Source organism: Ursus arctos, unplaced genomic scaffold (assembly GCF_023065955.2).
Source record: "Ursus arctos isolate Adak ecotype North America unplaced genomic scaffold, UrsArc2.0 scaffold_14, whole genome shotgun sequence".
Classification (NCBI taxonomy): Eukaryota; Metazoa; Chordata; class Mammalia; order Carnivora; family Ursidae; genus Ursus; species Ursus arctos.
This window is the reverse complement of record NW_026622808.1, coordinates 5114094-5258272: the sequence shown is the minus strand read 5'-3', so window position 1 is coordinate 5258272 and position 144179 is coordinate 5114094. Positions and strand designations below refer to the sequence as shown.

Here is a 144179-nt window from a genome sequence, read left to right as displayed (position 1 = left end):
AAGAAATACATGCTGTATTAACATTTCTTTTAGTGACAAACCAAGGAAGCAGACAACCCAACCTTTTCCCTGATAGAGTTAGGGTCTTTAGATTACAGTGGGTGGAAACCCCAACCCCAAGTTGAAGGTCGGGCTAGCTTTATGCATGGCTTTTTTCGGGGTTGTGGGCATAAGGCCAGAATTCCATTACCTTTGGGGTCACGTCCAGAGTTAAGCTCTAGGTGCCATTCCCCATAGTTTTGGGCTCAGATGAAGCAGAGAAGAGTCGACTCCCCCATAGATCAAATGAAAGCCTCAGAACAGAACTGTGGGCTCTTTGTAACCTGTCTTGTGTGATGTTCATCCTGGAACCACTCAATCTTGGGAGACGGGGATGTGGGTATGGGGGTAACGATGAGCCGACTGCCCTAGCCTGGGTCATGCTCTACTCCTGAAGGTAGAGTCGGCTATACACAAGTTGAGAGGAGGATAAAGTGGTTCTTTCAGAAGGCAATGGAAGTCAAGTGGTGAATAGGTGCTAGGTGGTAAAGCAGCAGGTATCTACAACAGAAAGTGATATAAAATAAATTATGGGTGAGAGATGAATTGAGCTAAAAATTGAGCTACCCCTGGGCACCTGGGTGGCTCAGTCGGTTAAGTGCCTGCCTTCCGCTCAGGTCATGATCCCAGGGTCCTGGGATCGAGCCCCACATCACTCCCTGCTCAGTGGGGAGTCTGCTTCTCTCTCTCCCTCTGCCCCTCCTCCTCACTCATGCACACTCTCTCTTTCAAATAAATAAAATCTTAAATAAATAATATTTATTATTTAATAATAATAATAAATAAACTTAAATAATAAATAAAAATCATTTTAAAAAAAAGAAAAATTGAGCTACCCCAAGTCCCTCAAGGCGATGTAAATCCTGGCCTGGCCTATCTTCCTAGGCTGCTGGTCCATCCTCCCGACTCTTGGGTGTCATCAACACAGCCTGGGCAGTTGGTCATCGTGTTGCCAAGGTGTGTGTCTGTGTTCACGGCAGGTAGCCTCCAGCCAGCCTAGTGTTCATCTCCCCCTACAGCCCACGTACCCCCAGCCAAGCGGCAGCACTCCCAAACTTTGCCCCCTTGACATGGGATAGAGACCCTCATCCTTTGGGGTTTAGAAGACTTAACCCCCTTTCTTTACCCCAGAACCTCATGCCCCTGAGCTGACAGGTGGGGTCAGGTTCATTGATGAATAATACAACTTTCCCATCTCACTATCTTTGGTTCCTTGGTTTTTATTTACTTATTCTAATTTTTTTTTAAAGATTCTATTTATTTATTTATTTATTTGAGAAAGAGAGGCCGTGAGTAGGGAGGGGAGCAGAGGGAGAAGGAGAGAGAGAATCCCAAGCAGACTCCGTGCCAAGCACGGGGAGCCCAATGCACGGCTTGACCCCACACGCCCAAGATCACGACGTGAGCCGAAATCAAGAGCCAGACACTCAACTGACTGAGCCACCCAGGCACCCCCCACTTGGGTTTTATTTTTAACTTAATACTAGGAACCACATCTTGTATTGTTAATAGACACGATCGTTGCCGCCATCTGTTATTACTAGTGCCATCATATTACTCTAGTTGCGGCTGCTGCTGTGTTTGTTAAAAGGGCCAGTGACGAGAGAGAGTACGTGCTGGACCATGATCTCCAGTGCTAACTAAAGCAGAGGAACAGTACCCGTAGCAAACCGAGTCAGGAAACAGGTACACGTTTGCAATGGCTCTCTGAAAATGAGGGGCTTGGTGCACGAGCGGTCTGCTCAACTCAAGGCTCTGGCCCAATAAATAGGTAAAAGAGCTGACTCTTCCAGATCCATCTGGAGTAGATCGTTCCCCCAGGTTCTGACGATACTTGGAAAATTGACTAATTAGACTCCAGCAGAAATAGCCCCCCCATTGGTGCGATTTGATTTCGCTTCCGAAAATGGATTATTTGAGACATTATGGCTCCTGCCCACATTGGTGTTATGGCTTCCAAGAAGTTCTTTAGTGTTTGATTACGAGTTCCTTGATGTTTATAAAAACCTGCCGCTTGAATGTTTTGTTAATGGAAATACTGTCTGGGTTTTGAATCCGGAGAGTGGGGGCTGTAACAGGCTGGTATCTCCCAAAACAATCTAATGAAAAAGCTTTTCCTCCAAATCAAATTTACCAGATGATTGACTCTATTATTTAAATTTTGTGTGGCTTTTGACACATTAGGAAGGGTGCTCTGAGAAACGTAAAGTTATGATTATTGTATCAATTTTGAAAATCCCTGTGCTGAGCAGATGCCGGCTGTTTTCGTCTATTTCCATAACTGCATTTAAAAGGCATTAAGTGTTGTGATTGTGGGGTTATTTTTGTTTGGTGCTTGTCATCAATTCGATATATAATATAATAAATTTTGAAGATATATTTTTATGGTATTGCACTGGGGAATGAGAAAGTTATTGTTTTCCATGGGACGCATTGAAAAGATAATGCCGTGTTAATGATAATGGTCTTTAGAAATGTTCCATGTTCGAGAACATTCCCATCCGAAGCTATGCCCCTTAAATCACTCTCTCAGCTTGTGCCATCATTTTAGGAAAACAGCACATTAACCTCCGTGACTACCATCATCACTAGCCTCATTTTTATCTGAATACTTATTCAGCACCAGCGCAGCCCACAACGTGGAATGATGTGGAACATTCTGCCTCATTTTCTTAGCAAGCTTTATGAGGCTTCCATTACCTGCTAGGTTAAGACTCCTTTAGCCACCAGGCCCTCAGTGGAAATTCCTAGGTCAGGCCGTGAGACTTGGTGTCGTTATACAGAAACCCCAGAGCTTGAGGACTTCAGGCCTTGCCATTGTCCTACACGCCAATTTTGTGGAAGCGAGAAGGGAATAGAACAGTGGTTTTCATTAAGAAAACACAAACACAGGGGCGCTTGGGTGACTCAGTGGGTTCAGCGTCCAACTCTTGGTTTAGGCTCAGGTCATGATCACGTGGGTCATGGGATCGAGCCCCATGTTGGGTCTTGCGCTTAGCACAAAGTCTGCTTGGGTTTCTCTGTCTCTGCCTCTTCCCCCACTCATACTTTCTCTCTCCCTCAAATAAATAAATAAAACCTTAAAAAAAAAAAAACGAAAACACACACAGAAGTGCAAATCCCCCCACCCCAAATCTCAAAAGACCCATGAAAATCAGAAGGTGGGAACAGAATGCAAGAGACGCATAGGTTAAGGCAGCCTGTGTGTCACTTATATTGGAAAGAAAGGAAGAAAAAGAAAACATCCCACTAGGCACCCCAAATTCAATAAACAGGGACGTGGTAGGTGATGTAAATGACACAGGCAGGCCCGGTGCAAGAGGTGGGTGCAATTAGGGACTGGAGAGGGCATTCCCAGCAAAAGGTAGGTCGTTTCTGTCTGCAGCAACAATTGTGGCCGGTAGCAACCCATCGTGGGCAGATATTTGGAGTTTGAAAGAGAATCTCAAATTTCAATTTTCATAGGAAAGCTAACTTTTTTAAAAAAATTATTTATTTGAGAAAGAGAGTGAGCCAGGGGGAGGGGAAAAGGAGAGGGAGAGAGAATCTCAAGCAGACTCCCCACTGAGTGCGGAGCCTGATGAGGGGCTCGATCCCACCACCCATGAGATCATGACCGGAGCCGAAACCAAGAGTCAAACACTTCATCGACTGAGCCACCCAGGTGCCCCAGAAATCTAACTTTGAAATGTCTTAAAGATTGTGTGTGCTTATGTTTGTGTGCACACATTAGTGTATAAATATTAATAAATGCGAGTGGGTGGTCATCATTATGTGATCTCCATTTGAAAGCCGAGTTGGGCACAAGGTTTAAGAAATTAGCTTTTCTGGGGCACCTGGGTAGCTCAGTTGTTAAGCTTCTGCCTCCGGCTCAGGGTGTGATCCCGGAGTTCTGGGATCAAGCCCCACATCAGGCTCCTCTGCTGGGAGCCTGCTTCTTCCTCTCCCAGTCCCCCTGCTTGTGTTCCCTCTCTCGTTGGCTGTCTCTCTCTCTGTCAAATAAATAAATAAAATCTTAAAAAAAAAAAGAAATTAGCTTTTCAACACAAGTATTATGAAAAATGAAGGTAAGACATTAGTGGTAAATAAAAGAAAAATAAGGGGGAGGGGGAGAAGTGCAATCAACATTGTCTTTGTAAACCCAGAGTCTCCTGAGACCACTAGGCTTTAGGGACCAGTAAGGTGGCAGGTGGCAGCCCCCACCACCATAATGGTAGGACTCCAGCCAGGCCTCCCCTCTCCCGGTTTTTTCTGGGAGCTGCTAGAGAAAGTTCCCAGGTGTGGGACCATATTAAGTCCTGTTTCCCCCACTCCAACCTGACTCACGTCTGTGCAGAAAAGCCAGCTCAGGGAGTTACTTGGCCACTTCTCCTACTTCGGAAGCTTTACCATAAATACCTTGCCATCTCCACCAATTGGTGCTCTGGGAATAGCAGAAAAGTGGAAAATACTCTTTCCTACCCTGTTACATTATCCTGGGCCTTCCCTGTCAAAGTGGCCCGTTTGGCTTCTGCCATCACCTTGCTCTCCCCCGCGGCTCAGGTTGTGCTACGCTATTACGCTGATGTTACAGAGTGTCCCAGCTGAGCCCAACCAGAGCTGCCTCTGCTGGCACATGAAATGCAAGGGGGAAGGGAGGTGGTCCTTGGGTACCTGGGAGGGTCGGAGAGAGGAGAAGTCTCCATCTGACCCTCACAGTGTAGGAGGTGTTGACAGTGACATCTGTTAGCAAGTACTAACCGTAGAACACACTTGGCACTTTGCATCTATTTTCTTGCTCAACCTTCATATCAACTCAACTGATACCATAATCTTTATGACTCGGATGAGACTCAGAGAGCTTGGTGAACTCAGACAATTTATGTGCTGGAGGTAGAGCGGGGATCCTGGCCAGACAGCTCTTTCCACCACATACACTGCGCCTGCAGAAGAAAGAGGTCAAGGATGGCTTTACCTTGAGCAGGGGAGACCTCAGACTCAATCCTCATGAATTTTGGGTAACCGTACTGTGAGAAGAATACTAACACGTCATAGGGTCTACAGAGAAGAGAAACCAAGAGACTCAAAACTAAGCCTTCTGAGAACTGGCTGGGGAAAATGAAGACTTTAAACCCGAGAGTCAGAAGATTTAATGGAAAAGAGAAGAATGTGGTCATTTTCTCCAATTACTTGCAGGGGGATACATTGCCAATGTGGTTATAGAGTACGCGTGAATGGTAGTTAGAGGGAAACCTTATAGTTTTGCTTTTTCTTTCATGAAGGGAGTTTCTTGCATGAGCAGTGGCTTCCACATCCTAAATTACATCCTAAGATACATTCGAGAGAGTCCAGTGAACTAGTTTTCAGGAGTGTTTCGGAACAGTTTCTCAAAATGTGGTCCCTGGGCCAGCATTATCACCATCATCACCTGAGGCCCTGTTGGAGATGCAGATTCTCTGGCCCCTCCCCAGACCTGCTGAATCGGAAACCCTGGGGCTGGGGCCCAGCTGTCTGCATTTTAACAAAAGCAGACATTGCATTTTTGTTGACACTGATTCATGCTGAGTTTTGAGAACCACCACCGTAGTATGTCTATCCTGCCCTCCAGATGTTACATTTCTCACCTCATCCTTACGTCATCGATGCTTATCACAGGCTTGGAACATGATAGGTGTGCCCTCCTTCATTGTTTGATAAACATATGACTTACCCCTGAAGGAGAACATTTCTGGAGATAGGATTCTCAAGTGTGGTCCCTCAAGCACAACCCTCAAGACCGAATGCTTATTGAAAATGCAAATTTTTAGGACCCTTCCCTATCCTACTACCATACATATACCTATGGCATCCAAATCTCCATAATAGGACCCAGGAACGTGTGTTTTAATTACCTAAATAATTATACATATGCCACTCTTTTTAAAAAAAAATTTACATACTTCTGGACTAGGTAATAAATACACCCACACGCCAAAACATTCAAAACATACAAACGGGAATTCGAAGAAGAGTAAATCCTTCTAGCACCTTCTACCCACCCACCAGGTCTCCACACAATCACAGGAGGTGGGGTATGTTTTGTTTTTGTTTTTCGTGGATCCTTTTAGAAGTTTTATACTTAAACAAGCATTTACATATGCACAAACACACACACACGCATGCACACACTAAAAAAAAAAATTCCTATTTTCTCTTCTGTCCCTTGTTTTTTTTTTTCTCTCAACCATTATCTAGAATCTACATTCACACAAATTCACCAAGTGATGCTGTTTAGTCTTGATGGGAATGTAAGTTGGTGCAGCCACTACGGAAAACAATATGGCGGATCGTCCAAACATTACATACAGAACTACCATCTGATCCCGTCATTCCACTTCCATATATATATACGTATATATACATATTTAAAGGAAACAAGAACACTAATTCAAAAAGACATCAGCGGCCCCATGTTCTGCCTTAGTTATGACAGCTAAGACCCGGAAGCAGCCCAAGCACAAACACACTTTTTGGAATTACCTTTGTGAATCTTTGGACAGAAGTTGAAAGCTGTTGGTTAAGTTGTATATTCTTCAGACGCTTCTAAGTTAAATACAAGTTCATCCCATATCCAGGACATCACAAGTTGTGAAGCAATAGGATCTGAATGAATGAGGTGATATTTACTTATTCATATATTAACTAATTAATATTAATTTATGCTTATTCTGAGATTCTTTTTCTGCATCTCTGTCACGTGTCTCCCTTGAGTGGAGTAAAAAGCGACTTCTGGGAAGAGACTGGGTCTTTTCTTTCTGGTCTTACATACCCAACACTTAGGGTAGTAGCGCCTAGCTCATGGTTGACGCTCAGTAAATAACCGTTCAGGGAATGAGTAAGTGTGCATTTTATGTGGCTGGGTATAAGCAGGATTGCCTGAGCTCTATGGACCTTTGGCCCAGCATAGTCCCAAATACTGACGTTCAGGGGGCTGGTGCAGGAGACAGAAGATTTAAGCCGCTGTGCCTTGCTTCACGTCCAATGCTTTGCAAGACAGTTGATAGCGCTTAAGGCCAGTGAGCCAGCAAAGGCATGCTGAAGGACTTCTTTAGTTCAAAGGTAGGCTGCTTGCAATCAAAGAGCTGTAACAGCCCAACAGAGCAAATGAGCAAACAAAATCCATAAAACCAGCAAATAAAACCATCCGCCAGCCAGCCAGTCCCTCAGGGCAAACACCAGCTCCAACTCCTACAGGACTCTCTCCCTTCCCAGTGTGGATTTGTAGCTCCCTGATCTCCAGACTGATGAGTGAAATAAGACAAACACCTACTATTTCTAAATGTAGGCAGGATATCTTTACTGTTAGCTCAAAAAAAAAGGGGGGGGAGGCAAACGTAACTTACGAAAAATATGTTTTTCCTGTAATTTATCCTCCCTAAAAGGCAGAGATTGAACTTAAAAGGCCCTCTGTGAAGCTTGAGAGTACCAACTAGGTCCTCCCAGGGCTTTTTAAAGACAAAAAAACAAGCCGGGGTTATTCAAGGGTAGAGCCTCGAGCTGTCGTGTAAGACAAGGGTGTGTTAGGAATAGGAGTAGAAGACCCTGGAACTGTTGGAGTCTAGAAGACAAGGAGGTATAAATAGCTGAATCAAAGGATGGCTATTCTAAGCTGTCCTTTTTGCTGGGCATTCCGCGTGGGAGCTGTGCCTGGGGCAGCCCCACTGAATCGGGGTGGCGGGGGGGACAGAGAGTGACCAAGCAGGCACCACACTCTCTGCTGTCTGATTTTTTTTTTTTTTTTTTTTTTGCTTTGCTGGCATCTCACATCCTTCCTAGTACCTTCGTCTGCAGGAATGGACTAGAGTAAAAATGCAGACCGGGTATCCCTTAGGGGTAGGAGGACCCAGAGGCTTAATGACAATGTAGACACAAAAGGACTCCAATGGATAAAACCAACTAAATCTCAGTGAAAATCAAATTTCCAATAGTAAGAGTTGAAATGATACTGTGTTAAGATGCTTAAAAAAAAAAATCTCCGGCGCACCTGGGTGGCTCAGTCGGTTGAGCATCCCATTCTTGATTTTGGCTCAGGTCATGATCTCAGGGTCCTGGGATTGGGCTCCGCGTCGGGCTCTATGCTCAACACAGAGTCTGCTTGAGATTCTCTCTCTCCCTCTGCCCCTCCCACCACTCGCTTGCACTCTGTCTCTCAAATAAATAAAGAAATCTTTAAAAAAAAATCTCCAAAAATATTCCATGGATGACTTTTATGCCTCCACAATGTCTCTGTTATAGAGTGGAAAAGAATTAGCTTTCATTTGATGGATTCCCAGAATTCTGCCTCTGTGCCTCAAATTAACTTTCTGACTTGCAATTCAATTCAGTTCAATTCAACAGATATTTAGTCATCATCTAGTATAGCCACAAAACTATGTTAAGCACTTTGAAGACGCATAAATGAACAAGACGAGAGACATAGTATTAGTGGTGGAAAGGGTCTTAGAAGTCATTCATTAATTCATTCACATAGACACTATGTATCACCACTGTGTAACAAGCCCTAGAACACTCAGGAGATAGCAGTAAGCCACAATAGGCAAGCTTCTGGTTCCCATGATCCAAGGGTACATTCTGGCATCACCTGGAGAGCTGGTAAGATGCCCACGCCAGGACGTTACACACCCCTGAAGACTCTGATTTGGTCAGCTTTCGTAGAATTATGGCGATGCAGGTATTTCTGATGTATACGCAGTCTTGGCACCGGTAATGCAGTAATGTAGCACCACTTTGCCATCAAGTTGTGGACCCTGGGGATCAGAAGGAAGTCGTGATAATCCCAAGGATACATACCGATTATGCCGGGATGTGCCGGGACTTTGAATGTCATACTACCCTCCGCCATGGCCTGGTAAGTAATACGATATGTACAAAATGACCATTAAAACAGGTAAAATGTGACAAGGGCTCTAGGAAAGGTACAGAGTACGTGAGGCTATAGAGGGAGAGCCCGCTTCTAGGGTGGTGTTCAAAGATGCCATATCAAAGGACCTTAAGATCACAAGGGTTATGTAAGTGTTTAATTCCCGAAGTATGAGGTCTTCAACTCTGTTCTTCTTTCTCAAGACTCTTTTGGCTAGTTAGGGTCCCTTGCGATTCTCTGTGAGTTTTACGACTGACTCTCATTTCTGGGAAAAAAAAAAAGAAAGGCCCCTGGGATTTTGATAGGAATTGTATTGAATCTATAGGTGGTTTTGGAGACTACCACCGTCTGGATATTACGAAGTGTTGCAATCCATAAACAGGTACGTTCTCCGATGAGTTAGGTCTTACTTCATCTCAGCAGTGCCTTTGATCATTTCCAGTGTGTATGTCTTGCCCCCCTTAGCTAAATTCATTTCTAAGTATTGGATTCTTTTTGATGCTATTGTAAATGAAATTGTTTTCTTAATTTCCTTTTTGGATCGTTCATTGCTAGATGATTCGTGCCCATTTTTGCGTGTTACTCTTATATCCTGCAACCTTGCTCTCTTCATTTACTAGCACTAATGGGTTTTAAAAAAAAATAGATGCTCTAGGATTTTCTGTGTATAAGATCATGTCATCTGTGAATAGTTTTACTTTTTCCTTCCAATTCGGATGCTTTTATTTCTTATTTTTCCTCAAATTGCTCTGACTAGACCATCTAGTATTATGTTCAGTGAAGTGGCAAGAGTGGGTGTCCTTGTCTTATTTCTGATCTTAGAGGAACAGCTTTCAGCCTCTCACCGTGAAGTATGATGCTAAATGTGGGGTTTTTTTGTTTTTTTTTTTTTCATAAATGTCCTTTACCGGGTGGAGGAGATTCTCTTCTATTCCCATCTCTGAGTGTTTCATCATGAAAAGATGTTGGAGTTTGTCAGTGGTGTTTCTTCATCAGCTGAGAAAACCGTTTGGCTTCTCCCTCTTTTCTATTAATGTGCGTGTTGTATTGGCTGATTTTGATATGTTAAACCAGCATTGCATTCCTGGAATAAATCCCACTTGGTCACGGTATGTAATCCTTTTAATAGGGCTGCTGGATTTGGAGGGATTCTTTCTTAAGTAATTAAATTAATCTAGTACATAAAGGGGCTCCCAGTTAGATTCCCGGGTTGGGGGGCAGGCCATCTAAGGAGAAAGATGGCAATTGTTACCTCCTACATAGGTGTAGGGATAGCAAGCAGAGAAATTAGAAAGGAAAATGGAGACTTTGTCATTGGCTTGAAGAAGTCTCAGGAAAGGCTCTGTAAAGGCCTTAATTTGCCCCCAAAGTGGGCTGACACATGGTGAACTTCAAAATCCCAGGTGAGTACCCTGGTTCGTATACCCATGGCGTGGTTATCCTGAACAGGGTCTGGCCGGTAGATTAGAAGGACGTGAAAATCAGTGGAATAATTTCCATGGCTCTAATGCTAATTGTATGATTAACTCATATTCCTGTTATTTATTGATGCCTAACAAACCACTCCGAAATGTAGTGCCTTAGTATAAAGGCAATGGGGTTATTATCTCTAGCAGTTTCTGAGGGTTAGGGATTTGAGGAGGGTTCAGACAGGCAGTCTGGGGTTGAGGTCTCGCATGTCAGTCAAATGGGCTTCTGGGTCTCTCTCTCGCCCTCTCTCCTCATCTAGTCTCAGGGCTTCTCTATGTGTTTTTCCACACTGGCAACCTTGGGTGTCGTCAGAATGGGAAGATTTTGTGCGTGACTTAGCACTAGCTTGAGTGTTCCAGAGCCCCAGGCGAAAGCCTCGTGTCTCTTAACACCAGCTTCCAGAGCCATCCAGCCTCACTTTTCCCATAGCTTGTGGGTTGACCCGGCTCTCAGGTTGGCCGGATTCAAGAAAGGGGACACGGCTCCCTCCTCGCCATGCCAGGCGAGTCAAAAACTTGCAGTGAGGTTTTCAAACTGCCACACTTTCCTTGCCTGATCACTTGGGTGGCATTTTATGTCATTGATAGGAAAATGTAATCCCCTGGTATGCAGCACAGATCTTGTCATCTGGCCCACAGAGCTCACGGCAAAGCAGAAGTGTTCAGTCAGTGACCAGTAGAATGTTCGAGAACAAGCCATCAGCCCCTTGAGTCCTGCCTTTGCCACGCACGTCTAAACTGAGAGTTTCACAAACGATCGCGACTCCTGATACAGATGGATAAAGCCCATCTTCCAAAAAACCACGTTCCATTTTCCCTTATGTGAAGTTGAAGGAACGAGAATCAAGGCCCTCCCAGTCCCTGTGGACAACACTTCCTTGCTGTTTTCTTTTGCATGAACCATTTCCCCTGCTCCACAGAGCACAGAGCAAACAGCTGGTTAGCCCTTACATGAACGTGGTGGTACAAGAAGGATGGGCTGCGCGTGTGCAGAGGCGGTCTCACTGTATAAATAAAAGGTTACTCATTTATTTATGATGCAGAAATCCATTGTGCATTCGGCAGAAGGAATCAGCCATTACTTATTCAGAACTCCCTGTCTCCAGGTATGGCTTTTTGTGTCTATGAAACATGTCAGCTCTTATGACTTTAAAGCATGTAATTTTCTTTTTGATTGTGGTGGATGTTCTCTCTCGAAGTGGGTGGCATTGTGGTAACCTGTACATTTGAGAAAAGACTTGGAGTTGATGATACCATTTTTACCTGAACCTTCCATTGCCCTGTCGTCAAACGCCCAGGCATTAGGACAGATAGATCTTGGCAGTTGGTTCATTCACTGGTCTACGCCTTCCCTTCACCCCCCCGAGTAGAATGACTACGTCATGAGATCAATAACTGTGTCCTGGGAGCCAAGGTCTTCCCAGACATCGCTGACTTACCCTCGCTCTAGGGAGGGCACGAAGAGGGTGACGATGTTATTTCTTGGGTGTGTTTCATGGCCCTTCAGCTGCCTTTCCTTCACATGAATTGTGGACCCATCACCTCACATGGCCAGACTGGACAATCTGGCTTCTGCAGTCCACGTGGAAACTGTAAATAGGGGGGAAAGAGACATCCGCAGCCTACTGTGCAGGGACCCCAGGGGGCTCATTGGTCCTCAGATTCGTGTGCAGCAGTCCCTTGGTTGTGACCAAGGGAAGATCCATGGTGTCACCAGGAATCCCTCCTCTTCCGGCCAACCCTCAATGGCTTGCTTGATGCGGACAGTGTGAAGGTCCTGTCGTTTAAGGTGTGCGTGGCTGGCTGGAGAAGGTTCTGAGCCAACACAGCTAGCTTTGAGGCATTTGAGCAGCGCCCGTTGGCAATGGGCAACATTTGGGTTCCTTACCCGGCACCTCCAGGGGGCCGGTCTACTCTTGGACCCCGTGTGCTGGTTTGAGGCATGCCAGGTGTGGTCTCCATAAAGGTGTATAGCTCGCATTTCCCTTTGCGTGAGCCTACTGAGTGGAGAATGGTCAGCTAAGAGCCTTGAGATCCACTTTGGATGCACCTCATGGGTACTGAGATCACGCTCTCCGCAGGCTGCCTGTGGCAAATGATTGAGTACATGGCGGGAGAGGAAGATAGGTGGAGGGAGTTCATTCCTTCCTGACGTGGAGCTCCTCCGATGGGAGTCTCAGCTCTAGGGTTTCCATCAGAGAGGCTTTCCCAGGGCTACAGTGCAGTTTGAGGCTCTTCCTACCCAGTGCCCTTTGACAAAATCTCCCCTTCACTGAAAAATGAACAGGTAGCCCATCCCCCACCCCCGAAAATCTCTCCTCCTGTTCCATTTTAGTGTCTGCTTTCCAGACAACCTGACCGGACAGACTTGATTTCCAAATTTCCTCTTCCTTCTTACTCTCATTCTTCATTCTCCTCCAGGCTCCTGGCCACACATCCGATATCTGCCCACGCAATAGCTCTATTTCCTTATTTTCTCCTCGGGTGGCAGATCAGAAAGAAATACATATCCCACCTAGCTAAGCCTCAGTCATTAACACATGCAAAACAACTCGTTCGCCTTCCTAGTCTCCGTTCTGTGCGGGGTAGGTCTTGGTACTCCTTCCTCCGCCCCCTCATAGGACAGAGGGTCCCTTCTAATGAAGCCAAGAAAACAGTAAAAATCAAGTTGAACTTTGCAAAAAATAGGTGAAACACTCATATGGTGCTGTATCTATTACCTGATCAGATTTTATTCATCTTTATATTAATCATTACCAACACCTGGAGTCATTCTAATACAAGTTGTAGTCATTGGTGAATAAAGACTCCACAGAATTTAAGTCTGCTCTTCCCCCCTCACCACACACACACACACACACACACACACACACACACACACACACACGCCTCTTTACATAACCCCCTCAGGCACCTCCTGGTATCCAGTGGCTTCCAGCTTCCTTCTGGCATTTTCTAAGACCTTGACCACTATACACAAATCAGAACTCTCACCACCCAAATGTGTTCTTGGTTCTCATCTAAAATCCATGTTAAAACCCTTCTTCCATGAGTGCCCATTATTCCAGCTGCCAGAAATCTGATTAAACTCAAAGTGGGAAGAGAATTTCGATGGAAATCAGGAGGCCGCCTTTAACAAGCTGAAGATTTTGGATGAATAGTTTCATTTCCCTTGGCTTCTGATTTCTCACCTAGTTTGTAATGCCTATTGTAAATTGAAAGCATTTTTCTGAGAAATGAATTCATACAACAATATGAATGGTTGAAATTTTGCTTTACATTTTCTGGGAGATAGATATATATATATATATATATATATATATATATATATATATAAATGTAAGTATAGAAATTTTTTATATTTGTGTGTGTGTGGTTTTTTGTTTTTTGTTTTTTGTTTTTGCAGGGCTTGAACTCACACCCCTGAGATCAAGACCTGAGCTGAAATCAAGAGTTGGACACTTGACTGACTGAGCCAATTAGGCATATTTTTTTTAAAGATTTTATTTATTTATTTGACACAGAGAGAGAGACAGCCAGCGAGAGAGGGAACACAAGCAGGGGGAGTGGGAGAGGAAGAAGCAGGCTCCCAGTGGAGGAGCCTGATGTGGGGCTTGATCCCTGAACGCTGGGATCATGCCCTGAGCCAAAGGCAGAGGCTTAACGACTGAGCCACCCAGGCGCCCCCCAAGACATATTTTTTTTAAGATTTATTTATTTACTTATTTTAGAGAGAACGTGCAGGGAGGTGGACAGAGGGAGAGGGAGAGAGAGAATCTCAAGCACACTCCCCGTTGAGCAGGGAGCCCAACACAGGGGTCAATCCCATGACCTGAGATCATGACCTGAGCCCAAATTAAGAGTCGGACGCTTAACTGACTGAGCCACCCAGATGCCCCTCTTTATATACATTTTAAAAGACACCTACAAATCAGTTGCATTCAGCCTGTCTGTTGACGGGAGTGAAGGGTGTCCAGTAGTGTTGAGGCCATACTGGGAAGATTAAACAAGTGATTTTCCTGGCACCGAAGTATATCCATCGCTGCCTCACCACTCGCGCTCATGCACACCGCCCTTCCCAACCACGCACCCGTACCTCTCTTGAGACTCGCATCCTCACCTGCTCTGGAATGGGCCGTGGTCTTGTTGATGCATTCGGGCAAGTTTGCTAACTCCCGGATTAGAGGTTAGTCCTTTGGTTGTCCATCAAGGCTCCCAATGGGTGTCCTGACAATGAAAGACAGACATACTAACATGTAAGGGGGTTGAAATACAGGGCTAAACCTCGGTTATTTATGCCTAACCACTCGAAAGTTCTAAGAGAAGGGAAAGCTGGCATAAACCTCCATATTTCTTTTCGCCACCAGTGGGAAGAGACCCTGAAATCCACACACCTTGGACAAATGGATCTTGCCTCCTCCCCATCAACTTTAAGTACTATAATTTACTGGGATGACACACAGCCTGAGACACTTCAAGTGTTCCTCAGTAAAATGTGCCTTGGGAAGACCGCCACTACCCCACCCCCCATTCTGAGAGACCGCAAGAGAAATGCATAGCCTATTTCTCTCTTGTCCAAACTTTTTGACAGGATCCTTATTTTTCAGGTCCTTTTTAATCTCAGAATATAGGCAATAGATGTCAGACCATTCCCCTAAATATTCCTGAGGGCCCCTTGGAGTCACAGGAGTGGCAGCCTCAGGACAGGCAATGAAATGTGGGAAGCTTTTTGAATCCCACTGAGCAAAACAACCATATAACCTGGGATAAACATTTTGACGTATTGGCCAAAGGTTTTCCCTCACTTTTCTTTGCCCTGTGATACTTCTTGTAACCGGACAGATAGAACATTCCACTTTCATGTTGTAGGAAGGGAATATTTCATCAGCTATGCCAAGAGGAAGAAAAAATGGAGTCAGCTTCAGACCAAAATTGACTTTTGAAACTCTGGGCAGGAACAGTGGTCTTCAGGGGAAAAAAAAAAAAAAAGATTTTTACATCACAAGGACTTCAAAATGATGAGTTTCAGGGGCGTGCATGGTACAGCAAATGTCCTCATAAACATCTCTGTAATGGAAGAGTAGATGAAGAGTGGGTTATCATGTACATACACCAGGCAGGTTTCATAGGCCAGAGGAGAGAGGGAGCAAGAGGTGGGGAAGAAGTTATAGACCGATTAGGAGTTGACCTGCCTCACTCCCTACCCACCTGGTCCTCAGGCATTGTCAGTGTGACAACACCTCCAGATGGATTGGGAGAAGTAAGACAGCGCCATTTTGACTCCCTTTCCTATGGAGCCTGGGGAGATAACAACTCCGTTCTCTGGCACCCAGGACAGCAATGGGGCTGTCCATAGTGTGTGTCCCAAGTCCTTAGAGTCCTTGAGGCTTAAGAATGGGACCGGAGAATGGCTGAATGTTTGCCTTGCACCCTCCAGTGAACCACAGCAAATACTGAAGGGGAGCGTCATGCTTGTGTGAGAAGAGGCCTTTCGCTGGGAGAAGAAAGATGCAGCAGCAAGTTAAATGTTCGAGTAATTGCAGGAATGATGAGAACAAGGTCAACGCAGTGAATTCTGGCACTGATAGACAACCTAGGGCCAGACGCTCCACCCCCAAAGACCCCCATTCTCACACACGCACACACACACACACACACACACACACACACACACCGTCACAGGTGTGCACACACACCTCCCTTGCCACTTGGCAAGAAACTGAGTTACAGCCATGCAGGAACTAGGGGAATCCTGACATTCACACCTTCCCAAACTTGCTTCTTGTGTTCGACAGATCATTTTAGGATTCTGGGGGCCATACAGAGGTGTATACAAAATTTAGCTTCTACACCCGGTGGCATAGGATCCTAAAAGAGAGACTAGGATTAGCTGCAGAAAATAAAGTCACATTTCTTGCAAAGGTGAGTTTGTGGCCTGAGATTAGGATTAGGAGTCATTCCTCAGGGATCTCAAGGGTGTGGCAGGAGTCAGGAGGCACAGGAGAGGGACATGGACAATTTTGCTCTGGTTTCCTTAGCTTGAGGGCCGTCTCCTGCCAGCCTGATGTACAGTCTGCTTCAGTCCTCTCGCTGGGACACCTGCAGCAACTTCCTGGTAGTTTAACCTCAGAGCAAGAAAGAAGAACCGTCTTGATAGGCGGTTCGGAATAGAAGCAGAAGCTCTGGGACTAAATTAGATTTCTTAGTCCTAGACTCTTGATTTTGCCACTTCGCCCAACGCTCACCCTCGTGTAGTCTGTGTATCGGCTTTTCCAGAAGGACTTGTCTTCTGGCCCAGATGCTGTTATTCCAAGTGCCCAGCCTCTAGCTACTAAGCTACCAGCTACCTTAGTTAATAAGTCCCTTGCTCCCTGAGGCTGATGGAATACCGCCAACTCTGTTTTGATGGAAACCATATGTTTGTTAACTTCATGTCAGTGTCAGATGGCAAGACATGGAGTAGAAGCTATGGTTTCTTGTTCCAAAGAGTGTTTGCTTGCCTTAGGCTCAGAAAGAGCAGTCCTAGAGGCTGCTGGGATAGCTCAGCATTCCCAACTCCATACAAAAACCCTTTCGCTAGACTTGCATTTGCTCTTGGTACTTCCAGACAAGGAGTCAGAGCGGTCAGCTCGAAACTGAAGCAGTTCCTGCATCCTGTCACCCACCCCGAGGTTGCTGCCTCCACGAAAATAGAAGGCAGTGAGGATAAATCTGGGCTTGGTTCATTATGGGGGCGGAAAATACTGGTCACACAACTCCAAAGCCACCCCGAGTGCCTGTGGTTGATTATAAACAAAGAGGAGGGCCTGAGATGGGCAGAGTCTAGGATCGGGACCACCATCTCGGGCCTGAGCAGAGGAGGCCATAAAGACTCCTATTGTTTACACTGGGCCTCTCTGATGCCCAGTCAGGAAGCCCCCTTCACAAACAGTCGCCTCTGCCAGCCCTGGGGGACCTGGGGAATACATTCGCCCAGCCTTTGGTCTGTGTTTAGACTCATGCCACACCGAATTTCATCTGGGAGGAAAAGCTGTTTCAGATGACCGTGAATAGCAGCTTTCATCAGCTGTCACTTCCCATTACGGCCAGCATGACATGGAACTGTACTAGGGGCTGCTGGGGGCCTGGAACGGGAGCAGCTCTTTCTCTTCCAAACATTGATTGACTTCATTTATCCTTTTAAAAAAGTTAATTAGCCCATTTGGCTTTTTCTTCCCCCTTTTCGCTTAGGTTCTTCTGACTCTTTGGGGCAGACAAACTTGGTACCTTAGGCTGGCTCGGATAGAACCAAGATGCCAACTGAGCCAATCCAGAGGATTTCTAGAGCTCCATTCCATGTTCTTTCCCTGGGAGCAATCAGCTATGTCCCACCTTCCTCATCTGGGCTTGGCCTCAAAGAAACAGGATGCATTTTCTGTATTTGGAGAAATGGGATAATGCTTTCGTGGCATGTGTTCTGTCTTATACTTGTTGTTAGGAGTAGTTGTGTGGACTTACGTTAGTGGTATTTGGTAAAACAGGTGTCTTAAAAAAGAAAAAGGAAGGAAATGAAAGTGAAGGAAGGGAGGGAGGAAGGAAATGGAAGGGAAGAAGGAAGGAACGAAGGAAGGAAGGAAGGAAGGAAGGAAGGAAGGAAGGAAGGAAGGAAAGGGAAGGGAAGACGGAAGGAAGGGAAGGGAAGAAAGGAGGGAGGGAAGGAGGGAAGGAAAGAAGCCAGGCCATATTTGTAGTGTTTGCCAATTTCCACACTCATGGGCTACTCCCACTGGCATGGTTGACTTCAAGCCACCAGCATGACATCACTGAATGCAGAGCCCATGAAGATGGGAAGAGATGCAAAGAATCGCCTCCAGTGAGCCAATAGGAGTCAGCTCCAGCACCGCCCATGAAACTGTTAGTTGGTTATACAAAGCTGTGTGATGGGTACAGGCAAAGGAACTTCGTCTTGACCTGTATCCTTCAAGCCAGCACAGAAAATAAAAGCTCTTAATCCAAAAGATGGAGGGGGCGGGAATGGGGGGAAGTGGGGCATCACTGGCTGTAGCCCAAACTAGCTAACATAATGGGTTTTACTCCAGCTTGAGACCAAACAGGTAAGAGGAGCCATTCACTGGCCATTCAAGATGTTGACTCAGGCAATGGGGAACAGGCCAAGCTCTCCTGTCTTGACCCTCACACTCCTGCTTAGGCTTGGGCATACCATGAAAAAACACGGAATTGGGAACCAACCCTTATTCATCCAGCCATGAAAAAAAAAAAAAAAAATCACCAGATTGTCCTGGGCTGGGTAAGCAGGAGAATGAATCTAACTACCTTTGAAGAAAAAGGAGCCTCACCAGTCATTTTCTATCTAAGTTGCTATGGCCAAAGTAAACTCCCATGAAGCATCTGGACTTCCCTGCTCACTGCTGATTAAGGTTTCATGCTTGATTCAAAGCAACTGTATATGGGGCAGGGCCAGTGGAACTCAATGGCCTCGGGGGTGATCCAGGACAAACACCGCCCAGCGGGGGGGCCCTTATACAGCTTGGTGGCAAAATGACCCAACATAGAAATGTAAACACAGAAGATTTGAGTCATTTGCCCTCAGTCGGTTCCTCTGTGAAGTGTGAGAAGGTGCTCTTGTGGTTCTTTGTGAGAAGGGATGTGTATCCAGTGCATTGATGGCCATAGACCGGCTCTCCTTCCTCGCTCCCGTCATCACAGTTCCCGTGTCTGTCTCTCTCCCACAGTGAAGCCAGTCCTGTGCTTAAGGCAACTGCAATTTAGGAATATAAATTTTATATATAACTATATAGAAATAACAGCATAGAACTCACCCTCAACGTGTCTGCTGAAGGTGTGGGAGCAGCAGAGAAGAGCTTGAATTATGGAATGATTGGGGAAGAGATTGTGGAAGGCACCGCATCGCAACCTGGCCTGGAAGTGTTCACAGTAGGAAGACCTGCGGAGGAATTAGGAGGTGGGGAGAACAGGAGAACATTCCAGAAAGCATGAGCCAGTGGATGAGAGGCAGGCAGGCATGGACAATAAGATGCGACGCAGGAAAAGACGAAAGAAATCACAAAAAGTAACATCCAAAAAAAAAAAAAAATCCAGACTGGATCATGGGAAGACGAATAATGAGCTAATGAAAATTTCTGAGCAGGAGGGAGTCCCTCTAAGAATGTCTGGGAGATTGCTGTGGTGATAGTGTGAAGCCAGGAACATAAAAGAAACAAGATCCTATTTCACCCAGAAATAATCTGACACTGAGACTTTTTCTGATCAGAATGCCGTTTGTATTAAAAGATGACCACAGATAGGGTATCTGGCATCGATGAAAAGGATACGAGAGATGTGGAATGCTAGCTCTAGAAGGAAGTTAACCCAGCGTGGACATCTTGCCAGGGCTTGGGTAACTGCCACGGAGGAAATGTGGTCCCTCCGACAGTATGAATGAGGTGTGGGTCATCAAAGGAAGTGGAGATAATAGGATTCACTCATTAAATTGTTCTTTTGCGTTTTCTTTATAAAAGTGCAGTCTCCAGAGGAAACGATATCCCTTCTCTTATCAACGTCTCTCCCAAGAACAGGAGTTGGAAGAAATGCAATAGATTCATCACAGAGTTGCAACAAAAAGTAATATAAAACCATCTAGCACCGTAACTATAGGAACTGCTTAGAAATGCTTTCCAAATATGACTCACTGGACTTTGAAACTCTCGAGTACAATGTCCTCTGTGATGAGGTACCCGTCATATACCGGGGGTGGTGGAGCAATGGGCTATGAGTGAAGGCTCTGGAGCCGGACTGTCTAGTTTGCTATCGCTTGAGTCCTTTGGAAATTTAAACAAGCACTGAGCTACTCAATGACTCAGTTTCCTCTTCCAGAAACTCATGCTGAGGTGCTGGGAATGCTAAGTGAATCCACATGTGAACTTAGAATAGAACCTAACACATAATAAGCACTTAATAAATATTAGCCAGTGATACCTATCGACTTCCCTTTACTGAATGTTTACCTTTGTTTATATCGATGGACATTTCTTAATGTCCTGTAACATCCAGAATGTTCACACATCCAGCTTCTACCTGTAGCAGTGCATTCCCTGATGCTCGTAAGAGAAATGTGTCTAAATGATGCCCCTTTTCGTCTGCGGACAATAAGGGCTTTTAATTGCTGTCTGTCAGAGTCATCCTTGGATGTCTTTCTGGAGCCTTTAGACTCCCATAAGGGCTTCTGAATTCCTCTAGACCACCAAGCATGCCCTTGCCTCTCCTATACTGTGCAAGGCCAAATTCCTCCCCCGTGGAGATTGCGAAGATGGAATGGGAATGCATTTGGAAGCATGTTATTTAACAGGAGCATAAGGAATTCCTCAGTCTTTACCTCTTTCCTCCAAGAACAGGTCTCCTTTATTGTCTAAGTGGGCCTTTTATGGAAGCTAGAGCCTGTCTGCCTGCTGCGTGCCTGCCTTCCTTCCTCCCTTCCTTCCTTCCTTCCTGCCTTCCTTCCTTCCTTCCTCCCTCCCTCCCTCCCTTCCTTCCTTCTTTGTTTCTCTTCCCCTCCTCCTCCTTCTCCTCCTCTTTCATTTCCTCCTCCTCTTTCTCCTTCTCCTCCTCCTCCTTCCCTTTCTCCTCCTCCTCCTCCTCCCTCTTTCTCCCTCTTTTTCTTTTACATTTTTAGGTCACCTCCAACATCTATAACAGGGCTTTAAACAAAACTGCAAAGCTGTTTCATGTTGTGCTGGTGTGCATTACTGAGCGTGAGAAACGTGACATCTACAGAGTTCTGGGCCCCAGCTCCATTGCTACCGATGGCCAACAGCATGCCTATGGAAGAAATTTGGGTCTCTTTTCTCCCAACTCACAGTACTTTCTATTCCGAGATGATTTTACTCCAGGATAATATATTTGCCCTCCACCCCACCCTCTCTTTTTTAAACCAACGTGCATATGCAATTCGTGAGAAGACTTCATTCTATCTACTTGTTCCTCACTCAGAATTTGCTGTCTCTCACTTATCCCCAGAACCTCCCAACTCAGTCCAGCTTTCTTCAAAAGTGCCTGCCATTCTCCCACTTTTAAAATAAGTAAGTCATAGGGCTACAATGCCCAGCATGTTAGCAATAGTGTGTGATAGATCTTGAAGGTTCTCATCACAGGAAAACAAATTGTAACTATGTGGGGTGATGGGTGTTAACTAGAATTACTATGGTGATTTCTTCACAATATACACATTTATCGAATCATTATGTTGTACACCTTAAACCAATACAAAGTACACCTTAAACCAATACAAAGTTTCACTAATACTTGGGGCGAAATTAAATGCCATTCTCCAGTTACAGGGAGAATGAGCATAGGAGCATTTTCTTCCAGAAATTCCCCCATAGTTCCAAAGTAAGTATTTAGGAGAAAACAGTTACTCATCCTTTTTTTTTTTTTCCATACGGTTTCCTAAAGATGTTTTTCAAAAAGACCAGATCAATAGCTGTGCCATGGTTACTTCACAGGGTGGGAGGCAGGCTTGCGTGTGTGGAATGCAAATGCGATGGGAGCAAAAACAATGGGTTATAGGGTTCTCTTCTGCCCCCTAACCCCTGCCCTATGCAGAGAGGATTTCTGAAGAATATAGAATTTGGGGACACTCCTTATAATAGTTTCTCTGATTTCATTTGGCAGTTTCCCCCCGCAATGCATAGTGATGAGAACTACTCATGGCCGGTTCCCTGCAGGTTGCTGGATATCACTGGAAAATTGCTCTTATCATCCATTACCCCTCTTGCTGCCCTTCCCCAGAGGTTAGAACACCTTTCGAAGTTCCATTAGCTTCTGAAATGCTAGCAGGTGCCAGGGGATACTCAGATGCGTGGGATCCATGCGGATAGGCCAGCCAGTTTGATGAGGCGATGGAGGGGAGGGAAGGGAGAAGGATTTCCACCAAAGTAGATTGAGGTTTTTCTGGGTTGAGACAGACAGGAGAGAGAGGGGGAAGTTTTGAATTCTCTTCTAAGATGTGCCTCTCATCGAGGACCAAGTTCAAGTTCACTTGTTTCTTGCTGTACAAGGTCAGAACAGTCCATGTGTTTTTCTGCTTTTCTGTATGTATTTGTTACGGCGTCATCGTGCTCCTGGAAGACAATTCATTTTTGCATCCGTAAAGTTTATGAGCCAAAAGAGAAACAAAAACAACAACCAAAGAGGAGTTATTAGACAAGCATCCCAGGACCTCAGAGCATATCCAAAGAGGTGCTTAAGAAAGGAGAGGCCCCCTGCTAAGGGGAGTAGACCAGGCAGAAGACCGCCAGGGGCATTTCCCCTACTGCCTAAGGGCATTTTTACCCTGGGAGCGGAGTCAGTGCCCTAGGGTTCTCCCACCTTCCCTGCTGAGCGTTGTTCCCTGTCACAGACTGTAGGGCATCTCCAGTTTGTGCAAACTGAAATAGCCTATGAAGACATTACTGACCTAGTTGCAGGTTATTCAGAAAAAATAAATTAAAAAGTCAAATTTCGAGAAATCACAGGAGAAATCGAGTGAAGAACCACATCACTCCGAATGACCCATGTACCACCACCGTACCGACGAGGAGCCCTGTTTCATCTGTCACCATTCTTGGCACTTTCTGTCCATATCCTTTGTGCTACGCTATCGTTTCTGTGCCTGGAAACTTCTGAAGTGATACTGGTAACTGATGTGCCTCCATTTTAGCATGCATTGTAAGGATAACCCCAAATCCTTGTTAATCTCATGACAATGTCATCTGAACATTCACTAAGATGCTATACCAGAAATTGCACTTGAAAATCAGTAGGTTTGGTGTGGAGTTTAAATGGTACACATTGCTATGAAAAAGACCAGATAGGCCCTATGATATGTCATGCTGTTATTTAGAAAAAGAACTCTACAGAATATTCGATAGTGCTGGGGAAGGACAGGAAGCATGGCAACAAAACCATTTTCAGCGACTGTAGATTTGTGGAGTCCAAGGGTATATTTCTCTTGCCTTCTAGATACTTTAAAAATATGCAGGTCACGGGGCGCCTGGGTGGCACAGCGGTTAAGCGCCTGCCTTCGGCTCAGGGTGTGATCCCGGCGTTATGGGATCGAGCCCCACATCAGGCTCTTCTGCTATGAGCCTGCTTCTTCCTCTCCCACTCCCCCTGCTTGTGTTCCCTCTCTCGCTGGCTGTCTCTATCTCTGTCGAATAAATAAATAAAATCTTTAAAAAAAATAAAAATAAAAATATGCAGGTCTTCCAAGAATGTGTCCTTTGCACCGAACATGGCATTCTTGGTCACTGATGAGACTCTAATTTTCTCATCTTGTGACTGCTCTCCACGTAGGACATTTATCTAGACTCTATGACCTTCACCCAGTCCCTGTATCCTCCTTGCCCATGTGATGCCCCAGAACCAGCATCAGCCCAGATAAGAGGGGGACATCAGATGCTGGAGGGGATGGAGGGTAACGGGAGTTGGGGAAATCTGTCGCATGTGTCCTTTGGTGCCAAAGAATATTGACATGAACCGTTTCAGAAACCCATGAACCGTCACTAATAACACCTTTTATTTCACTGGTGATACAAAGGAATCATCTCCATTTCTCCTTTCAGAGACACTGTGATGGGATTCATTGAAGTGAGAATTTATAGTTCAACATCAAGAAAATGTTGGGGCTAAAAGAATAATGAGAAGGTAGATCAAGTTGCCACACTGGAGAAATGTGGGCTTTGATGTGTGGGAAAGCAAATGCAGAAATCGGATATTATGTCATCTCCCAAAAGGCTTGCTGGTGGTTGATATTCAGCGTTCTGCGGCAAGATAACTTGGCATTAAAAGTTTACAGAAGGCACTGTGGGTGGGCACATTTCCTGGAATTGGGGTGCGGCCTCTGGGGACTGTGCCTGGGATGATAGCGACCACCACCGAGGAGTGATATCCTTTAGGATAAGCATCTGTTAGGGTGTCGTGAGCAGAGTGTAGACTGAAGCCACGAAGAAGCCACAGAGGACTCACAGAAGAAACCAGCCCCACGTCCACAAGGGTCAGGACTTAAGAGTATTAATGATCATCATAGAGGTCGGCAAAGTGTTACAAATGAGGCCAGCCTCCCATCTACCAGGGATTACTACTACAACCTCTTGCAATACTGGTTTTTGTGTAGATAGATAGGAAAGAAATGCGATTTCCTAATTTACCCAGTTGGGCAGTATACTCAGTTCTTCCATGGATGGCTCTATGCAGAAAGACCTTAGGCATTCAATCTGCCAGGAACTTCTGGGATTATTGGGGTGACATCCTTTGGCTGGAGAGGATATCCTTCTGGAATAAACCAAGATTTGAGGAGTAGAGCCTTACTGATAAAATCAACCCACACGTCACAACCTTGACCTTCTCATCTCTTCCCAAGTCCCTCTGGGCAATGGTCTTGGCACACTGTCATATCTTCGTTTGTTCTTGACTTTCCCTCACCTAACTCATGCCATGCTTCCGTCAGAGTGATTTGGCATGTAGTAGATTCCCTCGATCTTTGATCCTTCTGACTGCTATAACTCGAGCCTTATTTGTACTAGACTCTGGCTCTGTGGTTGGATCAAACCTCTCTCTGTCCCCACCCCACATGTGGTTTGCATTAATATCAGGAAGAGTGTCTCATGCCAGCCCTTGAGCTGAGCCCGGTACACTACACAATGCAATACTATTCATTTCTTCCCTCCAACTCTGAATCTCCAGTTACGGCAGGTGAAAGCCCTGATGCTCTCTGTATGGAGTCCCAAGATAAGTCAGAAGGAACCTAGAACTGAGCAGACAGCTTCAGTAACTTGCGGGCTGCAGACATTGTGGCTAGGAGCGTAGCGTGCCAGGAAAAGGGGCAAGGAGCTAAACGTGTGATTAGCAAGAGTCAGACCAAATGCCATTACTTGGACAAATTATAGAGCCCACAAAGGCAGGTCTGGGTGCACATCCAGGAGGCAAAGAAAGCCAAGAGTGACTGAAGGATGGAATTATTCGTGGTAACCAGCAACTTCTAGTGGAAGTACTGAGTTCTCCCCTCCCCACACCCTTCTAATCTAAAAAAATATATATTTCCATATGTATATGCTGCTGGATGCAATTTGAAGTTGTCAAAATACAGTTAAAAGCTCCTGTTTTGTCATGGGGGACCCATCTAGGATCTCTCTTTACTTCTAAATAGTGAATAGAGTAAGAGGGGCTGAAAGGATCTCTTCCTCTGTTCTCTTGAAAGGTCAAGAAAATCAGGATGTGACCACTGGAGAAAAGGACTAACTAAGATAGACACCCTTGGGAGGGCTTCGTGTAGGTCTTAACAAAGCTGGAATGGCCAACCCCAAAGATCTCTTTGGATTCCAAGATTAAATTGAATTGAAAATTAACTAAGATTTTCTGTACTGCAGTTGACATTTTATTGACAGTTCTGTGCATTTGCTGAAGCTCCTGGCCAATCCTATTGACTTCTTGGATTTGGGTCCAGGGGGTTGGGAAAAAGATCAGATTGCTTTGCTGTCTTTAAAATTCTGAGTTGTTGGAAAACTTTAAAAATTGATGCATCTTCTGCTTTTCGTGAAAAAAAGTAGTGGAAGTTGTGGATATAATTAGGATCAAAACAGAACATTTTTTAAGTGGCAATAATTGGAATTAATGAGTTCATTGAGTTTTTTTTTTTTTCCCGTTGCTTTCAAATATTTTTTATTTAGAGGGAACACACCCCCCCACACACAAAGACATTGTGATTTGCCAAATTCTTTAGTATCAATCCACCTTCCCTGTCACTGCCCTTCAGAGTGTTACAATGAGTGGCTCAAAGGAACAAGGAGGAGGAAATGACGTACCTTCCAGGTCTGGCATGGAACTTGAAATCTTAGAACACTTCATAAATTGGGGCGGGGAGGGGGGCTCCTTCATGCCTGTTGGCAACACTGAGCCTCCGATCCCTTGGCCAGATTGCATAGCACCTTGCCTCCAAGCCTCTCAGACCTGAGGCATGACCCCATGGTGCCACAAGAAGGTCCCTGGGGGCCAGCTGGCTCCAACTTCCACTGGTCTGTTGAAAGGAGGTCAGGGTGTTCACCCATTCATTTTATTTTTAGGCATGGAGGCAAAGATAAGCAAAGAGATTGAGACAATGACCGTCATCCGCTTCACCCTGAACATGTGATAGAAACCTAGGACCCTTTTTGGCTTCGAGGCTACAGCTAAGCCCGCCGAAACTGCCATGCATCGCCAAGAGCTCGACGACAAAATTACTTTTCTTAATTGCTCTCGAATGTAATGTAGCAGAAAAGCGAAGGCAGGTCTTTCGACTCTTAGCCCCATCGGTAGCTAATGAATCAAGCATTCCGTCCCCGGATACCATGGGTGTTAACTAGCCCTAGGTGCAGGATTTATTGGGGCAGATGGTTGTGACGTGGGATGGCACTATGAAAAGCTCTGTTGGAGCTGGAGGGCTTTGCACCCACTGGGGCAGCCCGGTCCCGTGGAACAGATGTCCTTCCTGCCCTGGTTACTCCACTTGGGCTCTGTAACTAAAGAGATCCCTCGTGACAAATTCCTCCAACGCTTTTAAAACCACATTTCCCACGAAGGTCTTTCGGAGGTGAAGTAAAAGTTAACGGGAAGCACAGTGAGGGGCCAGGGTCAGGTTGCATTTGGAACGTTTATTACGATTCACACAGCACTGTGGACCTGGCAGACATAGCCACTCCGCTGGGACGCGGTGCTTGTAGAGGTAAGCAAGCTTGCCAGTTGCTTCCATGGCTTGTCCCGGGAGCAGAGGCAGAGTTCCTCCCAGCCCACACAAGGGAGGCTGTGTTGGTGGGAAACGATGCTTCCTAAGCCTCGCCTAAAGGGTAACTTCTTGGAAATCCTAATATCAGTATCCATGTATACAGCTAGTATATATCAAGTACCTATCCCATACCAGGCACTACCCTAAGAATCTGATGTACATAACTTTACTGGGTGTTTACAACAATTCAACAGATTTGAAACCATTGTTACGACTCTTTTACAAAGGAAAATGAAACAAAACACTAGACTCTGGCTCTGTGATCTCCGTGAACTCAGATATCTTCTGGGTACCTGTATTTCAGTGACAGGGCTGGGAAGCTGAAGTGTGGTGAAGTTAATCACACTATTAAAAAGTGTAAGCTGTCATTCGAGATCCCTGAAATCCTGTCCGTTTTCCTTTATAAGCCTCTTTCTGCATTTTATCCCTTTATATGCCCTGAGCTCTAGAACAGGGATGGCAAAGGGATTTCATCGTGCACGCCAGCTTTTATCAACTGGTTGTAGCTTCCCAAAGCATGTGGTTGGGGAGGAATTTCAGGGCCAATCAGGGTTCAATAGGTCAAGGTACTATGATCGATTAGCGATGTCTTCTGTGGGCATGGAGGGAGCGTACGAGGCAGGTGACCCAGGTAATCTCCATTCGCAGAGCGGTGCCATCGTTTTTCTGTTGATACTTCACTAGTGATGTGAGACAATAAACTCATTTATTAACTTATGTATTCTGAGAACATTCTCTGTGGGGGCACTATGCTGTTTCCTGCCCTCACACCACCAAAAATAATCCTACCCAGGGGCACCTGAGTGGCTCAGTCGGTTAAGCCTCCAATTCTTGACTTCCTTCGGCTCAGGTCTTGATCTCAAGGTCACGAGATCGAGCCCCACATCGGGCTCCACACTTGGGGGAATCGGCTGGAGATTCTCTCTTTTCCTTTCCTCTGCCCCTCCCCCATCTCTAAAATAAATAAATACATCTTTCAAAAAAATCCCATCCATCCTATGAAGGTACAAATACTCCTGCACTGAGGAATGGGTTTACTATTGTAAGGCTGGTGATTCAAAGAAGAGTTTCAACAGATACTGACCCCCAGTCAGAAGTATTTAACTGAACTCTCAGTGTAAAACTGATCTAGCTCTGAACTGTTGTATCTCGGGTTTGAGAAGGTCCTTCTCTCACCAATGAGGCAAGAGGTGGAGTGGGGGTGAGCATGGAGTGTGGAGCAGGCTGAGGAGGAGAGAAGAGGGTGTTAGGGCTTCCGGAACTGCCCTGTCAACTTAGCCCAGGAGTTAAAGATCTAGTGTCCTGACTAACATAATATATATATATATATATATATATATTTAAAAAAAGCGACATATATAAGAGAAAGGGGACTTACATTTCCTTTGGAGCTTTTATTCTGCTAAAATTGAGCATCTCATAAAATTTTGACTTGACTGGCAGTTTCTGTTTTCATTAGGATGAAGAATCAAGAAGGGGCGCTTACTCTGGACTTCTTCCTATCAACAAGGAAGAAGTCGATGATGAATTGGAAGTAAGAGGAAAGTTGTTTAAAAAGTTACCTGGCTCATTTTAAATTCACAATAGGAAAGTTGAACGACTTACTTAGTCTAAAGGAAAAGTGTATTTCAAAAAATAATTTTCAGTGATATGGGTATGATGACATATCCAGAAATTCTAAAAGAAAAGTTAACTCTAAAAGTCAGAATCTCATTTAGAAATTCTAAAGAAAAGAAAGTGGACAGCATTTCGAAACAAATTAACAAATAAGAAATACAATAATTTTGACTTTATGCTCAAATTAATTTATAAAATTCTAGTGAGTCTACAAATGCTCTGACATTATTTCACTGTTAATTTAAATTAAACATTTAAAAAAATAAGCTCCAGGGGCGCCTGGGTGGCACAGTGGTTAAGCGTCTGCCTTCGGCTCAGGGCGTGATCCCGGCGTTAAGGGATCGAGCCCCACACCAGGCTCTTCTGCTATGAGCCTGCTTCTTCCTCTCCCACTCCCCCTGCTTGTGTTCCCTCTCTCGCTGGCTGTCTCTCTCTCTGTTAAATAAATAAATAAAATCTTTAAAAAAATAAATAAAAATAAATAAAAATAAAAAAATAAGCTCCAATAGGAGCTGGAGTTATAAAACTGGTATGACATAGTCCCTGCCAACAAATATATCACAGTATTGACACGGATACTTATAAAAATGTATCAAAAGTTAAAACACAGTATCAAAACAACTTTACTAAAATAATACATGAGTCACAACAAAAACCAGAGGTTTTAGATTGGCTTCTCGGGATTTACAGGGGCTCGTTAGGAGAAGAGGTGAAAGGAATTTTTTGCAGAGGGAGAAATATGGATAGTATAGTATCTCAGAAAAGTATAAACGGTTTGATCAGACTGTACCGAAGACTGTGATACAGGGACATGTTACAAAGTATGTTTAGACCGATCATGGAAAATCTTGCATCCCATGATAAGGAATCAGCATACTTTTATCTTAGAAGCTTTGGGAACAGTACTCTCAGACTCTGTAAACAGTATAGAGGAAGCTGCAGGTATAAAGAGCAATTAACAAAGTCAGGCTTAAAAGAAGGTAACGGTCCTGGCTATGGAGAAGAGAAGTAGGAAAACTGTCTCGGAGAGATGTGTATTATAGGCTTCCATAGTTTTGGCCAGAATCAATAACTTATTTAGGGGCATCAATTCTTCAAGACTTTTTCTCCACAAATGAAACGTGATGTACTTGTTTATAAATATAGATTAATTAATTTCCTTTATTTAGTTAATCAAAGAAACTAAACCAATCTTGCCCTGATAAAATGATACAAAATGGAATAATACGTATTTCTCCTCTGTAGATGGAAAACAGGACAACTGTTGACAAGTGTAATACCCACAATCATCTGAAATAAAGCCTCTTATGTCCAAAGAAAGAAAGAAAGAAAGAATCTAGTGTCCTGGGTGGGGAGTGAGGACATGTAAATTCTGAGCTCTTCTCTCCCAGAGAGCATCATTTTAACTCAGAAATGCTATAGTAAAAAGGAGTATGTGTGTGTGACTAGCCCCATGAGTGCTGGGACAGGATGAAGAGGAAGGACACCAACAGGGATATGAGAAAAGATAAAGCAGTAGTAGGCACTTCAAGGTCGTGTGTGTGTGTGTGTGTGTGTGTTTGTGTGTGTGTGTGTGTGTGTTATTTTGCTACTGTTTTTATTTGAATGCCGTAGCTGTGGCAAGGCTGGGTTGGTTGTAGCTGGAGAGGAGAGCAGAGAGGAGGAAGGAGAAGGTGGCAGGGTAAGCAAAGGGAATCCAGTGGCGAGTGACAAGAGGAGGATTATGAAACAAGCCTTCTAAGCAAGAGTCACGTGGAGACCGGGTCCGATTAAACCAGCCCAGGGAGGGGAGAAACAATATGATAGGGACCTTCTCAGCCATCAGTAAGTTGTATAAAAAAGTCGTCGTTCTGTAATTCACCTTTTCAGAAGCAAGGGATTTGAGGATAACCTCAGATCAGCAAAGAGAGTATTCTGATTCTTCAAGAGACTACACAAGAGAGTACATCAAGAAAAAAATAAACAGGGGCACCTGGGTGGCACAGCGGTTAAGCGTCTGCCTTCGGCTCAGGGCGTGATCCCGGCGTTATGGGATCGAGCCCCACATCAGGCTCCTCCGCTATGAGCCTGCTTCTTCCTCTCCCACTCCCCCTGCTTGTGTTCCCTCTCTCGCTGTCTGTCTCTATCTCTGTCGAATAAATAAATAAAATCTTAAAAAAAATAAAAAATAAAAAATAAACAAGTCAAGAGTGCTATAAATTCAAGTTATTCTACTCAGTCAGAGGAAAGCAAAAGCCTTGTTTTGTGCACGGATTAAAAGTCCCCTTATGTTGGTTCAAGAAGCCTTTCTATGAATGGTTACCAATCTTAGCAAATGCAGCTGAGAAGTCTGGGCCTTTTATTGACGAAAACATCGGCACAGTTATGAATGGTTCGGTGCTTCGAAGTCAAAAGCGGGAGGTGATGCATGGGGGAAGAGGTTACCAGCAGATGTAAACTTAGGGGTGAAGGATCTCCCTAGACATTTAGATACAAGGGCTGAAGGAAACCTTAACACCAACTTTAGTCCCTTCATTCATCAGGCGAGGAAACACATGGCAGACAGACTCTAAAGGGTCCCCCAAGATCCCCACTTCCTGGTGTACATGCCTCTGGGTAATCCCCTCCCCTTGAGTGTGGTCAGGACTTGCTTCTAGCCAACAGAATATGGCAAAGGTTACGGATCTCATTCCTGTGATTATGTTACACGATATAAGAGTTCACCTTGCTAGCTGACTCACTCTCGAGACTCTCCTTGCTGGTTTGATGAAGTAAGCAGGCACGTTGAGGAAATCTACATGGCAAGAAACTGCAGGGGCCTCTGAGAGCTGAGTGGCTTCCAGCTGACAGTCAGCAAGAACTAGGTCCTTGGTGCTCCGAAAAAAAAAAAAAATTTCTGCCCACAACTTGTATGAGCTTGGAAGCAGATTCTTTCTCAGCCTCCAGATAAGAAGGCAGCCTGCCTGATGGCAGCCTTGTGAGACCCCATCAGAAGACCCAACTAAGCTGTGGCTGGATTTCTGACCCACAGAAACTACGAGATAATAAACTTGTAGCAATTTGTTCTGTAGCAACAGAGAACACAGAAACGCGCGTGCACATCCAACCCAGAAGGAATAAATCATTAGGCTATGGTGAATCGGTTGTAACTCAGTAAATATTTATTTTAAGTCCTGTGAATTTATTGTACTGCTTGGGATTGCATTATGTCTCCCAACGAGATTCGTTGAAAAACTAATCCCAGTTACCTGTGGATAGGGCTCTATTTGGGCTTTGAGAATGTAATCAAGTTAAGATGAGGTCATCCTATTTAAAAATGACGAAAATTCGAACTAGAACTACCATATGATCCAGCAATGCCACCTCTGGGTATTTATCCGAAGAAAATGAAAACACTAACTCCAAACAATACATGCATCTCTGTGTTCATTGAGACATGATTTACAACAGCCAAGATACGGAAACAACCTAAGTGTCCAACAATAGATGAGTGGATAAAGCAAGTGTAGAATATATACACAATGGAATGCTATTCAGCCATGAAAAAGAATGAAATCTTGCCATTTCTGACCATACGGATGGACCTAGAGGGCATTATGAGATAAGTCAGACAGAGAAAGACAAATACCGTATTTCATTTATATGTGGAATTTAACAAGCAAGCAAGCGGACAAACCAAAAATAAGCTCATGGGTACAGAGACCAGATTTGTGGTTGCCAAAGTCGGGGGGTGGAGAGGAAGTGAAATGGGTGAAGGTACTCAAAAGGTACAAGCTCCTAGTTATAAAAGAAATAAGTTATGGAGATGTAATCTACAGCACGGTGACTATGGCTAATAATACTGTATTATATGTTTAAAAGTTGACTAGGAGGGGCGCCTGGGTGGCTCAGTCATTAAGCGTCTGCCTTCAGCTCAGGTCATGATCTCAGAGTCCTGGGATCGAGCCCACATTGGGCTCCCTGCTCTGCTGGGAGCCTGCTTCTCCCTCTCCCACTCCCTCTGCTTGTGTTCCCTGTGTCGCTATCTCTCTCTGTCAAATAAATAAATGAATCTTTAAAAAAAAAAAAAAGTTGACTAGGAGAGTAGATCTTAAAAGTTCTTATAAGAGGGGCGCCTGGGTGGCACAGCGGTTAAGCGTCTGCTTTCGGCTCAGGGCGTGATCCCGGCATTATGGGATAGAGCCCCACGTCAGGCTCCTCCGCTATGAGCCTGCTTCTTCCTCTCCCACTCCCCCTGCTTGTGTTCCCTCTCTCGCTGGCTGTCTCTATCTCTGTCGAATAAATAAATAAAATCTTAAAAAAAAAAGTTCTTATAAGAAAAATTCTAACTATGATTATGGACGTTAACTAGATTAACCGTTGATGGATGTTAACTGATTGCGGTGATCATTTCACAGTGCATACAGTTACTGAATAATTATGGTGTATACCTGAAACTAAGATAATGCTATATATCAATTATACTTCAATTAAAAAAAGAAAAGCTGAGGGCATACTAGATTAGGGTGAGCCCTGACTCTAGAGGGGATACAGACACACAGAGAGGGAAGATGGCTATATGAAGACAGAAGCAGAAATTTCAGTGATAAGCCAAGGAATGACAAGGATTCTGGAAACCACCAGAAGCTAGGAGAGGCATGGAACAGATTCTCCTTCAGAGTCTACAGAAAGTCTAGAGTCTACAATTCTGCCAACACCTTGATTTCAGAGTTCTAGACTCCTTAACTGTAAGAGAACAAATTTCTGTTGTTTTAACCTACTCAGTTTGTGGTCATTTGCTAGGGCAGTCCTAAGAAACTAATATACACACCCTAGAAGGAAGCCTGGTGACCCAAATTCTCAAGGTTCCTAAGTCTGAGTTCTTTAAAGTGATGAGATCCCAGGACAGAGTTAGAGATGTGCAAGACCAAATGAGAGCAGTGGAGAAATAAAGTCTGTGTGTGTGTGTGTGTGTGCGCGCACATGTGTTCATTTAAATCACATGTGATCAACCACAATAATGAGCAGATGGAAGGTAGGATTTAATGCTAGATGTCATGTGGAAGAAACATAATTCTGTGTTTGTCATGACACGATAAAGACTAGACGATGTGACAATCCCACTTTTCTTGGACATCTCACACAAGAACAAAACAAAACTCATTATGCTAAATAATCCACTCCAAAAGCCAACAAAGACAAGATGGCATCATAAAAAAGTAGTCACTTAATCCAAAGGAAGGCATAAATAAAGAAAAGAACAAAGAACAGATGAGCCAGAGAGTAAACAAATATAAAAATGATACATTTAAACCTAAGTATATCAACAATCACATTAAATGTAAACCGTCTAACTACCTCAATTAAATTGCAGACACTGTCATAATGGCTAAAAAAGGAAGACCCAACTATAAGTTACCTACAAGATAAATAGTTCAGATATTTTGACACAAATGGATTAAAAGAAAAAGAATGAGGGGAAAAAGACTTAGCACGCTACGCTACTCAAAATAAACCTTGAAGTGGGGTGCCTGGGTGGCGCAGTCCTTAAGTGTCTGCCTTCGGATCAGGGCGTGATCCCGGCGTTCTGGGATCGAGCCCCACATCAGGCTCCTCCGCTATGAGCCTGCTTCTTCCTCTCCCACTCCCCCTGCTTGTGTTCCCTCTCTCGCTGGCTGTCTCTCTCTCTGTCAAGTAAATAAATAAAAAATCTTTAAAAAAAATAAAAATAAACCTTGAATGACAATTAATTCTAGACAAAGTATATTTCCAAGAAAAGAATATTACCAGGGATAAAGAAGGCTATGTCATAATGGTAAAGAGGCCAATTCATCAAAGGTATATAATAATTCTAACTGTGTATGTACCTAATAACAGAACTTCAAAATGTATAAAACAAAATCTGATAGAACTATAAGAAGAAATAGAAAATTTTTGGAATGTTGGGTATATTTGTTATATTGAATATGGTGATGATTTCATGGGTTTTTACATATCGCAAAACTTATCAGGTCATATGCTTTAAATATGAAGAGTTTATTACATTCAATTGTATTTCAATAGAGCTGTTAGAAAGTATTTTTGAAATTCCAAAAGAGTAAAGTGAACAAAAAATAAACTAATATTAATTTTTGCTTTATCAAAAACCCCAAACGCTCCCATGTCTTGCTTTTGTATCGAAAGAAAGTTAGACGCAGTTGGTTTTAAAGAAAGAAAAAAATATATGCAAGTCTGAAGTTTTGATAATTTTCATTTTAAAGAACATAAGACTAACTTTAACGTTGAAACAACGTTTACCCCATCAGTAATACCGGGATCCTTAAGCATTATATTCTATAAATAGGCATCAATAGATGAGAGCAACTAACCTGTATTGTATGAAGCGGGTGCTTTTTAAGTAAAATAAAAACACGGGCCAAATTTATTTTCTTAAACAGAAATAACACCGAAGGGAAAATGTCCAATAAAACATTATGTGAAGACAGATGTTTTAAACTCTTTAAACCTTTATCATAGAAAACATACATGTTTGTGGTTACAATAAGAGGAGACAGAAAACCTGGTGTCATATGCAATTTAATAAATACATTTAAATGGGATTTTCCAATTTGAAGTTTAAATTTGTAATTTGTTGTTATTGTCTATACTTTTCCTGGTAGTTTTGTCACAGTGAATTTACATGTAATACATAAAACAGTTCCCAGTTTAAGTTACTAGAGCAGAAAAGTCACAGAATTAACAAAAGTCTTAGAGAAGTGTGTTGAATAAAAGGACTTGGCAACTTTTATAAGAAATAATCAAGAATGATCGACATAAAACAGGAGAAGAATTTATATTTCCTTAGAGAAAGAAACGGGTGAGTTCTCTCAGATGGGGCAAAATTCGCAATACTAAAAAAAATTTCAAAGACTTGAAACACATTAAAGCTACCTTTTTGATGGCTTAGTCATAGAAAAAATATTTTAAGGGAGCTTTGAAAGGAGCTTTTTTAAAATGTTAATAATCATCAAATGTGGTCAAACAACTTGGAACTTCAAATAGAGCGCCTCCTTAATATACCATATGCATAAATATAATTGCTTCAACAAATATGAGAAAACAAATTGCAGCAAATCACCCTCCGCCAGCACGAATGCTCTTTCAGTTTCCTTTCCACTACAGGGGGAAGAAAATAAACAAAAATGTACAATTGGCTGAACCGAACCAAACCGTTTAAGGGGAACTATTAATTTGCTTGTTTTTTATGAACCTTAATATATTTGCAGAAATCCCTGGGAAGCCCACATTTGCCCTTGGAAAGCTCCAACTTTTCATTTAAGAAAAGGCAGGGAAGCTAAAACTGTTTAACTAACTTGATAGATATATAAAATGCTAATCGCCCTAGTCTATAAAACCGGGAGCCTTGTAAAGTTTTATTTCACGGCATAGAAGTCCTACTTCGTGGTAAATATCTTCGTCTTACGAAACCACTGCCAAAGACCATTTTCATCACGTTGAAGTTGTGCCATCGTAGACGTGAATTTGTTCCTTGACCTAAAAACATTCTGACAGAGCATCCCCGTTTGATTAACCTAGTCTTTAAAGATTGTATTTATTGGGGCGCCTGGGTGGCACAGCGGTTAAGCGTCTGCCTTCAGCCCAGGGCGTGATCCCGGCGTTATGGGATCGAGCCCCACGTCAGGCTCCTCTGCTATGAGCCTGCTTCTTCCTCTCCCACTCCCCCTGCTTGTGTTCTCTCTCTCGCTGGCTGTCTCTATCTCTGTCGAATAAATAAATACAATCTTTAAAAAAAAAAAAAGATTGTATTTATTTATTTGAAGGAGAGAGAGAGACAGAGCACAAGCAGGGGGAAGGGCAGAGGGAGAAACAGATTTCCGCTGAGCGCAGAGCCCTACACACCGGGAGGCGATGCGGGGCTCCATCCCAGGACCCTGCGATCATGACCTGAGCTGAAATCAAGAGTCCAACACCTAACTGGCTGAGCCACCCAGACGCCCCAATTAACCTAGTTTTTATAGCAGTTGGGGTTCAACAGCACCCTTGCCAGGGTATAAATCACGTCCCATTAAGCTTTTTTCCCCTAAAGCTTATCACTTGAAAAATCAACAGATTTTTAACTTCAGTGTCACCATCTTTCTTCCTCTGCTAATGAAAATAGAGAATCTGCATTTAAGTTGTTTCTAGGCTAGATGGTTGCGGAAGTGGGTGTGGCTTAGGCGATTTAATCTACCTGGTCGCTGTGGCCATGATATGATTTTGTAAGTAAAGAAAATACTCTGCCATGTTGCTACCAAGGCGTTACTGAGGAAGTGTGGTTGAACTTGGGTGTTTTAGGAGTGTAGAGTGATAGAGATGGAAATATCCCACCGTTAGGGACACTGACTGCAAAAGAAAAATAAATGGAGGCACCTGTGTGGCTCAGTCCGTTAGACGTCTGCCTTTGGCTCAGGTCATGACCTCAGGGTCCTAGGATCGAGCCCCACGTCAGGCTCTCCATTCAGTGAGGAGCCTGCTTCTTCTTCTCCCTCTCTGCCCCTCCCCCCTGCTCGCACGTGCACACACGCGCTCTCTCTCAAATAAATAAAATTTTCTTTAAAAAAAGAAAAGATGCAGTCTGTGCCATTAAAAGACTTGTGCAAACCCAACATCCCTAGAATTCCCCAAGCAAATGGTTTGATGAAACTTGCATTTCTATTTGCTCACAGCTGGTAGGGACCTTCAAAACCATTTAATCTACTCCCTGATGAGCAAACGGAAGCTCTAAGGATTTATGGAAAGTCACAGGATCGTGCCAGACACAGCAAAACTCCAGGGCCAATAAGGGGGTGCTCCTTCCAGAGCCTCACAGTTTGCATTGGTGAAACCCATGGGTCACTCTACCAGGTAACCCCAAGTGTTTACCTTCTTAAAAAAATAATAATAATAAAAGTAACTTCTACCCCTAGGTGGGGCTCAAACTCACGACTCTGAGATCCAGAGTCACATGCTCCCCCCAACAATGGAGCCAGCCAGGGGCGCCAGGTGTTCACCTTCTGTTCGATGACTTGATGAGGAAACTGGTGTCCTTCCTGCCCATGACTTGTTTCTGCAAAATATGGGGATAAAACTATGGGGTGACAAACATGAACTCTGTCAGTGAGTTTAAATTATTCCTCGCTTTTTTTTTCTTTTTTTTTTCTCCCTGCTCCTTTTGATTTCTACTTAGTTATTAGGCAGATTTAAGATTTGGAAACTTTCAGGGTGTCTCTGAGCCATCTTTTGATTCAAGGGAAAACAATACTAAATGTAATACAGTGATTCCTATTGTGTAATCTCTGTGCAAGGAGGCCTGGGAGTGCGTAGGAAGACAGGCTGCAGATGTATGTAAATATATTCATGCAAACTACAGTCATTTTGTGGGACCCACAGAGTGAGTGCATAGATCTTCTAAATAAAAGCTAAAACTTGTTTACTATGTGCCAGGCATTGATATAAGCACTTCTTGTAATACTTCAGTCCTCCTGACAACCTTATTCTATGAGTGTTACTATTACCACCCCTTCTTTACAGGTTAGAAACCTGAGGATCAGAGAGATTAAGTATGCTTCCCAGAGTCACATAGCTAGAAACTGGCAACTTTAGAATTCAAATCAAACGCCCACACTCTTCAAAAAGGAGAAAAAGATTTATTTATTTGTTTGTTTGTTTGAGAGAGGGCAAGAGCAAGAGAGATCACAGAGGGAGAGGGAGAAGCAGACTGCTCGCTGATCATGGGATCATGACCTGAGCTGAAGGCAGACACTTAACTGACTTGAGTCACCCAGCTGCCCCCAAATGCCCACACTCTTAACTAAAAATCTACACTCTCAGTATTTAGATTTATGTTAGAAAAATGGGCTCAGAAGAGCCTAAGAAGGGTGCAGAGTGATTGGGGGGGGGGTTATATTAACATATCTAGTGTCCCTGGTCACCATGGTTCAGGCCCGTGCTGGTCAGTTTTATTGGGCACTATCAGTCACAATTAAAATGCATCATTACCGTTCCTTTCAAGTGTTGCCGAGAGAATGCTCTTTCATTGCCCTGGCTTGGCATTGTTTCTTTCCTTCTTTCTTTCTTTTTTTTTTTTTTTAAAGATTTTATTTATTTATTTGAAAGAGAGTGAAAGTGAGAGAGATCACAGAGGGAGAGGGAGAAACAGACTCACCACTGAGCAGGGACCCCGATGTGGGGTTTGAACCTAGCACCCTGGGATCATGACCCGAGCCGAAGGCAGACACCTAACCTACTGAGCCACCCAGGCGCCCCTTGGCGTTGTTTCTAACATGGATCCGTAGGCCTCTCTGTAAGTTAGAGCTACAACCAGGTGCTGTAGCGAGAGGAAGAGAACCTGGACAATATAACTGAGGGGTTGAGGGAGGGTGGAATTTGGGATGTGCTGTCAAGAGGGGGGTGGAGGGGAAGAAATCACATCCAGCTGATGTGGCAAATTGATCCTCCCCAAGATTCACGTAGGCAGAAATGGAGACAGGTTTCATGGGGCCTGAAACTCAATATTAGGTGTTCTTTTAAGAAAGGAATACAAAACTGCAGATCTAAAGTTGGGTAAAGACTCTTTAAGGGTCTTACCACCAGTGAGGGACCTGAAGCTTGAGCTTTATTTCCTTCATAGTAAATTCACCTGCTCGAGGGTAAAGGCAGGAGAGGATAGAAAATACAGTTGTCTGTGTGCCCCAGTAAACGGGAGCTTTCTTCAAGAACGCCCTTCAAGAGAATCAACAGCCACCCAGGAAGTATCAATGCAATTGCGAGAAGCTAAAGCCACACAAGCTACCCTTCAAACTCCTACAAGAAACACGTTCAATTCAAGAGCAAAACCGGCTTTGTCTTGGAAGATGTATGAAAAAGAAAATCATGGTCATTGAAACATGTCCTTTAGAATTAGGCTTCCCTTGGCTTTTGCATAGGTCAACAATGACGTCCCTAGGATAATCAAATAAACAGAGAGTACTAAGGCACAGGTCAGGTGCGCAGGCGAACTCAAATGGAAATTTACCATCCCATCTCCTGACCTGCCTAGGTAGATAAAACCAGGGAGGCCTGGCAGCAGACATCAGGAATGCGGTCAAAGAGACAGAGCTGAACACCTCTCCTGAGCCTGGAGTAACTGGAGGAAGAGGGTAGGAAGGCAGAAACCCAACTACAGAGGTAGAAGAGAACACTTAGGTACGGGGCGGAATTTTGAGGTTGGAAGCTTGGTTACAGAAAATCAAAATGAGCCTAGTTGTTAGAAGTTGTGCAAAGTGTCAGGGCAGGTGGGACCTCAGTGGGTGTGGTTGCCTACTTAAGACCTAGCCATCTCTTCCCATCTGAAGACAGGATTGGGCTGTGAACCTGGGGTGGCTCTGAATTTGTTCCTAGTGGCATTTTTCCGAGATGCATTTTTCAAGGGACAGCAAGAATTCATGCAGAGTCTTTATTCCTGGTAACACTTGGTTGTTTTTCTTTTTAAGTGAAAATGATGAATCATTTTTATTCCTAGTGATCCTACTGAGTAAGCTTAAATTTTGCTTATCCCTTCAGAATAAAGGAGAAATCGTGACCCAGGAAAGAAGCACTGGCTGTGTTTACAATTCTGGTGAGGTCGGACAAGTTATCCTGGAGACTGTATTGATGACAATATTACACGAAAAAGGAATGTGGCAGGAAGGAAATCGTGTCTGCTCTCTGGAACTTGCTTGGTCATGGCTGGTAGTCAAAGACATGGACCACTCACTCATTCAAGTCCAGAGGAGGTCGAAGGGGGTCTCTTGAGTGTTTTATACCAACAAGAAAGCATGTCCAATGTTCAAAACAAGAATCTGGCAGTATTTGGAGTAAAGGTGAGACTGGGTGTGGTCTTTGGGGGAGGCTGTGTGTGAGCGCGCGTGTGGGCTCATGAATGTGTGTGCCCTGACTGCAGGCTTACTGCGATGAGGAGAAAAAAGGTACAGGTTGGCATTTTGGACTCAGCTTTAAGAGTCCAGAATGAAAAGGACAGGCACGTGGGGCGAATCCGCTCCATCCAGATGAAGCCACCATATGCTTCCATCGTGGACGATCAGGGAGGTTTCCAAGTGTGGAAAGTGTGAACAAAAGCAGAGGAAACAGTTGAAGAAAGTAGAGGAGCTGCAGTTTCCTGCTGTGGAAAGAAAAGGGGGAAGCTGATTTCATCTGAGGGACAGGGAAGGGGAAAGAGGACACAGAAGGGCAAGGAAAGTGAGAAGCGAGTCTGGATGTTATTATTTTTTTAAGAGTCCCCTAGAGGAATAAGAATAATAATAAGAAGAATAGGAAGAAGAAGGTGGGGGGAGGGGGGAGAGGGAGGAGGGGAGGAGGAGGAGGAGGAAAAGGAGGAGGAAGGAGGGGGAGGAGGAAAAGGAGGGGAAGGGGGAGGAGGGGACAAGGGGCATCCAAGGACTTCGAGTTAAAGAATAAGAACAGAAAAAAAGCCTTTTCTCTTCACACCTACTGGGATGACTATTATTTTTTTAAAAAAGGAAGGAAGGTAGGAAAATGGAATGGGAGGGGAAGGAAAGGGGAAGGGAAGGGAAGGGAAAGAAGGAAAGGAAAGGAGGGGAAAGAGGAAAGGAAGAGAGAAAGAAATGGAAGGAAGGGAAGGAGGGAAGGGAAAGGAAAGAAAGGAAGGAAGAAAGAAAGGGAGGTATCGGAGAAGATGTAAAGAAATCGGAAACTTCCTGCGTTGCTGCTGTGGAAAACAGTTTGGTGCTGGCTCAAAAGGTCAAGCATGGAACTACTATCATCCAGAAATTCCACTTCACAGTATGTGCCCAAAAAGGCAGAGGCTCTAGCACTCACTTGTACCCCCATGTTCACAGCAGCATTAGTCCGATAGCCAAAGGGTAGAAACAACCCCAGTGTCCACTGAGAGATGAATAGATACACAAAACGTGGACTATACCTAGAGTGAAATTTTATTTAGCCTTAAAAATGTGAGATTCTGACCCCTTCCACCATGTGGGTTATAAGTGAAATAACCCACGCACGAAATGATGATCCCACGTATATGAGGTACCTAGAAGGGTCAGATTCATACAGACAGAAAGTCGAACAGAGATTACCTGCGGCCGAGAGCAGTGGGATGGGGAGTCATTGTCCAGTGGGTACAAAATTTCTGTTAGGGATGATGAAAAAATTCTGGAGAGGATGGTGATGGCGGTGTCAGAACAACATTGTGAATGTACTTCATGTCGCTGAATTATACACTTAATGGTCAACAGGGTAACATTTATGGGATGTCTACTTTACCAACTTCTTTTTTAAATGACCCTCCCTTTTTTGTAAAAGGGAGTTCAAACAACACCTTGGGATCTAATTGGATTCCCACAAATGAAAGCTGGCTGGATTTCATTGTAAGGACCACATAGGCAAGGACCCAAGGCCTTTTCTGGTCACTCGATGACACTCTTCGTGCAAACCCTAGACTCAGAAGGAATGTTGATGGTTGATCAGGGGGCAAGAAGCATTGTGTCCAATTCCAAATGGTTATAAAGGGTGCATTCAAGGATTCAAAGAGGAAGATTCCTACCTCCTTCCTTTGCAAAAGCAAGGAATGGGGCAGGAGGAGGGGAAAACTGCATATAAAAATGTGCAGAAGATAGCAGGTGTCCAAGGACAGACACGTTCTGTTTGGACCAGACCAAAGTAATGATGGAAGCAACAGTTAGTACAAGAATGAATGAGGTTTTTTTTATATTTTACTGTTCAAGGAGGGGGGTGGTCTGTAAATTAAAGGGGCTAAAATGGATGGATTAAGGTAGGCCCAATGTAGAAACTGTGATTAAGGACTTTTTTTTTTTTTTTCCAACAGAACTTTTTCAGGATCCAGAAAAGATACAGCCTCAGAGTCGAGAAGGACTGATAATGCCTGGATTTAAGAAAGGTAGGAAGAAACTCAATTACAATGCAGTCACCGCTCCTCCAACAGTGACAAGTGTGACCCAAGTGACAGAGGGAAGAAAATCTCAGTGGCCAGCTTGCACTGAATCTTAACGCTAAAAACACATTTTGGTTATAGTTTCCAGTGGCCTGTGGGAAATAGGTAAAGCAATCGATTTAATGATAACCGTTTTAAGAGACAGAAGAAGCATAATTATTAGTGACGGCCCCTGCCATAAAATGTTTCCAGACATTTTGGTTGCAATGAACACAGTTTATTCTCTGCTTTTTTTTTTTTAATAAAATAAAATCATTCAGCGGTACTGAGTGATTCATGCAAGACTTCCTTATTTGTGGTCAAATCAAGACTATTCCTCAAATTATCCACGAGACATGGGGTTTCATCATTAAGACACAGGAAGCACTGATGGATTAAAGGAACATCATGTAAAAAAAAAAAAGTAAGTAGGATCAAGAAAATGGGCAGTTTGGACAAGGTATGGCTGGCTTCCTTTAGAAGCGTGACGTGCCAGGGAAGTCTAATGTATACATAATCACATGATTTATCATGTGGCTGGATCCCAGGACTTAACCAGCGAACGGACAAACATTTTAAATAAAGTGGTTGAGGAAGGAGGTGTTCGTGAAGATGCGAGAACACTGGGGAAGGGCATCCTCAGCACAGACACCTAGAAAGTATCATAGCGGTAATAGTAGAAATAAAGAGCTAATAGTGAAATGGATGACCATCGGGCTAGAGAAATGAGAACTAGAATAAATACAGTGAAAGCGTGGCAGGAATAAGTGGGCATGGGAAAGCAGAGAACAGACTGGTTGAGAAACCTCGGAACACACATCGAAGGACGGATGTGAAAACCAGACACTGGGCATTGATACCATGTGGGAGATTTGCAACTCAAGTTAGAGGGACAGGATGCGGCTGGTAAAAACCAGATCTGCTTCCAATTTTTTCTGGGTCTTCATTGTATATGGCTCGGGCTAGTGGAGTTTATCATTCCGTTGATACAGCACTTTTTATTGATGGCCTCATCAAATAACAGAGGCCAAAGAGTCTGAAAAAGAGCTCGTTATTTATGGCTGGGTAGAAGAGTGCGAGAGGGTGTTCAACATGGAAATGATTTTACAGTTGGAAGCCAGTGCTGTTTGCTCCTTCTGCGCTTTAGCAGGTAAGGAGGGATCACGCGGCTCCAGAAAGTGTCAGGTGCCATATGCTGGAAGGCTGGTGGAACGGAGATGTTTCTCTAAAGAGAACTTTTCCTAAAATGGAGATGCACCATCTGAGAAAAAGGAAAGGAGGTCAAAGAAGGTAGAATGGAGGCCAACTTTTGAAATGAAAAATAAGGTATAATTCTGGGGCCAGAGGGTTAGCAAAAACTGGGGGAAAGCACAGTTACGAGTGTCATTGAAAACCAAGGAGGAATAAACAAAAATAAAGATGCGAGATGGCTTTTCACTGAAGGATTTGGATACAGGAAAATATTAAAGGGTAAAAAGTTCACGCAGAAGGGAAATGATGACGGTCGGAAGAAATGATATGATGTGCCAGTCATTCGGTTGGGGGGAAAGGTGGTTTGTTAGACATAAGAAAATGTGATAATATATAAACTTGTTTTTTTAATCTGGAAAGAAAGGAAAACCAACAACAGAAAAGCTATTCCAGTCTAAAGTTGGATGTAAAAATGCATTGAATCATTTTATATCAAGTAAGTTGTTGTTATTATAGAATATTTAGTTGGGTGTTTCCTAACAGAACTGATCTGGGATTTGAAAAGTAGCATCAATAGTCTGAGAGAAGAATTCTAAAGGCCTCAGTAGATGGGAGGCGATCGAGAACTTCCATTCATGCTGAAAAATGGCAGTGAAATTTTCTTTCTTCCTCCTGTTCTCTGGTTGACCAGCTGTTGAGGGCTCGAAATAAAGAAATAGGAGCTTAGATAAGACTTTCTGGGGAAGAGGTGGGAGAAAATGCCACTGCCCAGACCAGAGGCAGACAAGCCTTCCGAAGTGCAATGCCCAGGTGCCGACCCTGTCCTTCAAGGGTGTGGTGAGGGGCGGGGCGCTGGAAACCTCACTGGGAAGTGCCCTTCCAACAGCACCTCCGTCTCCTGTCATAAAAATGTTCCCTGGTACTTGCGTAGTCGGCTTCATCCGTCTTCCTTTGGGTCCTTTTTCTCTCACATAAACACTCTTGGGGAAAGTTCAGTCCATCTGGTCTCCACCCGTCCTGGTACCTCCATCAGTCTGACCACTTTCTCTAGAGCTGCCGAAGCTGAGAGCAATTTCCCCAGGAATCTGAGGTGGGAAATGGACACCATCAAGCATGTTGCATCTGAAGAGAGGAAAGGCCTTAGATTGGTAGAGTCTGGGATACAAGGAATCCCAGGGCACAGGCAGGACACGGAGAGAAGGCATTAGAAAGCGTAGGAAGCACGGAGAGGAGGTGGGAAGGGAAAAAGGCACATGGGTCCTGTTTGCAATGAAGACAACCCCCCAGGGGTGGTAAACACTCTGGGCTTACTGGAAAGTGACTGTGGGAGGGGCGTGAAGCGGACTGTAGTTTGTCCGTATGTGGGCCAGACGGTGCCCTAAACGCCCTCTTCCGAGCCATCGGCTAGCACCTCGCTCAAAATCCAGCCTGATCACATCCCAGCCAGGCAGGGCTAATAAAGGGTAGCATACCTCATCACATCTGATCCTTCAGACGCACCTAAAACATCAGACCCAGGAACCGTGGGGTGGAAAGGATTCATAGCAGAGAGTACGTTCCCTCTTTATTGCTAGCTTCTATTTTGATGGTAAGACGGAAGGAAACTAAGCTGTTGAGCCGGTAGCTGTTAAAGGAACATGATGGACAGTTAAAAGGAACTGAGAACAGTCTGAGACATACTGATATGTCTTAATATCCCACAATGGGTCCATATATTAGAAGCAGTTTCTATTTTCAGTTTTCTTTCCTCCTGGCATAGCTAAAATCCACTCTTTTGTGACTCTGTATAAAGTTGCACTGCCTCGTGATATCTCCAAATTCAGCCTTTCTTCAAGCTTTAAAGGGAAGGCCTACCATTCCGACATGCCGTGATGGGACACACAGGTTTATAAATTTCCCCCTCTCCCGGTTTTTGATCCATAGAATTGAGACTCTGAACTCAAATCCATTTGCACATTGACGATGTTTCAAGGACCAGCTAGGCTACGATAATGGGGATGTTTCCCCAACAGGGCTTGAGGTCTGGGTTTGAAAAAGGCTCATTCTTCTTCAGTGATTACAGGATACGTCAGGAGAATAGGTAGGGTCTTTTGGTTCTACAAGAAGGAATTTCCTTGGACAGAATCCCAGCCACACTTCCCCGTGTTTGGCAACCATAGGCCCTTCTCTTCCCTGACTCTATGGAAATTAGACACAAAGTTCTGGGGTTTCTAGAAAATATGGCAGAAAGAATGTGCCTTCCTTAGCTATAACTCAGCAGCTCGGAGCCCTTTGTCAGCCCTAACACATCCGTCTGAATTCTGCTGTTTAACCAAAGTGGGGCCCATTTACTTCTCTCTCTCGACACGTTGGTTGTGTCAAGCGACAAGAAATACTGTCAATGGCACGGTCGTGGAGGCGAATTGAAACTGCAGGACTTGAACTTGAAAACACCTTTAGAAATGTTTTATGGGCATGTGATGTTCCCACTCGAAGTCGACGGATCCCACTTCACAGAAACGCAATTATCCATTTAAAAACCCAGTTCCGCCATGTTTCTCGTTAGCACTCCTCTTGGCAAGGCATGGCGTTAAACACTCATCTGCTTACTATGATGGAATCACTCACAGAGTGAGAGGGACAAAGAAAGGTCTGCAAGAGAAAAACTTAGGGTGATGAGGGAAAGAATTCTCAGCCAAGCATTCATTAGAATCTGGTGTAGACATGCTTCAGACACGAACTAGCTAGTATGTGCTTTACTTCTTCTTAAACCAGGAATCTCGGCACTGCTGACATTTTGGGTAGGATGATTCATTGCTACAGGGTCTCTTCTGGGCATCACACTGCCCATTAGAAGCACCCTACACTCTGCCAGTCTTGGGACAACCAAAGTATCTCCAGAGATCCCCCTGGGAGGTACAGTCATCTTTTGTGGGGAACCACGGTTCTCCTAAGTATTCCCTTGCTCATCTGGAAAGTAAAACTCTTCGAGACTAGAGAGCGGCTGTTGGTTTAAGGGGCAATGAAAGGGTAATCTGCTACGTGAATGTAATGTACCTTTATTATATGCACCCCTTTATGCATCCACACGCTGAACTGTATCTTCACGTCTAACAGATCTGGCAGATCTCAGCCCGCAGAACTGGATGGTGTTGAGAGAAATTGATCCTCTTTACAACAGCAGCAAAATCAAAGAGTGGAGAATTTCCAGACACGTTCATGGTCGAAACCGCCACGCAACTAGTTAAAGAAAGGATTTAAGGGCCAAATGGCGATTTGATCCGTTAGGTTTATTCTGACTCTGAAGATCTTTGAAATTAGGAAACATACAGTGGGGTTAATAGTCGCTGAGTAATAAATATACTTTCTCTAGCAGCTCATTAACCTCCCGTCATTAGAATAAATGAATTTCCCCTACAGGTTACTGAGTTACCTAGAGAATTTGACACCATACATGGGACCTCAAGAGCACACTGTTCAGGAGCTCGAGACCTCTGACTGCTCTTCTAGAGAGAGAATGTTCTACCTCTAAGAAGAGTGTAGGAAGTCAGTGGGCATGGCCATGGAGCAGACAGCTCAGAGGAAGCGTGGCGAAGATGTCCAAATCAAGAACAAAACCTATTCACTGGTACGGCCAAATGGACAAAGGAAATCTGAAGCCACACACAGCAGGAGTAAGGATAATTCCTGTTCTGGAAGAAACTTCGAGTGTACGGACCCTGGATCTGTAGATGTTTTGCTGCGATCTCGAACTTCCGGCATTCTTAGGAACCTTTAGAAGTTAGACAGTTTTCCTGGAAGGTTCTAGAGTCATTTCATTATTTAAATAATATGAATTTTTTAAAAAAAAAAATCTACATGCGAGAAGAGGTGCTTTGAACTCAATTCTGTTCTTTTATTATTTCTTAACACAGAAAGAGGGAGATTGCCCAATACAATTGTTAGGTGCACTCCTTTCCTCGTGCAAGCTACGTCTGCTTATTGCCAAGCAAATGCTTAGAAAAGGACCAGAGGCACAAACAAAAGGAGTTCAGAGAAAAGATGCAAGGAGTTTAAGATGATATCTTGTTTCTTAAAGGGACGATTTAAATACAGCAAAAACGGGGTACTGAGTTGGAAAACTAAGGGCACCAGAAGGGAAGGAAATCAACTGGGCAAAGGAGACCTGGAATTTTTTTTTCTTTTTAACTCTCATAAATGGGATATTCATACAGAAACTCAAAGGTTTGGAGCATGTTGGAATATCTAGAAACTTAGTTTTTTTCCCTGCATTTTAATCCCTTGTGAGGCCTCTCAGGAAAGATTTCACCTGATTTAGCATTTAATGCATTGATGCACATTTGCACTCTGTATATTTTCCAGCAACTGTAGTCTCTTCGAACTGACAACACTGGAGAAATAAAGAATAATTACTTACGAATACCGTAGCGTCTGCTCCTTTAAATTTTTGGCAGATACGGAAAACTGTCATGAGATAGGAGACATTTTCCTCGTGGTTTAAACCTGTAATAAAATGTTGCTGACAGACTAATTATAAGTGTTTTATATATTTCGTGCATATGTGCTTCTCTCTAAACCAATTTAATTCCCATTAATGCTAATCTTGTTAATGCCCACTCAGAGAGGAAAGGAATACTCTTAATAAACTATTGATTTCTTTGAGCTATTTAAATGGGGGGTTAGAGAACTAGGTGGGAGAAGAAAAACCTCCGTTTTACCCACATCTGTATTTCGTAGAATATTTTCCAAATATTGATGAATATTCCATTATTCTTGGTATGAACAGGAAGTGGGGAAAAATAAAGTGACAAAGTGACAGTCCTCCACCCATGAAAAATAATGACATTTATTCATCTTTTTAGTATTAGCTCCAAGATTAGCAATGAGATATTACCAAGAGAAGCAGATTTTCTTTGTTAAAAAAAGAAGTAAAGAAAAATGAGATTCATACCTGTAAGCTCTTACTGAACCGGGGTTTTCTTAAAAAAAAAAAAGTCAAAACCACAACTAGGCAAGTTATGCTCCTACTACTTTTTGTCCTGTTCCTAGTGTGATTGTCCATCTCGTTCTCCAGATAAGAATCCAGTAATTTCTCTCAATCTCAACCAAACTGAGGGTTCCATAGCTTGGGGCATTTCAACGAGCCAAAATCGGCTCTTAAAAGATACCGTGCCCAGGTGTGAGTGGTGTCCTTGAACCCTGGTGACTCCTCATGACCGAGTGTCATAAGGCTGGCCTGGAACTTCAGAAGGCATGTCCTGTCTCCGGTCATCCCCAAACTAGCTAACCGTTTCTAAAAGTACAGCTGTCTTACTTCTCATTCTCTCTGGGAGAAGGGGCATGAAAAAGGGAACAGGTGGAAGATGGGGTTTTTGCCCAACCTCCCTGAGACTCAGTTTCTTTATCTGTAAAATGGGGAGCATAATCTCTATGTGCTCCATTCTTCTCCCACGTCGCAGAAAGAGGCAAGAAGGTGTTGTCTTTGAAAGCACTGTGGTTAACTGTGAAATGGTGGGCAAACGTGTGCTATTATTGACTGGGAGATGGTTTTGAAGAAGTGGCACAGGAAAAAAAAGTTAAAAGGGAGGAAATATAAGGAGAGAGAGTTTTATCTGGGACCTGTGAAAAGAGACGCAGAAAGAGAGACAGAAATAGACTGATTTACCCTCAGGACTTTCTTGAAAGTTTTCATGGCGACCGACACTCAGAGTTTACAATTGTGCATATAAAACATAAAACGGAAATCAAAAATTGCAAGTATTCCGATGAGTGAGGTTTTCCTTTTTTGTTTATCCAAATGTTCGGTGCCGGTGACACACGAAGATGGGGACAGAGGGGAGAGAACACGCTCTTAACATTCATCGGAAAAAAAAAAATACTGAAACAAACATTTTCAGCACAAATATTAAACTGCCTTTTCTCTACCGATTGGTAAAAAAATATATTATATTTTGATATTTTTTTTTCTTTTTAAATTATATGGTTATCCATCCCAGCCGAAGTCCCGGCCGGTCATCTGGTAGAACTTCAGGTTGAACGGCCGGTAGAACTCGCGCAGCTTACGCACCACATCGCGGTCGATCTCGGGGTGGGTCCTGCCCTTGGTCTTGCCCAGGCAGTGGGGCTTGCTGCTGCCCTCGGCCTTCTTGAGGCAGGGGAAGCCCTTGGTCTTGTTGAAGTAGAAGTGCTTGTCGGTGATGACCCTCTTGAGGCCCAGGAAGTCCTGCACGCGGCCCAGCTCGCCGGCCGGGTCGCGGATGAGCCGCTCGCCGCTCACGAAGAGCATCTGGCCGATGGGGAAGTGGCGCAGCCAGTGCTCCAGGTGCTTGGCATAGATGCCAATCTGGATGGCGCTCCACGACGTGTCAATGAGGCCCGTCGTGCGGTTCTTGAACGTCAGGCTCTCGAAGGTGGGGATGTCGGGCCGCTTGGACAGCGTCTGCGTGTAGTCCGAGATGGCGCGCGTCACCGGGTCCCGCACCACCACGATGAGCTTGGTGTCCTTGGACATGGCCGAGATGCGCGCGGGCGCTTCGCGGGTGACGAAGTAGCTGGGCGTCTTCTCCATGGTGATCTGCCCCTCCAGGGTCCTCGGCATCAGGTCCCTGAGGAGAGCAAAAGGGCCTGTTAGAGCCGGAAAAGGGAGCGACTTTCCCTGCTGCACAGAGAGCTCATTCCAAGGAGGGGAGCATCCTCTAGACTCTGCAGCCCGGGTGCCTGAGCGGCGGTGCCCACCCTCCCACTTTCAGGATGGAGAAGTTGCACAGACTTCTCGGATTCCTCGTGTATTTATTTATTTATCTATAAAAATTTTATTTATTAGAGAGACAGAGAGCGAGCGTGAGCCGGGAGCAGAGGGAGAAGCAGGCTCCCCAGCTGAGCAGGGAGCCCGATGCAGGGCTCAACCCCAGGACCCTGGTATCATGACCTGAGCCGAAGGCAAACGCCTAACCGACTGAGCCACCCAGGCCCCCGATCCTCGTGTATTTAATGGGAAATAATAATATCCACCCTCTATGGTTGTTGGGACGATTGAGCGAGTTAGTATATATCCTTCAATACTTCAGGAGAGTGCCTTACAGAGTGTTACGTAATTTTTTATTTCTATCAGGAACCCACAATGCTGTCAGAAAATCACCTTCGGGGGCACCTGGGTGGCTCAGTGCTTAAGCATCTGCCTTCAGCTCAGGGCCTGATCCCCGTGTTCTGGGATCGAGCCCCACATCAGGCTCCTCTGTTGGGAGCCTGCTTCTTCCTCTCCCACTCCCCCTGCCTATGTTCCCTCTCTCCCTGGCTGTCTCTCTCTCTGTCAAATAAATAAATAAAAATCTTAAAAAAAGAAAAGAAAAGAAAAAATCACCTTCATCAAATTCTTTAGGTAAATGACACTATTCTATTACAACACTATCTTACTACTAGGAGACAGAATTAAAATACCCTGAACCCATTCTGCAGTTTTCTTACAAACAAAGCAATTCCATTTCACATAATGCCACTGACAGGTGCACAACATTACTTCTCTTTAGAGTTTCTGAACGTTCCCGTCACAAACAAGACTTATTTAAACAATCCATCTTTTGTCAAATAACTTGGAACGCCGTCCCTACCACAGTCTACAGATCTTGGTTTCTTCACGACGTGGGCTCCATTATTGTTATTATCATGTATTTTTCCTACGACCAAGTGAGTTCTGGCTCTTTGTTGTTCAAAACGTTCTTGATTCTTGTCTGCTTATTTTTCGTGTTGAATGTGAAGGTCACTGTGCCCCCGTCGAAAGAAAAATACGCCGCTGGAGTCTTGAGGAAGCAGACATTCCCACCTAGGTCAAGCAAACAGTACCTACTGAGAACTGGTGAGTCTCGGGGCCAAAAAGGATGAGCGCGAGAGATAAAACCTGCTTACTCTTCCAATTTAAATGTACTACCGTTACATCCACTGTTTGCTATTAAAGCGCTGTCTTTCTAATCCCAAGCTTTATAAGAAATAGCTGTGGCTCGGGGCGCCTGGGTGGCACAGCGGTTAAGCGTCTGCCTTCGGCTCAGGGTGTGATCCCGGCGATCTGGGATCGAGCCCCGCATCAGGCTCTTCTGCTATGAGCCTGCTTCTTCCTCTCCCACTCCCCCTGCTTGTGTTCCCTCTCTCGCTGGCTGTCTCTATCTCTGTCGAATAAATAAATAAAATCTTAAAAAAAAAAAAAAGAAATAGCTGTGGCTCAAATCAATATTAGAATAAATGTAGCCAGGGATTTATTTCAGTCACGACACTAAATTTGTCCTCTGATCCATTGGGAGAAGAATCAAACTTGTAAATGTTCTTACACTGGATTCACTTTTATTCCTGGGATACAAGCCGTTTGACTCTGGTAGATTATTCTTCTAATACTGTCCTGGATTTGGTTCATCATATTCATTACTGGGATGTTCCTGTAGTTTTTCTTGTGATCAACAGCTTCATCCATTGCTAGAATGTGAATTAGTCCACCAATAAAATGAGTTGAGAAATGGTTCACGTTTTCCTCGATCTTACAGAACTTTAAGGAGCAAAATATTTTTTTAAAAAAGATTTTCAAAATGTATTTACTTGAAAGAGAGATCATGCAAGGGGGGGGAGGAGCAGAGGGAGACAGAGAGAAAAAGCAGACTCCCCGCCAAGCGCAGAGCCCGACTTGGGGCTCAATCTCAGGACCCTGAGATTGTGACCTGAGCCGAAATCAAGAGTCAGATGCTTAACCAACTGAGCCACCCAAGCGCCCGGCAAAATAATTTTCTGTTCCTTGAATTCGGTGGGCATTACCTACAAAGCCAGCTTACACTGAAACTTTTGAAGGTTAAGGATAGGAAAGAAACAAGAATTTTCAAATCTCTTTTCAGTTTCTTGCATGGTAATCGATTTCTTGTAAATACTCTGCCTTGTCTGGTGTCAATTTTGGCGATTAATATGTCTCTAAAAGTCACCCAGTTGAGCAGTGAGTCACATCCATCTGCGTCTGGACGGTAATTTTATAGACCCCGGGGATTTCCTGTTTTCCGCCCTTCTCTCTGCTTTCTAGAATCTGTTATCTTTTTAAATTCACTTATTTGCATTTTAGCTTCTTAATGCCCCTTTATTCTTTTTCTATTTATGCTCTGCTGTTCCTCTAATTCATTTAACAGGACGCTTCATTTATTTTCAATTCCTTTTTGCAAGTAATAAAAGCATTTTGAGGCTATTATCTCCCCCTTTACCTACAAACTTGTTCCAACTTCAGGTTTTGACATGTGCTGTTGTCATTTTCATAAATACTTATTTAGTTAATTGCGTTTTGTACTTTTTATTTCTTTTTTAGCGCAGGTGTAATCTAGGATTGCTTTTATTTTTACTTTTTTTTTTTTTAATTTGACAGAGAGACAGCCAGCGAGAGAGGGAACACAAGCAGGGGGAGTGGGAGAGGAAGAAGCAGGCTCATAGCGGAAGAGCCTGATGTGGGGCTCGATCCCAGAACGCCGGGATCACGCCCTGAGCCAAAGGCAGACGCTTAACGACTGAGCCACCCAGGCGCCCCTTTTATTTTTACTTTTAATTCTAATGGCTGGTTTACTTCATTTTTACCATCATTTGGTTATGAGTTTCTAGTTTGCCTTTGTGGTAAAAATAATGTACTTCGTGTTATGTGAATTTGCCTTTGTTGACTTCCTATAATTTCGTCCCACCTATACTATTTGCTAACTTTATATTAAGAAAAATTTCAAACACACCCCAAAGTAAAGAGAATTGTAATGTAAATCTCGTGTACCTTACATCCAACTTCAAAAAACAACGGGTGGCCAATTTCATTTCATTCATAACCCCCTCCATTTCTACGCCCTCCTCCACAAATGAATTACTTTCAAGTCTGTCTCAGACATCACATCAACTGGTTCCTAAACATTCTGGTTCCCCAACAGGTGTTGGTGAGGATGTGGAGGAAGGGGAACCCTCTTGCACCACTGATGGGAATGCAGACTGGTGCAGCCACTCCGGAAAAGAGTATGGAGGTTCCTCAAAAAGTTAAAAATAGAACTACCCTAAGACCCAGCGATTGCACTAATAGGTATTTACCCAAAGAATACAAAAATGGGGCGCCTGGGTGGCTCAGTTGTTAAGCGTCTGCCTTCAGCTCAGGGCTTGATCCTGGGGTTCTGGGATCGAGCCCCACATCAGGCTCCTCTGCTGGGAGCCTGCTTCTTCCTCTCCCACTCCCCCTGCTTGTGTTCCCTCTCTCGCTGGCTGTTTCTCTCTCAAATAAATAAATAAAATCTTAAAAAAAAAAAAGAATACAAAAACGCTAATTTTCAAAGAGATACACGCATGCCAATGCTTATGGCAGCATTATCTACAATAGCCACATGATGGAAGCATCCCAAGTGTCCACTGACTGCTAAATGGATAAAGATGTGATACATACACGTGGTGGAATATTACACAGCCATCAAAAAGGATGACAGCTTGCCATTTGCAGTGATGAGGATGGAGCCAGAGGGTATTATGCTAAGCAAAATAAGTCAATCAAAGAAAGACAGATACCATACGATTCACCCATATGTGTGATTTAAGAAACAAAACCAATGAGCAAAGGAAAAAAAAAGAGACCGAGACATGCCGAGAAACAGACTCTTAACTACAGAGAACAAACTGATGGTCACCAGAGGGGAAGGGGGTAGGGGGATGTCTGAGCTAGGTGATGGGGATTAAGGAGAGCACTTGTGATGAGCACAGGGAGATGTATAGAAGCGTTGATCACTATACTGTACACCTGAAACTAATATTACACCGTATGTTAATTAGCTGGAATTTATATAAGAATTTTTAAAAGACCCATTCTGCTTCCCATTGTCATTATTTTTGGCACAAATTCCTCAAACATCTGTAGCAATAAGCCATTGACCCCGGGCTGGTTCAGTGATGCCGGGATTCTCAGATTTTTTCGGTCTTTGATATTTTAGTCTGGTTATGTTTACTTTTTTCCTTGGAGAAAGACACGATCATTAGCTATCTGATTTCTCTTGCTTTTTGCTGTGGTTTTAAGAAAGCTGCTTTTCTTTCTGCAACGTTCCATGTCACTCATTCCCCACTCCTTAAACTAAGCAGCAGCCAAAATTCAGTGTTGCCACAAGAAAGACATAGATCGATGTCACTGCCCACGTTCACCCTGGTGTCACTGCGTGACCTGAATTCACGGCCGCGTCACTGCGCTTCTCCCCACAGAGAACTGAGAAACTAGCGAGGCCAGCCCCCTCTGGAAGCTTACGTTCCACGTTTACAAAATGAGCCAAGAGATCCATCCAGACTGTTGCTGGAATAATTCAGTGAAGGAAATTTGATCAACTCTGTGAAAGAAGTCTGGGCTAGCAAAAGCAAACATTAGGTATCAGTGAAGTGATAAAAGAATATTTGGTGATTAAAAAAGAAAAAAAAAAGGCCGCATTCTTGGACCCTCTCCCGTGATCTCTGACTGTTAACGACTCGACCTTCTTTTGTGGCCAGTAAGAGAGAGAACATACTTCGCGCAGAAGCTACTGGTTGGGACCTCATCTCCCTCTCTCCTGTCTCAGGGGAACACACAGATCTCCAGCAGCCCCTTCAGCCCAGATTCTGGCTGGAGATTGTGCTGCACGAGAGGAAATCCCACTAACGTCTCTGAAAAAAGAAACCATATTTTACATTCTCTCCGTAGAGGAGGGGAAAGAGCTATCCAAAATAGGCGTTTGAAGAGGAAACAGCTAAAAATAGGATTTCAGAAGAAAAACACATTAATGACTGTCAACTCCAGGATAAGGAAAAAGGACAGGTTTGGCATCGGGTGGAGGGGGGGTGACGAGTCCCCATGAACCGGAAGCCTCCTGCAAGCCGGTTTTTCCAAAAAGGAAGAAGTGATAGTCTAAATAAATCCGTAATGAGGCTGACGTTGTAAAAGGACTCAGAAGAGGCTTCTTTAGTCATCTCCTTTTTAATTTCTTTATTCATTCTCTCACTGCAGTTTGAATTTCAGTGTTCAAAGTAGAGCCCACCTATCACGTAAAACGAAATGCAGGTGTAATTTGGAATACCGTATTTCAAAGTGTAGAGGAGAACCTGCAAGTCGTCCTTCCTTACCTGGGTGAGACCTACGCTGTGACCCCACTCTGTGCCAGGACATGGGCCCGGACGGGCAGGGAAAAGGCCTCCCAGTATCATGAAAGTTGGAAGAGATACCAGAGAAGCTATTAGGGCAGAAGAAAGCTGTGTGCAGTAAGATACATCAGATTTCCCTAAAGATGGAACAAATTGGGATGGGGAGTGAGAAATTCGATTGGATGATGGGGGGAGTAGGTCCTAGGAGGCCTTAATTTCCCGGATAACTGGGGAAGGCTAGCCCCACTTCACCTCTAAATAGTGATGAGGATTTGGAGACGTTAATAGTGGGTATGGGGATGAGGAAATGGGTAGAAACCAGAATGAGAAGGAAAAATGAGGAGGGCTTGTTTGTTTGTTTTTCCCCCCGAGGAAGGCGAGGGTTAAGAAGGGATCTCATGAGCAAATGAAGGATTTTTTGTTTTGTTTTGTTTTGTTTTGTTTTTAATTTTTTTTTAAAGATTTTATTTATTTATTTGACAGAGATAGAGACAGCCAGCGAGAGAGGGAACACAAGCAGGGGGAGTGGGAGAGGAAGAAGCAGGCTCATAGCAGAGGAGCCTGACGTGGGGCTCGATCCCGTAACGCCGGGATCACGCCCTGAGCCGAAGGCAGACGCTCAACCGCTGTGCCACCCAGGCGCCCCCTTTTTTTTTTAAATTTTTTATTATGTTATGTTAGTCACCATACAGTACATCCTTAGTTTTTGATGTAGTGTCCCATGATTCATTACTTGCATATAACACCCAGTGCTGCACGCAATACGTGCCCTCCTTAATACCCATCACCGGCCTATCCCAATCCCCCACCCTCTCCCCTCTGAAGCCCTCAGTTTGTTTCCCAGAGCCCATAGTCTCTGGTGGTTCATTCCCCCTCTGATTCCCACCCTTCATTCTTCCCTTCCTTCTCCTACCGATCTTCCTACTTCTTATGTTCCATAAATGAGTGAAACCATATGATAATAGTCTTTCTCTGCTTGACTTATTTCACTTAGCATAATCCCCTCCAGTTCCATCCATGTTGATGCAAATGTTGGGTAATCGTTCTTTCTGATAGCTGAGTGATATTCCATTGTATATATGGACCACATCTTCTTTATCCATTCGTCTGTTGAAGGGCATCTCGGCTCCTTCCAGAGTTTGGCTATTGTGGACAATGCTGCTATGGACATTGGGGTGCATATGGCCCTTCTCTTCACTACGCAAATGAAGGATTTTTACAAAGCGGGTTGCACACATGTGCTCTCCCCCCCCCCCCCAGAGAACACAACAGCCAAAAAGTACAAGCAACCCCAGGGTCCATCAGTGGATGAATGGATAAGCAAAATATGTTCCATACACACGATGGAATAGTATTTGGCCTTAAAAAGGGAGGGAATTCTGACAGCTGCTCCCAGATGGAGGAACTTTGAGGACACTCTGCTCTGAGAAATTAGCCTGTCACAGAAGGACACACAGTATGTAATTCCACTTACATGAGGGCCCTAGAGTCATCACGTTCATAGAGACAGAAATTAGAATGGTGGTTACTAGGCACTGGGGGAGGGAGTTGTTTCATGGTACGGAGTTTTAGTTTTGTGAGAGGACAAGTTCTGGAAAATGATGGCTCCAATGTGAATGCCACCCAGCACTACTGAACTATACACTTACAAATGGTTAAGATGGTAAGCATTACATGATGTCTATTTAATCGTATTATCATTTATTTAAAAAAAAAAAACTCCCCAAGAAGACAAGGCCTTCAATTGCATCAAGAGAATTTAATTAGACAAAAGAGGCTTTTTGGTTTTGCAGATAATTAAACATTTAGCACAAGGTACTGAAAGAAGCTGTGGTTTTGCTTTCCTCTTGCTAGACCAAAGGAGAATATAATAATTTATGCAAGGGGCGCTGGGGTAGTGGTTAAGCTTCTGACTCTTGGTTTCAGCTCGGGTCACGATCTCAGGATTGTGAAATTGAGCCCCGCGTCGGGCTCCTCGCTGGGCATGGAGCCTGCTTGAGATTCTCTCTCCCTCTGCCCCTCCCATCGTGCTCTCTCTCTCTATCAAATAAATAAATCTTTAAAAAAAATAACTTATGCAATATCGTGGAGCTGTCTGATTAGAAAATAAATGTTTTTTTGGCCTGCGTCTGCCCACTGCTGGCTGGGCGACCTTGAGCTAGTCATTCAACCTCTCCAAGTTCAGCTTACTGACCTCACTTGAAAAATCAAGCCAAGGGGCTGGGGAATATGGACTATAAGCAGTGTTGACATGACCATTATGTCAGGGAACATACCAAGAACTGTTCTTAAGAAGGTGATGCCTGGTGTTTAGAATTTCCAGCTGCCAGAGGAAGCCCATCTAGTCCAGATCACAAAGGTCCAGAGGCGGTCAGAGCCCCACTGACATGTTCCTGGGACATCCACACACCTGTCCATTAGACACCTTAGGTGTATTACATTCAGGCAGTGACGGTGCCTGGTTTGAAAGCCATGAACTGGCAAAGCCAAGTTATGGGCCCGTTATGGCGGGAGAGAGGGGAGCTTTTTTTTAAGGGGAATCAATTTCTTCCCATGCCATGTGGCATAATTATTTCCAGAAGGGAACTGTTTGGTAACACTTCTATGTGACTCGGGATATTGTGATTTCTAGATGTCCTGGGGATTTCATTTTGGGATGAATCGCTATGGGCCTAGAGTTATTCAAACAACTTTGCAGCGGTCTAGGGTATAGGAAACAGCCAAGTAAGAAGCATGAGACACCTGGTAAATATTTTTACATAAGCCCTGAGTCCACTGAGTAGATCACGGTAGGAATACCAAGGTGACCCAGAAGGCTTTCCTACTGCCACACTGCAGATAGGACAGATCTGCCTCCATGACAGCGCCCCACTGACCGTCCTAGAGGCAAGGCCACCACTGTCCGCATCACCATCACCTGCACGGTCAGGGACACCACCAAGAGGTGGCACTCAGCAACACAGATTCATTGCACATACTGCACATTCAGGAAAGGATAAGAAGAACCCATCTCACGTGTTTCACCCTTCATATTCCTTTGGGTCATTTGCTCTGAATTCCCTCTGCCCTCATATCGTCTTCCTGATCCCCCCACCCTCCCCCAGGAATTGCTACTGGCCCTCTTCGGAGGTACTTCTTCCTTCAAAAACTACCCTCCCTCATATTTTTAGTAAATGGTGTTTGGTCAATTGGTTACTCACATGGAAACATAAATCTTGATCTCTCGCCATGTAGAAAAATCAATTCCAGATGGCTGGTACATATTAGTACGAATGATGAAAAAGCAAAACTTTTGGAAGGAAACCTAGGAGAGCATCTTATTGATTGAGGGAAGCAACTATTTCTTAAGTTTCTTAAAGGAAGAACCACAAAGAAAAGAATGATGAATTGGACTACACTAAAAATAAGAACTTCTGTTCATCAAATGATACCAATAAGAGAGTAAAAAGGCCAACATCCGAATGATGAAAATATTTAAAATACATACACCTGACAAAAGATTTACATCCATCATACATAAAGAGTTCCTACAAATCAATAAGTTAAAAAAAACTAGACATCATGAAAGAAAAATGGCAAATGTCTTGACAAGGCACTGCCTATGAAAAACAGTATCCAAATAGTCAGTAAACATATGAAAAGGTACGGCACTTCATTAGTCATCAAGGGAATGCAAATTAAAACACAATAACATACACCCACTTGAATGGCTAGAATAAAAACCAGAGGGAATTCCGAGTGTGGGCAAAGATTTAGAATAACCAACTCTCTGTTGGTCTGAGTATAAATTGGCATAATGACTTTGGAAAACTCTCTGGAACTATCTACCAAAGCTGCACATATGTATACATATGGCCCAGCAATTTTGCTCCCAGGAGTATAAGCAATAGAAATCATCCATATGTTGATCAAAAGACATGGTCATGAACGTTCATAGTTAATCATAATAGTCCCAAAGGCAAGCTCCCCAAAGATCCATCAAAAATAGAAGGTTATGGATGCCTGGGTGGCTCAGTTGGTTGGACGACTGCCTTTGGCTTGGGTCATGATCCTGGAGTCCCGGGATCAAGTCCCGCGTCAGGCTCCCTGCTCAGCAGGGAGTCTGCTTCTCCCTCTGACCCTCCCCCTTCTCGTGCTCTCTCTCTCTCTCTCTCTCATTCTATCTCTCAAAAAAATAAATAAAATCTTTTAAAAAATAGAAGGATATATATACACGTATATATGTATATATGTGTGTATATATTTTTGATGATATAAATATGTACACATACATATACGTATATACAAGAAAGATATACATAAAATACTATACAGAATTGGCGTGAACAATTCAACATTTGTGAATAAATCCCATAAACACAATGTTGACAAACCCAGCCAGTCACAAAAATGTACATACTGTATGATTTCTCTCATACAAAGTTCAAAACCAGGCAAAACCTACCTACAGTGTTAGATGTCAGGGAGAGTGGTTACTCTTGGGGGAAACGAGTGACTGGAAGGGGGTACGAGGTTCTTCTGGAGAGGTGGGAAGATCCCACTTCTTGATGCGGGATTTGTATCCTTTTCTGGATTTGATTATATGTCAATAAAAAGTTTCCAAGACTTGGGGCGCCTAGGTGGCACAGCGGTTAAGCGTCTGCCTTCGGCTCAGGGCGTGATCCCGGCGTTAAGGGATCGAGCCCCACGTCAGGCTCCTCCGCTATGAACCTGCTTCTTCCTCTCCCACTCCCCCTGCTGTGTTCCCTCTCTCGCTGGCTGTCTCTGTCTCTGTCAAATAAATAAAATAAAATCTAAAAAAAAAAAAAGTTTCCAAGACTTATAAAAAAAATAAACGGAGCAATTTTCCATAATTCTCCAAGAAAAGCACGCATTTCAAAACAGGGCATTTGCTAAACCAACTACATCTCCAACTCGTAGAAATTTAGATCCAAAAGGAAAAGGAGCTGATCTCCCATACACAGGAATCCGTGGTCCTCTCAATGACCTTTTCCCCTTTGCCCAAGTTATCAGAACAGGAGTCACCTAACCTCCATCCCACACCTGGGCCACTGATTCTCATGGCGCTCTAAGCACAGTGGTGTTCACGGCACCACAGTGGCTGTATTTCTAGAGTGTGGACAGGGGTACAGAGATAGCTGAAGACTGCATTATGCTTGCAAACCATTTTAGCAATTTCCTCATTAAATCTTTACACAGTCCCAGGAGAGAGAAGATAGGCATCGCGCTCCCCAATTGTTCTGACAAGCAGGCTGAGATTCAGAGAGGCTAAACACATGCAAAAATTGCCACAATCAGTATACGGAAGGTGGCGATGGGCGCCCGGGTGCCTAGTGCAAGGTCATTTCCATCGCAACAGATGAGAGAAAGTCAACAGACTGAAGGGATAGGATGAGAAGACACCCAAGACGGTTCAACAGATGGAGAACGTGAGAATCTCAGAAAGCTGTCCAGAGGGGGGCTGTGAAGACCTCGGCAGAGCCGAACTCTGGACTAAATACAGATGAAGAAATCTGTCTGCATCAGGGGTGTTGTATGAAGTTGACCAAGAAGATGATGGACTCGATCCCGGGACCCTGAGATCATGACCTGTGCCGAAGGCAGACACTCAACCAACTGAGCCACCCGGGTGCCCCGAGTCTAATTTTTAAAAGCTAGGATTTATGCCTAGGAATTCTGATGAGGGCAAACATTAGTGATTTTATTATAAAATACAACACCGACGGATCACCTATGCCTCCATGAAGACAACATTGTTTTATAGGAAACTCAAAACTGGGAATAGGAACGTGGACCCATCTTGATTTTGCTGTTCCTAAATTGTGTGATCCTGAGCAAATCACTGATTTTCTGGGCGTTGCCTTCTTCATAAAGCAAAACAGTAAGACTATTGTCCTCCAGGTCTCTAGGACCTTCCCACCTCCAAGACCCCATGTACTGTGCAGGACTTAAAGTCATTATTAATTTGTCAGGCTTACAACTCTGCACAGCCTCAAAACTGCTCCGTTCTGAAGTGTGACCCCACCAATCACATCAAAAGATTTATATAAATTAGGGGCGCCTGGGTGGCTCAGTCAGTGAAGCATCTGCCTTCGGCTCAGGTCATGATCTCAGGGTCCTGGGATCGAGCCCCGTGCCGGGCTCCCTGATCAGCGGGGAGCCTGCTTCTCCCTCTGCCTCTCTCTGATCTCTCTCGCTCTCTCTCAAATTAAATAAAAATCTGCATCAATAGAATTCATTTCAAAATCAATGAGGTCTGAAAGAATGAGGTTAGTCCAAATGAAGGCTCCCTTGCTGTTCCCCTAGCACTTGGAGGCAGAAGAAAGACCAGAAAGTCCAGGAGATGAGTGGTCTTGAGGCATCCAGGAAGGCAGTGACTAAGGAGACCCCTCTCTGTCCCACACCTCCTCTGTGCCCGAAACATCAAAATAAGGTGTCACTGCTAGAAGACGAAGGTCCACAGAGAGGGCTATGTTAACCGTAACTGACACAGGGCAACCAAGAATTCAAAGGGAGGTGTCTGAAGACAGACCCCAATGAACACTTACTAAAGCATTTACCATTGACCCAGATCTGATGTAGATTTCTTGTGTCATTAACAGCAGTGAAAGCTGGAGTTACAACCATAATTTCACGGTTGAGAAGATCAGAGAGGTCATGCGACTTGTCTGAAGACACACAGTAATGAGCGAAAGAGAGAATGAAAATCTAGGTTTGTTCAGCGTATTCTTTGAGCCTCCCCAGACAGCCAGGCAGCACGAGCAGGACTCTTTTGGTGGATGTTATCGGCCATCTTCGATATTCTGTCAACACACATGAGCATTCAATGCACTACTTCCCTATGCATCGCAGAGTGCAAATCATTCGGCTTGGAATCTTGCTAACAGGCAAGAGACAGAACATGTTTTTCAAAGGCTTTCTTCCGTCGGGGAAGGACACGCTGCAAGGAAAAGTCCCCCGAGGTGTAACACAAAGGTAATTTACCTTGAAGAGTCAATAAATCTGGCTCTCGCAGGCACACATTTGCTTCGTCTATACAACCAAACAGAAACAACGTGTCTGTTTTTGGAAGACTCTGGCAGCAGGAAATTCTAGGAAAAACATGCTCTTTGCATGGCCCTGGCGTGAAGGTGGCTCCCAGGGGTCCCCGATGGCGTGAGCCTGGAGCAGGGAAGTTTCCAGCAAACTCCCAGCGCTGTCAGCCCGCCATCCCTCGGGCGAAGGTCCAACCACATCAGTATTTCTTTTCCTGCTGTTGTGATGTCGGACCCCACTCCAAACGTGACTTGTAAGGCTGGAAAGAAAACTCCCTTGAGTTGTTTGAGTTGGCTTCTGTGGGAGAGGAAGACTTATGGTTTTGAACCGGCTCCCACGCTGACCCAATCTAGATGGACGATTCTAATAGCCAAGCCCTCGTCAAGGTAACCAAACCCTCGTCAAGGTACGTCATCAAGCATAAAGTCTGGTACGTGTCCCAGGGCCGTTGATAGGCGACTCCTGGTAAAACTGAATGATCAACTAAAGAAAGAGAAAGCATTCTAACTCTCCCCAGGCTTTAGGACAAAGGAAGAAAGCTTATCTGAAAACCAACCAACCAAACAAACAAAAGGCACATTCTGTTCCTTGCCCTCCAGGGGAAGAGAGAAAAGTCAAGGATTCTTGGTTGATCCTTCTGGGGAATGTCATAAAAGGGCAGAAAATACATCTGTATCCAGGTCAGAGAGGAGAATAACAGGGAAGGAACAAGAGTTATCTTAGATCATAAATTCAAGGACGAATGCTTTATGTCTGTGTAGGACCTTAGTTTTCCCAAGCAATGCCACAAATGACCTCATTCATTGACTCTGAGCAAATACAGAAAAAGACCAATATTTTCCAAGGCTCAATGCCTCACCCTCTGATTTTCTCCTTCCAAGTTTACTCCATTGGGAAATTCGTGCATTTGTAAAATTTAGAATATAATTTTCAACTCTGTATCCATGGATCCCAAACTCTGTTTTAAAAAGGGGTCTGGCTCTTGGGAACTGATGTGCTTCTCCCAATGTCCTATCAAGATGCCAAAAAATACCCAGGGGAAAAAAAAAAAAACACCTAACAACATTAAAAGCTGAAATTCACATACAACTCTGGTAAGGTGATCGGAACCTAAGAAATCATCTGGAGAAAGACAGGGACGTGTCGTGCCTCTCCGCAGTGGGTCTGCCTCTGAACTTTAGACGTTCTTTTCTTTTTTAAATATATTTTTAAAGATGTATTTATTTATTTGAGGTGGGGAGAGGCAGAGGGAAGGGGCAAGACAGAATCCCAAGCAGAACCCCCACTGAGCATGGAACCCACCCAATATACAAGGGGCTCAATCCCACCACCCATGAAATCATGACCTGAGTCAAAATCACGAGTCAGACGCTCAACCGACTGAGCCACCCAGGCGCCCCTGGACCTTAGACATTCTTGAAGCACCAAACTAAAAAGTGACAATCATTCTTCTGTCCTGTTCTGTGTGGAGCACTGAACACAGGCACCACCCCGAGAGTCAGCACCTCCCCTCCTCAAATCTGTGCTACTGATACCCCACGCCAGTTCCTGCCCTCATAGAGATCCCGGCTTTGAAAAATATTTGCAAAATGTTGGGAGTTTGAGAATAAAGAAGGCATTTCATAGGCATTCATATAGAAAGGCGAACACAGTAACACTACAACTAGCTACTTGGAAAACGAAGGTCAAGGGGTGGGAGGGTTGAAATGACACTTTTGTAGCAAGTGCCCAAAGATTAAAGAGAGAGAAACTTTTATCCTGAGCTAAGCTGTATTTCATTTAAAGTCATATCAAAATAACATTTTCAGATTGCAATGATTCAGAAACCTTGGCATCGAGAGAACCTTGGGAGAAAACCCTGAAATTTCATTTCGGTTGAACAACTGAGCGAAATTAAAAACTCAAGAATAAAGAAGTCCGTGTGGAAGAAACTGACGGGACATCTACTATCGGAATAGAAATAGGTCTTAATGAATGATTCTGCAACTAGTCATATAAAAACGACTATAAATAGCAGAGATGAGGTATAATTAAATTAGTCAGGATCTAAAGTCTGATAAATATTTATGAACCCTTAGAAGTGTGTGTGTGTGAGAGAGAGACAGAGAGACAGAGAGAGGGAGAGGGAGGTGGGGGGTGGGCAGGGGAAGAGACTGGTTACAGAGAAGAGAAGGTGGGATTAAAAAGGGAAGAATGTTCTGGACAAAGATAAGTGGGAGGATGGCTCTGCTAGGCAGCAGCACCAGGGGCTGTGAGAATGGCAAGAATCTCAGAAATCCCCTACCCAGCCCCTTCATTTCAGATGCAGAAAGGTCTGAGAAGTCAGGCAGCCAAAGGGACACAAAGCTTAGCTTAGATTCTGGTCCATTGACTGCCCCCCACCACCGGGCCCTTTACTCTCTTTCTGTGACAGAGCATTCTTCCCTAATTCTAGAAACAGAAGATGCACAGGGCTGGACCACCCTCACGTTTCAAGCCCCTGGAAAAGAAAGTTCCCTCCTGAAGGGCAAATTCCCTTCCAGTGCGTCTGACGCAGGAAAGGGACATTGAACCTGAGCCCTGATTAGAAGGAGAACTGGTTTTTTTCTTCGTCCTATCTGGTACTTTAACCGGTGCTAGGAGATGAACCACCTAGAAGGGGAAAAGGGAGTTCCTAATGGACGTGGCAGGTGTGGGCCGAGGGTGGGCACCTCTCCCCGCTCTGTGGTGGCCACCACCAGAAAGTGCCATCAAGGCTCATCCTGGCCCTGACAGGAGTTTTATAAATGATCCGTGTCTGAGCCGGGCTATCAGCTCTGTGCTACTGTGGACTGCGGCTTCCGAGCACCGCTCCCTCATCGCCTGGGATTATCAGCTCCGTGCATATGTGCTGCTGGAGATAAGGGAAGAAACGTGCTTTCCTTGCCTGGGAATGGAACCTAAGGCCAGTGGGGAGGCTAAGACAGGTGCACAGGGCAGGATGCCGAGGAACCTGAAGGTCCTTTGTTACATGTTGGCTGCTTTCGGGTTCCTTTATTTTTTTCCTTCTATTTGTTAGGGTCTGGACACAGACTAGGTGCTAAATCAGTATGTCTTTTAAGTTTAAAAAAAAAAACAGGAAAAGCGATATGAAGCTGTGGTTTTAACACGGTCTGGGGCGCTGGACTGCCTGGATGCTCTTTCTGAAACCGCCAGCAGGGGACCCCGCCCCCAGCTTCCCTGGTTTCGAACAGCAGGAAAGGATACACATTGTGTCCCACCAACAGAGCTTCCAAAGTCATCTCACTCGTATGCTGTAAAGAAACCCTCCAAAATATAACATCATCGTGGAATGAGGCATGCAGACAAAACAAACTTCAGGAAAGCAATCAATGAGTGTCCGTTAGACACAGTCCGTCAGCGTGGCTGTGCCCAGGGCGCTCTGAAGTTCCAGAAAGCAATTTACAAAGTCCTCCTATGACAGATACAACTTTGTGATCCCCTTTAGGCACCCCATGACCCGGAATATTCACTCTCGTGGCTATCACTGCTCGGGTCCCAGGGGGGCGCATCTCCCAACCCCATGCCCTGTGTCTTCAAAGCAAATGTCTGAATGCTGACAAGGGACATGGGTTTGGGTTGCTGCGGACACTGGAGGGGGACAAGGATCTGCTTTGGGGAAGATCGGAGCGAGGGAAGTGGTTAGTGGAGGGAAAGAAGTCACTTAACAAATAGTGCAGATCAGAGAGCATGGAATACCTTCTTGATATGAAAGTATCACTTGCTAGTGTGACTGACCAATTCAGTTGGTCCTGGAGGTACTCACACACCAGCCCGGGGCTCACAACAGTTGCACCTGGAGATGGAGGGATATTTTGTACTATTAAGCAAATGGTGCTAGGCAACATTTCTAAAATATGTAGGTCAAGGTCAAAGAGGCGAAGCCTGACACAGAAGTCTTTCATCGGGGCAGCCAGATGGACACAAAGCTAGACTTCGGAATCGTTCCAATTTTCTGAAAATGTTTAATAAGATTTCATTTGATCACCATTTTAAAAAATTAATTTAAAAAATCAATTTTAGGGGTGCCTGGGTGGCTCAGTCGATTAAGTGCCTGCCTTCGGCTCAGGTCATGATTTCAAGGTCCTGGGATCGAGTCCCACATCAGGCACCCTGCTTCTCCCTTGCCCTTCCCCCTGCTCGTGCTATCTCTCTCTCTCACTCATTCTCTCTCTCTCAAATAAATAAATAATTTTTTAAAAATCAACTTTAGTTTTTTTTACTTCAAATTTTGGTATTTATTCATGATATCCAATATTTCATCTTTGGATTTTGAAAGAGAACTTGGAATACTTTCTAAGAAAAATCACTTACAAAAACTAAAGAAAACCATTTTACTCTTTACGCTTCCTCTCGTTTGCAGTCTGGATCAAGAGATGTCCAAATTTGGACCTTTGCTCTTCAAAAAATCCCTTAGACAAAGGGTTGCCAAACTATGGCCCCCAGGTCAAATCCAACTATTTTTTACAGTAAAGTCTTAGGGAAAAAGAACCATGCCCATTGTCCAAGGCTGCTTCTGAACATGGACAGCAGAGCATAGCAAGTGGTGACGGAGACCACACGCCCACAAAGTCTAAAACATTCTCTTGACCTTTTCAAAAAACGTTTGCCAATCCCCACTTTGCATCGTCTTTGTCAACAGAACAAAATTACTATAAAAATTCTGATTGTAACATAATGAGCGTTTTGCTGAAATGAGCATAAAAATCAATTGCCCTAACTATATAACAGCTCATGATTTGTGCAGGTCCTAATGTTACGACTCATCGAAACATTGCTGGCCCAGCAACAGAACGGCCAGCTGAGCCATAATGATGAAATCTAGTCCTCTTTGATATTTTGCCAAAACTCTCAGACATGTAAAAACAAGAGATTTAAACTATTTTTCTTTTTTCTTTTTTGAGAGAGAGAGAGAATCTTAAGCAGGCTCCATGCCCAGTGCAGAACCTGACATGGGGCTCGATCTCATGACCTGAGCCGAAATCAAGGCCGGACGCTTAACCGACTGAGCCACCCAGGTGCCCCTAATCACATTTTTCTGTTCCACTGTTAGGAAGGAATATTCATCAAAATGGGAGAATCGAATACATTTCATTCAACAGTTATTAGCTTGATTTGTCACTCTTTAACTGTCTAGACTCTCGTAGAGGAACCCGACAGTGTGGAGGCTGGGGCTGAGGAAGTCCCAGGGCTCGGAGAAGTCCTCATAAAAAAGAGGCAGGCAGATGGAGGAGGCTCTGGTTCCAATCAAGCCTGAGGGCCCTCAGGAGTTGCGACTTTGCCCATGAAGCAGTTCTCGAGGACCTGGTGGTTCCTAGCACCACAGAAGTGCCACAGACCTGCTCTCACCAGATCTGAGCGACTGCACAGGAAAGACACTCTTTTCTTTCAGAAAAAAAAAAAATTTTTTTTTTTAAATTAAAAATCACAGGATCTAGGGTGAGACCTTGAACAAACAGCTATATTCCAAATGCATTTTAAATGAAATTTATATTATATTTATATTATCTGATAATAATGCACCTTTTTAATATAAACATAGAAAATAAAACTTGCACACAGGAAAAAGGTTCGCTGTAGACAAATGAGAAAAATCAGGGAAGCACAAAACCCTAAAAAGGAAAACCACCCACCCATCACTCAGAGCATTTTAAAACACATCCATCTAGACTCAGCAGTTCTTCATAACGGACTCATAAAAGGAAATCATTTTGTGTGCACGCCATTCTAAACGGCTTTTTTGCACTTTGGAATAAACAGGAAACATCATTTGTGATATTAAATGCACACCAACTTCATTTTAAATGGTTGCACAGTATCCCCTTATGTGAATCGCCATAAAGTGTTCAGTGAATCCCTTATTGTTGGACACTTAGGGTGTTTCCAAAGTTAAGCCTGCTAACATGTAATCATTTTCTCGATGTGGAAAGGAAGGAATGTATATTGTAAAAGCTTTAAAATTGCATTGCAGACTTGCCTTCTAGGAAGGTATTTACAATTTGTCTTTGAATTTTATTTTTATTTTGATTTATTTATTTTTTAAAGATTATTTATTTATTTATTTATTTGAGAGAGTGAAAGCAAAAGACAGAGCCTGAATGGAGGGGTCAGGGCAGAGGGGGAGGGAAAAGCAGGTTCCCCACTGAGCAAGGAAACCAACGCAGGACTCGATCTCAAGACCCTGGGTTCATGACCCGAGCCGAAGGCAGATGCTTAACCGACTGAGCCACCCAGGTGCCCCAGAATTACGACATATAACTTTTTGAGCCTGGCTTCTTTCACTCCGCAAAATGCCTTTCAGATCCATTCACGCTCCTGCATGCATCAAGAGTCTGTTCCTTTTCACTGCTGCGTAGTATTCCATTGTATGGGCATACCGTAACTTTTTAATTCATTCACACATTGAGGACAATTGGGTTGGTTCCAGCTTTCGAAACTCATGAATAGAACTGATATAAACATTTGGCATAGGTTTTTGTGTGAACAGGAGTTTGGCGGTTTGTTTGTTTGTTTTCCGGTAAGTAGCAAGGAGTTGGGTTTCTGGGTCATTTGAGGAATGATATATTTAACTTCATAAGAAACTGCCAAACTATTTTTAAAGAGTGGCCCTCCTGTGCACATTCCCAAAGTATTGTAGGAGAGTTCCGTCTACTCCAATCCTCGTCAGCACTTGATATTTTTAGGCTTTTTTTTCCCCTTTCTTCTAGATATGCGGTGGTATCTCATAGTGGTTTTCATCTACATTTTCTTAACGGCTAATGCTATTAAACATCTTTTCCTTTGCTTAATAGCCTCCTTGTTGAAATGTCTGTGAAAGCCTTTTGCCCATCTTTTTTTAAATTGGGTTGTTTATCTTCTTACTGCTGAGTTCTAAAAGTTCTTTGTATATTCTAACTAGAAGTCCTCTGTTGGCTATGGAATTTTGAAATGTTCTCTCAGTCTGCAGTTTGCCTTTTCATTATTTTTTCTTTATAATTGCTTGACTGTTCTGTGATAATTAAATTTTGAACTTGTTTGTTTGGGTTTTTCTTCCCATTCTTTTTAGTTTTTCGTGAGAAGCTTTAAATTCTACTCTTCTTAGTAAATTTCAACACAGTGTCACCAACTATGGTCACCATGTTTTACATTAGATCCTCAGAGTTTACTCAACTTGTAAGTGAGAGTTTCAAATCGATTTCAAGTTCAGAGTTTACTCATCTTGTAAGTAAGAACCAACCCAATTGTCCTTTTGCCAGCCTGTCCCAACTTCTCCAACCCCAAGCCCTTGGTAACCACTTTTCTACTCTCTGTTTCACAATTTTGACTTTTCTTTTTAGATTCCCCATAAAAGTGATACCACACAGTATTTGTCTTTCTTTTAGCCGTGTCTCTGGCTGAACAAAAGTTTTAATTTTGATGAAGTTCAATTTACCCATGTATTTCATGGATTATGCTTTTGGTACCGTGTCTACGAACTCTTTCTTCCAATAAATTGAACAGATCATGTGTTTACACGAATTATGGTTATGTAATGTCAAATAAGTTGTGAGGCATATCTGTGATAGATGTTTCCATTCATATATATCTCATTATCAAAATAATTTGAGTGTCAAAAAAATAATTTAGGAGTAGGCAAGATATCGAAAATAGAGATGAAGATACAGATATGACAAAATCCATATGTTTTGGCCACTTGCACATGTGGCCTGAGGTTAGAATGAGGACTATGATGGGTGGGTCAGTCCTGATGGTCTAACTTTAAGTCCCCATATCTGCCTTTGTGTAGCTAAGTCTGACAAAGGGCCCACCAACTGAAGGCAAAGGTTTTTAAACCTAAGCTCCGAGAATGAGTATTGGGAGGTAACGAAACCATCGATAAGTGTATATAAAAATGTGAACATGTGCATATGTGCATCTCCCTGGGTAAAAAGTCTGCAATCTCATCAGACTCTAAAAATACCATTCCATTTCAGGAAGGCACACTCACGTTCTCCCCATTCTCTCATTTCAAACATATCCAACTCACTGTACAAATTCAATAGATATTTATTGAATGGCTGAACACATAAATATTTATTGAACTATTATGATATGGTAACACTTTAGATCTGATCTCAAGTGTAGGATTTTTATTTAGCAAACATTGATTGAGTTTGGCCAAGCACCTTTCTACTCCATGGACAAAAGGGCAATGTTCCTGCTCTCAAAGAGAAAGGCACAGCAACAAATGTGTTTCAGTGGGAGAAGCACCAGAATGGGAGTCTCCATTTATTACATTGAAGAAGGAGCACCTGATCTGCCTCCGGACCATGGAGAAGCCTCCCCAGATACAGTGGTGCTTGAGTGCAGATGAGAATGCTGATGACAGCAGAGCTCTAAGTAGCTTCCAGAACCCTTCAACTGCAAACCCTGGGACCTGAAGCTATTGCAGAGTGAGAGTGATATGAAGACTGGGAGCCCATTACCAGTTATATGTAGACTCTCTTTATCACAGGTTTCACGACAGTTTATCAAAGTCAAGTAGGAGAGGCAGGAAGATTCTAGAAGAAAGTATTTGAAGACACAGAGGTCTAAGAGATCGTGGCATGTTCGGGGAACTCCAAGTGGCTCAGTCTTGCTGGAGGATAAAGTGTGAGGGATCCCACAGTCCTACATTTACTGGTTCAATTTCTAGAAATACCAGTATAAATACCCAAGAATTTATGCAAACGGTTGTCCACCACAGCACTGTCAAAAAAGTCTCCAAAACAGGAAACAACTTAAATGTCCAACCTCAGGAGACTGGATAGAATCTTCTGGTACACCCATATAATGGAACATTTTGCAATGTTTAAAGGATCAAGTTACATCTTTTCAAATTAAGATCTTTTCAAATCGATTTCAAATTAAGTAAGATCACCAAAATCTGAGTCTGAAATTTCAGAAGAGTATAAGCCATAAAGCAATGGGATATTATCTATTTTTAAAAACATACAATATATTAAAAAAACAATGCTTGTGTGTGAAAATATGTTTCAGTAATTGTTAGGCTGATTTTGTGGATGGCCCTAATGTTCCACCCCTCTCTCCAATCCTTGCCTTTTGCCATAGATTTTGCAACTTTTTCATCATGAGTGGAATCTCTTTTCCCATTCCTGACACTGAGTTCAGCCATGTGACCTGCTTTGGCCGATGGACATTAGCGAGTATATAGTGATTTCAAGAAGACGCTCGAAAAGCCTCTTGTCTATTCCATTCATGCTCTTGTGTCTGGCCATTATGGTGAGGACATGTCTGGACCACGCTTTTGGGGGATAAAAGACAAATAGAACAAAGTTGAGTCACCCGAGTTATCCAAGCAAAGACCACCTTAGATCAGCCTTCAGCCAGCTGATTCCCAGACATGTGAGCAGACCCAGACAGGATCAGAAGAGCCATCTGGCCGACTCACAGCTGACCACAGACCCATGAACAAGGCCGGCTCAGATCTCAAACCAAGCGTGGAACCCAGCAGCCTTGTAAAATAAAGAACTGTATGTCTCTGAGGTTTTGTGGTAATGCCATGGAATATTATTTTAGCCATAGATAACGAATACACTGCATTTGTATATAATATGGGTTTACCAGATATCTGGACAGATGCACACCCAACTATTAATAGCGGTTACCTCTAGGGAATGGAATTGTCGGTCAACCGGCACTTCCAAACACTGAAAGTCCCGCTCTAAGACACAGAATTGCTACTCCTGATCTGATCTCATTTGCCTTCTTTAAGTTGTTCTTTCAATGCCAAAAGTAGGGTAGATAAGAAATTAGGTCCTGACTTTGGCAGCCGTCAGAAGAGTCAGTCTGAATGGCTACAGCACGTACTTTATTTGCAAAAGTGTTAGAATAGTTGGCTTTTGCTCCTGTCTGCAACACTAATAGAACATTGGTGAACGAGCCACTAACCTCTACTTTTTCGCCCATTTTTCTTTTGTAAAGACGCAAGTGGCTCCTGCTCGGGGTGGGGTCATTGAGATAATCATGGCGTCTACTGTGAATGGAGAAGCCATGATGAGAAACTGTTAAAGCTACCCAAAATGCTGTACCAATGAGCAAATAATCTGAAAGTTCTGAGCATGGCAGTGGTGATGATGGTGATGGCGTGTGTATTTTTAGCCCCGGCGATAGTCAACTGAACACTTAAGCTCTTTGAGGCTGATCTAGTTTGGACTTTCATATGATCAATATAAATACATGTTTTATAGGTGGGTGGACACTGATGCGTATCACTATTTCATTCATTCATACCCACGTCTGGGAGAAGATGTGGTTAATGCTTAAACTTCACCAAGTCTAGGAAAAAGAAAGTCATTACGAACTACTACTGATTTGGTTGGATTGCTCTCCCCACATTAAGCATCAACAAGTACTATTAACTGCCTGCAAGGCATTTCAAGTAAGTGTAGAAATCTAAAATTTAGATTTAGAAATCTAAAATTTAGATTAGAAATCTAAAATTTAGATTTAGAAATCTAAAATTTAGATTAGAAATCTAAAATTTAGATTTAGAAATCTAAAATTTAGAGAAGTGTAGAACTCAGAAGTAGTAGGATGAGCAAATACCTTGGAAATGGGTCAGGCGTGGGGACTTAAAAGTATTTGGTCCCATTTCCTAGTACTGGTAGGTGACCCAAAAGTACCTTAATTCCTCTGTGTCTCAGTTTCCCCATCCATTTAATGGAAATAATCGAAGTGCTCTCATTATGAAAATCAAATTCAGTCATTTGCCATCATCTCCCTACTTCTGCCCTCAAAATAAGTCTGGCAAAGGATCAATAAAGAACTGATGCACTCTTACTATTGACACTCTCCCTCTCTCTCTCTCTAGTTTAAAGATGTATTTATTTATTTTAGAGAGAGAGCACATGTGTGAGTGGGGGGAGGGGCAGGGGGAAGGGAGAGAGACAATCTCCAGCAGACTTCCTGTTGAGGCTGGAGCCCACTGGGGGGCTCAATCCCAGGACCCTGAGATCATGACCTGAGCCAAAATTAAGAGTCAGTTGCCCAACCGACTGAGCCACCCAAACGCCCCTCTCCAGATCTCTCAGAACCAGAAAGTTTCGATTCATTATTAAGGACCCTTTCCTGCCATGCTTTTATCTTCCAATGTCCATTTGGAAATATAAAAGATCTGCTATAGTCAGGACAGTTCCCTTAAGACTCAGTTCTCTTAAATCCATAATACAGTCAAGGGGAAACACGTCTTTATGGATGACACCAGCCCAACCATACCCTCACATCTGCATTTAAAAGTAAATGTAAATTGATACTTACAAGTGCCTGACTAGGAGACATACAATAATGTGCCCAACATTATATGACTCTAATAGGGACAAAAGTCTGGGATCTCACCCTCTAGGCCAAAGCAGCCTCTCCAACATTCCCCAACCACTGTATGTCTACAGAAGCAATCCATAGTGATGACAGCTAAGAATGCTAAGGAAGATGCAAAACATTTCTATTTTTTTTTTAAGATTTTGTTTATTTATTTGAGAAAGAGAGAGAGTACACGGGCAATAGCAGGGGGAGGGGCAGGGAGAAGGGTAAAGGGAGAAGCGGGCTCCCCACTGAGCAGGGATCCCAAGAGCCCGATGTGGGACTCAATCCCAAGACCCCGGGATCATGACCTGAGCTGAAGGCAGATGCTTAACCGGCTGAGCCACCCAGGCGCCCCAACATTTCCATTTAGACAGATAAAACAGATCGCTATTCACAGAAACGCTACAACAACCTCCCTCTACCCTGAGCTTGTTGAGACAGCCTCAAACCTTTGAAATAAAAGCAACTTCATCTGCTTCCTTCCAGATTCTCCATCGTTCACACGTTCTGCTGTCCCCTCTTTCTCCAGGGCGCAGCAGTCCGCGGCGGCATGGCCCCAAACCCCCGCTTCTAGGTTAAAGCCTCAACGTGCCTGCTGGCCGTGTCATTCTCCAGACCACATTAGAAGTCCCTCCACCTTGTGTCCTGCTTTCAGATTCTTTGCTAATCGCCTGTTTCTTTTGAGGGGCACACATCCTGCCTCGGCTTCCCCGCCCCGGGAGGCACGATGTTCTCTGCTTTCAGAGGTCTCGGCGCTGCCAGAATCTAGTCTGGATCTTGGGAAAAGAAGTAATTAGCCTGATGGGGAGTAAACTGCCATGTCAGCAATTTTCTCACTCCTGGGTTTTGAAGACACAGCTCAAGCAGGTTGGAAAGAAGTTGTCTGCTGTTGGGTCTTAATGCCCCACTAAGCTCAAATACCAACTACTGGCACCCAGAGCTCATTAGCTCTGCCCCGACGCTGCTAATCGCCCCAAGTGCTGAATCAGATTTCAGGGACACTTAGAGACGCATTCGTTAACGTCTTAACCTCGAAGTGCCCTGTGTGGCTTTGAGGACCCCAGCCTCAGAAGTTGGCATAAACTCTAAGAAAGAGTCCACCAAGCACTATAATAAGAACAAATGGGTCTGCTTTGCGGGGTCCCCATAAAGACAAAAATTGTTCTTATGATTCCTCTGGAAAGAACCCTGGTGTATTATTATAGGCAACGTTCCCCTTTCTTGGTTAACGCTAGCAGAGAAGTGATTTTAGATTTGTGGGTACAACTCCTTAGATCACGGTTTCTCAACCTCAACACTATTGACATTTCGGGTGGGTAATTCTTTGTTGTGGGGCCGTCCTGTGTAATGTGGGGTTTAATGTGGGGTTTCAGCAGTATCCCCAGCCTCGACCCACCGGATGCCAGTGGCTTCCTCTGCCCATCCCCAGAGCATGACAACAACCAAAAATGTCTCCAGACATGGCCATATGTCCCCGGCAAGCAAAACTGCCCTCTATTCAGAATCATTGCTTTATAAGATTGTCACCTGCATTAAAAAGGATAGAATAAAATAAAACAGGATAGAAATTATCAGACAGGGGCACCTGGGTGGCTCAGTGAGTTAAGCATCTGCCTTCGGCTCAGGTCATGGTCTCAGCGTCCTGGGATAGAGCCCCGCATCGGGCTCCTTCTGCTGGGAGCCTGCTTCTCCCTCTCCCACTCCCCCTGCTTGTGTTGCCTCTCTCGCTGGCTGTCTCTCTCTCTCAAATAAATAAATAAAATCTTTAAAAAAAAAAGAAATCTCTAATTTTTTTCTCGATAGTTTACTGCGTGTTTTGTTTGAGATGTTTTTTACTTTAATATAGTTTCCTATCAAAACTAATGAAATTCTCTCTTCCTCATATTAAGGCAATTGTGGTAATATATCTACACCATAGATATACAGAATTATCAAAACAGAACGTGACAGATCACCTAGCAATTTAGTGAGGCTTTACCATGTGCTGGAGGAAAATGTGTGAAGCCAGACCCCTCCGTGTCATCAGGATTTATCATCTATTTCGGTATAAAATCTAGCACATAACACCTGTGTATGTCTCACTTTGCTGACAGACCACGCAGAATTAGTTGGTGAATATCAGGAGTCGTATAAGAAACGGTTTTTGCTCCATTAGGGACACAGGACATAAACCTGTAAAAACCAGAATAAGTATATAATGATCGAATAATGTTTAGCACCACCAAAGCTGTTTCAAGTCAAGCTTCATAGACCACACACACACACACACACACACACACACACACGAGTGAGTACCAAAGGGGACGCGCTTGGCTTGCGAGGTATCACTGTCGGAAGTGGAGTTTTGTAGGTGGGCAGTGGTAAGAGCACCTTCTTATGCTGAAACAGACATCTGGAATGAGCTAGAAATGTTGAGTGTTTGGAAATGAAACAGAAATGGGGTGGAGCCAGGAGCCAGAGGCAGAAGGTACGGTCAAAAGCGAGAAGTTGTTTTTTTTTTTTTTTTTTTTTTAGATTGTATTTATTTATTCGACAGAGATAGAGACAGCCAGCGAGAGAGGGAACACAAGCAGGGGGAGTGGGAGAGGAAGAAGCAGGCTCATAGTGGAGGAGCCTGATGTGGGGCTCGATCCCATAACGCCGGGATCACGCCCTGAGCCGAAGGCAGACGCTTAACCACTGTGCCACCCAGGCGCCCCAAAAGCGAGAACTTTTACAAGCGGGGAGGCTCATCACGGAGAGAAGACGAATCGGATCTCAGGGGTCCAGCCTCTAAGATCTAGGATGCAGCCAAAGATCAAGCAAAGGTTTGTCCGTTCCCTTCTTCTGCAGGTTCCTTTCTAGAAAAAAAAATCATTTCAAGATCTGGTTGTGTAGTTCGGGTGAAATAATAAGGAAAAGACAAAGAATCAGGCCAGTCCCATTATTTTCTTGAGAGGAAAATAGGATCGCTTCCTTGAGACAAAGGACATAAGGACTGGTAGGACAAAGCCTGCCCTTTGGGGGCCCACGTGGGGTAAACTCAGGAAGAAAAGACAGCACAGAAGGGGGGTGGAGTCAACGGGAAACAAAACGAGGGGTGCATTTTACTAATACCGGATGCTGCAAAGTCGTGATAAAGACGGTGAAAGCTTGTTGTCACCCTCAGAAAGAACAGTTTTCTAGGCTCTGTGCCCCCCCCCCCCGTGGCGAGGCAGGCTTTTTAATGCTTCAGATAAGAGATGGGAGTTAGTTTTACATGGAGCTTAGCTTTGTCTGCTCTTATTTGGTTGTTCTTAATTTAATTTGGATTGTCCTTCAATAGCTGACGTCATCTGTCTGTTTCCTGCAGACAGTTTGGGTGACAGGTGTCTTTTTGGTGGATAATTTACTTCTAGTCTATTTCAAATTCATTATTATAAAGTTATATAGTGCATGTTTTCTAACGTCTCCGATATTTCTGGCCATATCTAGTCTCATTATTGTATTTTGCTCCTTTTCTGGGTTTTGGATTTGAATGTGGACTTTGCTCATCCCCCCTTCCAAGCATGATATTAAAATATACAAACATGCATTCATACTATTTACATCACCGACTATCAAGTACGATAGGTATTTAGTTTATCACTGGCTTTTATCTAAATGAACTTTAACCAAAGATTTGGTTTCCTCTCTAATTCAAGGATTTTAAAGAAAACAGGTTTCAATCTTGACATTCTATTAATTTTATTTTGCCTTTTATTATTATTTTTCACTTGTGGTCAAAGTGTGAGCTGCATATTATTTAAACTTTCAGGATACTTACCATGCCTTTTATGGCCACGTATATAAACAGTTCTACAAATGTTTCACAGGCTTTTGAAAAGACCACCTGTTTTCTGTTTGTAGGGACAGGCAGCCTTGCAATACCTATTTTTTAAATAAAAATTAAGTGTATTTTGGAGAGTTCCATATGGTTAGTCATATTTTGTCAACTGCCCTGGCGAAGATTCAAATGGAGGTGTTGGAATATTTTACCAGTATTGTGATCTTTTCAGCAATCTGTTTGTTCTGTGAATTATATCAGCGTCAGTCGCGGTTATGATGTTACGTCACAACATACAAGATGTTTCTGTTGAGGGAAGCTGGGTGACGGGTACACAGGAACTTTTCTGTCCACTTATTTGCAATCCTGCAAATCTGTAATTATTTCGAAATAAAAAGTAAAAAAAAAAAAAAAACACAAAAAAACCGAAAAAACCCAAAACCATAAAATCCATTCGCATTAACCAACAGCTTTCCCTTCATTTGTCTTGACGCTACATGGCTATGCCGTCTAGTCCACAAAGGTTCGTGAAAATTCGGCTACGGCTTGTACTCTTATTAAAAACAGAGCTTTCTGTGTCATTGTAAGTGTTTTATCTTGGATTTTGCGTTGTCTGATGCGAATGTTGTCACGCCACCTTGCTTACTTTTATTTTCTTTCTTTTTTTCATTAAAATAGTGTGTGCATGTGTGTATATGTGTGTGCATGCGTGCATATGCATGTGTGTGCATGTTTTTGCACGTGTGTGTATGTGTGTATATGTGTGTGCATGCGTGTATATGCATGTGTGTGCATGTGTGTATATGTGTGTGCATGCGTGCATATACATGTGTGTGCATGTTTTTGCCCGTGTGTGTGTATGTGTGTGCATGCGTGTATATGCATGTGTGTGCATGTGTGTATATGTGTGTGCATGCGTGCATATGCATGTGTGTGCATGTTTTGCACGTGTGTGTATGTGTGTATATGTGTGTGCATGCGTGTATATGCATGTGTGTGCATGTGTGTATATGTGTGTGCATGCGTGCATATGCATGTGTGTGCATGTTTTTGCACGTGTGTGCATGTGTGTATATGTGTGTGCATGCGTGTATATGCATGTGTGTGCATGTGTGTATATGCATGTGTGTGCATGCGTGTATATGTGTGTGCATGCGTGCATATGCATGTGTGTGCATGTTTTTGCACGTGTGTATGTGTGTATATGTGTGTGCATGCGTGTATATGCATGTGTGTGCATGTGTGTATATGTGTGTGCATGCGTGCATATGCATGTGTGTGCATGTTTTTGCACGTGTGTGCATGTGTGTGTATGTGTGTGCATGCGTGTATATGCATGTGTGTGCATGTGTGTATATGTGTGTGCATGCGTGCATATGCATGTGTGTGCATGTTTTTGCACGTGCGTGTGCATGGGAATACACGTGCCCGTGCACCTGAGTCTGCTTTGGCCGTTCTATTTGTAAGCACTATTTCATATTGTTTTCCTACGTCTCTTGCAGACACAGATTATTAATTCCCTTTTCCACTACGTAATTCCACCTTACTCGTTTCTATTGTAAACTTCACCTTCTTTAGCCATTTGAGGTCATTTTGTTAACCGTTCTTAAGTCACAACCTTTTTCTCCCCCAAAACTCTGTAATATGAGGCTAGGGCTTTCTGAAAGACAATATTTTAAGGAAGACATCTCACGGAAGCTTCATTTATCTTCTTTTGGGGGAATCTGTTTTTGTCGTCTAGATGATTCTGAGATTTTGTTTCGTTCTGTTTTCCCCCTTCATCCTTTGGAAAATTCTTCTCTTTGGAATCAGGACACATATAGGGCCGGGTTCACTACTTCTGTGTGATATTTGGTTGGCCTTTGAAGACTAAAATCTTGTTGAGAAAACAAATGAGAGATTTTTTCAAGTTTTCTCCTACTTCACACTGAAGTTTTCTATATTCTGGAGAACCGGGAAAGGGGCTGCTCCCTTCCCATTCCTCCAATGGGTTATAGTCTCTTAAAAGACTGAAACATATGCTTGATCGCGTCTCTGCGGGCTGCCCCTATGGGCTACCAGAGGGGAATCTGTATTTGTCCCTAGTTAGGGCTGAGATGGCTCCTGTTTTTCTGAGTTCCTGTTGAAATGCGTCAGGGCCAGATGGGGCGCCTGGGTGGCTCAGTGGTTAAGCGTCTGCCTTCGGCTCAGGGCGTGATCCCGGCGTTATGGGATCGAGCCCCACATCAGGCTCCTCCGCTATGAGCCTGCTTCTTCCTCTCCCACTGCCCCTGCTTGTGTTCCCTCTCTCACTGGCTGTCTCTATCTCTGTCATATAAATAAATAAAATCTTTAAAAAAAAGAAAAAAGAAATGCGTCAGGGCCAGAGGAAAGGAGAAGAGAAATGTTACATGTTCTCTGGGCTTTGCTTTGTCTAATTAAATGTCAGGTCAGCGGAAGCCTGCACCAGGACTGAGCTGTGCTGAGCCCCGACCTGCCGCTGGCGGGCGGGATCAGGGCCCCATGGCCCACCTTGTGGTCTGCAGGTATGAACGCTGCTCCCTCAATCCTGGCACTTGGTGTCACCCCGGAGAAAACCCTGGTCTGCCCCTGGTCACTGCACAGCAGCACGCCCTCCCTGAGATCCCGGTGTCTGAGCGTCCGGGTTTCCAGGTGGTCCCCCTTCTGTTCCCTTCACTGGCTGCCCTCTCCCCAGTCCAAATTTCCCTGCGTTCTATCTTAGAGAACTTTATGAATTTTTGGTGCACTGATGGTGACTTGCTCTTTCTCCATCGTGGGATACTGCTTGCTCCTAATTGCTGCTATCTCTTTGGCCCTTTCACTGGGGATTTGGGAGAAGGGGAAACTCATGTTCCTATTACCATATCGAACTAGGACACATCTTCAATGTCCATATTTTTCGTATAATCTGCTTGGCCCGCGATTGATTTTCACAACCTCAAGGTAGGGAAAAAATGGGATTCTCTCCGCCTGAGGACACCAGACAGATCACAGCAAAGTCAAGTGGAAGGTCGTGAACAGAGGTAATGTCCTATGGGAGCTCCGCTGGGGCTGCCACACCCTGTGCTCTGGCTGTACACGTCACTATTCCAGGGACGGGGGCCCCCTTTCCAGAGACTTCTTGCACAACCCGATGTGCCAGCCTGAAACATCTTACCCCCTTTCCACTCCTCCAGCCCCAAGAGCTGGGGCTGGCTGGAAGCAGAAAGTGACAAGTCACGAGAGCTGGAAACGGGCAGTCTGGGTGCATGTTTACCTGCTGCTCCTCACGTTCCTCCCTTCCAATCGATTTTTTGTTTTCCCTTTTCTGCCCGGGCTTTAAAACACACAGACAGAACACAGGCCTCCTATGTCCACAAAATGACACTTTAGGGGAAGGGGAGGGAGGGAATGGAGCATGAAAAAACAGGAGACATAGAATGCTCAAGGGACTCAGAGTTGATTCTGTCTAATTATACTTTTTAAATTCCCCTAATTGCTCTGTTTAATTATTGATGTGGAAAGTGTTCCCTTTTAGGGACTTGAGTCATCAAGAGCCCTCAGGACCGAGGAGACAGACATCACCTGCTTTGGGTTTGGTAATTAAGGCATTATGGGTCACCAGTAGAGGGGGGCGGACCCCTGGGGGAGAGGGGAGCCCCCCTGCCCCACCACCCCCGCAAAGAGCACCAAGAGCCAGTGAGAGCAGAGTCTTGAAAAGCACATTTAAGACAGCCTTGGAGCCCCTGCGGCTTCTAGCAGGAGCGACAGATAAACAGAAAGGAAAGCAGACACTGTGTTGCGATCCACTCCCATTCTGCCCATTGATTTTCTTCCTTCTACGCGCAAAAATTTGCTCAGACTTCCAACTATGGCTCAGCTGATCTGTTGTGAATTTCAGGTCCCTTCATTATCTGTAATCTGGGGACTTCGAGTCATAAAAGCCTAATATTTAAAGTCTTAGTGCTGTTGTTTGTTTGTTTTTAATGCGTTACGGAATCGCTATGGCCTACCACAGATATCACTAATAATTTTCTCATTTATTCCGTTTGGCCCCCAAGAAAGGATCATACTTCCTGGGTGACCAGATAAATGAATACTTGGGTGTCACTGGAAGGGCATTAGCTGGACTGACCCACCAGATTCTAATTTGGGATTCCATTCAGGATGGATCATATAATGAAGGAAATCACGATCCAGTGAGGCGACGAAAGGTTCTGTTTCCTCATCTGTAAGATATGGAGCATTGCGGGCATGACCTCGAAAGCCCTTCGAGATCTCACATGCTGGGGATGGGGGTCGTGGAATAAAAAGTCCAGGAAGGCGGCAAAAAGATGAAGACCGAGAGATGGGCTACTCTGCTCCCCCTTCACAGAAGGACTTGGAGCCCAGCTGTGGGAAGTAGAATGAGCAGACAGCTTCCAGCCATTGGAGTCCTTCCTTGGGGTCAGTCTCAACCATCAAGAATGTACTCTGCTCTAGGTAAGCTGTTGGTCAGTGACTAAACAAGATGGCGACCCAGGAGCCGAGCCCCGTCTGCCCTAAGTTGGGACCTCCTCTGAGGACCAATCTTTACTCCAAGGTCTCCAGATGTCAGGTCTGGGTTGGGTCTGCCCAATACAGCTTCCTTCCCTTTCCCTGGAGAGGTGCCCATCTCCAAGACATTGTTTAGACTCCTCAGGCCCTCTCAGGATCTGCTTGGTGGAAAACCCAAATGGCGCCAAAGCATAAATGATAAAGTGGCATTCGACTCCAAAATGGAAGGCCCACCACTGGAACCACACTGGGGCAGGCAAAGTCACAAAGAAAGTGGCATTTGAATTTATCTTTGAAAGACGAATGGGGGGGTGAAGAAAGAAAACAGGCATTTCAGTCAGAGGGATAGACACAGGCAGAAAGGCACAAGGATATAAAGATGCTGGGTATGGGACCACAGGTCAGCCATGGGACTAGAGTATGGGTGTGCACAGTGGTGGGGGCAGGAGGGTGGCCTGGGGACATAAGGCCAGAAAATATGGGGTCCAAGATATACAGCTGTCACAAATGCCTTCTAGATACAGTGCTACTGGTTTGCAGACTCTGATACAGGGAAATGGTAACTGTGGGAGAATAATGAGGTAGCCAAAGCAATAAAATATGGAAAATTCCATTGCATCGTACTTTTGACAGCCCTAAGAAAAAAAGATATTTTACTTCCATGTAGGTGGATTCCTTGAATGAATGTCACCTGCCATTTGTTAGGGAGAAAATAAATTGCTTGTCCCATGGTACAAAAAAATCAATCATGGCATCACACCAATCTATCATGTAAAATTCAGTCCCGGGGACCATGTTTTCAGGAAAGAAATAGGCACTTAACATTCCTTTCTCTGTCTACTTATTCAGGAGAAGAAAAGGGACCTGCATAGGTCCTAAATTAACCTCCTGAAGACCACGATCAAATTCCAACAACAAAGCTGATCCATCCTGTGATTTTATAAATCACAATGTGCCTTAATCTTTTTTAAAAAGTAGCATTTCCCCAACTGTGTTCCACGGAACACACAGTCCTATGGATTTTCATGACAAATGCTTGGCATGGTCACTGTCCTGGGGAAACACCACCTGTGACAAATCCCATTTGGTCTGTCCTTACAAGCACAGCTATTGAAAGTCCACTGTCAAAAAAATCCATTCAACCAGGAATTCATTTCCCATCCATATTTGACCACAAAATCCTCCTTCCTTCATGAAACCTACAAAGACTATAGAAGTAACATTATAGGGAATACATTTTGTAGGCTGACTTTGAGGATTTCAAAAGCATCTCATATCAAAATGGGATAGCAGTAAACAAAAGAACTAAACTTCTTTTTGAACTTATCCTTGATCTTGCCGCCTTTGGACCCACGGATGAAGTTAAGGGGGTTTGTCTCTACTAGGTATGCGGATAGTCTTTCCAACTGGTCACGTTGAGGAAGGTACAGGGAATGGTGAGACGGGAATATTCAATTTACCGTTTCTGTGATCAAAAGAGAAAAGCTCACAGCCGAAGCCCACTTTGAAGGTATAAATGAGAAATGCCAGGCCTACGGTTTGCTGGGCTGTCGAACAACCCATCTAGGGAAAGAATTTCCTATTCTGCAAAATTAAGGCGCATTTATGACTGCAGTGCGATATTCTTGTGCTCATTTCAAGTTTCAGCGCTGTGATAAAAAATTGCACGTTACTAAAACAATGATACGAAGCTGCCCAACACGGGGAAAGGTAGAGAAAATGCAAGCCGGTGAGCTCTGCATTCAAACCAGGCGGAGGCTCTCTGGAAATGTTTTTGGGAAACCCGACTAAGCGAGAGGGTGGGTAAGCAGGTGGGTTCTAGACACCCCCCTCCCTCATTCAACTGGCATGGATTCTATTATATGAGTTGGCAACAGGGTTTGTTTTTCATTTTAAGAAGGAGTCCTAGTGGTACAGACATTTAAAACCACAACTTTAATCTATACACACACACACACACACACACACACACACACACACACAGGAAGGTAAATCAGTCGTTGGAAAAAGAGACATGACCAACGGGCTTGATCGCTGGGAAAGAAATGCCCTCCTTTTCATTGCTCTGAATAGATCCAAATCGAAGGTCCCAAGGAATTCTGGTTCCATAGACACAATCCCACCTCCAATATCATTCCTATTTTAAACTTTGAAAATAAGTTGAGTTTGCAGGGTCCAATGTCTCTGGTCACTTTAAGAGTGAAGGGTGCTCGCAAAGGTTGGGTCCAAAAAAGATGGCTTCATGGGCTCACGGGTCAAATGATAAAAACCACCATAATGAAATCAAGGTAATTCACATACACCATCTCTGCTCTTGACAAAAGCCGAGCGAGGCAGGCGTTATGATTTCCGCTTTCCCAGACGCTAAGCCACTTGCCCAGAGTTACACCCAGAGGATCAGGAAGGGTGTTGGGACTTAAAGCCAAGACAGGCAGATTTCAAAGGCAGTCAGTCACATTACCTGACTTTGGACAACCCTGGGTCCCATGATCCGTCCAGACGTAGGACAAAAGGGATTGTCTGCTCGCTTTTTGAACGTGCGGGGGATTCTGCCACCACCCAAAATTAATTGTGCTTCAAAAAGGCTCGATCCCTGAATCAGGGCATTTCTGCCTAACCCTTCCCGTGGCCACAGTCAGTACAATCCATAGTCACTGCAAGAGGAAACAGTTCTCAATCTCTCAGGTTTTTGTTTTTGTTTTTTAAGATTTTATTTATTCATTGGACAGAGAGAAAGAACACAAGCAGGGGGAGCAACAGGCAGAAGGAGAGGGAGAAGCAGGCTCCCCTCTGAGCAGGGAGCCGGATGCGGGGCTCGATCCCAGGACCTTGGGACTATGACCTGAGCCGGAGACAGATGCTTAATGACTGAGCCACCCAGGCACCCCTCAATCTCTGTTTCTAAATGTGACTTTTCACATGGTTATGTAGAAGAAGAGAGTATGAGGGAGGCATTTCCTCTCTTCCACCCAGTGGTTTTACAGCCTTGACTCAAATCCTCTTCTCTTTCCCAGAAACCTCAGGGAGGGTCCTGTTCACTCCATTTTGCCCAGGAAGCAACCCACTGGCTTTCACATCCCGATAAACGGAATCAAACACTAGGGAGTATTTATTTCCATTTGACCCAGTTAAAAGCAACTTCTCCCAAGGTCACTTCAGTGTCATGGAGGAGTCAAGAGAACCCACCTACTGCCTGAATTTCTCGATTAATTCAATTGAACCCTTGGGGAATAGAGCATACAACGAGGCCCTGTGTGATTTTATCATGACTTCTCTCCTAAGTGAATTCAGACCAAAGCGTGGATTGAGTTTTCCATTTTCCATCAATTTCTCTGTTAGGTGCAATTCCTGAAGGACCAGCCACCCTCATGCATGGCTTTTCCTCCAGCTGGGTTTGCAAATGGCAGCCCTATGTGGGGGGAGGGGGGCGGTGGATAGGGGGTGCCGGTCCAGACCACATCTCAATATCTGAGAGAGAAAAACTCAAAGGTTTGGTCCCTTTTGAAAGTGTTTCAGACAGGAAAGACCTCCTTGAATCTGTTATAAACTTGAATAGGAAAAATGTCCATTCTCCTTCCCCTCCCCCCACTCCGTTTCCAGAATCTTTGTTTGCACGAGCCTCAAAAAACATGTAAATCTTGGCCCAGACTAAGCAAATCACCTTAAAAAGGAAGGTTAGAGAACTGTTTATTATTTGAAATGTCTCTCCCTAGACCTTATTTTTGATAAATTGGTTTCAGCTTCATTACTTCATGATATATCTCCCTTGACATTTAATTATACTTACTCCAAACACATTAAGCGAATCAGTCTGAACAGCTTCCTATTAATATGCAAATTTCTCCTTTGAAAACCCATGAATCTGTGAAAAATCTCTTTAGACTTCCATTAAACCCACTCAGGAAGTTGTATACCTCACACAGACACTTGCTTTATTCACTGACTCAATGATTCAGCATTTACTAATTGTCTGAGTTAACTATTCTGGCCACATCAAGGGGAGGTGGTAGGAAAGAGAGGGGGACAGGGTACCAAATGGGATTCAGGAGCTGAACACTTGAAAGATGAATGATCACAAGGCCAGGCCTGAATTAGCGGCTGTAATTAGAGTTCAGGATCAAGTTTCTTTGCAAGCACGGCCAGCCCACGCCGAGCTGGAGAGGCCACGGCCACAGCCGACCAGGGAGTGACTTCTCTGGCATCAGCTGTGAAGCCTGGAGTGGGGGCAGCTGGGCTCCACACTGAAGGTGGTCTCCTGCAGGCGGAGGGCTGTCCCTTGCCTTGTGCTCGCAAGATATCAAACGGGCCAATACACTGTCATCGGGGTGGGGGGGTGGCCGAGGAAGCACACTGCAGACCTGGCACCGAGGAGATGAGCGACGATAACATGGGGGGGGGGGGGTGAGCTTTCCAGGAACATCCACAGCCCTGGGGGGTCCAAATGAACGTGGAAAAGTAGCGATCCACACAGAAAAAGGATCTGGATCTTCGGAGGGGAGGAGCCGATTAAGAAATTCTCGGGTTGTCTATCTGCAGAGAGGCTCTGCAGGATGGGGAAAGACAGCCTTGCTCTGGCGTCCTCGAATCAAAGTGTGAAATCGGGGGGGGGGGGGGGGGGCGCTTGGGTGGCTCAGTCGGTGAAGCGTCTGCCTTCGGCTCAGGTCATGATCCCAGGGTCCTGGGATCGAGCCCTGCGTTGGGCTTCCTGCTCAGCGGAGAGCCTGCTTCTCCCTCTGCCTGCTGCTCCCCCTGCTTGTGTGTTCTGTCTCTGATAAATAAATAAATAAAACCTAATTTCCTTTAAAAAAAAAAAGTGTGAAATCTGGGCCATCGAAGCAGCGTGAGACAAGAACATCAAACAGTAGCATGCTGGAGTCCAGTTCTAGTGGTTTCTATGGTCTTGCTGATTGGATTTCCAAGAAACATTTGCAGCTAGCGAGCAATACGGTGACATATATACTTGGCCTCATAATGATAATGGAAGAATTATCCTGAGTGATTTCCAGGGACATCTGCTGTCTTATTCTCAATAACCTCATCCTTTGTAGACCCCTGCCTCAGCATCTTACCTAAAAGAAGGCAAGGGCACCCGCTCCATTCTTTTCTCAGGGACGCTGTAAGAACGACACTGAATGAAAGACGTCTGACAGTGAGAAGGGGGCTCTGTAAGCTATGGAGAAGTCTACACCCGTGAAGTTATTATATATGGTAATAGCTGTACAAGATAGCCTTTCTCATTTATACGCTGGCCTTATAAAGGACCCCAGCTGCTAGAGAGAAATAAACTGCTTGATCAGGGGAGCAGAAAAGGAACAGGTATGCAAGGCGCCCCACTACCATATAGTTTCCGCTGACGGCGATTTTTATAAATTATTCCGCTCTGTCCTCCCGGCGACCTTTGAAGAACATGGAAACATTGGCATTGTCCTAAGTTCTGTTTGGAAGGGAAAGTTCTGACATGCAGACCCTACTTTAGAAAGAGTCCCCATGGGACGCCTGGGTGGCTCAGTCAGTGAAGCGTCTGCCTTCGGCTCAGGTCGTGATCCCGGGGTCCTGGGATCGAGTCCCACATCGGGCTCTTTGCTCAGTGGGAAGCCTGCTTCTCCCTCTCCCTCTGCCTGCTGCTCCCCTTGTTTGTACTCTCTCCCTCCCTCTCTCTCTCTCTCTCTCTCCCTGACAAGTAAATAAATAATCTTAAAAATAAAAAATAAAAAGAGTTCCCAAACTTTTCAAGGAAAGGGAACCACAGTAACCACAACAAAAACTCCAAATAACTCATAATCTGAAAAATTATTAAACTTTACTTAAGTCAAGGGAAAACCGCTCTGTATCTGTCTTTTGAGCTTGCTTACCTCCATCGCAAATAGGTTAATTCCAAATAATAAATAATAGGAAGAATCTGCGGGTGATAAAAGATGTTACTTACACGGAAACAACTTCCTAATGCTTTAGATGTGGTCTATAAATTGGTCAAACAGGGCAGCAATAACCAAAAACAAACAAACAAAAAAAACCCAAAAACCATTAAATGCTATTTATTGTGATAGAGGAACATAGATAAGAGTATAAAGTTCTTTCCTTGTTTAAAATTCTTGTCTTATGTTTACTGCAACAAATCAGAAGACAGAGGACTTAGATTAAGGACTGTAAATTCTAGAAAAGCTTCTCCGAGAACATTTTCGCAGCTATCTCGAAGCAAGTCAGAGGGAGAAACTCGGATGGACTTGGAGTTGTTGAGAAAGCCAACCAGAAATATCTATTTTGGTCCCTTCCCTTTCTGGGTCCAAGAGTGACCGCACATGAGTTGTCTTCTCCTTGACCAGATAGATGGAAACACGTGGGAGAATGAATTTCGAGAGTCAATGAATCAAATCCGGTCCAAACCCTGGCTGTTCCATGTAGGAGTTGGGCCAACCTGAGTCTTCATTCCTACAGGTGGTTTAATGGCCAACTTACGGTATTACTGAGACAATTTAAAGCCAATACTGTATTCAGGTGCTTGGAATAAGTCATGGTCAAACATGGTCATTATGGCCACTAAACACCCTCCTTGAGGATGGGATACATTCTATTGCCCTTTGGGGTTCTTGACCAAGGTGGGCTCTCAACCCATACAGTCTAGTCTCATTATCCGAGGTTGTTATGTTCTATAAAGCTCCTGGGAATGCTGAATTAGTGACCACCGGACCGCTGATCACAGGGGAATGTACAGTTAGGTTCCCATGAGCCTCTGGTCCCACTTTTGCCAACCAATTAATACCAAATCTTGTTTTACGTGTTTGTTTAGAGCCCCTTATTTAACATGTACTATTGACGCATTTACACTGAGCTCACAGCCAACCACACTGTAACTCACGCTGAACGAAGCTTATCTAACACACGTATTTGCTGCATAGAGCACATCACACACGTCCTTTACTTAGAAACCAGTAGGCAGGGGCACCTGGGTGGCTCAGTCATTAAGCGTCCACCTTCGGCTCAGGGCGTGATCCCAGGGTCCTGGGATCGAGCCCCACATCGGGCTCCCTGCTCAGTGGGAAGCCTGCTTCTCCCTCTCCCGCTCCCCCTGCTTGTGTTCCCTCTCTCACTGTGTCTCTCTCTGTCAAATAAATAAAATCTTAAAAAAAAAAATAAAAATAACAAACATAAATAAAATAGAAACCAGTAGATAGTTCTTCAGCACAACCTGGGGGGGGGTGTTAAACAGTGAAATCACCACCAACAAAAAAACCACAAGAATGTAAGAAAACACAGCACCCCATAAGATGGCAAGAAGGATTCTTATTTACACTATGAGAGCTGAAACAGGAAGGCAGAATGTCGCTTTGTGTGACCTCAGCTGGGAACGCACATGCAGGGTGACTCAAATTTCTCGTTGCTCTGGGCATGTCCAAAAATGACCGGGAAAGTGCTGCAAGTATTAATTTGGGGTTTGCAAATCAATTTTGGCAAGCAGACGAATTCACAAAGACAAACCTGTGGGTAACAAAGGTCAACTGTATTTATTAGATGGTTGAATAGAAAAAAGAAATTAAAAATGTATAAAAAGGAGACCAAATGTATCACAGGACTTCTGTTCTTGCAAAAAAAAAAAAAAAAAGCAAAACATCTATAGGTCAGAAGCACAACCATTCCTGGAAAATAGCACGTTGATGTCAAATTGCTTTCCTTATGCTAATGAGTGGGTTTACTGACCCACGGTCCATTCTCTGGGGCAAGAAAAGGGGGACAAGAGCAGATCTGCAGAACTGTATTAGATTCTCTCTTCAAGACCAGAAACGCATGGGGCACCTGGGTGGCTCAGTCGTTAAGCGTCTGCCTTCGGCTCAGGACGTGATCCTGGTGTTCTGGGATCGAGCCCCACATCAGGCTCCTCCGCTGGGAGCCTGCTTCTTCCTCTCCCACTCCCCCTGCTTGTGTTCCCTCTCTCACTGGCTGTCTCTCTCTCTCTGTCAAATAAATAAATAAAATCTTTAAAACAAAAGACCAGAAACGCAAAACTCAGCATGTGTTTTCTGGGGACTCCAGAACCTTCCCTCAGTGACCTGGAGAACCACAGAGTTACTCCTTTTCCAGCTGTGGGACACGGAGCGATGTTTCTCAGAACTCACAAGCCAAATCTGCACGTGCAGGTTTACTGATCCTTTATGGTTAGAGCAAGAAAAAAAGTTCTACTTATCCGAATCCCATCTGTCATTCCCCGCGGTTCAGCTGGAGAACGCGGGCTTCAAAGAAGGCACTAGGGTTTCAGGGTCTCTTTTCAAATAGATAAACCTGCCAACATTGCCTGCAAAGTAAGTTCTAAGACACACGAGCTTATGCTATTCTTTTTTTTTTAATTTCTGTATGGGGGACGAAAAGAGGTCTAAGTTGTCTTAGAAGAAAGGCAAAGAGTAATTTTTAAGGCAACTGAATGGACTTGATTTTATCTTACAGATACGAAAAAATATGCTTTTTTAAAAAAAAGATTTTATGTATTTATTTGACAGAGCGAGAGAGAGCACAAGCAGGGGGAGCAGCAGAGGCAGAGGGAGAAGCAGGCTCCCCACTGAGCAGGGAGCCCGACGCAGGGCTCGATCTCAGAACCCCAAGATCGTGACCTGAGCCCAAGGCAGACGCTTCACCGATGGAGCCATCCAGGCGCCCCAATGCCCTTTTTTCGGTAACCTAAGTTCCTCCTTGCTCTATGAGACAACGGTGACCACAAGCTTTCTGTTTTCTACCTCCTGGGGACCCAAGAGGGTCCCATAGGCACATCTCTCTGCACAGATACACGGCTTGAAGAACAGGATGGGGAGAGGCTCATTGGAATAAAGACCTGAATTACACAAAAGAGAGAAAATCCAACTTCGTAAGACTGCTAACTGACTTCACCAAGTTTCACCACACCCCCCGCCCCCGCCACCAGGGGTTTATTTTAACACATGGAAACTGACAACTCCAGGTGAGAAGCTTCTTATCCACAAAGTCGTGGAGCCAAGACCGGCTTTCGGGTCATGAATCCAGCGCCATCTCCCAGGCTCCACACTGAGAAGAGCTCTGCTCTGTTTTATGCTCTGCTATCACAGCCTCCCCCCCCCCCCAAAAAAATTCAGTTTTTTAACCAGTAGCCCTGCACTTCCATTGTGCACCGAGCCTCTCCAGTTATAACCCTGGTCCCACATGGAGCTCATCTCGGACTGAGCGAGGACGCCGCAGATCCCTGGTTTAAGGGCTTCTCCCACCTCCGCTAAGTGGTTTGACATTAGGTCTGTGACATAGGTCACACACACAGGCTTCTGTGCGGCGTCCACGTTGGGCCGCAAGAGCCCATCCATCTGCCCCAGGCGGGCTGTGAGCCAGCCTCTCTTGCACGACCGGCCTCGAACACGCTGATCGTAGGCTCAGCTCGGCTCTGCACAGACACACTTGATCTTTATTAAAGGAACGAGCCCGCGGACGGGCAGGTTAGGAACACGGTCGTTTCCTGGATCTAGAGTGTGGCCTTTGCTCACTCCATTGGCATCGCGGGGCATAGTTTCCGCATACGGATTTTTATAAAGCAGCTAGAGAAATAAAGTAATCTTCTATCATCTAAGAACAACAATGGGACTTGCTGTTTGGCAGGATGTCCTGCCGCCCTTCGCTCTGCTTTCCGTCTGCAATCCCCCCTCTCTCCTTCAGGCCCCTGCGATAGTCCGCCCGGGTCCCCGTTCCTTTGCACACAGATGAATAAATCAACGTGAAACTCTGATTATCTTATTTTCTCTCTGCTCCCTCCTGCTCTGTCCTCCCGATCTTGAATGGCTCGAGAAAAATTAATGCCTGTGTCTCTGGCAAATGTATTATGCCTATAATTCAGTCTTAAAACAAGCATACCAGCGGTGGCCAAAGCTTGGGGAGAGCGTTCATTTTTCAGAGGAGTAACTGGATCCTTCTCTTCGATTTTCTTTCAAGTATTAAAGACAACTGGGGCCTCACTAAGAAAATCTTATAAAATGTCCACCAGACGCTTGTCAATGGAGGGTCGACTCTTGCCCCAGATGGGGGGGGGGGGTGAGGATTTTCCTCTACTGCACAGGTAGGTTATTTCAAGGCACTGAAAGTCCTAAGAATTATTTATCTCATCAGCCTCCACTTTATGCTGTCAATATTCCAGTGAGGTTAAAATTTGGGCTTTGGTGTTTCCTTGGGTGACAACGTGGCTGGATTTGACTGAGTTTTCCACTAATGCAATAAACATTCGTGGGCAGATTGCTTTGCCCGGCCAAACACCTAAAAGGTGTTTTCTATCAAGAAATATTTATTTGGCCTGTAAGTGCTTCATTTGTGTATTTTAAGTGACACATCAATTTTATAGTGTTTTCCTATCCAACGGAAGCGATAGGTCTCCTTCGTTAATATTCAGACATCTAGCAACTGGATTTCATGGCGTTAAGCTCACTGTGGTCCTTCTTGAGTCAGCCATCCTTTGTGTTTACAGATGGTGATTACACTTGTTTCTTTCCGGAAAAAAGTATTTTATCATTGGCTGACACGGCTCTATCATTGGCTTACCCCCAGCTATCTGGACTGACCACTGAGTAGCCCAGGAGATGTGGATTCCGCTTTTGCAAGCCATGGAGAGGCTGTTTCTTGATATTTTCATGGTAGCCCTTTATTTTCCTAGAAATTCATCTACCCTTCCTTTCCCTTACACTTCCCTGTAAGGGTCTGATTTCCCATTTCTGATCGTTGTCACTGCCTGCTTCTCCCCGAGGATTGTAATAATCCTTTGGAAAGTAATCGTGTGCCACCTGTCCCTGTCTCCCTCCGCAAAAGGAACTGAAAACCAAGCACCAGGAAAATAATACGGAATGTGAAATTTACAAAACCATGCCCAGCACTGGTGACCCAGAAAGCTGAGCGCCTCATCGAGACACGGCAGCCACGTCCTCCAGCTCCGTGATGTTTGAGCGGAAGGGAAGCTTCTGTAGGAGCTGCCCCCCTGGGGAAGCCCCTCCTATTTTATTTTGTTCGTTCGTTTGACGTTTCTTCACCAAGAGTCTGGGCAGCATCCGAGGCTAGAAAAGCAGAACAGTCGATCTGGAAGAAGGAAAAAAATAGCCGGCAAGCGTCTATGAAACAAAATCTATTAGAAATCTCCTGGCCAACTGTCTCATTGATCTACTGCTGTTTCACAAAGCACTCAAAACGTAATCCTTAAAACAATTCAAAGGATTCGTTGGCTCACGTTTCTGTATTGTAGGAAGGGCTCGACTCAGTGGTTCTTCTGCTCCACCGGATGTCCGTTGTAGTCACTGAGCTTTACTCATCCTGGAGCTCAGCTGGGGTGAGAATGACCAAGATGGCTTCCCTCGTCCATCTTGAGTCCTCAGTTGGGTGGATGAAGAGCTGGGGGCTGGCCGACGACCTCTCCCCCCAGCGGGGTGGTTGGCCTCCACATATGGTGGCTCAAGGCTCCAGGGGAGCAAAAGCGAAAGCCATCAGGTCTCCACGTGGCTAAGTCTAGAACCAGCACAGCGTCACTTCTGCTTCATTCTACTGGTCACTAGATGTCACAGGCCAGCTCAGCTCCAAGGGAGAGAAAATAATTCGATTCTGCCTCTCGATGGAAGAAGTGGAATGCACGAATGCGGATGGGAGGAATCATTGGTGGCCATCACTGGTGGCCATAACCATTCTCACTGTTCTTCTAAATCCAGGTCCTAGCTCAGAGGAGGGTACTGATGGCCAGTTTGTAGGGGAGTACGGGGCACATGATGGTGATCCTCCATAATTTCACTTCACGAGCTACAAACGCTGCCAAAGAACACTCTTTTCCTTAAACATCATTGCGTATTTGTTATCATGTCCTGATTTCAAATTTATTTAAGTTACTAGACAGTTCTCTCGCCCTTGATCTGTGGCTGAAGCAGGCAATCTATACTGTGGAATCAGATCGTGTGTAATCCCCTCCAGATAGTCAGCCGATCAAGGTCAAACACAGGATATATTTAGGCCACCTTGCTTGGTTCAAAAGAGACCTTGGCTTCCAACATCACAGGAAAAGGAACGTCTCAGCCAGATTTCCAGAGACAAAAGTAACAGATGATAGGTCTTTTGATTTTGTAGGATCTTTGCCGTATCATCGACTTTATGTTTTTTTCAGTATTTGCTGAAAGTAGGCTCCACGCCCAACGTGGGGCTTGAACTCACGACCCCAACTGAGCCAACATCTATGCGGATTTTATTTTTACTTTTACATTTTTGTATTGATTTTAGAAACTCACCACCAACTATGTAAGATGAGAGTTCACTCGATTATTTTCTAAATGTATCACTGAGGAGTTATAAAGAAGCTATAAAGAGAAGGTGCCCCTCTGCTCCCCTTTTTGGGCTTAGACAAATAAGCCTTCATTCCTTCCGTGAACAGGTTTTAAACTTACAGGTCCAGACTGATAGACTTGTCTTTTGTGTGCCAACAAGTGGTTCCTTGGGATACATTTCAGGTATAGATGGCATGCATTTTTTATTTTTAAGATTTTACTTATTTATTGGAGAGAGACAGAGAGAGTGAGCAAGAGAGCATAAGCAGGGGGGGCAGAAGCAAAGGGAGAAGCAGACTCCCCGCTGAGCAAGGATCCCAATGCAGGACTCGATCCCAGGACCCTGGGATCATGACCCGAGCCAAAGGCAGACGCTTCACCGACTGAGCCACTCAGGCGCCCCAACATGCATTTTTATGCAAGAGAAAGTATTGTACTTTCTGACTGGCCTCTGATTATTAGGTTTTTATGACTCGATCAAAATACCCTCAAGCAACAGTCTACGTCCTACCATGATCTGTGTCTAGCTGCTTGACACTGGGCAGGAAATTCTGCTTTTCTGAGCTCCAGCTAAGGGGTTCAGAAAGAAATAAGAAAGCTCCAGTTAGAGGAAAGGAGGTAAACATCATCACCATCAACACCTACTCTTGCAAAGTGTTTTCAGGTTACGAAGCGCCTTTATGGAATTATCTCATTGGATTTCGATATACAGGGTCCCCTCCATCTTCAACGGTATCTGATTTGGTGATTTAAGAAAATACACGCTCGATTGGTAAAATTCACTTCCTTTTTTTTTTTTTTTTTTAGCAGTTTGTTTTAAATAGTCCGCTTTTTAAACGTTCCCGCTGTGGGAAAAATTCACCTCCTCTAATCTCTACATTTATGTTGGAATATTTTTCAAAACTCAAGGAGAGGTGTGACTTACTATTTAATGATCAGCTGTCGTTCACACATGTTCTGTGGTTCGCGGGGAGAAATTCACCATAGAATAAGAATCTCCAAGAGAAAAAGGGTTCAATCTATCTTCTTGGACGATCTTGGCATTTGTTCTCGTTAAGGGCTACCCAAAAGAGTGAAATGGAAACACTAGGGTCTCCGAGACCCCACATCCTTATCTGAGCAAAGCAACTTTCTTTCTATCCGTTTTGTTCCATTTTACTTCAGTGTAAAATTTCACCTGAGCCAAGAGTTCAAAGGTCATCAAATATTTGAAAACTACTGCTTAAGGGAACACATGTGGATTTCTAAATCCTGCTAAATCTACTTATATATTGCGATATAATTCTCCCTACTGATGCTGTAAAAGAATTTTTTTTTTTTTTTTTTTTTTTTTTTACTGAAAGCTATGATATGAACTATTCAGACTGACCCTACATATCCCCAAAGGCCTCCTTTATAGCTCTACCCTGTGGTTTGAATGAGCTTTGAATGGATGCCAAGCATTTTCTATCTCCCTGGCTAAAAAGGCCAAGACGACAAAAGAAGAGAAGCCAGGGGGGGAAAAAAAGATCTCAGCCATAAAGTTTTAAAGAATTTTCAGATGTTAATTCTGACCCGAGCCCCAGAGTGATTCACTGGTGGGGGATGCTGACTAATCTTACTGTGGACTTCTTAATCCACGTTCTATTAATGGATTTTAGCCACAGCTCAAAAGGTTAGGAATTAAAGACCCCATTTCCACCTCTTTTTATTAAATTATTCTAACCTCATCTTGGGTCATTCATCACTGTCTCACTCACTCTTGGTAGCCACGTTGGGAATGGAAGGGCCAGTTTGTATAGTTACCCTCACCACCTTTCCAAACAGACTCTAAGAAAACAAGGCCTGAGTCCAGTTTCTTTGAGATCTGAGAGGGCGAGCCTTCCCATTTTCCATCCTGCCCTGCAGAATTGCCAGCTCGAAGAGACTTGTGCTCCTTGAGAGCTCTCTTCCCTTCGTGGAATCACACCCCCTGCCTTAGGCAGGTGGTTTTCAACACTGACTTAGGTGGAGTCTTTGAGCGTCATGGCCAAGTAGCCGTCTGTTGGCTGTTTACAGAGAACTCATGCAGTGGGCGCAGATCCAGAAGGCCACTCAAACAGTAGACACGCAGCTCAGGCCCTTCTCCACCTGCGAATGGGGCTGGCTTTCTGCTTCCCATAACAAAGGAGGCTGAAGAAACGAAGGCCTTGACTTAATTGTACCTATTACGGACTGAGTCATGGCGTCCCCAATTCACGCGTTGAAACTTTAACCCCCAATGCGACTGTATTCGGAAATAGGGCCTGTAAGGAGGTGATTAAAGTTAAATGGGGTCCTAATAAGACTTAGAGACTCTTCCAATAAGAACCGAGAGAGATCGCAAAGGGCCACACAGAGAGGCAAGGCCATGTGAGGACACAGCGAAACCAGCCCTGCTAACACCTCGAGCTTGGACTTCCGGCCTCCAGAGCTGGGAGAGGAGACATCTCTGTGGTTTAAGTCACCCAGTCTGTGGCCCTAGAAGATGGGGAGGACAGTACCACGTCCCTCCATACCTGGAATCAGCCTGAAGGGGAGAAAATTCTAGACTCATATGTCTGTCTTTAAATGTCTGAGGGGCTACCGCGTGGAGAATCAGATTTTCTTCTATGTGTCCCAGGGAGGAATTCTAGAAGGAGCGGGGAATGATAAAGACTTTGGCTCTACTATAAAACAAGAGTATTGAACTGTTAAAGGTATTCAAAAGAAAAATGAGCTATACACCCAAAAAAGAGCGAGACGCCCTGGCACGAGACACCATTTAATAGGATTTCGTAACATCGCACTTCTATGGCTTTATGACAGTGTCAAGGTGGCAAAAGAAGACTAGGGAGATCTCTCATGAATGGTTACCGCTAACCAGCCCATGATCTTGGGCATGTTACATAAAGTCTCTTAACCTCAGTTTCCAAAATCTTTTTTTTTTTTTAAAGCAAGTCCAATTTCTGTGAAAATCAAAAAAGACCATAGTGGTGGAACATAGTCTAAGTGGAAACATCATCGTCACCATCACCGTGCTGTGCATGCCACCAAATAAAACCGTTCCAAGGACAGATATATTTATCTATATACGTAGGCAGGTAGATATTTTTTGCATGCTCCGGGCTTGCTTAAAATAGAGAAGTATTTCTTAAAAAGGGAATCATCTAGACTCATTACAAAGCCACACTCTGAAACTCTATCACTTCAGAAGAACAAAAGGCCTACGTGAAACTGGACAGAGGGATCTTCCCCATGAGAAGAACCCGGAGACGTGATGTCAGGAGGCTCTGACTCAGGTGAGCAATCGGGGCAGATGGTGCGTCCGAAACCCCGGAGCCTCTCCTGGTGCCCCGCTCCTTGGAACAAGAGTCATGATTGCGAGCGGGCGGTGATAGGAGGAGCAAAGAGGCAGGTTTTCCACCGGGATGTGCAAAGGAGCCTCCTTCTGAAAAGCAACGCAGCGGCTGCCACGGGCAACACAAAGGCACCCCGACTGGTTATTGTTTAGGGACATGGTGCCCCCTCCACGCGTGATTGTCCCAATCTGATTAATGGAAGGGTGTCGCTAACAGGGTGTCCAGCTTGCTGCCTCCCATGGCTGACCCGCATCGGGCGATCCCCCGCCAAGAGCATCAGTTCTCAGCGCCCTTGTCAGATAGCCATTTGTGAACAAGATGAATGCGTGTGGCAATCTCGGGCGGAGGAGGCTGATGCATGTGTTCTTAATGATCGAAATCATCAGTTTGGTAATAACTGGCATGTGGGTTTGTCGAGTGGCAAGCTGGGGAACATTAGCATTCTCCAGGCACCTCGTCTTTATCTCCAGGCTGGTGTCTGACAACTCCCCAAGATCCCCATGAATAAATACCGAGCCTTGCCCAGACATAATTAAACTGCCAATGCAGATATTCCTAAATAACATGGATATCTTAATGACACCAGATAGCGTTCCAATAATGCAAGCAGCACGAGGCAGACCCGTGCACGATGAATGGAGACATCAAGGCTCTGCTCGCCCCGTGGAGAGCAACTTCCGTGAATAACTCGTCCCGGGCTTTGCTTGTCATCGTGGCGTTGCTTTCATTTCTCGAATGTTCTCTTCCCTTGGGTTGCCTTCACCATCTGAGACACCTTTTCTCCCTTCTCTCTATCTCTACGTGGCAGCGAAGCATCTCTCCGCAGGGAGGGGGTTTTCGATTCTCTGTCTCAGTCCGCTGGCCCTGGAGCTGGTAGTCTGGTGATCTCTCAAGTCACCACACTGTGCTTGGGACACGGAAGGTGGGTGAGCCTGGGTCGGAGGCTGCATTACGTCTTCCATGAGGTCATGGGAAAGAGCTCTCTTCCACGGAAGGGACTCTCTCTTCCTCGTGTCTATGTCACCCAGAGCATCTAGCACGGTAACTCAAAAAGTTTCAGATGAATATTCATCTTCAAACTCTTGCCATTTGAGGGTTTGCTTGAGAAGGGGATTACACAGGTGTGTTTCTCTACTTAATTTCCACCAGTCCTTTTCCACTAAGGTCACAACACTGTCTACCAGCTAGACCCTCTCCTCACCAGCAGGATGTGTGTATTTTCACCTCTTCTTACCCCTTATCTTCAAAAAAATGTCGCTGCTTCCCAAATTTCGTTCCTACCAGGTCTATTATCTTGCTTCTCAAATTTCCATTATCCTGCCGCTGATTTTCCCCACTGACTTCCCTGGGGAGGCGAATTGTACCTCTCTTGACTGACTATTCATAGGCTCGATGTCCTCATCTGAAAAATGGAGAGGTTGGACAAAACCATCATCTCCCAAACTGCATTCTCTAGAACACCAGCCTTTCATAGCATAGTGCCGACGTTCAGCACTAACAACGTGTTATTTTAAATAACGTGTTCAATGGATGAAAATACACGTACCATGAAAATAAAATGCATTTCACAGGCAAGTAAGTTTGGGGAGAGTTTAGATCAATGTGTTTAATCTTTACTCTCGGGCTTCCAGACCCTGTAACGGGCTAATTAAGCAGTACGAAACTCCAAGATCATATGCTATGCAACATTTAGCAAACGTATTGAACTGGGGAATTCATGTTCTGCAGGTTTCCTAGAAAGCCCTCACAGAATCCGCGTTAGACTCGGTGGTTACCAAATCTCTTCTTCTATTACAGATTCTATGACCGATGCGATTCCATGACTATGTCTCCTACACAGAGGGCCACTCTCCATTCCCACCCATCACAGGGAAAGAAAGGAGTCTTCGCTGGACCTCTCTCCGTAGCATCTAACACCACGCCTCGCCTTTAAAGTCTCCATTATTTAATTAAATTAACAAGTCCATGTCTCGTTTTCATACTCTGATGGTTTCCAAGAGCCACTTCCGCTGTCTTTAATGACTTCGCAGATGTATTGCTTTTATATATTGTCTTTGTCCGTTCGGGCTGCTGTCACAGAATACCAGAGACTGGGTGCCTGAAGCCACAAACTTTTCTTTCTCACCATTCTGGAGAACGGAAGATTCAAAATCAAGGTGCTGGCAGATCTGGTGTTTCATGAGAGCACTCTTCCTGGTTTGTGGGTACCCACCTTCCTACTGTATCCTCTCACAACACAGGGACAGAAGGCTCTGTCTCTTCCTCTTCTCTTAAGGACACTAATACCAGCCTGGGTGTTCCCCCGTCATGGCCTCGTCTCAACCTAATCACATCCCGAATATCATCACATATGAATTGGGGGTGTGGGTGGGGGTGGGGGTGGGGGTGGGGGGATGAAGACATTCAGTCCATAACATATAACCACCATGTTTCTCAACATCCTAGGTAGTATTCAGTTAACCGAACCATCCATAACCTTGACCTTTGGTCCACCATCTTGACTAAGACTTCACTGATAGCCTCCAGGGCACACCTGTCACCCGACAACAAAGGCACAAACTTGGTTAATATACACCATCCCTCCGTCTCTGCCTCCTAGTGGGTATTTTCTCTTGCTGCCTTCCTGGGGGTCCCCACCATTCAACAATCCTCTGACCTCAGGGAAATTTCCCTGACACTGATCCGTCCCCAGGAACCAACTCCATTGTTCCTCACTCTGTTGGGTTGTGTAGCTGGACTCATTGCCACTACCCTGTGCAAATCCCCTCAACCCCATGAAGACTTAACTATTTATTCTACCAGTTGTCATACTTGGAACTTGCTAGCCAGCTCTTTTTTTCCCCTTCCAGCCTCTAAGAAATTTACTGCAAAAAGTCAAAAACTTGCCTATCCTAACTCACCATAAATACCCTTAAAAAAAAAAAGATTTTGTTATTTTTATTTTTTTATGTATTCTCCACCCCCAATGTGGGGCTCAAACTCACAACCCCGAGATGAAAAGTCCCATGTTCTACTGACTGAACTAGCCAGGGGCCCCTCCATAAACTCTTGTCAACAAATAGAACTGGACTGTTAATGGTTAATGGTACTTAGAGGACCTTCTATTCATTTCTTACTGATTATCGGAAAACTTCCCTTTCCTCTAGACACACCATTCCCCAAAATGCGCATAGGATATTGATAGATATCCTATGAAAAGAAGGTTCCATGGTCATATGTATGTTTGGGGGGACGTAAGGTTATTGACAGAAGCTTGTTTCATTTATTCTCAGAGCTTTAAAATGCTAACATGCATTATGACTCTGCTAAAGGGTAGAGCAGCATGAAACATTTACAAGTTTATTTAATAACTGAGCCGATTTATTAGTAACCTACCAGCATACTACTACCCGGTGGTAGTAGAATTTTTTTAAAAACTGAGAACGCAAGAACCAAACTCAGAAGCACTAGTTTAACCTTTTTCTTTTCTTTTTTTACTCTTGAAATTCAGTATTCTTTTTTTTCCAGTTACATTTTCTTGCCAGAACTTGCGACCGAGGGGTCTGCTAGCGGTTCATCCAGCCAATGCCCTTTGCGTTTTGAGAATGTGGTGACTCTCTATTTGCCACCCACCCACCCAGTGCGGGGCGACATGCGACTGAGCTCCCCCAACAGCAGGGGAGCAAGGACGGCGTGCGTCCCTTCCAAGCCTGGTCTGGGAAAACCTCCCCTCCGCCATCCTTCAAGTTCTCGTCATTTCTGGCTGCGGGAATGGAGATGAGCCCCAGAGCAAGCGTGGAGGCATGTGTCAGGCGAGAAACCTGGGTCCCTGAATCACCGTGTGCAGCACAGTCCCCTGACCCATGACACCTGCATTCTCAGTTATCCGAGGGAAAAATAAACCCGTTTACGCAGACCCTTCAAACTTGGGGGATTTATTCGGGGCCGGGACCAGGCTGAGACGAGTGCACAATTTCCCAAAGGTGCGCCGTATGAGGGGGCACCCCAAAATTCAGTAATCAAGGTAAGATTTGAATGCAGGGGCGCCTGGGTGGCACAGCGGTTGGGCGTCTGCCTTCGGCTCAGGGCGTGATCCCGGCGTTATGGGATCGAGCCCCACATCAGGCTCTTCTGCTATGAGCCGGCTTCTTCCTCTCCCACTCCCCCTGCTTGTGTTCCCTCTCTCGCTGGCTGTCTCTATCTCTGTCAAATAAATTAATTAAAAAAAAATCTTAAAAAAAAAAGATTTGAATGCAGTATTTTTTTAAAAATCATAATGGGTGCCAGAAAATACCCATCATGAACAAACTATCAACTTTTGAAAGAGAGACAGGATTCCCCATGTATTTGCTCCAGCGGCGTGCTTCCCAGACTAAGAGAGGGTTCTCCCACCATGCACACAGCAGGAGATAAACGGTCCGTGCAAAGGGCACCCAGGTAAATCTAAACTGCTTAGCCAGAGTCCTTCGCTCTCAGGCTCTGAACTATTTTTTTTCCTGCTTAAATAGATCTCTCATTCTCGGCGACGGCGGGGGGGGGGGGGACTTTTTTAAAGACATTCTATTGAATAAATGGCATTTGCTTCCATCTTTACATCCTACGTTTGTAAATCGCTTCCCATCCTTAGCTTCTCACTCTTAACCTTCCTCATTATCGGGAACCCTCCTCAGGGACGGTCCAACCTCCCTGCGACTTCAAACATAAGGATCCATTTGCCTTGTGGCACTTCCTTGTTCGCTTTCATGTTTTCCATATCTGATTTCACTCAGGAATTACTATTTAACATTCCAGGTCTGGGTCTACTCCATCGAGCTCGGCTGCAGGCTTTGGGAAAGTCGAGAATCCCGGCTCAGTGCTCTTGCTCTGCCCACCCCCGGAGATGCCCGTTGACGGGCACTTAGGGATTTGATTTAGACTGCAGTTTATGGCTGTCGGACTGGCAATTGCTGTATTTGCTTCTTGAACACTTTAATTTTCCCTTGGCTGACCACCGGACTTATAATGGAAGTGCCAGGTACGTCAGGGCAAAATACGATCACGGCATTGATCAATACGACTGGCCCATGAAAGCACTGTCAAGGGCAATGTCCAAAGGGGACAGGTGCATGGGGGGAGGGGCTCTTCCTGTCCCCTCTTAGGTGGCGGGCTTTGGCTCTGTCACCTCATTTGTAAATGTATTTATCTACATAAAAAAAAAAAAGAGTCCCCATCTGTAGTGAAATGTATTTTTTTTTTAAAGATTTTATTTATTTATTCGACAGAGATAGAGACAGCCAGCGAGAGAGGGAACACAAGCAGGGGGAGTGGGAGAGGAAGAAGCAGGCTCATAACGGAGGAGCCTGATGTGGGGCTCGATCCCATAACGCCAGGATCACGCCCTGAGCCAAAGGCAGACGCTTAACCGCTGTGCCACCCAGGTGCCCCGAAATGTGTTTTTCTCCAGAAGTCTGGGTACTGGCTGGAGGGACAGTGTTAAAATCCACCTTGAGGATGTTTCAATGCTACATTTGTTAGGAGCATATCAGGCAGGTCTGGGGGCCTCTTACAAATGCAAATGAAGACCAAGAAAAGTCCTGCTAGAACTTTCCATGACCCGGCCTCATCAGCAGCTATTGTACTTGAAAAGAAGGAATCAAAACAGTAGATTAGGGTTCAGGGCTGCCACGGCTTACCTTTTCACAGCAAGCAAGCAATTTGAACCTTGAGCAAACCCAGTGGGGTAGTTCTTTCTCCCTGGGCTCCTGACTCAGGCATAATCCTTCCCCTTCATCAGGGAGAACTGGACTGATTGCCTAGGAAAGTGGCCTTTTGGGATCATTTGGACTTCTGGTTCCCGGGGTCTAAGACTTCCTGGTCTTTCCGTAATCTAGTTAATTTAAATTCTTTTTTTTTTTTTTTATTCCCACAGGGCAGGGTCTACACAATAAGCACGAATTGTTATGGGCCCAAAGGCACATACAAATTCCAGAGCCCTGTTAACAAGTGTAGACTCTGCTTCGGGCGGCGTCATCAAGCTGGAGCCCGTTCCTCCAGCTTCTTGCGGGCACTCCGTGTGCAGGTGGGACAGGAGAGCGAGCAGGGGGTTCTGCGAGTCCTGGGACAGGAAACATGCTGCTGCCCCCCACCCCACAACAGGTGCCGCCCGAGGTGGCCAAGGAGAGCACCTGCACGGACCGGGTGCGTGCGGGAAGGAGCCACTCCAGCCATCACTAAAGCATCAGGAAAGACCCCGCTGAGGAGGATACCACGCTTGCTTTCTCTCCTAGCCGACAGAACTCACATCCTCTCTCCTGTGTTTGCTGCAGGGTCCCGTCCAGGTCAGACTGCTTTCCCAAGAAACCACCCACGGACCAAAGTTCGAAGCAGTAGTTCAATCCTCCCTAAAAATCTTGGAGATGACATCTCACCCACCGAGGTCCCATCCACAGCACCCTTTGGTCTTAGGGACGTTTCTTCTGAAGTGCCCTGGCCAGCTACATTACCACATTCTCAGTGCTCCTGGAGTTCTTTCTAAGCACATGAAATAGGACTGATTTCCAAAAAAAAAAAAAAAAAAAAAAAAGTTAAGCTCTTTGTCCCTAACCCCCACCCTTATTCTTTCAAGTACTTCCATTTATTTTTATTTATTTATTTATTTTTAGAGAGACCAAGAAAGAGCACAAGCAAAGGGGGCGGGGCAGAGGGAAAAGGGGAGAGAGAATCTCAAGCAGGCTCCTCGCCCAGCACAGAGCCCGACATGGGGCTCGATCTCACAACCCTGAGATCACGACCTGAACCGAAATCAAGAGTCAAACACATCACCGACTGAGCCACCCAGGCGTCCTCAAATACTTCTTTTAAAACTATTAGTAGACTCTTGGTCTACCTGTCCACATCTTTATCAGACTTCCCCTAAGATGATATCCAGAGGCAATTTTATTCCTTTGATGCCCTTTACAGATAGGCACTTCAGAGCAATGGATGACCCAATCATTCTCCTGTGAAAACTCTAGGCAAGCATCTCAAGGAAAAGGAGACCCCAAGATGCACGCACGATACCGCTGACTCGATCGTCCGCAAGGATGGGGGGCTGGACCCCGCAAGGGAAATCAGAGGTTCAAAAGGAAAAACAACATTCTTCGCGAATTAACCAGACCTGGGGATTTCCTGCCTCACCAGTAAGACATCTTATCCTATCTGATTGTAAGTTTATTCGGGGGGGGGGGGGGTTGCTTGTTTTGCTTTTGTTTCTGGGCATTTCTATTGAGTGGCTAGGCTGTGCTCCGGGCAGGGCAGCAGTCTGCCTGGCTCCGAGCCTTCTGCTGATGGCAGGAGAACAGCAGAGAAATTCACAGCAGTCTCAGAGGTAATTGTCACTTACTGCTCTACTGGTTCCAATTTTAGGAGCAAATGAGCAACGTAAAATGTATCAAGCTTATTAAAAATAAAAATGAGAAAGAGAAGTGCTCACAGGGGCCACGGTGAATCCACCACGTTCTCCCAGACACCACCACCCCTGGACCTGCCATCCCGTGGCTCGAGGTCGTGCATGGCGCTGAGGTCACCGGGCCCCGGTCCTTGATGCAGGTTCGGCGGTCAGTGAGCAGCCCCGTCCGTGCTCCGTGCCTTCCCTGCTTAGGAACCGTCCAGTCCCAAACCAAGGATGCCACCAATCTAGTTAGGAGCACATTCAGCCTTCCTTCAAAAGAGAGCCGGGGGTCTGGTTTTCCAGCAAGAGGGGGAAACGTTCATCCAGGTTTTCAAAACCCGCCAGCGTGGGAAGAGATGCCATCCCTGAGGTTCTAACAAATGCCACCTCCCTCCCCATCCATCCAACTCCAGGACCACCTTATCACCTTGAAATTAACTATGGCAATATCGTCCTAAGGGACTTCCCTGCAGGCAGACCACCGCCTTCCCCCCTTGCCATTCCGTCCCGCATCCAGGTGCTGTCAAAGTTGTCTTCCTTAATTCCCCTGAGGACGGAGTTACTTAAAATCATTCGGTGGCACCTGGCTGATGAGCAAATCGTGATGGAACATTTCAGTCTGGAATTCACCGTTATCCCCAGTGGAGTCCCAGACTGCCTACCTCTCTCGCCTTATCTTGCACCCCTCCCCAGCTTGCGACCCACATTTCTGCTGATCTGAAACCCCTAGGGCTCCCTGAACCCAGACTGTATCCTCACCCTTCTTTGCTAAGCCCTGTGTCGGCCTGGAGCTCACCCTCCCCGATTCCAGTCCAGGAAGACTTCCCCCAGCCCCTTGCTCTTCTAAACCGACCTCAGGCTTTGTGCAGTGTAAGGATGAGATCAGGCAGATGGAGAAGCATCGCCCTCCCTTGTTTCAAGGGGTGACATGGGAAACACCCATTTCACTTAGATTCAACTTGGCAGCAAGAGAACACGAGCGAAATAGGGCAGGGGATCCGAACTGACCTTCAGCAGGGATCGCAGGCCCCAGGAAGTCAGGTAGGGGTGCTGATGCTGTCCACACCTCCACCACAGGCCCACCTGCTTCCCGCAGGGCCCCTCCGAGGGGATGCCCCTCCCCTGCCAGCACTCCAGACCTTAAGGAGAGTCTCAGGATGTGTCTGAGTCTATAAGAACTTTCGCTACCTGGGGAGTTTAAGACCTAATACCCCAATAAGACATGAATCCCCTATGACATAAATGTGGCACCTTTTAAAAAAACATTGTACTTACTTATTTTGACAGAGAGCGAGAGAGCACAAGCAGGGGGAGTGGCAGAGGCAGAGGGAGAAGCAGGCTTCCCACTGAGCAGGGAGCCCGATGCAGGACTCGATCCCAGGACCCCGGGATCATGACCTGAGCCGAAGGCAGACACTTCACCAACTGAGCCACCAGGAGCCCCAAATGGGGCACTTTTTAGCGAAATAAGGAAAATGAAAATATTTCTATTCAGCCCAAGGTGAATATAACTTTGAAAAAAGAAAGTTCCATCTGTATCTCCAACCACACAGGAAAGTTAAGTTCCAGGTGTGTGAAGAGTTAAATGTGTATATGTTTGTATTATGTGGTATAGAAGAATTTGAAAACAGAGACGAAGGGGCAGGCATTCTTGGAGAAGTGTTTCTAAGTATAAATGTTCCAGAACGAACCAAGAAGGTAAAACATACCTGTGGCTTCCTGAAAACCCCTCCTTCTCACACCCTTCATCCATTCTAGGCAAAATGACCAAAGGAAGATCACAGTGTGGGGGGGGAAACCACGCTCCGTCCCGGAAGCCACATTCAGTGTCCAGGTCCTTCTGCGGAGAGGACACGGATGGGATCAAGCTAAGGGCTGCTCATGGGGCTGTGGTACCTTGTACCTTTCCTAAAACAGTAGTTTACTGAGGCAAGCAGTAAACAGGGGCTACCCTGGAAAAACATCTGGAATCTCCTTCAATTTAGGGAGGATTAGAAAGCAGGGAGAGTCCTAGAATAAACAAACCCTCAGAAACTCAATGGTATTGGTGCTTGTACCCAGCAGAAAATCCTCAGGACAGCAGAAATGTCCCTGAATTAAAGGTCGCAGTCAGCAGAGGACGATGAGACACAGTCACGTCGTACGCCCAGGGACGAGGGCTCAGCCAAGAGAATCAAACAAAACCCACAAACTCCCAAAGAACAGAAGCCAGTGCAGAAAGCAGCCATCTTGTCCAGCAGATGGACAAACATGACCAGGGGTCAGAGGGAAGGCCCAGAAATGTTTTTCCCCGTGGGCCCTCTGGGCGACGGCCTCTTTTCCCCTCCTCACAGGGGCTGAATCACTGAATCAGAATGTTTTCCATTAACTGGACCTCCTGTTTATCTGAGGTGAATCACGCACCCTGTCTTTTGAGCAAATTAAAGGCTCAACAGTCAAGTATGAGTCAACAGATAACCACCGACATCAGCTCTAGAAAGAGACGCCGTGGAATTAAAGGAAAGCAACAAAGCCCTAAATAGAAAGAGACAACAAAGGTACATTTTGGAGAGGGAAAAAAGAATGTACAGCAAACCGACAAAACCCAAATGGAGTTTTAAGGGATAGGTGTCCAACATGGAATAGGGACCCTACAAAAGCAGAGAGGAAATGAGAAACGCTCAAAGACAGGCTAAAGACAGAAATGAAAAGGGGATAGGTGAGGGGCGCCTGGGTGGCTCAGTCGGTGAAGTGTCTGCCTTCAGCTCAGGTCATGATCCCAGGGTCCTGGGTTCAAGCCTCATGTTGGGCTCCCTGCTCAGCGGGGAGTCTGCTTCTCCCTGTCCCTCTGCGCCTCCCCCTCCTGCTCATACTCTCTCTCTCTCTTTCTGTGTCTCTCTCAAATAAATAAAATCTTAAAAAAGAAAAAAAGAAAGAAAGAAAAGGGGATTGGTGACATAAATCATTAAAAGAGACCAAACAAGCTGAAAAGGTAATTGTTAGAGGCCAAACTCGAAGTGAACTCCCCTTCGGCTGCACAGAAAAGCTGTCAGGAGGAGGGAATGGGAAGGAAGGAGGGCAGACATCAGAGGAAGGGGAGCAGAGCTGGAGGAAGCAGGTGACTGGCTGTTCTGGAAAAAGCTCTCATAATCGGGAATCTCAGATAGAGGAGGTTTACCACGGATGAGGCAAATTTACTGAAAAAAAAAAAGACAATCACATGATGCGTCCTGCTGAATGCTTTGCTTTTAAGAATAAAGACAGAATCCTACAAATTACCCAAAAGGAAGGCACAGGAAGTTGCCCGAGGCTTCTGTGTCACAACATCAAGTGCTGTAAGACCGGGAATCCCATTTCCGCAGAATTTCTGGAGAAAGAATCTACGACTCAGGAAAGCTACGTTCCGCTAAGACCTCACGGACTAAGAGAGAATTTTTAAGAAATTGATGTGCAAAGAATCCCAATGAAATGCTGAAAACATTACTTAAGGCACTAAAACGAATACACAGAAAAATAAAAATAACAATGTCAAATATCTTCTGTGAGTTTTAAAAACAAAAACGATAGCTGTTATTATTTATGGTATATGTAAGTAATAAAAATACCAAAATATGCAAGGAAATGACTCAAAAACAGATTCAGGAGGGAAGGAAGGGGTGGAATCTAGGAGAGGCAAGAAGAAACTTACATATTACTACAAAATTTCTGTCTCTTAAAAGTATCTCTGTCCATTTGCATCTGCATTTGAAGCAATATGACAAAATGTCAAGTCTGGTACATGAGAGATTATGTGTGTCATCTGTGTGCATGATATATTGTATGTTTTTTAAAAGAAGGGAATAACTAACATATCATAATAAAAAATAAATAAAAATAAATAAAACCAAAAAGGAAAGAAAAGAAAAGAAAAGAAAAGAAAAGAAGAGAAAAGAAAAGAAAAGAAAAGAAAAGAAAAGAAAAGAAAAGAAAAGAAAAGAAGAGAAGAGAAGGAATAACTGAGAGATCAGAGCATAAAAGGTTTCATCATCAAATAAGGTAAACACAAAAGTCTACGTAACGATCACAAAAATGTTTACAAAATGCCAATGCCGATAACAGCTCTTGATAAAATGGCAACGTCACTGAAAAGTAATAATAAGGTGCCAGGTGGTGTAATCTAGTTAAATGTTTGAGCTCAGGGAGAATACTGATCTGTGTTCACACCTGATGTTAGCATTTAAGCTGTGTGATGTTAGGCTGGGTGCAATGCCTCTCTGATACAGTTTCTCCCTTTCTATAAAGGTTAATAATGATGCCCACTTGGCAGGGTAATTGTAACAATTCTGAAAAACAATCACTACAAATCTCTTATCCCAAAGCCTGGAAATATGAATTCTCAATTAATAGTTGTTAATATTATTATTACAGAAAAAAAAAAAAAAAAAAAGGAACCAGGTAGAGAAAATGTGGTAAGAAGAGTGAGCAGGAAATCAGCTCATTTTACAGAGGGAGAGTAAATACAGAATCTTTCTCTCTGTGTCCTGACTATAAAACAAATGTATTTTCAATTTAAAAAATATTGAAGATAATTAGCAGCAGAAGAAAAAACAATGAATACCATCCAAATTAGTTTTAGGAAGTGAATAAAAATCACAGTCCACGTAGGAAAATAATGATTGTTTGGCCAAATATACCACATACAGTGACATCAACAAAGGAAAGTGAAGGAAACCTATCAGATTGGTGTATGTCATTCAAAAAAAAAAAAAATACAGCGATACGTGGCTCTGAAAAGATACGTCTAAACAGAGTGGCACCAAATGGTTTTAAAAAGGCAAAGTTGGGGCGCCTGGGTGGCACAGCGGTTAAGCGTCTGCCTTCGGCTCAGGGCGCGATCCCGGCGTTCTGGGATCGAGCCCCACATCAGGCTCCTCTGCTGGAAACCTGCTTCTTCCTCTCCCACTCCCCCTGCTTGTGTTCCCTCTCTCGCTGGCTGTCTCTATCTCTGTCGAATAAATAAATAAAATCTTTAAAAAAATAAAAAAAATAAAAAGGCAAAGTTGACCAAGCAGAAATTAATAGATCAATAAACGGGAAGAGTAAGAGCTGAAGGAAAAATGCACGGAGGAATGGTAAGACTCCAAACCTCTCTGTCGCCCTTATGGGACCTGGATGCAGATTTAAAAAAGCAGCCCAGGCTTGGGCGCCGTGGTCCCACGCCAGGATGCTCCAGGAAGCAGCGAGCACCGCCCCTGGTCCCCCAGCCCCTCAGCTGAGCACCATCTCAGGGGATGGAAAACTCGAGAAGGTCACTTCCTATCAACGGGCACACCCGTTCCCAAACGTCTAGGAATTCAAACATCTGTCTACCCAAACTTCAGTTCTAGAATGGTACTTACAACTAAAAGTGAGACAGTAAGACTGAATATCTATCATATTCATGTTGATGTAATTTATTAATTATAATCTATATTAATATTAAAGATATAATACGTTATATATACATAGAGGTTATAAGTAATTTATCATCTTTATAGTGTCCTTCCTCTTATAAAATTATAGAAATTAACAAACCGTTAACAGACAGCTTCAGTGAGGAGCTGACAGCAACTTGGATTTTCTTCCTCACGTTCTGGGTCCAGAATGTAAGAACGTGCTATCCTTAAAGTAACTGAGGGGACTCGTAAGCAATATGAAAATATAGTTTGTCGGTCTGTTTATGTATTTTTGCTTGGATTGTGTAATTAACAATATTCATTTTTCAGAGTTACTTTATTTTTTTAAGATTTTATTTATTTATTTTTAGAGAGAGAGAGAGTGAGCAGGGGGAAGGGGCAGAGGAGAAGCAGACTCTCGGCTGAGCAAGGAGCCCAATGTGGGACTCAATCCCAGGACCCTGAGATCATGACCTGAGCCGAAGGCAAACACTTAACCGACTGAGCCACCCGGACGCCCCTTAGTACATCTCTTAAGAACAAAAACATTCTCCTAAATAACCACACCATGATCCCACTCTCGATATTTAACATACAGACGATTTTATTTTGTCTTGTCATAACAGGTGTGTCTGAATTTTTGGTTTAGAATATAGGGTAAGCGGGTGATGGGTATTAAGGAGAGCGTGCTGAGATGAGCACTGGATGTTACGTGCAACTAATGAATCATTGAATGCTACACCAAAAACTAATGATGTACTATATGTTGGTTAATTGAATAAATAATAAAAATAAATAAATAATCAATAGTGATATTTACAACTAAAAAAAAAAGAATAGAGGATTTTCATGAGTCTGGATACCCTTGTGTATTCTGCCCACACTAAGGTGAGCTGACCTCTTTCCGGGCAAAACCATTAGCTCCATCACTCAATGCCAAGGATAAAAACCTCTAAGCAATCCAATATTATAATTCTATTTTCCTCCGAGTTCAACGACAGCACAAGTCCCAGGGAAGGACCTGACTATGAACTCACGCACCTCGTGGACAACTTTGTAAAGGGTTTCCCCCCCCCCCTTTTCAAGGCAAAGACACCAAAGTTCGGAAAATTAACATGGCAGTCCTGAAGTCTGCTGCTGGAAGAGAGAGGCTGGTGAAATCCGGACTGAAATTCTAGCAATATCATCCGGCAGAGCCCCAGACCTGACGGTTCACAGCCCCTGGGTTGGGATGAGGGTGTAACAGAGTCACTTCGAGGCCAGGAGCAAACTGCTGCCAGGTCTCTCTTTCTGTGCACAACCCATCTATGTGCACGTGACGGCTGTCTCGGGACCTTGCAAATGACACAGACGCCTAGGAGCCCACCTCCGGCCAGCTCAACAGGAGTCCCCGGACACAGAGCCAGGACATCAGTATTAAGAGGCTCCCCAGGGGACTCTACTCAGCCTCCAGCACGGGGACCCCGGGCCCTGGAGGAACTGGAGCCCAGGCACGGGCAGGCCGCAGCTGTCCACCTCCAACAAGCACTGAGTGTCTCGTCTCTGGACGTAACCCTAGCCTGCATTTTTCTCTCCCTGCTGCTGACTTTCTCGCAAGCCTTCTCCCTGAGCGGCTGCCAGGCCAGAGCCATGCCTCAACGCGCTGGCCGCAGACCTCCCACCAGGCTGGAGACACTGGGGAATTCGAGCAGGATGGACGCGGAGGCAGATGGCAGCCCTTTGGCTCACGGGGGCACCAAAAAGAGCTGTGCGTTCTGCCAGCGCGAATGCCCGGATCGCAGGGGTGGGGGCAGGAGGAACCAAGGGCTGATTGAGGACGGCGTGGGGCCAGAGGGGGCTTCCTCAGAGAAGTCCTTCGCCGTGATGGGTGGTCACAGGGCCAGGGAGCTCAGCCGCAGGAGGAATCGGTAGCTGACAAAGGCACCCAAGTGTCCCTTACGGACAGTTGGGTCCCCCAGCAAAGACCAGTGTTTGTGCCATCTCAGATACCTAAAAATGCGAACACAGGCCAGCTGTGACTCTGTCCCTTCTTTCCCTTCTACCCATCGCCACGGCCACGCTGTCTTTTTTGGAACGAGTGAGTAGAGACTTTGGCTCTGTCTGCAGGGAAGGGGAGCCCTCCAACGTGCAAGAGTTTACTGGGCTCCGACAACACGCCAGGAGATGAGTCAGACCCTGGCGTGGCCTCAAGCAGTCCAGGGCCACCGACCCTGCAAGAGGTGGGGACACCCCCAGGCCACTCTGTGAACACCTCACATCCTGTCCCCAGTGTGGCAGCCTGGGGCACACACAGAGAAGCAGCAGAGCCAGGACAGTAACTCTATCCGATTCCTGACATTGCGGCCCCCTCCCGCCCCCTCTGATCTCCCTTACATCCTGGGATTGAATGGCCCTATAAAAATGTCCAGCGTGAAAGACAGATTCAAAAACCGAAGAAACATTATCCTGATGGCAGTCCTTGAACATCCTCTGTCTTCAGGCCCTTCCCCCCAGGCCCCACCATACCTAACCCTCCCCTCCCCTGCTCCCACCCCCACCCCCAGCCAGGCAGACAATTTATGGGCTGTAAGTCCTGTTTTTCTACATTGATGGAAATTGCTGGCAAACATTTCCACTGGGCCAAACTCCATCCAAAGAGTCAGATATCAAGGCACCCAGCTGAGCTCCAGGAGTCAGGGTTTATGAATCCGATCGATGTGCCCCGTGACCGTAAACCATCTTATATGTACTATGACAGGACAGTATTTGAGTTCATAAAAAAGATGATTTTTGTCTAACTTCAGTTGCCTGGAAGGCCTTAGCTTCTTTTACAAGGAGATTGTGTATCAGGAGCGGATACAGAGCCTGAAAAGCTAAGTCAGCCAGCTGTTGTTTGCTCACTCGGTTGGAGGAGAGGAGTTGAGTCAGACCTAAAAGGGCCTTAAACAAGATCCCACTGATTCTCAGCGGTTGAGCTGCAAGTCGGAAAACATGTACCTGTTCTGGGCATGGTGCAGTGGGAAGGTGGGGGTGGGGGTGGGGTGGGGAGGGAACCCCTTTCCCCAACCTTCCAGACCCTACCTCCTCCAGGGATGCATGGATCCCATTTGGAAAGGATCCCATTATGAACGTCCCAAACATGCCACCGGAACCCTGGAGCAGGTTAGAGACACGATCGTCTTTTCAGGGTGGTGGGGGTACTGAAAGGGAGTAAAATCAAAACACAAGGTGAGCAGGGGGATTACAGGGGGGCCACCTGCCCTCTAAGGGGGGCAGCATTCTCTCCTCTTTCAGGAACCTGAAGGATCTGTGTGAAGGTCAGTACCAAGGTCATGATTCACTCAATCACTATGCATCATTAGAGAACCTTATGACAGCTGGAGACGGGGCAACTCGAGTAGGATTTTTTGTAGGTCATCTCATAGTAGGAATGTGGGCAAACGAAGAACGTGTCAGAGATGTCCAACTATTCTGCTGATCCCGTTCGGGGGTGGGGGGACATACAGTTTTCTTCATCTCGATAGCAGCTTGACGAGTTGGAAATTCAGAAGGTTCTTCCCAGCTCTGATGGTCTCTGCCTCTAGGAATCAGGAAGTGGAGTCCAGCATGTTTTTTAGCCCAGCAGAGGATGAGGAAATAGCCTTCCCTCAAGACATATGTCTGTGATGCTGAGGACTACTATTCTCTCTCTTTCTGGCTGTGGATGTCTGTCCCTGGACAACATGGTTGGAGTTCCTTCCTTTCCTGAGTATATGCTTCTGAACTTTTTAAATGCTTTTAATTAACTGTCAGAGGGTAATGCAAAAACCACAACATTGCAACTATCAGTGCTCGTGCCAGGGTTATAGTTTTTAATTATCATTGAAGGAATGATCCAATCTTCTTTTACGCAAAGAAACATTTGGACCCGTCCCATTGACCAAAAAGCTGCCTTACCATTGCTCTGTAGGAAGCTAAAGAATTTCGAATTGGTTTTAGAATGTTTTTAATGTAAATCCAAGAAAAGCTGTTCTTCTATCAGTAACACTTCAGGACATGTGTTAATGCCTTTTTTTTCCTATATGCTGACTTTAATACACCTGTGTACAGCAATATGTATTTTTATCCCTTGGTGCAGAAAACACTGGAAGTGGAATGCATTGCCAAAGTTTGAAGGGAGTAAGGATCTTCTCCAAAGACCCAGGTTCTTTTTGACAGAGACCTATTTTTCAGAGGAAATCACCCAATCTGAGAATCTCTCAATGTTTGAGTTTAACCCATTTACATTTATTTTGATAAGTTATAAATCTGCACTGATTTTCTACCATCTTATTTGATGTTTTCTATTTCCTATGTCTGTTTCTTTGCTCCTTCCTTAACTTCTATTGGAACAGTCAAGATTATTTGTATTTGGTTCTATGGTCTCTCCAGCTTGTGATTCTTTTCATTCTTTTAGTGGTTACGTGAAATGTTGTGTATGACGGACTCAAGAAAATGGTAAAGTTAATATTGCTATCCTTCTCCCGATCAACACAAAGACTTTAAAATGCCTTGACATTTCACTGCACCTTGCTTTCATTCTCAATCATAATCCAATTTATTCCCTTTGTTAATTTTATACTCATTGTTCATTTAAATGTACTATCATGTTTAACAATTGCTTGCCTTAACATTGTTGTTATGACACCATGTTTTCCTTCTCAGTGCAAGTCTTCTTGCTAAAGTATGTCATCTAGTAGTTGTTTCAGTCAATGGCTTAATTCTCTGTCCACGTTCTCTGTGTTCCATCCTTTGGAAATCTTACGGATCTTAGACCTATGCAGTCTATGCTTTGTGCCTCTAAACTGTCTGTTTTTAGTTTCTATCTTCTTATCTCTTTGATAATTTTATCAAATCTTTCAGTCACTCCTATTTTTCAGCTGTCCTGCTCTTCTGTTTGGAAAGCTTACCAGACTGATCTTTTATTTATGACTGTGTTTTTCTGCTCTTTTAATCTGCAGTGTATCCTATCCATTGAGTTGTTCATTTCAAGTCTACTTTTTATTTCATCTTCTCTCTGGTTCTTTTTCAAATCTTTGCGCTTTCATGCTTTTTCATTGTGGTTTTTATATTTTATTTTACTTCTTTAAATAATTTGAAATAAGCATATTTGTATCTTTTAGAGTATTTGATTTTTTAAAGATTTTATTTATTTATTTATTTATTTATTTATTTAGAGAGAGAGAGCACGCACGAGCAGGGGGAGGGGCAGAGAGAGAAGCAAACTCTTCACTGAATGGGGAGCCTGACGTGGGACTCGATCCCAGGACCCTGGGATCGTGACCTGAGCCAAATGCAGATGCCCAGCCAACTGAGCACCAGGCGCCCCGGAGTATTCGATATTTGAAGTCCGTCTTGCTGTTTGTTAGGACAACAGCCTCTCCCTCATGGTTGATATCTCTCCTCAGGTGACTGAAATTATTAATGGCGCACTCCTCCTCAATCGTTTTGGTTGTTCATTCGGGGGAAGTTATGAAACCAGGGGAACCAAGTTATGAAAATCTTCCAGAGTAGTTTCAGTTTTTCTTCTGCCAAAGATATGGGGGCGGGTTCCATGGTCCTGAGTCCCATTCTTAAGTTGATTTCTCAGCTTGTGGTTCTCACACTTTACAGGAAGTAAGTATAAACTCAGACCACATGCAAATATACAATTCCCATGAGCTGTCGTTTTAATTCCTTGTGGGTGAATTTTTTTCTTTCGTCCAAAATCCTATAGAGAGGGGAAGCTTCCTTGGCACTTTTGTCCGAGCTAGGAGGCAAGCCATGAAGTCAAAGAGCATGGAGTGCATCAAAGCATTTGGTTTTACGTGTGGGCAAAATCTGTAACTCCTGGCAAACCTAGGTCAAATCCCAGAACCCCAACCTTCTGCCTGTAGGTCTTTTTTCCTGCTTCTCTTCTGTGGGTTCCTGCAGCCCCGGGCTCTACTTACTGTTCTGGCAGAATTCCCTTCCTTTAAACTTTGACTGCGTGTACTTGTTTTTATTGTGGTGGTTGTTATATTTTATGCATATTCCTATGTGTTTATTGTTAATAGTCGGAGGGAAGCAGGAAGTAGACCGCATCTCCCCTCTGCTCCATCCATCTCATCACCGAAGTGTTTCTGAGATAATCAAAGGTTTTAACAATGAGGGTTATATCTGCCCCGCATCTCATGAGGGGAGAGGCTAAGCATCCAGGAGCTCCGTGCATTGCTGTAACACACCAGATACGCGCAACAACATAAGCCTGCCGATGAAGACTGCTATGGAATGCCGTCAACTGCACAAAGCCTGATGTTCTGAGCTGATACAGGAATGAATCAGATGATTCTCCGCTCCTGTTCCCAAGCTGTGCCTTGCCAGCTCCGGCAATTTCTAGCTCCCTCTAGAACCATTCACGATTTTTAAGACATCTGTTCTTCACAACTCTGAGCTTCTGAAAATTTAATGCAGAAGACGAGACCAGAAGTAAAATTCAGATGCAAATTCAATGCTTTGGAAATGGGAGTGGAGAAAAAGGTAAAAAATGGAACATCTGAATCGTACAACCAAAGAATCTCAATGACATCTCCCCTTTGACCTCTCCGGTTTTCACATTGCATGTTCTAGAAATCTAAACTGGATCTTTACCCATTCCACACTCCTCCCACCTTCCTGCTCACATAAACTGTGTCCTAGGATTCTATTCTGGGACTTACCACTAATCCTGCCTGGAAAGTAGCACGGTACAGAAGACAGCAGTTAGTGGGTTACCCAACAGTTAACCTCACCTCATGAAAGTCTCCTTACAGCTCGAAAGTGATAAAATCTGCTAGAAGTTTTGACATTCAAATATTTTCAACACATTTGAGAGATTCCAGCTCTTTCCCCTTTGCAGGGGTGCAAAGTAAAGGAATGTTCTCAGAATATAGAAGGCATAAATCAGCAGTCACCGCTCTTATTAGGCAAAGAACGTTCATCTCTATAATATTTCAATTTCTCTCCCAAATGCCTGGTCATTTTCTTGTTCAACTATCTACTACGGAGAGCATTTCTTGCTTTTTGTCCCGAAATGATAAGAACGGATGCTCAGTCCTAATGCACAATTTTTTTTAAATGATAAAGGTAACATCACATTATAAGTCATTTTGGAGACAAGAAGAGGAAATAATCACTCATCCATTCATTCCAGCACGTTAGCTTCTTAATGTATTTTAATCATACATTTTTTTGTCTTTTTTTTTTGTCTTATGGTTTTTATTTCAATGAAGTTGAAATTTTTATGTATTTACAGGAGTTTTAGGCTCCTGAACTTCCTCTCCATCCCTCCTTCCCTCCCTTCCTTCTTTTCTTTCTTCAATCACAACAGCCCTCAAACTAGAACAAGGTTAAAATTCTTGGCCATAGTTTACAGAAAAGGAAACTGAGATGCAGGCATTTGACGGTCAGTTGTTCAGCATCAGAGAGAGACAGGAGGTGTCCCTTTGTTTTAAAGTTCTTCTTGGCCAACTGCATGCCCAGGGAGCTCACATCTGCTACTTCAGCCCACACAAACTCATGCGTAGTGAGAGGAGAGCCACCGCCATGACTCAGGGGAGAGAGGTGGGGCAGGGGGTGACTTTGAGAGGTGCTGATTATGAGTCTAATCAGCGTGTGCCTGTCCAGAAGCAATTAAGCCAGTTTTCTCATGAGCTGGACAGTTGCGAAGAAAAAATTCACCCCAATACTCCGCGTAATAGCAATACTGGAATAGGTACATATCTTTGCCAGAGGCTGTTTTGGTGAACTTCACTCCCTTAAAATGACAAATTATAAAAAATTCCGTGTCCTTGTTGTCATAGGTTATATTCCACAGTTGATGCCTACTCTAGCAAATGCTCTCCTCTGAAGATTGCAGGAAGAAAATCTCCCTCAGAGGACATCCAAGATGGCGCCGGTGACCCACCCTCCAACTCCAATTTGCCTCAGAGGTTAACTGCCAACTTTCCCTAACTTTCCCATGGCCCTGTGGATTCCCAGTGCCCTGACGGGTCACGAAAATGGAAGAGAATTCACACCGGATAGAGGACAAATAGATGGAAAGATGGAAAGAGAGGTGATAAAGCAAGTACAGTAAAATGTTGAGAAGGATCTAGGCAATGAGGAAGTACGTGCGTATGGTAAAAATCTTTCAGATTTGCTCCATGTTGAAATTTTTCATACGAAAATGTTGTTTCAAAAAAGAAAACAAAAGAGAGCGAGCTTCCCAGGAAAATGTTTTCCTAAGTAACAAAATGCTGCTGGGTAGACTTTTTTTTTTTTTTCCATGTCTCTTCAGCTTTGTTCTCCCCTCCCTCTCACCGTGTCCTCCTGACTTCTGTGAATTTCTTGGGACCATGTCCCTAAAGATGACCAAATTAGGTCCGAAAGCACGGGGCCAACCCCATTTTTTGGAGAGGACAAAAGTGAGTCCTAAAGAGGGGAACCAACCTGTCCCAAATCAAGCCATCACACAGCAAGTTCAGGAGCCAAACACGGCTGTCCTGTGTTCCAGGAGACACAGTGTCCCTGTACACTTTCCTTCCCAGGGGACGAACGGTGGGACCTCCTTCTTGTGGGACTTTAATCAGAAGGAAACTGGAAAACTAACGTGTCTGGAAACTTTAAGTGGGGGTTTAAAGCGAGCTGGGATGCTGAGGATGGCCCACGAACCAGCAAAGGTAATGGGAGAGCTGCCCCAGTGAATTTGATTCTACGGCTGATACGGGGCTGTTATTAAACCTCTGGCTTTGTTCATAAAGGCTGGGCTCCCTAGAGGAGACGTCCGGGGCTGTCCAGCAGCGATTAAGGTCACCTTCATCCGCTCAGGTCACTTCACCTGCTTGATCCAAGCTCTTATTTTGCAGGAATAAAGGAGACAAGGAATTGCACGGCTAGTTTTTTGATTTTCTACCAGGTGTGAGGCACTGGGCCAGAAACCACAGGAAATATTTAGAAAGAAAAAAAATTGAGCAAAACACAGACTCAGGAAACTCACCATCCTGTTAAGGCTATGGGAGATGTGAAAAGAGTGAGTGAAAGGTTACGTATTGAATTGCAGAACAGTGATGACCCTTTTCCTAAGACCAATCCTATTTAATAGCCCGATCCCAGTGGGCAGGAGGGGAGGTCGGGAGGTCCCGGGGAAACAGTACAACCCGCTCCACAAAAGGTTTGCCTCTTACATCTGCTTTTCAGGCAAAATACTGAATGCCCATCAGATTTGCACACCCTGACCTCCGAACGGCCAGACCCAATTGATCTTTATTGTTCTCAGGTCTCCTAGCTCCTGCTTGTCTTCATTTAGGATAAACATCACCCTCCCTGGCATCACACTGAGCCTCCGTTTCCTCTGACCTCCCTGGATGCATCTTAAAATATCCTTCCAGAGCCCAGTGGTTCCACTAAGGCTTCATACAAGGCTCCCTGCTCTCCCTGTCCTAAGAGTGCGAGCCATCCCTGATTTGCCCGCTGACTTCTAACGGATCGCTCCAAGTCTGTATTGCAGTGTGACCCCTGTGTCTGATGAAGGCTCCACCCTGAACGCACCCCCCGACCTCTCTATGCATCTCCAACAACAACTTTTCATCCGTGCTCACTCGCCTTCACCCATTGCCATACCCCGAGGATGAACATTTGGGAAGAGTCCCTTCTAATTCCTTGGGATTCTCCCAAACCTACCAGACACCGAAAGGTGAGGATTCACCATCCTGCTGTGGGTCACGTCCCTAGCTCTAGCCCAAATGACAGAAGTGGTTCATCGGTGGGAGCTCTCCCCGACACCCAACATCCCCTCCATTAACTCAGTCTATACTCACGGCCCCATCAATCTTCCTAAGGCATTTAAGGGCATACATCATTACGCTGCTCAGACGCTTTCCCTATTTCCATAGAAAAGAATTGCAGAACTTTCCAATGGACGTTCCAGATCTCCCACCAGGAAGTTCTAACTTTTTTCTTTCTCTTCTTTTCTCATAATCCTCTTCATAGACGAAATAGCCACCCAGTTAAGCGAACCTTCTTGCCTCCACACAGCAACAGCACCCACGTGTACCCCTCGCCCCACTTCGCGGTGGCCCCCACCTGGAATTCTTCCTGACGTCTCCCTGCTTGTCTAATTTCTACCCGTTTTTAATCATCTCATCTCCTCCAGGAGGGCGTTAGCTCAATGCCCCACCACGCACAGCTCGCTCCTGCTCTCTCAGCTCCGAAATTCTCTGCAACTTGCCATCTGCTCCCCCTCACCTGGTATTGTATATGCTGCCCTATACTGCAGACTACGTCCCGAATCCCCCCACCAAATTGCAAGCTCCTGCCCTAAGGGGGGAGAAAGTATCTCTTGGAGGCTCAAAAAAGCTGGGTAATGGTGCTAGAGGTCAGGAAGGAATGAAATTCCCAGACTCCCGTTCTGATTTCATCCTTGGCCAAATCCACAAGGCGACGTACATGGAACTGCATGGCTCAGATACAGGCAAGGGTGGCTCCGAAGAAGGAGCCGACCCGCAGAGATGCACGAAGGAGTTTACATGCAGTGGATTCCTCGTCCAATCAGGGAGATCTCTGTCTCCTGATTTCTCTGTCTCCTGATTATTGTGACTTGTGTCAGAGAAAAAAGTGGGAAAACCTTTTTTTTGAGAGAGAGAGAGAGAGAGAAAGCGTGCATGAGTGGGGTAGAGGGGCAGAGGGAGAGGGAGAGAAGAGGGAAAGAATCCCAAGCAGGCTGCCTAATGAGCCAAGAGCCCAATGCGGGGCTCGATCTCATGACCCTGAGATCATGACTTGAGCCGAAATCAAGAGTGGGACACTTAACCGACTGAGCCACGCAGGTGCCCTGGAAACCCATTCTTTTTTTTTTTTCTTCTTAAAGATTTTATTTATTTATTTGACAGAGACAGTCAGCGAGAGAGGGAACACAAGCAGGGGGAGTGGGAGAGGAAGAAGCAGGCTCCCAGCGGAGGAGCCTGATGTGGGGCTCAATCCCAGGACTCCAGGATCACGCCCTGAGCCAAAGGCAGACGCTTAACGACTGAGCCACCCAGGCGCCCCCCCCAACCATCCTTTAAATGAGACCTTGTTAGAAATCCAAACTCCAGGTCCCCACACGAAGCCTACTCAATGGGATTCTCAGGAGCTGGGGGTGGGGTAACTGAGACATCTTTGACGTACAACCTTGTTATTAGTTTCCGATGTACACCAGAATGATGTGCTATTTGTATATCTTGCAAAATGATCACCATTTGAAGATTAGTTAACGTCCTTCACCACACATAGTTACAGAACTGTTGACCTCCTGATGAGGACTTTTAAGACCCACTCTCTTAGCAACCTTGCAATATGCAAATACAGTACTTTTAACTATAGTCGCCACGCTGTCCATGATGTCCCCATGACTTATAGATTTTATAACCCGTGTCCCCCTTCACCTATTCTACCCTTCCCAACCCCACCTCCAGCGAGCACCAATCTGTTCTCTGCATCTATAACCTTGATTTGTTTTCTGTTTTTAGATTCCGTATATAAATGGGTCATGTGGTATTTGTCCTTTTCTGACTTCTATCACTTGGAATTATGGTCTCAAGATCCATCCACAGTGTCACAAATGGCAGGATGTCACTTTTTTTTTTTTTTAATGGCTGGTACTTAGATCTCTTCAAAGGGGTGTTTCTGGGGTTTTTTGTTTCTTGGTTTTGGGGGGATTTTCTGGATAAATATCCAGAAGTGGAATTAGTTCTATTTTTATTTTATTTTTATTTTTTTAAAGATTTTATTATTTATTTATTCGACAGAGAGGGAGACAGCCAGCGAGAGAGGGAACACAAGCAGGGGGGGTGGGAGAGGAAGAAGCAGGCTCATAGCGGAGGAGCCTGATGTGGGGCTCGATCCCATAATGACAGGATCACGCCCTGAGCCGAAGGCAGACGCTTAACCACTGTGCCACCCAGGCGCCCCTCAAATAAATAAAATCTTAAAAAAAAAAAAAGAAATTGATTTTCCATTGCTGTTAGTGAACTTTGCCATTGACATTAAGTATACAAAACGTATGAGCTGCATGATGTCTAAACACCTACAAAAATATTTTAATGTTAAACACGCTGGAGATTCATTGCCCATACCACACAACTATACACTTTAAGATATCCAGACGCCCAGCACTGTGTATCTTTTTATAAAAATAAATTCAGACATTTGTATAACTGAACACCTTTATCCATTCAAATGAAATTCTTCTCTCTGTTGTTTGAGAATCACGGACAATAGGACTTCAGCATGTTTCTGCCTGTTCAATACTGTTGGGAGTACGAATTCAAACAATCACTTTGGGAGTCAAGTCAGCAGAATGTTTCCAACCTTTGTAGCCTTTGACCTTTTGATCCTATTTCTGGGAGTACGTTCTAAGCAACTTGTACTCAATATAACAAATAGCATTGTAAACAAAGATAGCCATCAGAGCGCTATGTATAAGTAGCCCCAAATTAAAAAGTACCTAAAGGCTAAATGACAAGCCAATTATGATACATTCTTTTTTATTATTATTTTATTTATTTATTTGAGAGAGAGAGCACAAGCACAGATAGGGGCAGAGGGAGAGAGAAAGAATCCCAAGCAGACTTTGCTCTGAGCGCAAGCCCGAGGCGGGGCTCAATTTCAGGACCCTGAGATCATGACCTGAGCCAAAATCAAGAGTCCCATATTTAACAGAGCAAGCTACCCAGGCCCCCCTATGATATGTTCTTAAAGGGGGATTTAGAAGTCACTGCAGTACTTATAAGAGGACTAACAATATAGCTAGAAAATGTTTAGGGACACCTGGGTGGCTCAGTTGGTTAAGCGTCTGCCTTCAGCTCAGGTCACGATCTCAGGGTCCTGGGATCAAGTCCCAGGTGGGCTCCCTGCTCAGCGGGGAGTCAGCTTCCCCCTCTCCCTCTGCCCTTACCCCAGCTCATGCCCTCTCTCTCTCAATTAAATACATAAAATCTTTAAAAAAATAAAAAGTTTATACTCTACTCCTAAATGATAAAATCATAAGAAATTATCCATATGCCCTGAACCAAACGAGGTAAACAATTTTTAAAAAATAGGTGGTGAAGAATAAAATGTCTGGGGGTACACCCTTCAGACTGGTTACCAGGACAGTCTAGTGCATTTGCTGCATTTTCTGCAATGCACGAGAGCACACGCAGTCAGCGGTCCTGTTCACTCCAACAGACGCGTTCCTAAAATCACGGCACTATATAAAAACCACACAGTAAAAACCACAGGGCTCAGGGGGATAATGGAGTTAGGGTATTACGCTCTCAACTTTATCAGGGCGATATTTTTAAGAAGATACGGAGCTAATAACAGCGGTGGTACAGTTTTACACACTTGGCTGGTTCAGAAATTCATACCGCCTGCAAAAACCAGGACGCTTGACCTTGAAGAAGCCCTCAGTCTGCTGGGGGCTGTGGGCACTGGAGGGTTCCAGCCCGTTCCTGTGAAGAGCTAGAGAGAGGGTGTTCGAAAACTGGGACCTACAGCCGCACACCAGCCAGGGCCGGGTGTGACTCGAGACTTGCGGTGAACGGACGTGGCTGGCGGGTGTCTGAGGCTTGGGACCCCGTTCCTGCCAGGCTGGCTTTAGCTGAGTGCCGTTTTCTGCATTCGCCCAGTGCTTCTTGTGCCCCAAATCTGCATAAGCGAATGTGATCGGTATCATACAAGAGGCTCGTAATATATTAATTCCGTTGGCACACACTCCTGTTTTCAAAACAAGCATCGCAGCAGAGCTATCTTGCTAATAGGCAAATAAACTTGAATATGAGCTAATAAAATCCTATTTGTAAAGTTGTCTACACACCCTGCACTGTCTCCAAGCACCCAGTCACAGGGACAAAGAATTAACAGAACCGATTCGGCTTGGCAGCCGATTATGCAAAAGCAGCAATGAAGGGACTAAATTCTGCTCTCCAATAAGTTGTGTTGCATCAATTTTTGAAGACGTATCTCTAAAGTGCTGCTTGATGATGAGAACAGCTCTGAAGCTGTTTTCATAAACTCTGGTCTATCAGATAAGCATCGCACCAGATGACCTGGGGGTCATTTCCAAAGCTAATGATGAGATTTTATGACAGGATGCTTTTTGTTGTTGTTGTTAATAACGAGGTATTTGTTTGGGGAGAAGAATAAACAAGCTGCCATCCCAGAGGGTTGAGATTTACTACAAGCTCCATGAATTCCACACAGGAATTGAATATAATAACGGTAAAATCCAGTCACGCCATCCTGAGCCTAAATAGTTCAGATTTTTTCGCAAAAAAAAAAAAAAAAAAAAAAAAGGTTTAAAATACATTTTATGTTTTGTTGGAGTGGCGTTTTAAACAACCGCAAATATGTGAAACATCTCTGATCTCTGTCATTTTTATATGACCATATGCTGTGAAATAGTCCAAATTACTTTCTTCTGATTCTAGAAGACACTAATTTCCTTTACTGTGTTACTGTCTCTGTGCCTGCAGAAGAGAACCCAGACACTCAAACCTTTTCGCTTCCTAAATGCCACCTGAGCACAAGATATCGAGTTTTCCTCTGATTTTAAAATTACCTTGACTTAAGCAAACACACAAAAAAGGCCTTTCCTGGGAAACCGTTTGTCCGGCGAGACACTTCCTTTTTTTCTGATGGATGTTATAAAAAGGGAAGAGACTCATTTGGCAAAGTATTGTACATCATTACTCAAATCTGAGTTCAATAGTTCAGATTTTTTAGAGGCCTTGGGGAGGAAGAAAAAGAACTTTCTGTTTTCAGGGGAAATGATTTTGCCCAAGTCTTCTAGCACAGGGCCAGCACATTCTGCAACATTCTGACAAGAGGCATACATAAGTCAGATGTCCAGATCGATATACCGAAATTGTTTCCATAGCTAATTACTTCTCAATTTTTAAGAACGTCCTGTTTTGAAGGGCAGTGATTTCACCCAACCTTTCCGACCATGCTGGCACATTATGGGAACGGTTTTACACAAGTCACACATTCAAGCCAATACAAGAACAGAGTCGTTTAAATGAACTGTTATTTGGGTTTTTTTTTTTTAAATAAATAAAGGGTAAGCATGCTTGTAAACATCGAGCCAAACTATAATCTATCCATCTGATGCAGTCTGCTACACAATCAAGGGGTTGCAGGTGGAATGAGACATTTAATGTCTAGTGCATTTCTAAGCATTTCGTAACCATCATCTTTTACATTTGCAGAGCGTTGTTCCTACATTGTATCATTTGCTTAGTAATTTTCAGGTTTCCCCTCCCTGAGAAATTAATCATCTGTTATAAGAAACCGTATGTGAAATACCATCTATCTTTCCGAATGCCTTACTTTTAAACCAGAACCGCCATATAGAGTAACCCCGGGCACGGGCCTCGATAATGTGTGCGTAGATGACACAGCTCATGAGATTTTGTCGTTTGTTAATTTCATAGAGGCAGATGATTGAAATTCCTGCGAAGACAGTGTCGCCATTCAGTATCCAGAAACAGGGGCAATGTTTCTCTTCGAAAAAGATCGAGTGGACAACGTTACGGTGGAAACTGAAAGGACAGTAAATTGAGGGTCTCAAGAAATTTACTGGAAACCCCTGGTTTAGACAAGCATGTGACGGGCGAGACCGTATCAGGAGCAGAACTCGAAACATCTGATACTTGGGTGTGCGCAGGGGAGAAATGAGATGATGTCATCGAGGGAAGAATATAAAAAGGAATTTCAGCATTGATGAGAGAGCAAGAACACATAAAGCAGTTAAATTTCTTTGTTCTCTCTCTCATGGAACTTTCAAGCGAGTGTGCAAAAGACGAAAGCTCGTAAAGCAAGTGCATTTTCCTTTCCACACTTGCAGTGGGGTTTGGAATAGGCTGGTGCAGGGCAGCCTTGAAAAGATGCAAAGATTTTTCAAGAAAACAGGCGTATCAGACACTGCTCGTGATCAATAATTAATGCCGAAAACCTTAAGCATAATTAAAAAAAAAAAAAGTCCTAGCTAAGACCTTCTGATAAAGAAACTCGTGATCAAGTCACCAAGCCTAAGTAACCACACTGATTCAGAAGGCAGGATATACAAATGCAATAACCAGATGAAAGCCCACTAAGCACGTTTTAAACCCTCCTTCCACAAGGTCAGTTCTATCTACTGCCGTCATGGTCAGAAAGCATGGTACGAAGACCCCATTGGTTGACTCCAGTCCAGACAAGAGGGAGGAGAAGGACACGCGGGCCAAGTTCATCACCTTCCTGGCATCTTCTGACTTATTTCCATGTACTCATCAAGGCTGGCGTCTGTCACACGACGGCCACCCACCTGGTCTCAGGGTCACCAGTAACTTCCTACCTGATGAGACAGACACTCCGCGTCTCAAACCTCTATTCCCCCCTTTCACAGCATTTGATACCCCTGACCTTAAAACTCTCCCCCTCTACAACCAACATTCTATTACAAAAATTTTCAACATGGCGAAACTGGAAGAAAAATTTTCAACACGGCGAAAACTGGAAGAAATGGTGCAGCAAACACCCTTTGCCCGCCAACGAAATTCTAAATATGTATTTTCGTTAAAAATCTATATTTGTAATATCACATTATCTATACATGCCTCATCTTATCTTTTTTAATGTGCTTCAAAGTAAATTAATAGACATCAGCCCAGTTCCCTCTCTACACTTTCCGCATGCATGGCATAAATGATGGAAACTATATGGAGTAAAAATATAAAATGTTTTCCTGGTCCTGCTCTCTTTCCCCCACTCCTTGCTTTCTGCTACACTTTCACCTCTCGGCTTTGCGACGGCTGGCAAAACCTCAACAATCATGGCTTACGTGGTTCCCAAGCCTGACCTCCCTCGCAGCTCCAGCTTATCCTGAAGCCCTTTCCACTTCACGCCTAAGACACAGCTGTTTGGTCTCTAAGACACACCTGTTACTTCTCTCTGTGTTCCTTGACACCCTCGCAGCTACTAATAAATACACCTGAGTTAGAACTCTTCAAATAGTCTCCCATTTCTCCTCCTTCCCTCATGCCTAGCATTCCACATGAAGTTTTATAACCCCTACTACCAAAACTTCTGGCAAATCTTTCTCCCATTTCCCACACCCACCGCCCAGCTCCAGTTCAAGCCTCCATCGTCTGTCCTCAAGATTCTGAGACAGCCACCTGGCTCCGTCTGCATCTTCTACCCTTACGCCAGCTGGGATTAGGTGTCTACAGCAGAACCAGATCTCCGGGATCAGTCCTCTGCTGGAAGCCCTCACTACCCACTCGCCATCCCTGCCTCTAGAAGTGTAGCGTCCAATACAGGGGCCCCCGGCCTCGCGGGGCTATGGGACCCATGACATTGGCTAATCAGAATGAAGACGTTCTGCAAGCATTTGGAAGACTCCGCAAGAAAGATGTAAAATGTCTCATCCAGAATGCTTTGTTTTTGATTACCTGTTGAAATTAACATATGTCAGACGTCTTGGCTTTCAATCAAACTCTTCCCAAAATTAATTTCACCTCTTCAGTCTTACTTGTAAGGTGCCCCTAGAAAATTTAATATGGCTGATGTGGTTCCCATTCTATATATTTTAAGTAGACCACACCCAGCATGGAGCCCAATGTGGGGCTCAAACTCCGGACCCTGAGATCAAGACCTGAGCGGAAGTCAAGAGTCAGGGGCTTAACAGACTGAGCCACCCGAGCGCCCCTCCCATTCTATTTCTATTAGACTGTACTGATCTAGAAGAAAGTGCATCTCCTCAAACACGACAACTACTAATCCTCAAAACTCTTTCCCTACGCTTGGCTCCAGACACGATGTCTCACCCCCTCATTTGCAAAGACAATGTTGCATTCCACCACATGGCGGGATGCTTTCTCATAACAGTGATCAGGTGAGGAAGTATGACCTCCTCGTGTCCCCTGGGATCCCTCCAAATGCTCTGCAGGATGCCCCGGGCATCCAGAAGACAAAAGGGAAAACAGAAGCGCAGGGGTAGATGTATAAACCAACACGCCCTCGAGTACAAAGTCAAGGAAACATCAGAACGGAGTCTTAAGCTTTTTAGGAAAATGACCAAAGGCTGCTTTGATTTGCGTTTATGTGATTTCTCTTCCGAAACACATCGTGCGTAGCTGAGCGTATAATCACCTTTACGTGAAATGCCACCCTCCTGCATAAATCTGCATATTTCACAAACTTCCCACAGGTCACTGCGCTATGCACTTTTGGGGTGAACTATCCTATTCTCACACAACCGCAAGGAGCTCTGCTATTTCCGAGCTGGATCCCAAGCTCAAGGTTACTTCCACGTCATGCATCACGCCGGCCAGGAATGCTGGTGGAGGGTACTCACCTGCGAGTAACAAGATTAAGTAAAGAAAGGGAAATCAACACATTTGAAGCCTTTGGCGGATCCTAGAAGGCTGCACACTACTGGCCGTGAGCCAAAGGACTGTTTTGGTAAATAAAGTTTTATTGGAACACAGCCATGCCTGCTCATTTACATACTGACTAAGGCTGCTTTTCTGCGACAAAAGCATAGCTGAGTAGTTGAGACCACAGGGTCCGGGAAGCCTAAAATATTTACGATCTGGCCCTTTCCAGAAAAAAACTGCTGACCTCTGGCCCAAACCTGATCAGTTTTTCATTAAACTAATAGTCAATCTCTTACGTGGCAGAATGAGCTCCACGTCCCGGAGATAGAAGGTTGAAAAAGACGAAGGTGATGATTCCACAGCATGGACCGAGACTCCCATGCAGTTTCTAGAAGCACCCTGGAGCACATTCATTTTGGACGACTCAAACAGGACTTCTGCTCCGACAGCCAGCATTTTCAAACTTGTTTTTCCCATCGAGAGCCACTGTAACAAGAACATGTTACCGCTACCCCTCTCTGCACGCGCTTATCTATGCATACGTAAATATCCGAACCAACTTTGTCAAGATAGTCCCTGTCTTGCTTACTACATGGGATCAACTCTCTTATTTTATCCTATCCGAGAGCCTTTCGTTTAAAAAAAAATAACAACGGATTTTATTATAAATCCATGTCTTGTGATTCACAGTCTAGAAGACTCTTGGTTTAACACCAGCTTTTGATGGTCTACTTCTGGTCCTCACCAGAGACCCCAGGTTAAAAACTAGCAGCCATTGACCTTCAGATGAGACCGATCCACTCCACCCATGTAGAATTGTGTTTTTAGCACTGCTTTTGGTTATTTAGAACTGCTATGTTATTTCTCAGTAATGTTTTTTAAAAAGTCAGTGTTCCTAGGTTATTCTGAAAAATCAGAGGGCATGGCAATAATGAGTCTACTTTCTTACTTTGGTAACAATCAGCTGAAGCTGAGAAGTGATTTCTCCCATGCTTGTTGCCAACTCACCACCCTTTGCCACAGGGCAAATGCACCTGAAAATCCCAAGAATTTTCATCACAGGCATTAGCTCCCCATGACCTCCCCCCCAAGATAAATATAAAACAGATCCAATTTGTTTTGTTTCCATCATTAAACCTGAGCAGAGCATTCTAGCAACCCTCTGGCTTTGGGGAGAGCTTTTCTAACAGATACTTTTGTAATCCCAAATCCTCCCACACCAAGAAGAAAGAGCGAGACCTCATTAGAAAGAAAAACAAGTCGCTTTTATTTCTTACAAAGAGAAAGAAAGAAAGAAAGAAAGAAAGAAAGAAAGAAGAAAGAAAGAAGGAAAGAGAAGAAAAACCCACAGCATTTGATGAAAGAATGACAAGAATAATTAGAGTCCACCAAGAAATTTTTAAAAATTAAAAAAAAAAAAGATGCCAGACTTTGTTTACTCAAGAGCTTTGTTTGGGAAATGAAATAATTTCATCTCTGCAGCATTTTCCTATAGCCAGAACTTTTTAAACTATCAAGTTCGAACAGACGGGGCTCCGGTTTGGGAAGGTGATGAGACACGCAATTAGCTTTAGTTGCAGTTTAATCTGGTTTTGTTTTGTTTTTTAAACTACGCGAACTTTGTAAGAATCGCCGAAGATTTATGACCGTACCAAACACATCCATCGTTTTTGACTTTGTCCTTCAAACCAGCCTGGCAACTTTGGTATTTCCTATCGAAAGGAGAGATCTAACCCAAGCAAAAACCCTGGAAAAGGGAAAAGGAATTTTATTCCCATAATGTGATTGATTACTTCCTACTCTGAACACTCGAGAGAGAAAAAGCAAACTTTAAAAAAAAAAAAAAGAACGAACGAAAGAAAAAGCAAACTCCTTCCTGTCTGTACTGGGATTTCCCCCACGAATCTTAAACAAGCAGGCAACGACCATAAAATACAGATTATTCACGAGGACCCACAGGCCAATCGTGCTAGCTGGGTCCCCAAATCCATATGCATCAAAATACTGGGGAAGTCATCTGAGATGAAAACCGGCCATGAATTGACCACTGACTCAATTTAATTCAATGCTTTAATTCACCGATTCTGGGAGTAGAAACACATAATGCTATAACTTGGTCCATTCTCCGGAATGTTTCTGTCGTGGTTGCCAAGCCTCCAAAGCTGAATTTTTATCTTCTGGAGCATGGAACTGTTTCTTAACTGTATTCTCCAGAATGGTGCCCTGGAATTAGAAGGCCTGGGTTCTTGTCTTTTAGCTGAACGTTGAGTGAGGCATGGAGGTTCCTTTGTAAGCAAGACGATCTTTATCTCCCAGATGCTTTCTAACTGCAGCAACCTTTAGAGTCTATGATTCTATCCGGCTGGAAGCAAAGGAAATTCACATCACCAGCCGGGTCTTACGTCGCCATGACCTGACCACCAGACTAAAGGGCTTGGCCCTCATGATGACCGGCTGTCAGCAAAGCAATTAGATGACGGTGACTCATAAAATAATAATGAAGACAGACAGAACAGTGCTTTGGGGTGACAATTAGGCTGTACCCTGTTGGCAGTATTAGCATACTTAAAGTAATAAAAAAAAAAAAAGCGATGTCCATCAAAAGGTGCACACACCGAGGCCTGGGTGGTTTCAATCGGTTAATCTACCTTCGGCTCAGGACCTGATCTCAGGGTCCTGGGATCGAGCCCCTCATCGGGCTCCCTCATCCTCTGCTGCTCCCCCCTGCTCGCTCTCTCGCTCTCTTTCAAATAAATAAAATCTTAAAAAAAAAAAAGGGACACACATAGAAAAGAGTGAGAAATCAGGACGCTGGCAGGGACTCAGCCATGCTCAGGAGAAACAGGAGGTCGGGGGATTCTTATAGGCAAATGGGAGCCCAGGACAGCGTGATGACAGGAGCAACGAGTCAGAACCAGCCGCTCGCCTGGCATGAGCAGCGAGCAGCCTTCCGATTGCACGTCCGACACTATTTTGACTTTCCCATAGGGCAGTTTAGGAGAAAACTTGCTCATGTGGACCACTACATAGCTAAGAGTTTGGGTGTTTTTGTTTTTTTTTTTTCATAGTTATTGTGGTTTAACGGATGGGGGAAAACCAAATGAAGGGCCAGGATTTCTGCTACGCCCAGTAAGATGGATTCTGTAATCAGATTACTCTTTTAAAAAGAGAGGGAGAGAAGTTGAGCACAAACACAAGTGGTTTAGTTTTTCCATAAGGATCCATGACTCACAACGATCTAGAACCACTTCGAAAAATTTATTTTTTCAACTGTACGTTGATGCATTGCCCAGTTTTCTAACGAAAGGTCCAAGACCAGGATCAAACGTGCCCCTTCCCACGGGGCAGCCTGTCAACACCCACGATCTCCGAGCCACTGACGGAACCACACAGGGGTAATTCGGAGAACACAACAGAATACCCTGGTGGGGGGGTGCTGGCAAGCCGGAGGTGGCCGGCCCGGGACCCAGGACCAGCTCTACCATGCACTTGGCTGTACGACCTTGGACAAGGTACTTCACCTTTCTGGGCCTCTGTTTCCTGATCTCTAGCAGCAAAAAGTGATAGGTGACAGCAGGGGCTGCAAGCATCAAATGCATAGATTTGGAAGCCTCCGCATGAAAGATCTAAAAGGTCTCATGCAGAATGCTTTGTTTTTGATTTTGATTAACTCTTGAAATTATCCTATTTCAGACGTCTTGACTTTCAATCCAATCGTATTACTAAAATACCCAGAGTACACGCGGTAACACCCAGCACAAGGTAAGGCCTCACCAAACGTCACTGAATTGTTACCTTCCAGCTAAAATAAGAGATCATCCAGGCAGAAGATCAATGAGGAAACACTGACCTTGAACGATCCTTTAGACCAGATGGACCCCACAGACATACACAGACCATTCCATTCAGAGCAGCAGAAATACACATTCGTCTCCGGCACACGCAGAACGTTCTCCAGGACAGATCACATGCTGGTCCGCAACACCAGTATTAACAAATTTAAGAAGCCTGAAACCATATCAAGTCTCTTTTCCAACCGGATGGTATGAACTAGCAATCAATGACAAGGGGAAAACTGGAAGCATCACGAATATGGAGAGATTTTTAACAACCTGCTCGTAAAGCAGTTTTCAGAGGGAAGTTGATAGTGACGAGTGCCTATGTTAGGAGAAAAGAAAGATCTCAAGTGGGCAACCTAACCTTCCATCTCAAGGAACTAGGAAAAGAATCACCTCAGCCCCAAGCTAGCAGAAGAAAGGAAAGGACAAAGACCCGAGCAGAAATAAATGCAGTTGAGACTAAGATGATATATTTCAGCAAATGTCCATTTCAGGGTTCAAATATTTTGCAATTAAAAAAAAAAGGTTCAAAATGCATGGAGAAGATCGTAGAGCAACTTACGATGGAAAGATGCCAAAGGGCAGGTAGGAAATGGTATTCAATCACAGGAATTATCTTACCTACACTAGCCTTAATAGCCCGTTCTATGCACAAAACAGGTATATAAAACTAATTCACTCAACGGGGTGCCAAGGTGGCTCAGTTGGTTAAGGGTCGACTCTTGATTTCGGTTAAGGTCATGGTCCCAGGGTCGTGACAGTGAGCCCCTGGGGTCTGCTTAAGATTCTCTGTCTTCCTCTCCCTCTGCCCCTCCCCACCTCTGTCTCTCTCTCTCTCTAAAAAAACAAAAACACAAAAAAAATGGATCCAATCAAGATAAGGGAATAATGATGAAAAGGCATGCCGTGGGCGAAGTTTTATTTTGCTTACACGAAAATGTAATGTGGAGAACGCTATTTTTACCCTTGTTAAAAATATCAAAGGAAAGGTTTCAAGGGAGATTTTCCTTACTCTGGTAAACCAGAATCGCAGATGCACAACTGTGTGTTTAAAAACAGAAGCAGAAAATGCCAGCGTGCCCCCCAGAGGGGACATTTTGAGTCCAATGACACGGGACACCGGGCTCCATAGTCCCGGCAGGAAGAACCAGCGTGGGTGCCCAGGGCCTGGATCTCCAGTGTTCTAGAAGTTGAATTCTCTCTGATCCTTCCTCGTCCTTGAAGCCTGCGATCGCTCTGCACCTGTTTTGCTCGCATGGCTGGTCTCATAAGCCACAGGGTCTAAACCAAAGGCCAAAGCACCAGGTTAAGTGAGCGGACAGAAGATCTGGGCTGCGCTGGACCTCAGCCACAAAGAGCAGTCATTCCACCTCGTAAGCAGCTTCCCCACCCGACAACTGCTCCTCCCATGTCGTAGCCGAAAAGCCAGACGCCCACGACTGCTTTTCCTTTGACCTCTAACGGCAGTTCTCTGTGCTCTCAAAACCCTGTCCTTGACATCGAAGTCTTGGCTCTCCAGCACGAGGAGGATTCGGGTGGACAGGGGTGGGGGACTTCTTATACCTTCTCCACGGTACATGGGCCAGCCATAAAAAAAAGAGAAGGAGAGAAGAAAAACAAAACGGTCTCTGTGTTTGTTTCAGGGACAAGAGAGTAGGAGGGGAGCCGTGAGCCAATTTTACTGGGGGATCAGCCGAGGGAAAGATCAGCATGTCTGGGAGCAACAGGTGCTGGCAGGGGCAGGGGAAGCTGGCAGGCCCGCGCCGGGGGGCCTTCGGAAGGAAAGAAGGAGGAGGGCGGAGCCGGGAGCCGGCGGGCAGAGAGGAGTCCTTCCGTAGGAGCCCGCATCCCGTGAAGCCGGGAGGCATCTCCTCCCTTCTTTGTGGGTGTGGCTGTCTTTCCTTTGGTTTTAGAACGATTTCAGATATTAAAACTGTTCCCAAAAAAACAACCCACAAAACAGCAAAAGGGCGCCTGGGTGGCTCAGTTGGTGAAGCGTCTGCCTTTGGCTCAGGTCATGATCCTGGGGTCCTGGGATTGAGTCCTGCATGGGGCTCCTTGCTCAGTGGGGGAGTCTGCTTCTTCCTCTGCCTCTGCCTGCCCCTTCCCCTGCTCATGCCTGCTTGCTCTCTCTCTCAAAAACAGAAAAAAAAGTGCAGAAAATTCTCCGATACCCCTCCACCCAGATTCCCCTACGGTTAGCATCTCACATTACCCTAGCACAGCGATCAAACCCTAGAAAACTGATCCTGGTGTCATTCCATCAACGGACTACAAGTGTATTTCCCATTCTTCCATCAGGATCTAATCAAGGGTGCCCCACCCCGTTTACTCGCTAGTGGTTAGTCTCTTGTCTAGGATGTGTGACCCTTTATCAGCCTTACTTTGGTTTTCAGGATCTTGACATGCTTTAAGGATACCGGTTAGGGGATTTATTCTGTAGCGGCCCTGCTTGGGTCAGTCGGATGTTTTCTCCTGATTAGACTGGGATGAGGGACTTGGAGGAAGGACACCCTACAGGTGACAGGCCCTCCTCGCTGCGATACACCAGGAGGTGCCTGCCACACAAGGCAGTGTTAACCTTATCACCTGGCTACAATGGAGTCTGCCAATGTCGCCTCTGTAATGGTCCTGTTTTCCCCTCCCCCTTGCGTAACTTTCACCTGACCACCACCCCTCCCCCGCCCCCCACCGGCAACCCCCTGGAAGGGCTCCCTGGCTGGGACTTTGAAAGCACCCTCCTGTGACACTGTCCCTCGTGGGTGGGATCTTCACACTGCGTCTCCGAGCATTCAGGGTTAAAACAGGCTTCTGTGTGCTGCCTGTTGGGAACCATGGGACCCTCCTCCAGAGCCCCTCCGACACGGGGGAAGGACTAAGGCTGCGTTACTGCTGTCGAAATAAAATCATCTGGACGTATTTTCATTTGAAGCCGGCTTTCAGAAACAGAGGCAAAACACACTAACGAAACTAATCTGGGGCATCTGGCATTCCTTTTCACTCGTGCACATTTCCAATATAAATCTCCTAATCATTTATATCTTGTTTCTCAGGTTTATGGTGAAGGCGAGTCTCTTTTATTTCTCTCCAAAGAATAAACTCCCTGCCTACAAGGAGTGAGCTCAAGCACAGCTCAGCCACGCTGAACAGAGGATCCGGGCTGTCGGTGCTACCTAAGGCGACCTGCCCCGATTTCCCTAATAAAGCTTTCACTTCTCTATGATAACTGAGGTTTTGCAAGTTCAGCGGCTTGCTGACTCTCCCTCCCACTAGGTGGCGCTACAAGTCACCGTCAAAGTGGGCTGCTCTCCACAGTCTTTGGGTGAAGATCCTGTTTTTCAACTGTGCCAGAATATGCCACCCCTCGTGGCTAGTACTAAATTTCATTCGTAATGAACACTCACCCTTTTCTTCTCTTTTCTTTTTTACATTCACTGCCATCTGACAGCTTCCGAAACAGGTCAAATCTGAACTTCTGGGATACCGTCCTCAAGGGATCACAGGGCAGCGTGGTAGTCATGACCGTGTGAGTAATGCAAAAAAATCAAGAGTAGCATCACGGGACACCCAGCCACTGGGAAGATGCTTCAGGTCACTTCCTCCATTCTCACTTCTGGTTTCACACAAGTTTATCTATTAACTGTATACGATCCCCCACGGACATTCTTAAACTGTATCAAATGAGCAAACGCTGTCCAACACTTTAAGACATTCTCATAAATGCAAGGACTAGGGAGTTACCACATTATGGTTACAATATTACTCCGATTCTGTATTAAAGGCCTATCTTCAATAAGAAATCTCAAGTTCGTAATTGTAACTCACCACCTCAACAGAAACCAATTTTCGAAAAGCGGAGAGTCTAATATCACTGGGAAACGTACCAAGAGAGAGGACTTTCTTTACCAGCCAAGTTACTATTACTTGGGGCAGGAAGATGTCCCCTCCCCCAAGGAAAAGTGCTACGTGTGTGAAGTCCCCAACGGGGCCGGCAATTTGACTGATGGTAATTGCAATCCGCAGTTGTTCACATGCATCCCTTAGAGATGGGAGGCCCTTTCGTTGTTTATAACAAGTAGGTTTGTTTGCTCTGTGACACTCTTCCCCTTGCCATGTGAGCATCTGGTCTATGTAAGGTTAGCCCCTGATGTCATTAATTGCACAGGCTTATTATTTTATTCCCATGACCCCCTCCGAAATACAGATTTGGCACGTATGCTCTCCTGGCCAATCGACAGACTTATGCATATGAGACAAGTATTTTGGCCAGAGGGTTCTTCTTTTAAGGGGAGGGCAGATCACGATATATGGAGGATTTTTCGCTCTGAGAGACAGCCATGCCTTTCACATACAACGTACCAGCGCACAACAAATCTCATTGTTATAAAGGAATATCGGAGCACACGGGGTCTTCCCGTTTCTGGCTGTAACAAACGTGGGTTTTGTTGTTGTTTTTCATGCCTGGACTCAATAGTCCCAAAGCCTGCTCCCTATTCCTGGGTGTCTGAACCCCTCTACTCAGGGGTTCCACAGGCACTTAACTTGCCTGTTACCAAGTGCATCCCTTTCCCCACCTACTGGGTGTCTGCTCTCGCATGCACGCTGGGGGACACACACATACTCACAGGAACCAGGCTGTTGGACTGGGTTTGCTGGGACTGGTATTGCTGAGTCGTCTAACAGGAGGCTAAGCCCAGTGCAGAGACATTTCAGCTAACAAACAGCGCTGTGGCTTCTCAAAGGGGCTGTTTGCAGCCTCTCAGTGAATACAGAGTGTGTACTCCCCGAGCGCTCCTGGGAACTCTACGCATGAGAGAAATCGCACCCTCTCCCCCTGGAGACAAGCACCCTAGACTCGCGGTCCAAAGCAACGTCTCTTCCCGATTTCCTCCTAGCCCACATCCCTTCCCACTCTTCTTAACTCTGCTCTGAGGACAGGGGAGCTCTCTCTGGACTTCAGTCCATATGACCTTGCATGGGTGGCCAGACTCTGCAGCAACCTTGGCTCAAATTTCATTTCCACCCCTTCGTGCAGAAGGGGCTTGTGGTTCAAGAGGGTGGGAAACTGCACATGGTGGAACTACGCAGCTGCTTCCAGCTGCTAAGGAAGGCCGGTTTCTCCTGATAGGAACCGAAAGTTCTTCTGTTCCGTCTGCCTCTTCAGTCGACTTGGAAAACAAGGCAATGATCGGTGGAGGCCAGAAATTTTTAAATTTTGATGCAGCCGGAGTGGGGGGGGGGGGCAGAGAACCAACTCCTAAACTCCAAACTGAGTGATCTCTGATCTTCCTGGATGCCATAGAATAAAATATTTTAGGGATACTCTTCCCCACTCAAATTATCCAGTATTGCTAAAGAAAACACATCGTAACGTAGGAAAGAAAGGTGCTGGCACTTTTAGAAACATGGAGCACTTACTATCTTGCTCCAAAATTTGAGACGAGATGGAAATGTCACGGAAAATAAAGTGTTATTTATATATACATATATGTGCGTGTGTGTGTGCGCACAGATCTTTAATACTTTATAAATAGGTATCTTCTGTCTTACCAAAAAAAAGAAAAACAACACAACACACCTTTTTGTTGGCACAGAAGTACATAGGGAGAGAGGGGGGCCTTCTTATTCAATTCTAAGTTCACCTGCTTTTGAACTACAATAGAGGTGTTTGACTTCCAGAAGATTCCGGAGTTTTTTAAGGCCAATGCAACAATTCCCCACTTTCCTTTATGCACCCGCCACCCATATAATGGAAATGCAGACTGCCCATTGCAAAGCATTGCTTTCCCATGACACTCAAGCCACAGACATTTGTTGTCCTGATATCATGTCTGCTAAATTAAGTCATGTGGAATGTTTTTTAAAACCCCATCAGGGTGGTGTTTTCACATGCAGAAGACTCCACTCAAGCACTCTCTATTATCATTCACACATTTCCTGGCATATAAATATCGGCCTTTTTTCATCTGTTCTAGAGTAGTATTAGGGCATATTCAAGCAGTTAAGAGTAACTTCCTTTTTTAGAGATTTTGAACAAAACTAGCTTTCTTGGCTTTACAAGAAATCTGTTCAAAGGAAGAAACTGATTATACTCGTCTCCAGGACGCAATTTACAAAGTACTTTATGTTTTCTCTCAGTGAGGGAAATTTACTGAAAACACCCCGGCCACGGTCTCGGGGTCATTTTCCTTCTCAAACTCACTCTCCATGGCGTTTTCTTCCAACTTTCTAACAACGCGCTTCTCCCTTTGTCTGGACAGTAGGGGGCACTGCCTCAACGAACTATTATGGCCAACTGTGAGATTTCAAACGAGCGAAAAAACACGGCTGGACAGAGGACTATCCCATGTCAATGGGCATCTAAAAAAATATTTTACACATTTTTTTCTTCCATAATTCACTTCACGGTGCAAACACTGGAGTTTTCTTTCTGTTCATGTTGGGGGGGAGGGAGGCAGGGGGAGTCAGCAGTATGTGGTAGAAACCCCATACTACAAATTTGGGGCTGATTCAAGAAGGTCTCACCGAATTCCTAATTGTAAACACTGGTTAAACACGAGCAGTAACGTGCACTTAATACAGGTTAAGTAGTATTCCGTGCAAGAGACTTTTTTTCATAGTTTTCAGTCTTTCTCACAAACATCAAACTCCCAAGTCCAGAGCCAAGACGAAAGAGAACTGTGGCAAAATTTCATCAAATAATCGCATAATCCAGGCTGCCTAGTGGAGGGTTTTTTTTTTAATAAGAGTTTTATATGTAATTGAGTTAAACTTAAATTTATGCAATTTGCAATAAAAACCATTGCAAATGCTAAAACAAAGACATTGCTCCGACACTTAGAAAATTAAATTCACCAAACCATGAAGTCTACCGTGTATTTTTTGTGACCATCATAAATTGCATTATAACACTCCTCCGCCGAAATTACCAATCCAAGGAGAGATTTACTTTACAGCGTGCATCTAGTTTCCAAAAGAGAGAGTGACCTAAAAGTTTATGACTCTTTCCTTTCTTTTTCTTTCTTTTCTTTTTTCTTTTTTTTTTTTTTTGGTTAATACTTGTGTTTCTAGTTACCTTGAAACCTCCCTTCTCTTATGTGAGCTTAGAAAGGCTCACGGAAAATAAGATCCAGGTCTGTGGATATCCTGTGCCCCCATATACTCATTTCTGGAATAAGAAGAAACAATCCTACTTTGTGGAACGAAGGTCTATATGGCAAAATGAAGGGAAAGGGTTTTAGTATTAAATATTTCACTGTATTTAATGGCACCTCAGAGCCGAACGTTGTCTTAGACCTTTCGTGAAGTTGGCCTGAAATGTGTTCCCTTACAGTACCATATGAGGCCCAATTCAATGCACACTGCTATAGATAAGAGTTTTAGGGGTCTTTAATCACTTCTTTCTTGTGTCCTTGATGGAAAAAACAGAGCTGCCTTTGTGCTAAAAAGAAGGACCTGTTGTTTTCAGATTCAACAGGTCATTTTTATAAGAACTTCCCAGAGAATACAACATAAATGACAGAAACACAAGGGGATTTTTTAAGTGGCTAATGATTTTAAATGATATATATTCTATATTAAGGGAAGGTTGTTTGTTTTTCTTTCCAACAAATGGAAACTTACTGTTTTAAAAGTGTTTAATGTTTGAACTTGACTTTTAGGACTAAATGTTTTCTCCTAAGTTGGCTTACTGTAAATTCGGCTCCCGAAATCAGTCTGAGGGTGTGCCTGACCAGCCTCAAGTAAATAAACTTGTCCGATCATGTTCATTTCTGCTTGGGAGCTGAATTCTTTATTTAGTGGACTTTTGAAACAGATCTAAATTGTGCTGTCACGTCTGTAATGTTCTTTCAGTTAAAATAACAAAGAGAATGCATACTTAATGAACAAGATAAAACTTTATAAAATGAAAATTCTGGCCACATGATTTTGGGGTGTTCTCAGAGGAAAGAAAACAGGCCAATATTTTATGGCAAATAAAATCCAGGTGACACTAGGATTTACTGGAGTTTGGCTGATTCCATTATTGAAGGTGGTCTAAATTTGAGAAGACTGGCAAATTTAAGATTAAGATCTGAATCAGACCTGTTTCCTAAACTTTTATTAGGAGGCTTTTTCACAATGTAACCAGTGTCCCTATTTTTCCCCCTTTCTTCTTTTAAAGAAAAAAAGAAATTGGCTACCTCATGTGTATAGAGAATTGTTTGAAGATCTTTAGGAAAGTTTCAGCCAGGCCAAAAACACTAGGTACTATTCCCTTTCAATTTAGAAAACACTTTCCAAAACTCATTCCTCAGCACAAACAGAAGTTATTATCCAGGAAGCCCTAAGCACACTGACTGGCCAGCTGCTAGCACTTGCGGGAACATATATTTCCCAACTACCTGGACTCTGGTTCTTGACACTTTTACTAAGTCTCTTTATTACTTACCACCTAGGGCAATGACCTGGCAAAGGGTCAATGTAAATGAATAGCTGATGGCAAAGACTGCGGGAGCCCCAGTGCATGGTTCAACAGATAAAGAAGAAATAAAAGCACGCGTTCTGGGGGACAGAACGCACGGACTAGGCTGCAAGGCTAATTCGAGGAACAGGTTTCTCACTTAGGAGGTATCTCCCCCACCACCACCCCTTTGGCTAATAACAGGGCTACTTTCACGGAGCAGGAGGGAAAGAGGGGATTGGCTGTGTGAAGCAGAGGAAATCCCAAGGACTAAAGAAAAAGTGCTTAAGGCCAAAATTTCCCTCCCACCGCCTCCCTCGACACCCACTTCCCTGAAAGCAGAAGGAGCGGTGGGGAACGAGACCCCTCAACTCGAGAGCAACCGTTGCAGGAACCCGGGAGGGAGGCGAGCAGGCGGGGGGGGGGGGGGAGTCCTCCCACCCCACGCGCCCTGCCCCCCACCCCATGCCCACCCCGGCTGTGCCCCGAGCCAGCTCACCGGTACCAGGCGAGGCCCTTGTCGTAGCTGCGGTCGAAGAAGTGGGGCTCGGCGCCCACGGCGCGCACGTCGGGGTGCACGCGCAGGAACTCGAGCAGCGCCCGCGTGCCGCCCTTCTTCACGCCGATGATGATGGCCTGCGGCAGCTGCTTGCTACCTTCGTCCAGCAGCAGGGCCAGGGTCCCCGGCGGGGCCTCGGCCACGCTGCTCCCAGCCCCGGAGCCGCCGGGACCTCCGGCCAGGCCGGGGGGCTCCTCTTCCCAGGCCGCCTCCTGGCCGTCGTCGCGCGGCGCGGGAGGCCGGCGTCTCCTCCACTGCTGCAGCTGCAGGAGGCGCTTCCTGTGCGCCGCCGCGGGCCACACCGCCAGCTCCCGCGGGCCTCCGGCCAGGGCGCCGCGCCCCGGGGCCCCCGCGTCGTCGCCGCCGCCCGACGGCCGCACCACCGGGCCCGCCAGCGTCTGGCAGCGCTCGGCCAGGCAGTAGAAGACGTACAGGGACGTGAGCAGGGAGCAGAGCATCAGCAAGAACTTCCGGAAGATGCTGCGGGACAGCGGCTCGGCGGAGGTGGGGTGGGCGCCGGCCGGGCCCGGAGGGGCCATCCTAGCCGGAGGCGACGTCGGGCCGCGCGCGGGCCATGCTAGGCCGGGACTCCGCCGGGTGCCGCGACCTCCTGCGGGGGGCCCCGCATCGCCCGTGCGTCCCTGCGGCCGTGCGAGCTGCCCCGGGGACACGGAGCCCCGGGCGCCCGGCACGGGATCCCTGCCTCCGGTCGAGGGGGCGGGAGGGGGTCGTGGTGCCGTGCTTAAGAAACCATCGTCTTAGACTCGCCCCAGTCCTGAGCCTTCGGGTCGCGCTCGGCGCCCGGCTTCCCTGGGAGTCGCCGGAACGCGTAACGCGGGTCCCGGCGGCGGCGGCGGCGAAGGCGTGCGTCTCAGCCCCGGCCCCAAGCGGCCTCTCGGCGCGGAATCCGGCTCAGCGATCGTGCATCCCTCGCTCGGTCCCGGGGAGGGGACTCGAAGCTCCGGGGCCGCGGAGCTCCGTGCGCTGCGGACAGCGGAGAGCGACAGTGCCTTCCTTCGGTCCGTGGCCGCCGGGGCGCGCCCTCTGCGCCCCGCTGCGAAGTCCCACCGACTCTCTCTGCCCCAGCGGGAATCAGAGGCCCGCGGCGGGACGTGCACCTCTCTTCTCGCGCGTCCGGCTGCTCCAAACTGCCCTCGGTCCCCACCTGGGAGCTGCGTGCCGGAGTCGGGCTGCGCGGGACGTGTCAGCGGCCGTGCCACTGCGCTCGCAGACGCTCCACCGCCGCCTCCGGGCGGTCGCCGCCGCCACACGTGGGGCGCGGAGGGCAGCAAACTTGGCGGTGACGTCAACGGCCCGGGCCGCACCAGCCCCCGGACGAGCGCGGCCGGGCGGACGGGGTAGGATGGAGAAAAGGTGGCGCGGACCCCGCAGCGTCGGCCCAATGACATCGGAGAGGGCGGGGGCGATCGGGGCGACGCCCCTTCCCCACTCCGCCCTCCCTGCACAGCCGCTGCCTCGCCCCCTTTCCGGCGAGCGGGGGTCTGCTGGGGCTCCGGGGTAGTCTGACTGACAGCTAGGGCCGGCCGGATCCCCGGGGGCCTGACTTCCACCCGAGCCACCTCGCCGCCTCGGCTCAGCCCTGACTGCCTCCGAGTCCCTGCTCCCGCCTCTGTCGCTCCGTCCCCCCCCCCCACCCCGCACCCTGCCACCTCCCCGGCCCTTTGGAAGTTAGTTGCAGTTGCCAGTACCCGCGGCACGCCACGCCCCCGTTTGTCTGGGGCGAACTGAATTCCTCCCCGGGCCCCGACTTGCACCTACCCGACCGTCCGCTGCGGGCCGGGAGCGAAGCCTTTTCGCCCCTCGGCGGTATTTTATTTTGTCTTTCCTTGTGCCTGTTTCGCCTTGTGTTGGTTTAGGATGATCGAGAGTTCCCCAGGACCGA

At 45.0% G+C, this 144179-nt stretch overlaps 1 protein-coding gene across 1 annotated transcript; it reads right to left on the bottom strand.

Annotated features, from left to right (window-relative positions):
- Positions 1–47807: 47807 nt before the first annotated feature.
- HS3ST3A1 (heparan sulfate-glucosamine 3-sulfotransferase 3A1) lies at positions 47808–142879 on the bottom strand. Its single transcript, XM_026521029.4, has 2 exons — positions 142217–142879; positions 47808–50479 (listed from the first exon to the last, which is right to left on the bottom strand). Exons 1-2 carry the CDS (start codon positions 142813–142815, stop codon positions 49858–49860), a joined length of 1221 nt encoding a protein of 406 aa, XP_026376814.3. The 5' UTR covers positions 142816–142879; the 3' UTR covers positions 47808–49857.
- Positions 142880–144179: the final 1300 nt, after the last annotated feature.

Excerpts from the sequence above, each read along its gene's own strand:
- HS3ST3A1 (XM_026521029.4), bottom strand. The coding sequence starts at position 142,815 with ATGGCCCCTCCGGGCCCGGCCGGCGCCCACCCCACCTCCGCCGAGCCG. Across the intron at positions 50,480-142,216 it reads AAGGGCCTCGCCTGGTACCG|GGACCTGATGCCGAGGACCC; the intron begins GTGAGCTGGCTC and ends TGCTCTCCTCAG.